This window comes from Fomitopsis serialis (genome assembly GCF_022376445.1).
Source record: "Fomitopsis serialis strain Sig1Antser10 chromosome Unknown B0H18scaffold_83, whole genome shotgun sequence".
Taxonomy (NCBI): domain Eukaryota; kingdom Fungi; phylum Basidiomycota; class Agaricomycetes; order Polyporales; family Fomitopsidaceae; genus Fomitopsis; species Fomitopsis serialis.
Genome location: NW_025955043.1, coordinates 1 through 132,004, shown reverse-complemented (window position 1 = coordinate 132,004; position 132,004 = coordinate 1). Strand labels below are relative to the sequence as shown.

Below are 132,004 nucleotides of genomic sequence, written 5' to 3'. Positions count from 1 at the left end.
TATACTCGGCCCTCTTTATCATGCTACATTCGACCTGTGTTACTACCCCGAGCAGTGGAAGCTGTCTACGACAGTAGTGCTGCGTAAACCCGGGAAGAGCGACTACTCCGTCGCTAAGGCATACCGGCCTATTGCTCTTATGAGCTGCATGGCGAAGATCCTGTCTTCATGTGTTGCTGAGACAGTGGAATACAAGCTGGAGAAGCTTAACCTGTTCCCTAACCTCCACTTCGGAGGCTGAGCTGGTCGTACGACGACTGACTCACTGCACCTACTGACCAAGACGATCCGGGACGCATGGCGGGCCAAGAAGGTCACCTCAGTCTTGTTCCTCGACGTCGAGGCTGTGTTCCCTAGTGCAATCCCGGAACAGCTCTTCCATGAGCTCCGGATGCTCGGGGTACCAGTAGAGGTGGTAGACTGGCTGCGCGAGAAGCTCAGAGGGCGCAAAACGTGCATGATGTTTGACGACTTTGTGTCGGACGTGTTTGAGATCCTCAGCGGGATCGACCAAGGGTGCCCACTCTCGGTCTTGTTGTACAAGATATACAACCTTGTCCTGCTGAAATGCGCTGACCAAAAGAGGGGTGAGCTGGCGCTCAGATTCATAGATGATGTGGCTACAGTGGCAGTGGGAAAAGATCTAGATGAGACCTGCTCGAAGTTATGGAGTTACATGGAGCACGCTGGCGGCGCGAAGGAGTGGTCGCGGACGCGGAACTGCCGTTTCGAGATCTCGAAACTGTGCCTGTTGCACGCTGATCCAAGTCTACCGAAAGACAATATCGGCCCGTCACTAGACCTCTTGGACGGGTCAGTGCAGCCCTCCGAAGACGTGAAGTTCCTGGGCATCTGAATAGATCGCAAGTTGCAATTCAAAAAGCAGGCCGAGTACGCTCTGAAGAAGGGTACCACATGGCTGCTGCAATTCGGTCACCCCGCGCGTCCAAAACATGGTATCCCAATGAGACACGTGAAGTCCCTATACCTCCAGATGCTCATCCCAGCCATGCTTTATGCGGCGAGTGTATGGATTGTCCCGCAGAGGCAGATGGAGGGCCGGAAACGGCGCTATGGGTCTGTCGGCATAATCCGCAAGCTCGAACGGGTTCACAGACAGGTGTGTTTGATGATATCTGGTGCGATGCAGTCAACGCCCACAGACCCCCTGACTGCGCACTTGAATTTGCTTCCATTTCATTTACTAGTGGACAAAATGATAATGCACGAGGCCTCTAGGTTATGCACCCTACCCACTTCTCACCCACTCCACCGCCACGTCACACAAGCCTCGCGATGGGTTAAAAGACATCGAAGCCCCCTCCACAAGATCCTCGGAGTGTATGATCTAGACACCCAGGAGATCAAGACTATTGAAGCAGTGTGCCTACCACCAAGCTGGCGACCTCCATTCCGGGTCTCGATAGCGTCGTCGAAGGAGGAAGCGGCAGCCGAGGAACAGGTATGGGCGAGGAAGAATGGATGGCGAGTCTACTCGGATGGGTCAGACATAGATGACGGAGTAGGAGCAGCAGCGGTCCTGGCAGTGCCAGATAGCGAGCCAAAAGTCATCTGATACCATCTCAGCCCGTCAACGAAACACACAGTATATGAAGGCGAAATTATCGGCCTCAACCTCAGGATCGCACTCCTTCACTGGGAGCTATTGTGCGCACGAGCGTCCACGGCAGCGGACAACCTAGCGAGCCTACATGCAGCGAAGAACCGTAAGCCACACCCGGCACACTACATGATCGACCAGCTCCTACATGCGATAGGACGACTCGAGAAGCGTCACCCGAACGTCGACCTAACCCTGAGATGGGTACCAGGCCACAAGGGAATAGATGGGAACGAGTTGGCGGACGTGGAAGCGAAGAAGGCGGCAAGAGGAGATAGTAGCCCGGTCGAGGATCTCCTGGGCTGGCTGAAGAACGTGCTCCCGGTGAGCTTATCCAGGGTCAGGCAGACGCAAAACGAGAGGCTGAGACGGATGGCGAAGGAGGAGTGGAAGGCGTCCCCAAGGGCAGAACGGATGGACAGAATTGACCCAGAGATGCTGTCGAAGAAGTATGGGAAGTTGGCAGAACGGTTACCTTGAAGGCAGGCGAGTATACTCATCCAGCTACGCACCAAACATGTCCCGTTGCAGAAATTTCTTTTCAGGATACAGAAGGAGGACACCCCCATATGCCTGTCTTGCAGGACCACTCGCGAGATGGTGTACCATTACCTGATGGAGTGTCCAGCCTTCAATGAACAACGCGACCAGCTCGCCCGTGACGCCGGCCCAGCCACTGTCACGCGTTGATACTGTTTTGCACACGTAAATGGCCAATGGAACACACTTTGAGATTAGACCATGAGAGCATCACGACAGCATGATAACGACGAAGACAAACAACAGGCAAACTAAACAAGATGGTCACGCTGCTCTACCATGTCAAAATGGGCCAGGAGATGGTCAAGGGCAGGATCGGGGAGAGTGAATTCGAACGAAATGAAGGTGGTATGTGAAATGAACATCGTATCCGTAAAGTACATATAGACTATCTTGTAGCAGCCAGGCCATTCAGGCCACTCTTCAACGTGACTAAAAGAAGACAGATATTAGTTGAAGAAAGAGGAAAACAAGAAAGGGTGTATAACGTACCTAGTGGCAGCAGCAAAGACGGGCAGAGAACCCGTAAGGCGGGGCCATTGTTCTTGGGCCTGCCGCTGAGGAAAAGGAAGGGTTAGAGAATGAAGGGAGAGAGTTTAGCAATAATGTACCAAGGTGCCCTCCCCATCAGTGATTCCACCCCACATGTCCCAGCCAGAAGACATATTGAACGGTAGGTCGTGGGAGAGTGGTATAGTTGTGGATAGAGAGTGGATAGAAGGTGGTTTGCAGTGACGTGGCGGTGCGTGCGCGTTAGGGAGACCAGTGGCTGAAGATCTAAAGTCAGATCAAAGTCAGCTGAGCGCCTAGATCCAGTCTGTGATATTCAGCAGCGCTTACTCATTCTATTGTGCTTCGTCAGCACAATAGAGGTGCTCAGTCAGCAATGCCAAGAGCATTAGTAATTATTGGAGATCAGGCCACAATGGATGGAATTATGGGATTGGTTGGCAAGTTGGATGATATTGATCACATGATAGGATTTGATTGGTTAATCTGAGAGCTTGCTTACTCATTGTCTTACTCAGCTGCTTATTAAGCAGTTCACAAACTGTATATAAAGCCCTGTGTTTTGCAGGCAAATGCATGCAATCTCAGTAGTACCCTCTCAGACATCTGGTGTGAGAGATCTGCAGTTTCCTTTTTAAGTCAATCAGTTACTATTTGAGGCAGTATCTCACACAGTGTGAGACCTCTGATAGTATCCTCTGTTATAACAATCGGTAGTTTGTCTAATAGCACATTACTAGGTGCTATCACTCTCACTGAGCAAGTCTTCATTTGGAAGTATTGTCTCAGTACATCTTGAACCACTTCAGAAAATATATAAAATACATAAAATATTCCCAACTCCCCTACACACTCCTAAACACCTATAGTGAACCTTTGGTTTTCCCACGAACAACTGTATAAGCTTGGTGTACACCAAAACACCCAGTGAACACAGAGGAAACAACTTTCCGATTGACATCAGTGGAGCCCACCGCGAGGGGTAACAAAGGTTCCACAATCCCCAAACAATATTCATTCCATATCTCAACACATTGATTCATACATCCTATATCAATTGCAATCATGGCTGAACAAGATAATAGTGATTCTGGTAAAAAGGATGCTGAGACTCAAATAGCAGATGAACTGAAGGCTCCTATAATTGGTCCAGATGTAATGCCAGCAGCATCTAGCAAGAATGCCCCTCATAAATTCAAGGGCAGTTATAAGGATGTTAGATCATTCTTATCAGACTATGAACATTTATGCAGGAAGCATGCTGTTATATCATCCAAAGATAAAATTGACAGTATATTTCGTTATTGCTCAGAGAGTGTCAATCGTTCTCTCAAGAGCATGGACAGTTACATCCAGTCTAGAAAAGAAAAAGCTGACTGGGAAGCCTTCAAGGAGGAATTTTGGGAATTATTTGATGCTGATAGAAGTGAGCGTCATTATAAGATTAGGCATCTTACTGCCTTCATAAAGAAATCAAAGCTCAAACAAATCAAATATCTCAGTAAATGGAAAGAATATAGGAGGAAATTCCTAAAAATGTCCAGGTATCTGAGGGAGGATGGGGCTATGATACAGTCAGAAGAGGACTTGCAATTTTGGAAAGGTTTGCACAGAAAAACTCGCACATACCTCCAACTCCATTTGCAGGCCAAATATCCAGATCATGATCTTAAAAGCCCATTCTCAGTTGCACAAGTTAATGAAATTGCACAGCAGAGATGGGGTAGACAGAACTTTGATCAGCAGATCTCTGACACAGAACAAGAATATTCAGACAGTGATTCAGATGATTCAGATGATAGTAGTGATGAAGACAGTGAAAGTGATAATGAAACCTCAAGCTCAGAGGATGAAGATCGAATTAGGAAGAAGAAACGAAAGTCAGCAAAGCATAAATCAACTGCTAGCAAGACTCACAAGAAGAAAACAAAGAAGAGAAAATCATCCCATTCTTCAGAAGATGATGAACAGAAGGAGAAATCCAATAAATCATCAAATAAGTCATCATCACATGTATCTCAAGATGATGATGTAGAGGATCTTGCAGAACAGCTGTCCAAGCTACAGATAGATGATCCCATATATATGATCACATATTTGAAGGCTTGCATGAAGACACCATCATTAGCTAATGTGCTGAAAAGACCTGCAGCATTACAGGCAAATAATCAGCCTATAGCTCCCAGAATTCCTAGACCATTTACAGCTGCAGTTGGCAATATTGCTAATGCTACCCCAGCTACTGGGACTAATATGGACAGAAGTTGTTTTGGATGTGGAGATAAGAACCACACCTTAGCAAACTGTCTCAAAATGCAGGAATTATTACAGCAAGGCATAGTCATAAAGAATAACATGGGTAGATTTGTTATGAAAGATGGCTCAAATATTCTCAGAAACATGAATGAACCATTCTATCCTGCAGTACAGCGCCAGATTGGCGCTACTACTAATACAGCTCAAGTTCATTATGCCACTACTAGCATAGACCCATTTACTCTATGTGTCCTAGAGGATACAGAGCAATTTGTGGCAAATGCTCATTGAGGTACTATATATGTGGTAATTGTGCTCACCCAAAGCTCTGGCAACACTTTGCACCATAAGTACCATACTCTTGTATGGGACCACAGTTCATTGTGCAAGACTCTTGCAAACTGCCGGATGCTGTGCAAGAAAACATTGATGATAAAAATTCTTATTTACAGGTTCTTGCTCTCCATTGAATATCCATAATCATGCCTGTGACATATCACTTTTTTGCTATGGGATGAGGAGAGGAATGCAGATGAGCACTCCTGTATACTGCATCTAGAAGGTTGCAGCTATACATGACACATGTGACTTCCTGCTTTTCCACAGCATGAGCTACATTTCATGAAAAGGCATCATGAGTGTAACAAACTCAGCATAGTTGGCCTAAACAGACTCTGACATTGGGAGGTCTAAGCCAATGTAGCATCACTTTGTAGGGAAGTATATGACCTACTCAGTTCAAATGATACAATTGATTCTGATCATGGTCAATATTGACTCAATTTAACAGTCCCTATACAAATTCCATACAAAGTTTCCCAATAGTAAAGGAGTATTATTGTTCAGTGTTTTGAGACAGTACATAATGTCCCAAACATGGTGAAACAGGGCAGCTCAGCTACAGTTGGGCAAGAACAAGTCTGCAACCACACATATCATTGGGTAATGACTATGCGGAGATATTGGCATAGCTATCTATGATCAATGAAAATTTCTGATCAAGAAACATGCACATTATGGATTCTCTAGGGTACTCAATATTCAAGATTCAATGCTCTTGTGTCTTGTGTCACTGCAATGAGGATGGTGAGCAAGTACCTCTGTGACTACTATAATACTGCCTGATGATTTCAACTTGGCCTGTGTGAGTGTATTGTTATTGTCACAGTTTGACAACTGCTTGGTAAAGCTTGAAAGTTAGCCTCACAGACTAGTATATATCAATGCATTTGATAAGTGAGATTAAGCAATGACTTCATGAGCTAGAAGACAGACAACTTGAATACAACTGGGAATGTATTGCCATGCATGGCCCACTCCCCAGCAAGTGTCTTTTTTCACTTGGACTTTTGTTTGTTTGTTTGTTTATTCCATTTAATGTCACTGAGGGCGAAGCCCTATGTAGACATTACATACACTACTCTCGGTATGTCTCGTCTGGTCCGTGGTCACTTAGCATCGCCGTTTGCCGGAGCGTAAGGCAGGTATAGTAGTATGTGCTGTAGTGTAGTGGGATGTGAATGCGTCGAATGGAATGAGTTCTGGGTGTGCGGGATCTCGGTTCTCTGTGCGTCGGCCGCTATTCATTGTCAACACGCGCCCTTGTCGCGGTCTCTCGCCTTCTCTTCTTTCATCACCAGGTCTCCGTAGGCGGCCGCAAAGCGGCCGGTACTGTGTATGTATTGGAAGAGGTGTCGCATCGTACCCGCTGAGCTGAGGAGGTCCTTGATCGAGCGAGCTGTGTCAATAGGAAAGTTGTTTCCTCTGTGTTCACTGGGTGTTTTGGTGTACACCAAGCTTATACAGTTGTTCGTGGGAAAACCAAAGGTTCACTATAGGTGTTTAGGAGTGTGTAGGGGAGTTGGGAATATTTTATGTATTTTATATATTTTCTGAAGTGGTTCAAGATGTACTGAGACAATACTTCCAAATGAAGACTTGCTCAGTGAGAGTGATAGCACCTAGTAATGTGCTATTAGACAAACTACCGATTGTTATAACAGAGGATACTATCAGAGGTCTCACACTGTGTGAGATACTGCCTCAAATAGTAACTGATTGACTTAAAAAGGAAACTGCAGATCTCTCACACCAGATGTCTGAGAGGGTACTACTGAGATTGCATGCATTTGCCTGCAAAACACAGGGCTTTATATACAGTTTGTGAACTGCTTAATAAGCAGCTGAGTAAGACAATGAGTAAGCAAGCTCTCAGATTAACCAATCAAATCCTATCATGTGATCAATATCATCCAACTTGCCAACCAATCCCATAATTCCATCCATTGTGGCCTGATCTCCAATAATTACTAATGCTCTTGGCATTGCTGACTGAGCACCTCTATTGTGCTGACGAAGCACAATAGAATGAGTAAGCGCTGCTGAATATCACAGACTGGATCTAGGCGCTCAGCTGACTTTGATCTGACTTTAGATCTTCAGCCACTGGTCTCCCTAACGCGCACGCACCGCCACGTCACTGCAAACCACCTTCTATCCACTCTCTATCCACAACTATACCACTCTCCCACGACCTACCGTTCAATATGTCTTCTGGCTGGGACATGTGGGGTGGAATCACTGATGGGGAGGGCACCTTGGTACATTATTGCTAAACTCTCTCCCTTCATTCTCTAACCCTTCCTTTTCCTCAGCGGCAGGCCCAAGAACAATGGCCCCGCCTTACGGGTTCTCTGCCCGTCTTTGCTGCTGCCACTAGGTACGTTATACACCCTTTCTTGTTTTCCTCTTTCTTCAACTAATATCTGTCTTCTTTTAGTCACGTTGAAGAGTGGCCTGAATGGCCTGGCTGCTACAAGATAGTCTATATGTACTTTACGGATACGATGTTCATTTCACATACCACCTTCATTTCGTTCGAATTCACTCTCCCCGATCCTGCCCTTGACCATCTCCTGGCCCATTTTGACATGGTAGAGCAGCGTGACCATCTTGTTTAGTTTGCCTGTTGTTTGTCTTCGTCGTTATCATGCTGTCGTGATGCTCTCATGGTCTAATCTCAAAGTGTGTTCCATTGGCCATTTACGCGTGCAAAACAGTATCAACGTGTGACATCTACCCAATGCAAAAGATTGCAACTGCCCCCAGTTGCTCTCAATAGCCCTTTTCTACACCGGCGATGTGTTTGCCTGGTTGGCGTCTATAAAGCACTTTTTGATCAGAAGAATAGATCCATATTTTAATTTGAAGCATACTTGTCTGATTGCGTTCCACAAAACGCACATCATAACTGATGAAACTAGCCATGCTGGGGCGGCTTGGGCGGACAATGGGGCGAAGATGCACGCCTTCCATCTGAGGAAGAGGGCCATGGCAGAAGAGGATGATGAGCATGATGATAATAATAGTGCCAACTAGGACACTGCAGACGATGGCGGCAACAACGATAGTGCTGATCATTTTGGTGGGGAAAAGAAGATGCATGCAGTGAGTGATGGATTCTATTTGTGACGCTGAACTGTGTGGATCTGTTTGTGTCTGTGGGCGTCCATATCCATGTTTTAGGCTAATTGCCTTTTAAAGCAATGCCTTTTCCCACAACTGTCTGTGCATAGCGCTACATCAATTCCTCAAACATCACTGTCATTTCCGCTGTCTGTATCATTTTCTTGGGTGTCAGTGCTTGCATTCCCATCAATATCAAGTGCAAGATCAGCTAAATGTGGATCATGACGACTGATATAGGGCATAATGCGAAATGCTGCAATTTTCTGTTTCCAGACAGCACCATCCAATTCTTTTAATATGTATGCACCTCCCATGGTATGCCTGTGCACTTCATATGGCCCTAAATATCGAGGCAGATGCTTGCGGCTGTGATGTTTTTCTATCCTTGAGTTCCTTACCAATACTAACTCTCCTGGTTTATATGACTCTCTTCTCAATCTCCTACTATATCGCTGTTCAAAAACAGCTTTTGATCGCAATCTAGTCTTCTTTAGAACTGATGCAGCACGAGCTACATCTTCAGGCTTCTTTTGTAACTGCCTGGTACGTAATGCCAATAATTCTGTAGTGGATAGTCCTCTCCTGTAATTTTCAAGCATGAATGTGGCTTCCAACAGGTCAAATGGCAGTATGGGATGTACACCATACAACAGGTAATATGGAGAATATCCTGTAGATGGAGTGATTGTAATGCAATCTGCAAAGAACACATGATGAACATAATCTGGCCACCTTGTCCAATCTCCTTCACAGGATTTGATCAAGGCTTCCCTTATAATGAAGTGACCTCTCTCTACTACTCCATTAGCTTTTGAATTGTAACTGGATATGTTGATGTGAGGTAATCCATATTTGTCCATGAGTTCTGTGAAGGCTTCTTTGAACTCTGATCCATTGTCTGTTACTACTTCTCCTACAGCACCATATCTGCATAATATTTCTTCAAAGAAGAACTTTGCAACTGCTTTGGCTGTTTTATTTCGCAGTGCACGTCCTTCAGAAGCTCTTGTGAAATCATCTCGAGCTGCAATTATATGGCTGAATCCTTTGGCCAATGGCATTTCCATAATGTCCAAATATATCTTGTGAAAGATAGTGAGAGGTGCTGATATTTTTAAAGGGACCTCTACTTTGGTAGTGCTTCTTAACTGGCATTGATTGCATGATGCAACATGATGCCTAACATCTCTCCACATTCCTGGCCAATAAAATCTTTCTTTTAACATCTTCATTACTGCATATTCTCCTCTGTGTCCTAAACCTTCATGAGCATGCATAAGGATCTTTGCTCTAGCCTCGGATCCAAATATGACAATAGTGGGAACTTTATTCCCATTTCTCCTATATAACTTTCCTCCTCTGAGTAGATACCTTGTAGCTTTTCTAATAAATCTTTTCTTTGCTTGTATTGATGGCAGTATGGGTGTTTCCAAATTCTGTAGGTACTGCCTGAATTGTAATAGTTCTCTATGTGTATATATTTGGTAGTGATCTGTGTGTTTGCTACTATACCAACTGTTGCTACTAATGCTGTTATGTCTTCATGCCTTTCAGTCATTTGCATGTCTTCTAACTGACAAAACAATGGTATATCATCCAACCATGTATCATCTTCTTCTGGTATTTGTTCATCCTCAGCCATTTCCCTCCTAGACAAAGCATCTGGGGCTCTGTGTCTGTCTGCTGGTACATGGACCAGTTTGAAGTCAAACAGCAATATTCCCTGTATCCATCTATTCATACTTGCATTGGGCTGCAAGTCAGGTTCACGTAACATGCCTTTAATATATTTTGCATCCACTTCAATCTGCAACTCTTGTACTCCAATCAAATATAATTTGTATGCTTGTGAAGCTCTGTATAATCCATAGAGTTCTAGCTTTGGCTGAGAATATCGAGCTTCTCTTTCATTCAGTGGTATAGAGCCATATCTAGCTGGATGTTTTCTTCCTTGTTCATCATACTGGGATAATACAAATCCTACTGCAATCCAGCTTGTGTCAACTGATAACACAACTGGTCTCTTTGAAGGGTAGTCAATTGGCATTAATGCAGGAGCTGAAGTCACTGCTAATTTAAGACGATCAAATGCTTCCTGCTGTTCTGTATCCCAATTAAATTCTACAGAGTGGTGCAGAAGATGAGTGAGTGGTCTTGCAATGAGGGAATAATCCTTGATCCATATGCGGACTGTTCCACACAACCCCAAGAACCCACGAACATCATGGACAGACTTTAGTGTTGGCCATTTTAATATTTTCTCTATTTTGTTTGGCTCTGGAAGTCTACCATTTGGAGTGCATTTCTGTCCAACGATGATTGATTACTTCAGGACAGCACAATTGGACTTTGTTTGGGGAAAATGTAGCTCCTGCATGTCCTATTCTGTGCATAATACGATGGACATCTAGAGCATGCTCCCATATAAATCTCCTAATGCCTGGGTTCTCTGCTAACACTTCAGGATCTCCATTTTCATCAGGATAATCTGTTTTAGGTCCTTTAATAGGTAGATCATCAATGAATATATCAGCAACTTGGGGAATTTCCTGCTGCAGAATAAATGGCATGCACTTCTGGAATTCTGCTGGTGAGTTGGTAAATCCCATAGGCAGTGATGTAATGCGCAATAGTCCCAATGGTGTCTGGAATGATGTCATGTCACGACTGCGAGGATGAACTTTTCTAGCATCAAATCCCCAAAATAGGTCCCATACAGTATAACACTTGTGGCCAACAAAGGGCTCTACAAATGCATCCAAATTTGGAGGCAGTCCTGCATCTCTTATTGATACTTTATTCAGAGGCTGTAGGTCATGTACAAGCCTCAATTTTCCATTCTTCTTCAATACACAAAACCATCTTGACCTATATGATGATTGGCTTGGTTCATATACACCAGCCTGTATTTTCTCTTTGAGTAATTCAATGACCTTGTCTCTGATACCAGGAGGTATAGGTATATTTTTGAACTCCCATGGTTCATGAGGAACAACTGGGATAATATATGGAGTGAAATAATCCTCTCTGAATGTACCTCTGTGACTTTCTTGAAAGGCCAATGTTTTCTCATTTATTCTGAGAATATGCTGAAACAACTTTTCTTCTTCTGGCCACATGAAACCTCCTCCATTGATATTCATATCATCCAACCTTTTCTGTGTGAGCCTTTCTCCTGGTTCAAATACTGGTGGATGCATAGTGAGAGCTGGTAATGAATTTAATGGATCCTCTGGAAACCTTCTCTCTACCCTAGCATCCTCTGGAAACACTCCAGGAACTGGCTTTACTCTCCTATCAACTCTCTTGTATGCTCCCATAACTGAAGCATTATTCATAACCAACACTACCTCATCATCTTCTTCATATACTCCAGCTACTGAGAATACTTTTATAGCTTCATCATTATCATCTAGCATCTGCTGTCTTCGACTTGGTATAGTCTCGTAGTCATCCAGATTTTTATTCGCATTTTTCGGGCATTTTCTGGAGTCCATAGACTCATTACTAAGCCCTCCAAGCTTTATTCCGAGTACAAGTCCACTATTATCTTTTGAATTGCACTCGCAGTCATCACAAATGCGCTCGAAGTCTTCACCAGATTTCGCCGAAAATTCCCCATGAAATGCGTAGTATTTCGTGGGTGGTACAGTGGACACAAAAGCCCGAGACCCGCGGGCTACTCGGCGCGAAGCAGCGAGTTTAATACAAGTACAGTCAACCAATTTAACATGATCACAAATAAATGAAGGTGGGGTCAGTGAGCCAGAAGTAAGAACAGATTTAATCATACAATGGTGGATAAAACGGGACCTGACACAAAGAAACAGTAAGCAAGACATCGAAGAACACACTAAGATTGAATGGGTGGCTGAGGATCACATAAGTGCCGGTGTACTCGCACCACGCGAAGTCAATACGAAACAGATGGGCAAAAAGGAATCAAACATAGATATAACATATGAAAAGACATCGCAAGGATTTGTATCAAACACAAAACACAGACGGTGAAGATCCAATACATACAAGTCGCCAACGGGGTATGATCGCTTAAGTGCCGACGGACCTGCGTCGAGCGATGTTACAGAATAATTAGCACAGACAACACGAGCTTCAAGAGACAAATTAGAAATGATGAGGTGGATATAGATGCTGAAGACGTACAATGTTCTGCCCTGTCTAGATGACGTAGGGCACGTCAATGAGCTGCCCAACGTAGCCAAGACTGCCTTGCTCACACAAGTCATGAACTGTCGGGAGGTTGGGGCGGACGTTAAGAACAGTGTCGATGGCTTCGAGGAATGCGTCCGTGTCGTCGTAGAAGCCACGCGTCGGGTCGTGAGTTGGGAAGCGGCGAAAATAAGCTTCACATTCGGCAAGGTAGAGGCGTTCGAGTGGCCACAGGAATGGACAGCCGAGATGGGGATGAAAGAGCGAAGCGAAATCCGCATGAGTCTGAACTTCGTGCTGGATGCGTCCGGGTCTCCAAGCTTCGGTACACTTCAAGTCAAGCATGCCGTCAAACGCGGCATGCGTCATGGCGATCTCGGTAATCTCGAGGGCAGCCCGGCGGACACCGATGATGTCGTGGAAAGAGTCGAACACAGTGCCACAGGTGAGTGCTGTGATTATTTCCCAGGTAAGCATGATGAGGCGCGTCTCGATCTCTTCGAGCTCTGGGTCCGGGAGCGAGGACGGCGAGGCGGGAGGTGTGGTTGGAGAGTCAGAAGATGAGGATCCCGATATTAAGCCCAGAAGGCTGTCGGGGGTCGAGCTACGAGTTGGAATAGCGAGAACATCGTCTAGGTAGTTCGTGTAAACGTAGGGATATCGAAGAGATAATGTGGTAGACATACCTGGCGAGTTCGGAGGTGCATGTACTGCGCTTTCCGAGGTGTCCGAGCTGCGAAGCTCATCTGGCAGGTCAAACCGGACGGTCTTGCTCGTATAAGTGCGGGCGCGAAGCTCGGCAGCGAGGTCGATATACGAGTCGTCCAAGTCGTCGTCAAGCTCGGGGAAGACAGTGCGTCGAGGTTGGATGACGTCGTCACGGCGCGGGAGTGGCAGGTATGAAATCGAGCTGGTGGGCATGTTGTGCTCAGAGGGAGTCGAAGGCGGGCTCGGCCACATGCTGCGAGCATCCCAGCGACTCGGATCTTCGTCGTCAGAGCCTAGAATGTCGGTGATCTGGCGGTCAAGGTGCAGCTTCGCGGCGTCCGGGGTCAGCGAGCCAGAGACGGAAAATGCGGGCACACAAGACGGGCGCGGCGGGAGCTCGTCTGCAGAGGTGACAGGGTCCTCGGTAGGCTTCACACATTCTTGAAATGCATGTGTCGGCCCTGCGTCGCACGGCGCACATGGAGATGGTGGGTCTCGTGCCTCGACTGCACGCAGCTGCGTGAGATCCTCTTCTGTAAGTTGTATCAGAGGCTGTTTTGAATGAAAGAATCGGTAAATGAACATACCAACGCGTGCGTACATGCGGTCGACAGCCGGTCTCAAGTTCTTGACGAGCTCATTGATATATTCGATGTTGGACTCGGTAAGCGAAGATGGCTGTTCCGGGCCAGATGAGCAGGGCGGCGAAGACGGCGGCGAGTCGTCCGGGACGAGCAGACACTCGTAGAGTCGGTGCATGAAGGCTGAATGGTCGAGAGGGACAGTGCCGGCATATTGAATGAGCAAAGCGTTCGTTTTGTCGACGTCAGCGAACTCCTGGTTTGCACGGTGGAACACAACCGTAGCATCGTGAAGGTAGATCCCCTCCTTGCGTCGTCTGGTAAGGCGGGTACTCGATTACACCATCGGACGAGGCCAGGATGTTGCCGAGAGCATCTTTTGCAGTGAAATGCGAGACCTGCAAAGCTCCAAGACTCAGGAGGTAGTTGGTGTTTGACGGGTACAGCGCAGGGAGGACATATTGCATTGTGTTCGGGTTGTTGTGTCGCCCAGCGACGACGGGGTGCGGGTGCAAGTGGTAGCCGGCGAGGTCGGGGCGAGAAGAGTCGACTGGCAAAAAAGCGGACATGTCTGCAACGGAAAAGAAAGGGTGTGAACAAGACAACAGCTCGTCCGAGTGTACAGGACTCACCTTTGCACTCTTATAGCATGCCCGGAGCATGACACATGGCGCGTTTATGATACAAGATTGTAAGTTCTCGCGGATGTCAGTTGGGGTGCTTACCACGCGCAGAAAATACTGCCGCGAGTTCGCATGCAGCGGCGATCTTCGTAGCGCGTGTCGTACATGTCTAGAACACTCATACGAAGCTCCTACATCATTTTGGGGGTCAGTTGCTGCATCAGAACGTGTTAGAGCGTACCTTTTTCGGTTTGGGATCATCCCCAGGCACAGAATACCCGGTGAATTTGTCAGGTCTGAAATGGTCGCATAAGGACTAGATTTTCGAGGCGTCAGGCTCGTCTCACCTCGTCTGAGCTCACCTGATAGTCTGCTGGTCGGACACCGCGTTTCTAGCTTCATTTCGAGGGTATTTGTAGGTGAGTAGTTTGAGCTATACTGCAAATTGACTGGCTCACCTTTGTAGCGGCTCGGATCTGCGGATTTCATGACAGAACACGTTAGGAGACTCGCCAGACTCACCTCGTACGCACCCGGCCCTCTTTTGTTGTTTTGCAAGGCTATACTTCTTTTATCTTGGGTGGTTTTCGAGGATCGCTCCGTGGGCGCTAATTCACTCGGAGTCAGTGGGAGTGCGAGCGATGTACTGCATCGACTTTCTCCCAGATCTGTGGGCTGCGGAAACGCGATCAGTGCATTAGCACGAGTGAAAACACGCTTACCAAATATTTCTGGCTTTTCTCGTACATGGGATGAGCTGGCAAGAGGTAAGCGAGTTGCGGCGAGGATGGTTCGGGTGCTTACCGTACCCGAAGGCTCGGGGATAGGCTCGGCCTTGTCGATTATGGCAACTTCGTTAATGGAGCGCTTTTGCATGCATTTCTCATTGAGTTCAGTGGCTAATAATGTGTTTTGTGACTCAAAATGTAGCTGTACCTCCTCTTGTACTATAGTCATTCCAATAAATGCTTCTTCACCTTCATTAGTAAGCTTCTGTGGGAATGCATTGGCTAGATAAGTGCCAACATTGCCATCTGGCTCAAAGTCAAAACCAAATGACTCTATGGCTTGCCATACTGCAGGACTATATTCTCCTGTAGGATCTTGATCAGCTGGGTCTACTAGGACCTCATACTGAACTTGCCCAGTTTCTTTATGCCTGAATACAATATAGGTTCCATCAATTCTTTCTTCAATTGATACTAGATTTCCTCTTTGCCATGGTCTACCCAATAGGAAATCAAATGGAGCATCCTGTGTTACCCATGCATTTACTGTTGTAGGAGCCATATCTCCTTCACAGTGCAATATTACTTTTTGCATGAGTCCACTTAATGTCTTGTGTCCTCCATTAGCATCAAATATAGTAATTTTCTTTGTCATGTCAACAGGTCTTCTGAGTACTCCAGATTTAATAAGTCTAGAGTTGACTAGATTGAGCTGTGAACCTGTATCAATGATAGCTGTGAATGGATGACCATCACACATCATAGGCAATTTAATAAGTGCTCCTCTAGTCTTGGTATTATATGAATATGCAACCAAATTTGGCTGCTGTTTGGGCTTCAGTACCTCTTGTAATTGATGAGACATTTCCTTGGATATTCCTAATACCTCTCCTACTGCTAGAGTAATAGGTGTACTCAGCACTTTGCTCAACACTCCTGATGTATCAACATGAACTTGAATATCTGATTTTCTGGGAACTCTTTTGACTTCTGGTTTATTAACAGATGGAGCTGGTTTATTAGCATCCTTCTGTACTGTAGGCTTGTTGGATTTGGGCTGTGGGCCTTCTGGATGAGTAGTATCATCATCCATAAATGCATCATCATCTATAATAACTGGACCAGGCCCATGCACATCAATTGGCTGTTGTTTTCTCCAGTTTTGAGGTTTGATCTGTACCTTCTTTATTACTAGAAGACTTCACAGATTGTTTGACAGCTGTTGGAATTTCACTATCAGCAGCTTTTGTAGAACTACTGGATTTATTGGCTGATTGTTCTTTGGTCTTGTAATTAGCTGGTGGAATACTGACATGATCCATTACTTCTCTCCTAGCTGTACGAGTAGTCTTGGCTGATCTTTCTGCTGCCATAACAATAGCTTCTTCCTCATATGCTTCATCATCACTTTCAGAGTGCTCAGAAATATGATTTTCTGGGGTATTTGGGGCTTCTCTGAGCCTACACAAGGAGGTTATGTGGCCTCAGAATGAATATCCTGCACATGTTCATGCTTAGTTCCATGCATAAGGAACTATGAAGGCTAGGTAAATTATGGGAGGGTCTGTGCCAGTGAAGCAGGAGCTATCACACAACTTGAATCAGGATTACTACATATGGCAGGTCCCCTCCCAATTGGCAATTTCACACTGGGAAGTGCTTTGTGTGCCTAGTAAATACTGTAAAAATGATGGAATATTCAGAGTGCATGATTGCATCAGTTCAAGCAACTGGCATATTTGCATCTTTCCATAGCTATAGGCATTTGTGATTTTCTCAATCATTGTGTTTGTCTGCTCTGTGCTTGTATTGAAAACAATTAGAACAGTATACATTCCTACACTCATTGATTCAGTGTGCTATATAAGGCAGATGCTACGAAAAATAGTAGAACCACTATGTTGTGATTGTAAATATATATCAGACCTATTAGGAGCACACACATGGCTGTGTCTGCATGAACGTAGAGCCACTAGCTTGCATTTATCTACAGCAGAATCAAGACCACAAGTTCTTACAGTTGTACAAATGTGTGACAGAGTCAGTGTAATAAGCATTCTAAGTATACATAGTGACTTCCAGATTAGGAAATACCTGCTTATGACATAGGCTGCTACGTACACTTTGCCCTCTGTCACTCTGTGACCAGCGTTCCTAGGGGTGTTCCACAGGGGCATTCCCAGAACACATTCCAGGAATGTATCTCCCAGTCAATTGGATGTTCTCCAGCACTTGCAGTGGTAAAACACTGCTGCGGGTGCTGCGACCCCACGTCATGGATCATGTGACTGGCTAGACACAGTGGCCATTGTGCCTTTTTTAGTGCAACAGAGGTATGTATACCTGTGATCTGTAACTAATGTTATCCAGGAAAATACACATTCCAGGCAAGTTGTGGGAGGGCTTTTGCACAAGAAGTATCACAAAAGCCCACATTGCTTTAAATGGTGAGTAACCTGTAATTCTCACTGAAGTGAATGTCTGGTGTTCCATAAATAGCAGATAAATCAGAAGATATTCATAGAGTACTATGGCATGTTGCTGAGGCCTGTGATGTTTACATTATGTTACCATATATGGAAGGTAAGCAATAATACCATGTGCAAGCATGAAATAGCAGTCCTTGCCCATTCTGAGCTCTGTTGTGGCACCATAAGGCATTTTCATGATGTCTGACACACATGGCTATACTGTATGGGTCATGTGCTACATATCTAGGGTGAAAATGAGCAGTTTGAATTCTGCAAAGTCTCTTGTGCTTTTTTGTATTTTGCATTTTCTGGCCTAACTAGCCACTACTGGGGCCCAACAATATTACTGTAGACTCTATGAAACAAGGGCTACAAGTTGACTATATAATTGCCATACCCATTTGTGGGTGCTTACTGTTGCAAAAAGTGATTGAATATATTGGAGCCCAGTGCCAGCGGTCAGGTCACATGCCATGTTCACCACTTTCCATATTGGGCTCCAAGCTAGACGTTACAGGAGCCCCCAGTCCATAGGGAATTGTCAGCCACAGCACTTGTTTGGGTGTGTTGGTGCAAGTTGCGTCGTCTGGGAGTCTGAAATTTGAAACACAGCTAATGATGGCATAGTAAGTGTTACTTATCTTTGGTTATCTGGCGCTCAAACAGTCACATGCACTGTGGGAAAGACCTTCTGCATTGGGCTCCATGCTAAGCATTACATTCTCAGCAGTCATAAGAATGATTCCTTCGTACCTCAGGGATCATATTCTAGACAACTGCAAGCCTAGCTCACAGTGTTCTCATCATATTTTCTGGAGCTGGGAGTGCCTCCCTGGGTTGGTCAATGTTGACTGACTCAGGCTATCAAGAATCAGTGCCACAGACTCGCGGAATGAGCCTAGCAACCAGCAGAACAAGCACAGCAAATACGGAACAAGGTCCGAGATACCGCAGAATGAGTTCAGTGACTAAGGAATGAGCATAGTGTTTACAGAAGGACGAGAACAAGGACATACAGAGCCCAGACAAAGTGACTCAGAGGAGACAGCAGAATCAGCCAGGAGCACACACGAGAGGAGGCTTCAAGTTGGAGAACTGAAGACAAGGACAGCGAGCAATAGGCATATTACGAGGTCTGTCATTGGCACTCATCCCCTCCATCGTCGTACATCTTCCCCTTTCCACCCATGTCACTTCCATCCCTGAAGCAACAGATTGTCCTGCCCCTCGAACATCGTGCCCAGGAGCAAGATGCACTCAAGCTACACAACTGGAGCCCACTGCGAGGGGTGGTACCCTATTCCTGCTTCCTCCGCTCAGCCTACAGCTTTGTGTTGTCATGCGTGCACAACAGGTGAGTCACCTTCCATCCCATCCACCACTTTGCAGTGGCACATGCAGAATCAATATCAACATGCACCGCAGACGTAGTTGTGAGGTCTGGAGCAATATTACTTTGGAGGTCTACCACGGAGACAGCAACTACTAGTTGAGACAACTGTACAGTGCCGTATGCACTGGACAGGCTCTTCACAACCTTCCCTTACATTCAGGCTAAGCGCACTGTAGGCTGTCCTTTCTTAAGGTTGCTTGTGTTGTCTAATGATGTTATGCATGTACCAGGTCACCAAATTTCTGCTTGAAGGGTGGGAGGAGCTCCTGTAACACCTGGGTGACTATCACCCTGTCTTGCAAGCAATCTTGTACATCTTCAAAGGTTTACCATTCTTATGACAGCTCAACTTATCCTCAATCAACCTTTGAGTACAATACAGATGATTCAGAGCTGGTGATGACCAGGACAAGCCCCCTTCACCAGGATGCAATTCACAGTGTTGACGCTGCGGGTTGCAAAGGAAGTACAGCCTTGTATGAAATTGAGCTCCCTGCAGTTAGTCCTAGATGGTGGACATACATTAGGCATCCTCTGCAGTGACGGACACATGCAATTCAAGATCCCAGATCTTGTGACATCAATCCATATCAATCCACCATGCAATGTGTACATGTCTGATGGAGAGGTTCACAATACAAATGTTGACATCATAGAGTTTGAGGCGTGTGTTTGTGAGACTATGGAAGATGTGTTTGAGAAGGTGGGAAATTGTTCATTGGGGCCTGATAGCTCATGTTCACATGTCACAGGTCAAGAACAATTGCACTGAGGGATTGGAAGACAGTCGAAAAGTGTACCAAAAAGTCATTTGGATCATTATCAACATCAATGAGAGTGCCTGCACCACTTTGGTGGTACCAAACTTCAAGAACATGGACCAGAGTCTGCTGGACTACAAGTTTATCCCCTCACCAGATGATGAAAGTCACATCCTCTTCAGTGGTGTCTTGCACGGGCTTGAAATCTTGCTCAGAAAGGTCTCTGCTGAGCTGTATCTTTTCCACAGGGATGATGACCTCAACAAGCTTCATGAGGGGGTCTGTAATCATTGGGGCCCAGAAGAGTATATTGGGAAGGGGCACGGTGTGGTGAGTCCCAAGGCCCCTGTTTGTATCTCATCGCTAACATATGTTAATTAGTGTCTGCTGCCCAAGTACAATGGGCAGGATGAGCTGGCTGCTTTTTTGCCTAGATGTGATGCACACTGCTCGCAAGGTCACCATTTCCACAGGGGCTTACACTGCTGGCATGTTCCATGGCATGGGCTTTGAAGAATGGCAGAAGTTGTCTGAGTGCCCCACCCTCAATGTTCTCCATCAGGTGGAAGATCCCCTTCATGAAATAATTGAAGCTCAAGGTGCACAGCTCACTGCCGAGGCTCACCATTGCCAGTGGTATCTCAGGGGCAGCCAGATGTTCCAAAGACCTCTGAGCTCAGTGATGCCCGTCACGGAGTCGTACGAGCTGAACTGATACGGGCATTGCTGATCCTGTGCCCACAGCTGTACAAAGATCTTGTACCCGCCAGTTAAGGAAGAATGGTGTGTAGCCTGTGCTTTCCGAATGGGCCAAGTTAAGTGCAAATTCGATCACAGGCAGCCGTGAGACCCAATTCTTTTGATTGTAGTGTTCACACACCTGAAGAGGCAGGTGGTGATGATACAAGGGGGAGAAGCGTGCAATGGTCCACACAGGTTATAAGACTGGATTGGTCTCCGAAGGTACACTAAGGTGAGCTGTACAACGTAGGGTCTTATATACATAACAGATAGTCAATTTTCACGTCATGAGGTGAGGTTTGTAAGAATAACGAAAGGATGGTGTGCTCATGCAGGGAGTATAGGATGCAACACATTAGGAAGGTGGACAAAAAAGGAAAGTGTGGCGTGATGTGGACGAGAACAATGCATTTAACTGGGGGAAGGAGGACACTCAGAGTAGTGCATAGTGTGGGTGTACCCATGGGTGTCTGAGGGCATACCCATACCCATACCCACATGGGTTGCATACCCATGGCATGGGTATGGGTTTTGCATGGGTATCATGGGTACCCTTGGGTATGGGTACCATCATGGGTAGATCTATGTGCAGTTCATTGTACTCATAATTTTGCATGATGGGTAACATAATTGGCAAGATATGGGGTGTGTTGATCAGTATCATACTGGCCAAGTGAGCTCAGACCAGACTCACAACTGGCTTGCCAATTGGATGAATAACCCCACAGAGCTGACACTGGGCCATGGAGATGGATGTGACTAGGGGCTGTTCTCTTTGAACAGTGTCCCAGACAGCCTGCAGTCCAATGATGGGGCAGCAAAGCAGGACAGTTTTATGGTGCATATCTACTGCTACCACTTTGAGAACAACCCCACTGACTGCATGGTCAATCACAACATAGAAGGTGGAGTTTCCAGTTTTGCAAGCCAGGACATACATCAATTAGATGGGAGGCATATACATGAGGGCAGTAGGCTGTTATGCAAGCAACTTATATACATGCAAGAACAATGGAGAGGAGAGGTCAATTAAATGGGTCAAAGCAAGGTAACATGACAAAATCATCCAAAATGTGACAAAGGATCAAAGAACCTGATAAACAGTGACTGTACCTTTATTTCCAGTACATATCTTAGGTGGGGAGACCACAATATTTGGGGGATCGCAAGGCTGTATACACAAATGCACATCACAACACAGAGGGATAGTGATGCCATGAGCAGAGCCTTTTGAAATCCACCATATCCCAATGGGTCACCCCAATGTAGCAGGATTACTGTGGGTCAACATTGAGCAGAAACTCAGGGTAGACAACAATTTAACTGAAACACAGGCAAGATGTGGCATTGTGCAATGAATATGAATAGTCTGCTACATAGACTAGCCTCAGAGAAGAGGAGCATATTAGGTTGATTTACTAATCATCATCACTGAATACTGCCTTATGTCACAGGTTTCTCACCAACATATGATAAATAGGGCCAGGGGATGAACATGACCAGCCCATGATGTGGACATTTTCATTGAGAGCTTAATGCATTGCTAGTTAGTAAGTGACACAACTGGGACCATGATCTCTTATAAACAGCATGATCATAGCCCTACTACATTGCTGAAATCCTGGATTTAGTAAATTAACTAACAATGCATCTATGCAAAATGTAAAACTGAAACTGCAGGTCTAGTGTTCATCTCAAAAGGCCCTTGACACAGTATCCATATTGATTCTTCTTATGCTATCAGGAGTGGTCATGTCACAGATGCCTAGCAAAAGATTAAAGTAAACAGTATCACTGGCTGTCCAACATGGACAATTACATGGTAAGATTCAGTCTGGTCATATTTTGTATTTCAGCTCATAGATACATGGCACTGGAGTAGCTATCATTGTGAGTTAGAAAGATGAGGTCAGCATGATGGCACCCTCACTGTAATGCACTTGTTGTCATCATTTTGACAACTTCAGCAGTCTGTGTATCTTTCATTGGAGCATAACTTAATGATAAATGTCAAACTTTGTCTTCTGGTTGCTGAAAGGGAACTTTACCATACTGTCATTGCAAAGAACTCTGGTGCAAGCTTCAGGATTACCATATAGGCTGTTAAACTGTGGGAGATACACAGTACAGACTACATGACTAGCAGTTACCATTCTCTACTGCTGGATTAGCACTGCAGTAGTCCATGGGTCACATGGGTTCATGGGTCAGATTTTGGCTACCCATACCCATACCCATGCATACCCATACCCATGACCCACATGGGTTATCCATACCCATGCAATGCACTAACTCAGAGGCGTAAGCAAGCAAAACCTGCTGAACCTTCTATTCATGACAATGCAAAGAGATGTCACCTGGACGCCTTCTGGAATTCATGTGGTCCGCCTCCCTCCTCGTCGCGCTATGAGACATTGGAGATGAAGATGAGTCAGTCGAGAAGTTGGATGAAGCCAATGAAGAATACGTAGAGGGTGCACACCCTTTGTCCCATTTGACAGGCAAGCAGACTGCAATGGCAAAGGGTAAGAGGCCGCAGAGGGTTAAGCGGAAGGGGAAGCCTTGAGTTGTGTTTTCTGCTCATTTTTGTCTTCCCTCCATGCCGTTGTGTTTGCTCATCACTGGGACAATTTCTGTTGTGTTGATCTGTTGTGTTGTTGCTGTTGGCACCATCATCAATGTGTTTCTTGTGTATACCACTGGGATCAAGTACAGTGCATCTGTCCACACAGACTAGCAAATGTCAAGTTAACCTAAGTCATCTTTGCACTCACTTGTGACAGACACCCTTGTGCACCGATGGCTCTGCTTCCGCAAAGTAACCTGCTATGGCTCAGAACATTGTTTTCTTGACAATGCAGCATGCATTCTCCTTGTTTGCTAATGGATGATTTAGGTGGTTTCATCACCTGAACATGCCGCAAAGCGGCATTAGACTGAGGAGGTTGTGGTAGAAGCCAAGGGACAAGTAGTGCATTGCATGGGTATGGATAACCCATGTGGGTCATGGGTATGGGTATGCATGGGTATGGGTATGGGTAGCCAAAATCTGACCCATGAACCCATGTGACCCATGGACTACTGCAGTGCTAATCCAGCAGTAGAGAATGGTAACTGCTAGTCATGTAGTCTGTACTGTGTATCTCCCACAGTTTAACAGCCTATATGGTAATCCTGAAGCTTGCACCAGAGTTCTTTGCAATGACAGTATGGTAAAGTTCCCTTTCAGCAACCAGAAGACAAAGTTTGACATTTATCATTAAGTTATGCTCCAATGAAAGATACACAGACTGCTGAAGTTGTCAAAATGATGACAACAAGTGCATTACAGTGAGGGTGCCATCATGCTGACCTCATCTTTCTAACTCACAATGATAGCTACTCCAGTGCCATGTATCTATGAGCTGAAATACAAAATATGACCAGACTGAATCTTACCATGTAATTGTCCATGTTGGACAGCCAGTGATACTGTTTACTTTAATCTTTTGCTAGGCATCTGTGACATGACCACTCCTGATAGCATAAGAAGAATCAATATGGATACTGTGTCAAGGGCCTTTTGAGATGAACACTAGACCTGCAGTTTCAGTTTTACATTTTGCATAGATGCATTGTTAGTTAATTTACTAAATCCAGGATTTCAGCAATGTAGTAGGGCTATGATCATGCTGTTTATAAGAGATCATGGTCCCAGTTGTGTCACTTACTAACTAGCAATGCATTAAGCTCTCAATGAAAATGTCCACATCATGGGCTGGTCATGTTCATCCCCTGGCCCTATTTATCATATGTTGGTGAGAAACCTGTGACATAAGGCAGTATTCAGTGATGATGATTAGTAAATCAACCTAATATGCTCCTCTTCTCTGAGGCTAGTCTATGTAGCAGACTATTCATATTCATTGCACAATGCCACATCTTGCCTGTGTTTCAGTTAAATTGTTGTCTACCCTGAGTTTCTGCTCAATGTTGACCCACAGTAATCCTGCTACATTGGGGTGACCCATTGGGATATGGTGGATTTCAAAAGGCTCTGCTCATGGCATCACTATCCCTCTGTGTTGTGATGTGCATTTGTGTATACAGCCTTGCGATCCCCCAAATATTGTGGTCTCCCCACCTAAGATATGTACTGGAAATAAAGGTACAGTCACTGTTTATCAGGTTCTTTGATCCTTTGTCACATTTTGGATGATTTTGTCATGTTACCTTGCTTTGACCCATTTAATTGACCTCTCCTCTCCATTGTTCTTGCATGTATATAAGTTGCTTGCATAACAGCCTACTGCCCTCATGTATATGCCTCCCATCTAATTGATGTATGTCCTGGCTTGCAAAACTGGAAACTCCACCTTCTATGTTGTGATTGACCATGCAGTCAGTGGGGTTGTTCTCAAAGTGGTAGCAGTAGATATGCACCATAAAACTGTCCTGCTTTGCTGCCCCATCATTGGACTGCAGGCTGTCTGGGACACTGTTCAAAGAGAACAGCCCCTAGTCACATCCATCTCCATGGCCCAGTGTCAGCTCTGTGGGGTTATTCATCCAATTGGCAAGCCAGTTGTGAGTCTGGTCTGAGCTCACTTGGCCAGTATGATACTGATCAACACACCCCATATCTTGCCAATTATGTTACCCATCATGCAAAATTATGAGTACAATGAACTGCACATAGATCTACCCATGATGGTACCCATACCCAAGGGTACCCATGATACCCATGCAAAACCCATACCCATGCCATGGGTATGCAACCCATGTGGGTATGGGTATGGGTATGCCCTCAGACACCCATGGGTACACCCACACTATGCACTAGGGACAAGAGCACAGTGGGGATCCACAGCATGACCCTTTCAGCTTATATGCCTCATCAGGTCCCTTTGATGTTGTTTAGTCATGTTTACCTATAATAACATAACCTGCACAATGCCGCTGCATCACTTACCAGGATCAGACAGCCTGCATTCCAGAATTCTATGTCATGCCAATTAACAAGAGACCTGCCATGCAGAGTCATGTGCAAGGGCAACAGGTATTCACTGATTAGTGATTACATTCTACCCAATGATTTTGGAAGAGAAGCCAATTGCAAGATAGAGCTAGCAGTATAAAGTGAGTAGAATCATACCGACTTCCTTGTTGAATCTGCATTTTATGAGCCCATACTCAGCAAGTGAAATCAGACTTTCCATTTCAGAAGGTCAGCTACCACAGACAGCAGGTGTCAGATGCACTTGGTAAGTGTTGCAAGGAATACAAACAATCCAAAAAGAACCAATGTGTATAGAAGCATATTGCATTTTTCTGCTTTGTGAATGGTACCATAATTTTATGAATCTATGAAAAGCCACATGTACAAACTCTATGACATCATATATTTTACTGGAAATATTTCCAAATTTGCTCACATTTATGGGAGGCCACAGCACAGCAAAGGCAGTGTTGTTGATGAGCTTGTGGCTGGGATTTAAAGTCAGCCCCAAAACTTGGCAGCCTGCCTGATCAGGGCAGGAAAGGGCCTGCTGCAACAAATGGAACAGCCCAGAGTCCTGTTTGGAGTTGCCAGCCCCTGAGAATGCCAGGTGATACCAGTGCTTGCAACTTGAAGATGGACCAAGGACATGCATTTCAGGATACTCACTGAAAGAGTTGCTAATATCAGGCTGTACATGGGAAACTCTGCCTCACTACAAGTGTTCTTCCATATGACAGCCTCAATAGTCAATACAATATGAATACATTGTGCTATCTCATTTTTATTTTTATTTTCCTGCTATTTATTAAGTACTGCAGAGGCCATTCATGACCAGCTTCCAAAATGGGCAGGGGACTAACCATATATGGCAATTTTATGTGTCTGCTTCATAGACCCCATCATACCTGTGGAGCTCTCCAGTAAGTATGCACACAAAGATCTACTCACATGCCTCAGTATCACTTGCCAAGGTTAGCACTGTGAGACAGAAGAGGACTACCTAATCTGGACACCCCTGCCAGTGACTAAGGAGCATGCCATGGAGAGGCAATATTTTCAGCTTTTCCGCATTTAATGGGGCTCTAGTAAGAGCTCAGGTAGTGTGGCTTAAAGCCATCAAAAAACTCGGCATGAAGAGCTGAGATTGAAAGATTACTTTAAAGGGGAATCATTGTCAGCATTCTAGCCAATGGGAGTGCTCCAAAATCCCTTTTGAGTGACCGGAGTCGTCGACAGGCCAGAATTCCGGCCAGTCAATGACTCCGCTTCGGCAATGGGCGCTTAAATGGGCGCTAAGTAAGTGATGTAAGTGCACCCTGTTACTGCAGCAGATCTGAGTTGTTTTGGGCCCAGAAAAGTGCAGTAAAATCGGATAATATTCCAGGAGATCTGTGGAGCATCTCTGAGCATTCACAGGTAGAGAGGATTGTCCTGTATAGTTATTCAGTGCTGGTACATCAACACATACTTGCCATGGCAATATTTCTCCATTTGTAGTACTGCTGTGCATGTTTCAGAGACATCAATGTGTTGGAAACTATACACTTGGCCATAGAGGACATCAGTCATGTGTTTCAGATGCAACAGAACACATTCATATTCACAGAGTCACTTCTGTTTTTTATATTAGCATTTTGCTACTCATTCAACCGCTTCTCTCAAGAAACTATGATAGACACTATGAATGAAGGGCTATGAGGTGAGGTAATGATATCTACAACACTTGGTTGGAGCTCAGTCAGTGTATCCCAGTCAAATGCTATCATGTCTACAGAGGTAGGGGTGTTTTTCTGCATTTTGAATTTTATACATGGGCAAGCCATACTGGTCATAGCCTCTGGGGGTGCTATACTGGATCAATTTCTTACATACAGCAGGTACTACAAGTGAGTCCAGTTGCACAGAATTTTCCCTGGTTTTATCTGCATTTTCTGAGCCCAGACTGAGCAGCTGCATGGAAATTACCATTTGGGGAAGGTTAGTGACCCTTTATGGCAGGCTTCAGATGTCATAAAGACATGACATACAGAATCTATGGGCGGTCTACAGGCTTCAAAATAGTCACTTTGAGGGTGAAAAGGGATGCAACCATGTGCACAGAGGCATTTGTGTGTGTTTTGATTGTGTGAATTGTGCCATAACCACTGAAGGTAATGGGCAAGTCACAGCAGCTATAGACTCTATGCCATCATATCTATCACAGAGATTATTTTGGGAATTTTCCGCATTTTAGTGGGGCCACAGTACAGCAGGTACAGTGCCACTAAGGAGCCTGTGGCTGAGATTCAAACTCAGCTCAAAACCTCGGCAGCCTGCCTGATTAGGGCAGAAAGGGCTTGTTGCACCAATCAGAGCAGCCTGGCGTTGTCCGCACGGATGCACCTCCGAACAGCATCTGGGCGCTTAGTAAGTGATGTAAGTGAGCACTGTTACTGTGCTTATATGGGCTTGTTTAGACCCACAAAAAAGCGGAAAAATCAGGAAATTTTGAAATGGCCCAGGCAGTGTGATTGAAGCTGTCTATGCCCTGAGTTTGACATCAGATAGGATAGCATTCTCAATAACCTGGTAAGATTGTTGCTGTTACCTCAGTGAGCTGATTTATATAGGCCTTCTACTTCACACTAGGAACTACTCATGTAGTGCACATCCCCATAAGATGATAGTGTAATTACAGATGCATATATGTATACCTAGTCTGTGTCTATGTGCAAGAGAAAGCCAGTGGATAATTGCCATATGGAGTATGTGACCTTCCCAAAGAAGAATCCAACACGAACAGGGGCATATAGGGCTCAGGAAAATGCAGGAAATCCATGAAATATATAGACACATCAAAGACAAGTGTAGGATTGCTGTGAGCTGCAATGGTCACCATTAAATTGTATACAAGGGCCAGATTATGGCAAAAGATGCTCAGATTACCCATTATAGTCCTTATTACCTGTATTACAGAAGCTACTGAGTAGTCCACAATGTCTAAATCACACATATACATTACAGTGTACACATAGACCATATTTGAGTCATAAACAGGCACTTTGAGTCTGCAGAGGCACATGTGCATTTTTTATATTTTGCATGTCCTGGGTGAGCCAGTGATTGTATATACTCAGTAGAATTTCTGTATACTCTCTGAATGAAGGGCTATCAGATGAGCATACTATGTGTACTATGATTTGTTACTAGCTGAGACTATATTGGCCCTACAGTGTGAGCACTTAAGTGCAGCATTGAGCCACCAAGCTGCCAGTCACATGATATGTTCACCAGTTTCCTTATTGAGGGAACAGCTAAGGCATTTCATGGCCCTCATATCCATAACAGAGTGCTTAACCACTGCATTTGTTTGTATCTGTTGGTGCAAGTTGTGTTGTCTGGGAGTCTGAAATTTCATACTTGTTGGCTGCAGTGCACCTCAGAGTGATTCCAAAGGCCTAAATGGAGCTCTGTAAAGTCTTAGGGACTTAGAGCTTGACAAGGCGGACTGTCTACGGTGTGCGTTACGTAAGGCAACCATAACTGTACAGTAGAAACAGCCACAAAGTCGAAATCAACGAAGCAGTGAAAAATTGGATGAGTGCAGGGGTTCAAATCCCTGAAGATGCAAACATTATGGAAAATGGTAGACTGAAGGGAATGACATCGGAAAAAGTACAGTATGCACGGGTATAGTGATGGTGTCCATGTAGAATAAAGGAGAACACACCAGGACACATTCCACGACTTGGACAGGGCAATGGAGCTCAGAATAATTCGCAGAAATGCGGAATAAATTCCGAGCTCAACATGAACAGTTGAACTAAACATAATGGCCTAGGATCCTGTTTGGGGTTGCCAGTCCCTGAGAGTTGAGGGTGATACTGGTGCTTACAAGATGGACCAAGACTCACTGAACAAGTGGTTTGTATCATGGGAAGCTCTGCACTATCATAGCTTTTCTGCCATATGTAGCCTCAATAGGGAATCCAATATGAATCCATGGTACTCCCTGATTTTTCTCGGATTTTGCTGCTATTTGTCCAGGCCATCCATGACTAACTTCCCAAAGGGGCAGGGGACTAACCATAATGGCAGTTTTGGATGTCTGGTATGCCTTACTTCACGGAGCCTCTCATACTTGCAGAACTCTCTAGCAAGTATGCACACAAAGATCTGCCCATATGCCTGAGTATCACTTCTCATGGCCAGTATGATACCTATTCTGGGCACTCCCATCAGTATACGAGGAGCATGCCATGGAGAAGCAATACATGGGTATTTATTTGAATATTTCTCTGCATTTAATGGGGCTCTAGTTCCCTGAGCTGAACCCAAACAATGCTTGAGTTGGGGTTCAAGGTCAAAGAGCACCCAGACAGCTCAGCCTTCCAGGCCAGTGCCTTGGTTGGATTCCAAACTTTCCCAACAGACTGGCCGAACACCCCCTCCTTGCTTTGGCCAAATGGGTCACAGCTCACATTGTCCTCCCTGTTCATGGGAGCTCCTCTCAGTGGGAGGTTTCCGTTACAGTCATTGTAAGTCTCCCTACTAGTAGCCCTCTGCCTCGGACTGTTTCTCAATTACCTTATCAGCAGGTGCCTGGTGAGCCCATCCCAGAGCATGGTGAGCCTGTCCCTGCTCCCACTCCCGCCCATCGCTAGCAGGTCCTGGAACGTGGCAAGCAGGTCCCAGAACATGGCGAGCCTGTCCCCACTTATGGTGAGTCCTGGAGTGTCGCCAGCCTGTCCTGGAGGCATCACCAGCCCGTGCCCACTCATCTTGAGCAGGTCCCCGAATGTGGCCAGTCTGTGCCCGTCCATTGCCAGCCTGTTGGGGAGTGTGGTCAGCCTGTCCCCCAGGGTCCTGAGCAAATCCCAGCTCCTGGCCAGCAGGTGCCTTAGCACACATGCATCCTCACGTCACTCATGAAGCCATTGTGGCTGTGAATGAGTATGTTTCCAAGACCACAACTGAGCCCACCAATGCGGGGTGGATGATTCTCAAATTGTTGGAGAACATGGTCAAGTGGTGGTGCACCCTTGACAAGGCTAACTTGCCTTCGGCGGAGGCCATGAAAAGAGGTGGCTTGTACATGCAGGTCTCTGCCCATATGGGCACGGGGCAGCCAAAGCTCACAGCAAAGGACATGGCAACTTGGTGTATCTTTCATTTTCTCATCACCTACAACAATCACATACAGGTGGAGCTTATCTCATACATCTTCATGCTGATTTGGTTCTACAGGGACGCTCCCGGGCACAGCTTCATGCCCAGTATTTGGAGGACTTTGTGATGGTGAACCTGAAGGCTGGCCCCAAAGGGGTGTTGGTTTGTGACACTGAGTCTTTGTGTGCTGCCCTGAAGTTTAGCACAGGTGCAGTTCCTGCTGAGGGGGAACGGATAGTCCGGCACAACAACCTCAGCCTTCATGACAGCCACAAAGGCAGCTGTCAACTGCAACTGGTGCTGGTGGAAGAACCACACTAAAGACCAATGCTTCAGCAACCGTTGCACTGGAAGTCCCAACCAAGACCTAAGAAGGGGTCTCCAGCGGATCCCGCTGCCCCTCAGGCTCAGGTTGCAATGTTGGATGCCAAACCCAATGTGAGTGTCACCTCCACACCATCAACTGCAGGTTGTTACGATTACAACATATTCCTGGCCAGTGCTGATTCTGATCTGTCAAGTGAGAAGAACAGGTCGAGTATTAAAGCCTACCTCAATTTGGGAGCTAGTTACCATTATTTTGTCAACAGAGCTGCTATGATGACTACCGCCCAATGATCCCACAAGATGGCAACAGCACAAAACACGGTATGACTTTCTGCATTGTCAGAGTCAGATCAGTCCACGTACAAGTTGTAATCAATGGTCGCATGTCTGTCATCACCCTTTGGAATGTCCTTCATGCCCCCAACCTTGCTGCCAACCTCATCTTGCTTTTGCAGACCAACAGGAGCAGATGCGGTATCCAGGTACAAGATGGTCAGATGGATGTGATTAGCAAAGGAGGACAACCCATCCTTCGAGGGCAGATGACAAGCAGCAGCTTGTATGAGGTCAAGATGAAGACTTTAACTCACAATGGGATACCAGAACTCATGCCCCCTAGTGCGCAAATTGTGATGGATCCCAGGGTGCTCACTACTTCTTTGACAAAAGGCATCACATTCTGGTGTGTTCTCCTTTATTCTACATGGACGCCATCACTATACCGTGCCTACTGTATTTTTTTCCGATGTAATTCCCTTCAGTCTACCATTTTCCATAATGTGTGCAACCATAATGTGTGCAACTTCAGGGATTTGAACCCCTGCACTCATCTGATTTTTCACTGCTTCGTTGATTTCGACTGGCTGTTTCTGCTGTACAGTTATGATCGCCTTACATAACGCACACCATAGACAGTCCGCCTCATCGAGCTCTAAGTCCCTAAGACTTTACAGAGCTCAACTTAGGTGTGTATCTTTGTTTCCTGAATAAAAAGACTTTACAGAGCTCGACTTAGGCCTTTGGAATCCGCTCTGAGGCGCACTGCAGCCAACAGTAATACCAGGTCCTGTTGTCATGCAATGGTCCTTGGGATGTGGAGATATAGTAGGCAGCTCTTGGCTTGTTCATATGGGCAAGGACTAATTGTACCATGTATTGATGAAGCTGTCTGTTTGTTCAATGTATACTGTTATTTCTCTACTGATTGGGCTCAGAAAAAGCCATTGTTGCTCTGGCAATCATGCAGACTTACAAAGGAACAATCAAGAGGCCCTTCTGACATTCAACTTGAAGGCAAACATGAGACTATGTTTGTCTATGCCTCCAGTCACCAATCAGTAACTTTGGAGCAATTCCATTGGCTACAAAGTTTCTCTGTCCCAGTCAGTGTCAGCTACTCATGCTAGTTTCTTGGATGGTATGTGGAAAGCAGCAAAATAACACTATGGACCCAGGGGTGAATGTGTGCAATCTCAGCCACCTTAGCACTCAACAAGCTCTCCTCACTCTGTGTGGGCCTCAATGGTCTAAAGTCTTGTACATAGCTATGTTAAACCACCTCAAGAGTACAATATAAATATCAGTAAAATATACAGTCCTTCAGCGGAGCTCAGTACTCAATCTTCTCATTGAGGGTAGGATCAGCCACACTGACATTTAGCTCACTACATTGCAGGGACCCATCTTTATGGCCTGTAATCTATGGAAATATATTCTCATATATGTGTGTTATTGTTCCTAGGCCATGATGAATCAGAATCCAAGCAATGTACCCTGTCATGGACAAGGGTCCAAGCCACTGCTTACCCAAAATGGGCATGATCACACAGGATGATTTTTCCTGCACTCAGATCTCCATGTATTGGCCTCAAATCATGTACAGATAATATACAGATGTACATAAACATTATACAATTTGATTGTTGACTGTAGAAGGAGTGGTGGATGAATGAAGATTTTGCAGCACTCCCATTGGCTGGGATGCTGACAAATATTCCCTTTTAAAGTAATGTTTCAATCTCAGCTCTTCATGCCGAGTTTTTTGCAGCACTAACTGAGCTCTTTAAGAACTAGAGCCTCATTAAATGCGGTAAAATCCCAAAATATTCCTTCTCCATGGGATGCTCCTTGGATGCTCATAGGTGTGTCCAGATTAGGTATCTTTGAGAATACTGGCCATGACAAGTGATATTGAGGCATATGAGCAGATCTTGCTGTGCATACTTACTGGAGAGCTCCACAGGTATCAGGGGAGTCTTTGAAGCAGACATAGAAAACTGCCATATATGGTGAGTCTCCTGCCCATTCAGGAAGTTGGCTATGGGTGGCCTCTGCAGTACTGGATTAATAGCAGGAAAATCAGAGAAAGATCAGAGAGTACTATACATTCATATTGTGCTCACTCTTGAGGCTCACGTGTCGCAAAAAACCTATGATAGTGCAGAGTTTCCTATGCATAGCCTGATACAAGCCACTTATTTAGTGAGTCTTGGCTCATCTTTTAACAACCAGTATCACCTGGGATTCTCAAGGACTGGCAACTCCAAACAGGATCCTATGCTGTTATGTTTAGTTGCACAATTCAGTAGGACCTGATCAGGCAGGCTGACAAGATTTCAGGCTCACTTTGAATCACAGTAACAAACTCATCAATGACACTGTATTTGCTGTGCTGTGGCCTCCCAAATTGTAAAAACAGTTTGGAATATTCCCAGTCACATATTCTGTACATGCTATGCCTTCCCATAGATTCATATAAAATGGCACCACTGAGAAAGCAAAATAAAATACACATGCCTCTGTACACTCATTCTCTCACATTGTTTGTGTTTCCTGTGATGTTTACCAACTGTCCATGAATTATAGGGGATTTTTGACCAATAGTCAGGGTGAGGATGGGTGAGGATGGGGTTTTTCACCTTCTGTACGATATGATGATTCATTCATTACCCTCAAAGCATGAATCTAAGCATGAACTCATCTGTGTTTGTGCCACAGTGTGATCACAGATTGCAAGGTACTACCTGTGTTTGGATCATGGCACAAACATGGGTAACATGCAGTCTGCATCTCACTCTGCCTTCGGCCAGTTGCTGTTACCCACAATCACACCATGGTGCAATTGTGGGTAAAAGTACACGTGAGCATGGCATCACTTCTTGCATGTGGTGTGTGGCTTCTGCCAGGTGCATGCGTGCCCTGTGGGACTCATCTGCCCACACCGCTGCTGTCTTGGCTGCCTGCTCCCAACTCTTGCTTGCTTCTGTGAATCTCACTTGCATCAACCATGGTCAGCACCTATGACTTGCTGGGGAGTGGGCCATGCCTGGCAATACGATCCCATTTGTGGTGGGTCTTTGTCTCCGTAAAGGCTCATTGATACAGTGCTTGAACATCATTTAATACATTTATGTATACTAGTCTGATGGACCAACTTCAATTCTTTATCAGACCATGCAATTATTAAGAATGTGAGCCATGTGCAGGACAACTTGGAAAGATTGGGATGAGCCAAAGTAGTATTAGAGATATACAAAGTTATGGAGCTCAGTTCATCATCCTCATTGTGGCAATACCAGAGGACTGAATCATGAATACTAAGTATACAATATGCATATTTCTTTGACAAAAAACATCTTTGACCCTGTAGAGATATGTCAATATTGCCATATGGCCAATAGCCAACAATATGTTAGGTGACACAGTTGCACACTAGTTCTTTCCCATTTGTAGCTTTGCTGCCTTGTTTCACTATGTCTGACAGTTTTACTGGTTTGAATAAATGAATACTAAAGTATACCACTTGCACAGTGGAAGACTTTCATGTCAGGGAATCTGTGTAGGTAGTGCTTATTCAACTAGATAATGACAGTAATCAGCATCAATTGCCTTCATTCAACTTTCTCAACTTACTAGTAGGTCAACACTTCCCTATGTCAGAGTTTGTAAGTCAACCTGGAATTTATGCTGAGGCTGGTGCACTCATATGAGCTCTGCATCAACCTTGGCTCATATTTTGGAGAAATCAAAGTGTGACCTGTGCAGGATTTTACTGTTTTGCTGGGATCAATTGCAAGTATGACTTCTATGCAACTAATATCTAGGGTGTTTGATAGCCATTATATGCATGGACTTATGACTGGATTTAAACACAACAATTGTTAAACCTAAAATGTTTGGATAGTGGAATAAGTAGTCTAGACTCACTATGTGTTCTATGTGTTGTTACCTGGATCAAAATATCCCACTGGATACATTGGCAAGTATGATGCCACAAATACATTACTCACTTATTGAGAGCCAGCCTGAATCTTTGGTATATGATCATTGTGTGAATATAACTTTTGGGTAGATTTCCTGAAGGAAGGGCTGCATAATAAGTGTACTATGTGAAAGCATGGCAGAGCAAATAAACCTCAATGGGTAGTGAGGCAATCTATTGCCCATGGGGTGTGTGTGATAGTAGGTATCAGCAATACTAGAGCCATGAAAATAATTCACAAGGCTTAGCAACCTTCCTGGGATGCTCATCCATGGACCTGATTCTCCTCCTCTCTTAGTCTGTGATTCCTTCATAGCATGTTACTGGCAACACAAATATATGTTTCTATACATAAATCAGTTCAGTGGGCATAGATGTTTGTAGCTCAGGATTTATATTGAGTAGACATTGCCAAAAAATGAGGGCATGTATAGATTTTCCAGGTTATGTTACAGCTATAACTGCCAACTGATGACCTCAGGGATCTGGCACAGGCATGGTCATGACTATCCAATGAAGAGCAAGAACCTGGAAATGAGAATTTTGTGAACAACATCACAGTTTTTTTTTCCCTTTCATAAGCAGCATGTGGTCTGCATGATTCTTGTAACCAGCCTAGACTTGATCTAATGTGTGGCACAACACTGCCAGAGCACTATGACCACCCATATGTAACTCATTGGTGCTCCATGAATTTTCTGCGGAGTTTGGGAATTCTTCTGAACATGTCTTTGACCACTTTCTCAGTGTCACATGGCCCCATGTCATAGAGTATGTGGTTTGTAAACAACAGTCACATCAATGCTTTTGGAGGTAATAATGTACATGTTCAAGCTCTATTTTGTACTTCATGCCCAACCTAGGGAGCTATGAAGGCTATGGAATGTATGAGAGGGCCAATGAAAGAAGAGCTATCACATAATCAAGATTACTACCTATGGTAGGTACCATTCCCAATTGGGAATTTAACACTGGGCAAGGCTTTATGGGCCCAGTAAATGCTATACAAATGGTGTAATATTTAGAGTGCATCATTGCACCAGTTCAAGTACACTGATTTATGTAATGCAAGTCAGCAACCAGCATACATGCATTGTATATGTACTGGGTCCAACTCTGGATATACTACTGTGAAGCACTAAGGCTGCTGATGCTCCTTCTCATGAAGGCCAATTCTAGTATTGTACCATTGGCTACATCAGAGATTTGCTGGGGAAGATAGTAGGACCACCGTGTTGTAATTTGTATACATATCAGACATATTGGGAGCACACCCATGGCTGTGTCTGTGATATTATTAAATGTGCATACTCTAACCCACCAAGCCATGTATGTCCTGGATACCTCAATGTCACATTGGCTGAATGCTCAGATAGCTTTGCTCTCATCATAAGCAAATCACTCCCAGATACCATGGAGTGACTACAGGTAACAACCCAATGTGGCACTGTATTTTGAAAGCCAACTGGCAGCCTTGTGGCCTTCAATTGAGATGATGTTGGTCTCAAATGACTTCAAACTACTCTAGGATAGCTGTACTGAGGTTGTCGCAATTTACTGGGGATTTATGGGATTTTTATGGCCCCAAAACAGTGGGTTTTGTACTGAGAATGAATATTCTGCGCATTTTTGACCGCATTTCTGCAGTCACATGACCAATGATATGGGGTCGCAGCAGTTGCAGCGGTGTATTATCGCTGCGAGTGCTGCGACCACACGTCATTGATCATGTGACTGGCTAGACCCAGTGGCCATTGTGCCTTTTCTGGTACAACAGAGACATGTGTACAAAGGTAGTGATGTGTAGCTAATGTGAACCATGGAAATGTACATTTCAGGCAAGTTGTGGTAGGGCTTATTGCACAAGAAGTATCACAAAGCCCACATTGCCCTAAATGGTGAGAAACCTTCCAAATCCAGTAATTCTCAATAAAGTGGATGTCCAATGCTTCCTAAATTGCAGATAAATCAGAAGATATTCATGGAGCACTATGGCATGTTGATGAGGTCTGTGATGTTGACGACATAGTACCATATATGGAAGGTGAGCAATAATACCATGTACCAGCATGAAATGAGCAGTCCTTGCCCATTCTGAGCTCTGGAGTGGCACCATAAAGCATTTTCATGATGTCTGACACATGGCTATACTGTATGGGTTGTGTGCTACATATCTAGGGTGAAAATGAGCAGTTTAAATTCTGCAGTCTCTTGCATTTTTTTGTATTTTGTATTTTCTGGCCTAACTAGCCACTATTGGGGCACAACAATATTACTGTAGACTCTATGAAACAAGGGCTACAAGTTGACTATATACTTGCCATATCTATTTGTGAGTGCTTACTGTTCCAAAAAGTGATTGATTATATTGGAGCGCAGTGCTGCTGGTTAGGTCACATGCCATGTTCACCACTTTCCATATTGGGCTCCAAGCTAGATGTTACAGGAGCCCCATGTCCATGGGGAATTGTCAGCCACAGCATTTGTTTGGGTGTGTTGGTGCAAGTTGCGTTGTCTGGGAGTCTGAAAATTGCAACTCAGCTAATGACAGCATAGTAAGTGTTACTTATCTCTGCCTATCTTCCACTCAAACAGTCACGTGCACTGTGGGAAAAACCTGCCACATTGGGCTCCATGCTAAGTGTTACATTTCTTCCAGTCATAAGAATGATTCCTTCGTACCTCAGGGACCGTAATTCAGTTCAAAATATGCAGCATTCAGCTTCGCTGTACGTACGCTTGGCACACGACCGGGTCAATTATGTCCTCATCCGCACCCTCCTTAGCTTCATCTTCCTCGTCACTGTTTGCTCCCAATGTCCGAAGTGCAAGCACATGCACCCTGATCTCCTCCTTAATGTTCTCGTCTTCTGTTTTGTACTTATCCTCTGTGGTGTCCTTGATAATCAAGAGCCTCTCAGCCTTTGTAATGGTGCGCCCATGCAACTGTTTCTGCACAAGTGGTTTAACCTGCTCATCATAATACTTACGGGAATACACCTCGATCTCCTTCAGATGACAATGTGATTTCATCTTGAAAAGGTTCACGGGCACCCGCATAGACTTGGCTTTTCAATTTTGCTGACTATTAAGGTTATTGAACCAGTTATAGATTTGCTTTCGTACGTAGGTCAGTGGACCGTCGATGATTGTCAAATAGGTGTACGTACCTTCTGACGGGTCTGAATTGCCGATTGCAGCTGCTGATTCTGTTCCTTTGACAGCTCACCCTCAATGTTTGGAAGAACCCTGGGCTTCTCCGGGAATGTGGTGAACCATTTGCAGTACACTGTGGGCTAGAACCGTTGCAGTTTTTGCGATAGCTGATGTGATCGGAACACGTCCACCTTCGAAAGCAAGAAGGCAGCTTCCTCAGCGGTCAACCAGCGTGGTGGAGCCATGAAGTCCAGATGTGTGTGCCGACGTGTCGCAGCTCAGTCTAGAGCTGCAGCCCCTCATACATCAGTGAGTTTGCGTAATATAAGGTAGCACCAATGAGCCTCTGCCAGTATGAAGTGATGATTTTCGCCAGTTTGTCACACATTGCACGAAGAAATGACAATGCCATGCGCAATCTATCCACCTCTGGAATCCGGAGCAACTGCATCAAATTGGTGCGGGTGTGGGTGCAGTTACTCGTAGTGCAGAGCACGGGTACACCCGCAGGTGTCCTGAGGTGTACCCGCACCCGTACCCGCCCTGGGTACGGACCCGTGACAGCGGGTACAGGTTTTGCACGGGTGCAGGCGGGTCCACGGGTAAGTGGACGGGTCCGCACTCCATCGCAGCCACCCATCATTGTTTCATGCCCACCTTCCAATCATCAGACGTGCTTGTCCACTCACTCACCCGCTCGCTCACCGCCCGCTTTCCCGCCGTCTGCTTCAAGTTGCTCGTGAGTCGTCCACACGTTTGCCAGCCATATGGTAGAGGATGGCGCAGCAACGTAGGAGGGCTGTGGCAGGGCGAGAAGGCCGTGGTGTGGTGTGGAGGGCCCAAGCTCGCGACCAGACGACCCGTTGTTGTGCGGGGTCGCTTGACATGCGCGGTTGATTCTCGGCACGCATCGCACGCGTCTGAGAGATGGTAGGATGGCGGGGGAGGACTGGGAAGGCGGCAGCGCACGAATAGATGACCCCGCGGAAGAGCGGGGTCGTCATGGGTACGTGCTGCGTGTTTGGCATGTGTTTGGCACGTCTGAGAGCTGTGGAGCGCGGGGGAGGGGCGAGGTAGGAGTGCTGAGGCATGGCGATAAGGCGGCGATGTGGCGGGGAGGGCCCAAGTTTGCGACCAGATGTCCCGCCGTCGTGCCGGGACACCTGGCATTCACTATACGTCCTCGGCACACATTGCACGCATCCGAGAGATGCTGGGACAGCGGGGGCGGATTGGGAAGGCGGGGGCAAACAGACAGACAGCCCCGTTCTTCTGCGGGGTTGCCTGTCATTTGTGCTAAGACCGCGGCACACGTTCAATGCGATCATGTGTGTGACACGTGGGACGGGCAGCCAGAGGGTGGTGGTAAACGGGAAGGGAGATGCGGTGGTGGGGAAGGCAGTACAATGTGAATAGACGACCCCGCATCATAGTGGGGTCGTCTTGTGTGTGAGGTTTGTGCTCGGCATGTGTTTGGTGCATCCGCAAGGCGTAGAGGGCGTAGAGGGTGTGATGGCGTGATGGTGGGCACGTAGCACACTTCGGGGTCATGATCGGTATGGGGACAATCACAGAGGGAGTGGGAGGGACTGACAGACAGGGAAGATGTCGATGAAAATGTGTTCGGCATCGTAGTCTCCGAGAAGCCGTCCATGATGTCATCAACAAGTCTGACGAGCTTGAGCTGGCCGCCCATGATGACCGTTCATGGCACCCGCCTGCTCGCACGCCCGCTCACCTGCCCACTCACACACCCACTCACCTGTGACCTGCCCGGTTGTCGCCCACCAGCCCCGCCCACTCACCAGCCCGCTTTAAAGCAACAGCGGGGCAGCGAGAGCGTGCAGTCATCGGGCTAACAAGCACAAGACGACAGCCTCAGTACACACTCAAGCAAAAGAGCAAGACTGATATATTTGCATACCTAACAAGCACAAGACGACGGCTACGGAAGTCAGGGTAAGCTACGGTATGCGACAGACATACTGGACACGAACTCACCCTCAGTACATGTTCAAGCAAAAGAGCAAGACTGAGGGTGACTGGGCAAGAGTCGCGGGTATAAGAGAGAGAGTGACGAAGCTAGGAAGGAGAGCGCGAATGTACTGTAAATGGTAATGAATGAACGGGTACAGACGGCGAGTACGGCGGGATAATGAGCGAGATGGCACATCATGCAATACGGCGTGGCGAGAGTGATAAGAAAGACATATGGGTATTGTAACATAGCCGGGGCCAGACGGTGCACAGATTGCACTGCTCCAACACTCCCCCTCAATCGTGCAAGAGTCCGAGCGCATTCGCGAAGTGCTTGACCCTTGGGCTGGAGAGCGCTTTTGTGAGCACGTCGGCGACCATATCTTCGGTAGGGCAATAGATGAGTTTAATCTTCTTGTCTTGCATGACCCAGCAAATAAAGTGAAAGTGAATGTCGATGTGCTTGGTGCGTGCATGGTACTGATGATCTTGTGTGAGCGAGATGGCGGATTGGTTGTCGGAATTGAGAGGGATAGGCTCCGTGAACGGTGCGAACACTTGGCCAATGAGCAAACGAAGCCAGAGTGCTTCCTTCGACACGTGAACGACAGTGACGTACTCAGATTCCATCGTAGACAACGAGATGATCTCTTGACACTTCGACACCCAAGAGACAGCTCCTCCATCGATGAGAAACGTGTAGCCAGAGATCACTTTGCGGTCTTCATGCATTGAGCCATCTGCATCGGAGTAACCAACCAGATCGAACTGCACCGCGCCGTAGGTGAGCTTCAAGTTCTTCGTTCCAGCAAGGTACCTGAAGACACGTTTGACAGCCTCCCAGTGCACACGGCCAGGGTTCTCTGAGAAACGAGAGAGGACAGAGACAGCATACGTGATGTCGGGGCGCGTTCCCAGAGACATGTACATCAACGAGCCAACGGCCTCGCGGTAGGGTACGTCACGCATCTCTGCTGCTTCGGCGGTTGTCTGCGGTGATTGCGTGGCTGACAGGTGAGCTGCCGGCTCCATTGGCGTTGTCACAGGCTTCGCGTCCTCTAGGTTGAATCGTTGTATAATCAACTCGATGCACGACACCTGGGACAATGACAGTGTGCATGCCTCGCGGTCGCGTTTGATGGCAAACCTGAGGATCCAATGGATGGGCCCATTGCCAGAGATCTAGAAGTCCTTGTGCAGGCTCGCCTTCACCTCGGCCATGAGAGGATCCCCAGATGTCACGATTGTCAAATCGTCGACGTGCACACCCATCGCAATCAAGGAATCCTTCTCAACATGAAAGAAAACAGCCTGGTCAACATCGCACTGCGACATGCGGAGGCGGCTCTGCAGCGTGCAGAGCAGCTTCTTATGCCAGTGACGCACACTCTGTCGGAGACCATACAGCGGACGTAGGAGACAGAGTATGAGGCCCTTTTCCTTGGTGAGCTCCACACCCGGTGGCAGGGACATGTAGATAACTTCATTCTCTTCGAAGTCTCCATGCAGGTAGGCGCTCTTCACATCCACCTGGTGTACCTCAAAATTGTGACGTGCAGCAAAGGCGAGGAGCGTTCAAATTGATGCCATCTTCGCAACAGGGGCATAAGTGTCAAAGAAATTGACACCTGGCACCTGTGAGAATCCTCGTGCGACGAGACAAGCACAATAATGGTAAACATTCCCAGATGCATCCTTCTTAGCGTGGAACACCCATCGACAGCTGACAATGTTCACACCAGGCGGTGGCCGTTCAAGGCACCACGTACCATGGGCCTCGAGCACGCGTACCTCCTCAAGAATCGCCTCCTGCCAACGCGGCCACTTGGGGCGACGCTGCGCCTCCTGGATCGAGCGCAGATCCAAGCCTTCCGCATCCGCTATGTGTGCAGCCATTGTGACACCCGAGATCTCTTCAACAAGGTCGGCACCGGCACCCTTGTCATCCTTTGGAGCATCCTCCGTTGGGACAGGTACCCCTCGCGGTAAGTGTTTGTCAGCACTTCTACCAGCGAGCATGTCGCTGACCTTCTGTGTCGGCTTGCGGAAATGCACTGGGCATGGTGTTGGTGGTGGCATGAGAGGCTTCGGTGAACAAGGTGGGGTAGAGGGCTCGTCAGGTACGTCCTCGCTCTCGGGTTCAGGTTCAGAGTTGTCGGCGGTGGACTCGGGCTTGTCATTGCCCAACACTCCCTCCCCTCAAGCTCGACTCCATCGTCTTTGTAGACAATGGTTGGCTCGTCCACACTGAAATGGATGTTGTGCTCGACGGTCACCCCTGTTGCCGCTGGCCAATACACGCAATGGCCTTTGCTTTGTGCGTCAAAACCAACCCAGCGAGCTTCCTTCGCTCGCACACCGATCTTCCCGGTCAACGTGTCATGGACCTAGACCTTGGTACCCCATATTGGCAGACCAGCAAGTCCAGGGGCGCGCCCGGACACAGCCTCGAAAGGAGTCATTCCATCGAGCACCTTCGTCGAGGTACGGTTCTTCAACCATGTCACGTGCAGCACTACCTCACCCCACAGAGATTTTGGCAGCCTGGACTGAAGGAGCAAGGCACGTGTCTTCTCCATCAACGTACAGTTCAGGTGCTCGGCAACACCAGCTTCCTCATGCGTGTCATGCACGGAGAGCTTCACCTCGATGCCGCGAGCTTGCAGGTGAGCCTTGAACTCATCACTGAGGTACTCACCACCACAATCAGTGTTCAAGTACTTGATGCGCTTGCCGTGGTGGTTCTCGAGCCATGCCTCAAAAGCCTTGAACACTTCGAAGGTTTCGCTCTTCAGTTGCAACAGGTAAATTGCAGAGAACCGGGTCTTATCGTCAGTGAAACTGATGTAGTATTTCTGTCCACCCATCGTAATGATGTGTGCAGCACCCCAGAGGTCCGAATGGATCTCCTTGCCTATCTCATCAGCACACTCCCCTGGTGCACCTCCGGAACAGGTTTCCACATCGATTTGGCACGGATACAGACATCACATGCCTCGGGCTTGTCAGACAGCACCAGTGCAATACCGGTAATACATCCGCCAGAGATGAGCTCGTGTATAGCCCGTGGCGCGATATGCCCAAGGCAGCGGTGAAGCTCCATAACGGTAAGCTTCTCGACTCGTGTAGCGGTGTTGGCTGATCCATCCATGTGATTGTGTGACACAAGGTACAGGCCCTCGGCCTTGGGAACGGTTCCGATGACCTTCCCGTCCTTGTCGGCGATCGTGAGCTTGCCACCCGTGAACGTCGACGTGAACCCAGCATCGTCGATTCGGCCAATCGAGATGAGTGTGAAACCCAATGAAGGTGTGTACAGCACCTTCGTCAAACGGATCTGTGAGGCAGGGGCTGACCCATTCAGTACTGATACAATCATCTCCCCCATTCCCGTGGCCTGGAAAGGCTGCTGGTTGGCGGCTTTCAGCAACTTAGGCAGCATGTTGATGAAGGTGGCAAAGTTATCGCGATATGGGGACATGTGATGTGTCGCACCAGAGTTGTAGACATCAACGGGAGTTGATTGGGCTGTGGCAACAGCAGCGGCTGTTGAACAAGGAGTGGTGTGGCGTAGCTGAAGGCAAGACTACAAAGGAGCAAACAAAGGACTGTTAGAATGAAGGACTTACAACAGATCTCAAGACTACTGAGGGGAAGGCTCAGGAGGCGTAGAATGAGAGGAGAGATCGTTACATTACAAGGGCATCCAGCCCAGTATATATACACATGAGAGAGCCATCACATGATCGTACAGTAAGCGTAGTAGCATGACATCGTAATGGTGCAATGAGCAATGATGCGATGATTGCACCATGGATAGAACATACTGGAAAGGACTGGACAGGACCGGAAGGGAATCTGGACAGTCCTAGAACATGATATCATAGTGATGTCATAGTGATGTCATAGTGATGTCATCAAGGAACGTGCTGGAACATCCTGGAAAGTACTGGAAGATAGTGGAATGTTCCGTACAAGTCTAGAACAGATCATGTGCTACAGGTCTGGATCAAGTCCGTAAGAAATGTATGTAATATGTAGCAACGAAGAACATAAGTCCATAATGGGTAAAGGATAAGTCCTATCCCATAGTGTAACGCCCAAAATAGTCGAAGTTCAACACTCCCACTTGTTCAAGATGCTACAAGCATGCCAGAAGACGACCTGAACTTCTCAATTGCATTGAGAGGAACATTCTTTGTCAAGCAGTCAGCAAGCTGGTCTTTGCTTGCGACGTAGTAGATCTCAGTTTCACCACGCTCGTAGAACTCGCGTATATAGTGATACCTGATCTCTATATGCTTGGTTCGGCGGTCCACAACAGGATTCACCGATAGGAAGATGCTTCCGAGGTTGTCTAAACAAAGAGGAGTAGGACTAGACATGTTGTCTCCAAGCTCCTCGCCGAAATGACGAAGCCAAGCCATCTGACGACAAGTGTCTGAGGCGGCCTTGTATTCTGCTTCAGTTGAAGACAGAGAAACAGTCAGCTGACGTCTCGACGCCCACGAAATGACACAAATTCAACAATTGGCCATCATGAAGATGAAACCGCTTGTTGAATGCCTATCATTGCGGTCTTCGGCCCAATCTGAGTCTGAGTAGGCAATCAGACCAGAGTTACTGCCACCATCATAACAGAGCGCAAAACTCTTAGTTCCTTGCAAGTAGCGCAGAACGTAGAATGCCAAACGCATATGCTCTTTAGATGAGTTGGACGAAAACTTGGCCAATCGCGTGACCGCAAAAGCGATATCAGGCCTAGTACCTAGCATGGCGTACATGATACTGCCAATAATGCTCTGATACTTTGTCCTAAACTCTTCGGTAGCAGTCTCAGTACTGCTCAGCAAGTTTGCACCCACTGGCAACGGTGTTCGAGCTACTTTGCAGTTGCTCATTCCAAAACGCTCTAGGACAGTCTCAACATAGTCTTCCTGGTCAACGAAGAGCCTGCGTGTAGAATGCTCTCGACGTATTCTAAGACCTAGAAAACGTTGGACTTCTCCCAAATCTGTCATCTGGTATTCATTTGACAAGCGCTCTTTGACCGAATCAATGAAGGGCTTAGAGTTACCCAAGAGCAACAAGTCGTCGACATATAAAATGACGACACAGGTGTGATCTCCAGACTCACGGGTATAAACGTATACACCAGCATCCGAATATGTGCACATAAAACCAAGCCCTAGGAGAGACGCATGGATCTTAGCATTCCATTGGCGTGAAGCCTGCTTAAGTCCATATATAGCCTTCAGAAGAAGACAAACATGGTCTTCCTTGCCTGGTACAACCCAGCCTTCAGGTTGTTCCATGTAGATCTCCTCTTCAAGATCACCGTTCAGGAATGCCGTCTTGACATCCATTGACTCAATCTCCCAATCCTCAAGGGCTGCATGTGCAAGCAAGTATCGCACAGATTCAAAACGCGCAACTGGGGAGAAGGTCTCATGGTAATCCTGACCCCAAACTTGGGTGAAACCTTTGGCTACTAGACGAGCCTTATAACGACCATCATGCTTGATTGTATAAACCCAACGATTCTTAACGACCTTCTTGTTCTTAGGCCGTGGAACCAGAATCCAAGTCTTATTCTGAATCAGAGAGTCGTACTCAGACTTCTCTGCACCTTGCCATTTCGACTTGTCAGGAGAACGCATGGCTTCAGAATGACTCTGAGGAATGCCATAGTTCGCTTCCGCAACAGCACGAGCCATCATTAAAATGTCTGCTTCAGGCCGCTGATTCCCTTGAGTATCAGTGTGTCGGTCTATAGAAGCTGGAGGTTCATCTCCATAAACGTTGTCTCTGTTCCTCGCAGGATTTCTCCCAGCGCCATCTCTCCGAGGCCTTTGATACTGAGGCTGAGGAGGTGGAACAGGTTCAGGATGTGGCTGCTCATGCGGATGTTCTCCCACTGGCTCAGGTTCGACTTTTGGCTCTTCAGGTTCATCGTCATCATCATCTGTGGGTACAGGTTCAGGTAGAGGTACATCTACATCCTCTGGTTCCTCAAGATCTGAAGGGTCAAACTGCGGCGGACCCAGGGACTTCGGGTCATTGCCTAAATCTTTGCGTGCTGGAAAGATCTCTTCATTGAAGGTCACATCACGAGACACAACAATACTTCGAGTGGCCGGGTTCCAAAAACGATAGCCCTTTGAACCCTGTTCATAGCCAACAAAGATCATCTCGACTGCCTTCTTGTCGAGCTTCCCAGATCTCTGCTCTTTCGGCACATGCACAAACACCTTGCACCCAAAAACTCTAAAATAGGAAACATCTGGGATTGTGCCATCCCAGAGAGTAATGGGGCATTGCCACTTCAAGCGGCGCATGGGCTGACGATTGTAGATATGAACCGCCGTATCAACTGCCAATTGCCAAAAACCGTGACTTAGACCAGCTTGGTGTAGCATGGCCATAGCCTTCTCCACAATAGTGCGATTCCAACGTTCAGCTCTGCCATTTTGCTGAGGCGAGCCAGCGACCGTCTTCTGGTGTTCAATACCATAAGACTTGAGACGTGCCGTGAAAGCGTCAGAAGTGTATTCCCCCCCACGATCCGAGTGTAAACATTGAATTGTCTGCTTAGTAACATTCTCAGCCCACGCCTTAAAGTCGTCAAACACATGGAGCAAATCAGACTTCTGCTTCAGGTAATAAGCACGGCCAAGACTTGAGTAGTCATCCAAGAAACTTATGAAGTACTTGAAACCATTTGGCACAGAGGCCGTACGCATAGGACCGTCTTCATCGGTGTGAACTAATGCAAGAGGCCTAGAAGCTCTCTTTTCCGATGCAGGGAATGGAGCACAATGAGATTTACCCCACTGACAACCTTCACACGGAGACTTGTCAGGGTCTCCAATAGAATCGACACCAGTGGTATGGCTAGGCAGTTTCTCAAGAGCTTCCTTAGAAGGATGCCCAAAACGACAATGCCAGAGTTTCCAATCTGACGACGAAACAGTCTTTACAGACTTGCGGCTCAATATCTCCAAATACAACAGATACAAGTTATTGACAGGCGAATAGTCAGCCTGCAAGATGGCATTGCCAATGTTCTGTGTTTTTTGCCCATGTTCAAACTTACGGTCATAAATGACCATCCATCCTGATCCTTGAATCAAACAGTAGTTCGTCCTCTCAATACATCCGGTTGAGAACAAACAACCAGATGCATACGGAATATAGGCGACATTTGTGATCGTCGTAGAAATGCGCCGTCTGTTGACTAAACAACCTCCCTTAACGGTACCTTCACCAAGTGCTTTGATGGTTGCTGATCCGGCGGTCTTAAAAACGATAGGGACACGATACTCATGGTAGTCCCAGAAATCAGACAAATCATTGGTGATTGTCATAGACGCACCAGAATCCATGATCCAGTCAGTCATCTTTCCTCTATCCTCAGCGGAGTGATCCGCAATATAGAAAGAAGAAGTCAATTGAACGGAGCCAACAGAGCTCTGATCTACTTGTACAACATTTGACGACTGTCCAGAACTACCAGCACCATCCGACATAGATACCGTATGCGAAGAATGTCCATTAGAGTCCGCTTTACCCTTGCCCTTTCCCCCTTTGCCACCCTTAGCCTGTGGGTGCAGATGAGGGTACTTGGTCCAACAATTCTCCTCGCCGTGCTTGCCGCCACAATGACCACAAGGACCCGTCGACTTCCACTTAATCTGCGAAGTTTTTGAAGCGGACTGTCCCATACCGGAGCGACGAAGCGACTCCTCAGCCAAGATCTTGTTGACGACCGTCTCGACCTTCAACTCGGTCAATTTGACAGTTGCCATAAGAGCTGAGACCATCGTCTGGTACGTCTCCGGCACCTTGGACAAGAGGATCAGGGCCTGCGTAGAGTCGTCGAGCTTGATCCCGCCAGCAATGACTTCCTTCAGACAAGTAACAGTTTTGTTCGTCTGGTCTTGCAGAGGCTTAGAATCCGACATTTCAGGCGACTTAATGAGCGAGCAAAACAACGACCAGGAATAGGCCGCATCCGGAGTACCAAAAGCCTTTTTAAGGGCTTCCCACATTGATTTTGCAGACTTCAGGGTCTCCCCATCAGCCTCAAGGAGGTGATGATGGATATTTCTATCCGTGTGCATCAGGAGAACACCCTGAGCGCGAGAGTTCATCTTGGAGTATCACTCCGATGTGGTGGTACCCGGAGCGATAGCAGGCCAGGCTTCAATAAACGTGAGGTAGCCGCGCATGGCAGCCAACCAATTAGCGTACTGAGACACTTGGGCAAGCACAGGAATAGTGTCAGGCTTGACGTCTCCCATGGTGGTAGTCAAAATAATAAACTCTTGGAAATCAAAATCTTCGGACTCAAAAACGATAGGATCTAGGAAATCCTCAGACGAAACTTCAGGTAGGGGAGTAGGAGGAGAATAATCTGTGTTGCTTGGCGACGGTAGCCTTACAACGTGTTCAGGACCAGGAGGTAGAGGTGCCTCCAAAAACGATTCAGCGAATACAAAGTCTTCCTGCCAGGAAGCAACCGGTAAGCCACCCCAACTACTTTCTTGTAGAGGGTGTTCAGGAGTGTCATAACGATTTGGACAAAGATGACGATCACAAGCCGACCAAGAATTCGCTTCTGGCTCGTAGTGATAATCGAAGACCTCCTGATAATCAAATAGATGCTGATGACCAGTACAATCGTAAGGAGTAATTTCCTCACTAGATTTGCTGTTGTCTGATTGATGCTCAGACAAAGCCACAGTGTGATGCTTTTATAAAACAATCCAGGTATACAAGAAACGTGTTGGTACGCCGACCAAAGATACTACAAAACGATCCAGTCCAAATATCCGCCATTCGAGATATGCACAAGCTCCCTAGTCACCTTGCGGTATCTACGCGCAAGTGGCTCTGTAGGAGTAGAAAACTCGATGTTCCCAACGCACTTGCACGCCCAAGAAACCTTCTCACGCTGCTCCTTCGACCAGGTAGGAACCTTGTCGATGTTCTGATCAAGCCAGTTGAGCTGATCAGTGAAGCGATGGAGAGCCTTCTGGTACTCCTCGTCGAGGCGATTGAAGAGATGCTTCTTGTCAAAGATCACTTGAAAACAATCGGCGGTAGCTTCTACTTTCTTGGCAAGAATGCCTTGAGCTTCGACATCTGACTTCCGCTTGAAGTCAGGGAGAGGGCAAGGTGCTGACAGACGCTCAGCAAGAGGTCTGGGTTCAGAGGTGGGAGCGGCGGTGGGGCGAGAGGGGAGTGGATGAGACTGGGATCAAGAAAACGTTAAGATCAAAAGATCAACGTAGGTAGTGTCGGTGTCAGACCAACCTTTCTCTCAGGTTTGGCTGGAGGATAAACTTGTAAAGTACTCTGACAAGTAACCCTGGAAAGACGCTGGGACAAGGCCTTGGGCACTATGTCACGCAACGCCAAACTCAGTCCCAGAAGGACAGCAAATGGTGCCTAACTTACTCCTTGAAGAAGTAGGACTTTAAACAACAGTAGTGCGCACTGTAACAGGGAGCTGGTCAGTGACCGGGGCTCATAACCTGTTGAACAAGGAGTGGTGTGGCGTAGCTGAAGGCAAGACTACAAAGGAGCAAACAAAGGACTGTTAGAATGAAGGACTTACAACAGATCTCAAGACTACTGAGGGGAAGGCTCAGGAGGCGTAGAATGAGAGGAGAGATCGTTACATTACAAGGGCATCCAGCCCAGTATATATACACATGAGAGAGCCATCACATGATCGTACAGTAAGCGTAGTAGCATGACATCGTAATGGTGCAATGAGCAATGATGCGATGATTGCACCATGGATAGAACATACTGGAAAGGACTGGACAGGACCGGAAGGGAATCTGGACAGTCCTAGAACATGATATCATAGTGATGTCATAGTGATGTCATCAAGGAACGTGCTGGAACATCCTGGAAAGTACTGGAAGATAGTAGAATGTTCCGTACAAGTCTAGAACAGATCATGTGCTACAGGTCTGGATCAAGTCCGTAAGAAATGTATGTAATATGTAGCAACGAAGAACATAAGTCCATAACGGGTAAAGGATAAGTCCTATCCCATAGTGTAACACCCAAAATAGTCGAAGTTCAACAGCGGCAGTAGCAGGTGCAGATGTATCATACATGCCAGGTTCGTCAACCTGGTCCCTTTCCTGCATTGCAGCTAATTTCTCATTGACGGCTCGACACCACATCCCCAACATCATAACGTTGGGCTCATCCGCCGTCACCGACACATCGTCCAACCATGCTGCGATGGCATTCAGTCGAGCCGCGACGGGCACAGGTTCAGGAGCAGGGGCATCATCTGTGTCCTTCTCCGACATCGAGGCAGTATCAGTCGAGTCAGATACAGTCTGGAGGGATGGCATAGAGTTGGCAGATCCTGAGATCTCGGTAAGTCCTGTGCAGTCCGAGTGAGCATCTTCTTTGAACAGATCCAACAGCGAGTCTTCCGAGTCCGACGTGTTGCCAGCGGGCTTGCTGTCATCCAAAGGAAACACGGACCACGCACCCGCCAGCTCATCAAGCATAGCGGTGACAGCTGTAGACTGCACCATGTTGGTGCCTGCGCCCTTCGGCTTGGACGTGTTCAAACTTCACGTTCGGCTTGGACGTGTCCGCCTTGCTGGCATCTGCAGATGACGTGCCACCCTTCGAGCCATCCTGCTTCAGACTAGGGCATTGGTCCTGACGATGGCCCTTGCCACCGCAGTTCCAACAAACCCCTATGGGCTTCTGTGGACCACGGCGGCCCTTCCCCTTTGGCTTCTCGGACAAAATGACACTAGCCGCAACACCCGCATCCTTCGCTTCCTTCCCCTTTCCTGAACGAGCTTTGATGCTCTGGCGGCAGTCCCATTCCTCGAGCGCAGCTTCAAACAAGTCATCGGCTTCAAGAGTGGGTTTCTCCTCTGGCTTGGTAGTCAGGAGGGGGGTAATGGCTGCAGATTGGAAACAACGGGTGACCTTCGCAGCGGCAGAGATGTGCGAGATGAAGGTGCCGAGATCCTCAGGTAGGAAGTAGATGATGAGAGAGGTGTACTCGGTGTCGCTGATGTCAATATCCAGGGACCGGAGCTCCTCGTAACGCATGCGGAGACGGTCGAGCTCCGTGTGAAGATTCACGCCGGGCATGCTGTGCATGTTCAAAAACTGCGTACAAAGGTTGGCATGAAGGAGTATTGACTTTGACGAGAACTCCTGGATGATAGCAGCCCAGATGGCGGCCACAGAACCCTTGCGACGATGCTTGGTAAAGGTAACATCGGGGAGTTTCTGTGTCAGGAGGTACATGGCTAAATCCTCCTTCTCCTGCCAGGCATCAATCGAGGCCTGCTCGGTGGCTGTGACATGGGCAGGATCGGCGGGCATCGGGCAAGGCGACGTTCCGTCGAAATGGTTCCAAACTTTCTTCTGGTGCACAGCAATCCGAAGGTGCTGCTGAAAGGTGACCCAGTTCTTGCCGGTCGACTCGAGCTTGTCGATGGCAGCATTAAAGTCCATCAATGAGGTTGACATAGCAACGGCATTGGGCTACGTCAAAAGACGGAGAATGGTAGTGGGGGCGGTGTGCACGGCAGTGGGCAGCAGGTAAGGTAAGTTGAGTCTTCTCGGCTATAGCGCGGGGCTCATAACCTAAAGCAACAGCGGGGCGGCAAGAGCATGCAGTCGTCAGGCTAACAAGCACAAGACAACAGCCTCAGTACATGCTCGAGCAAAAGAGCAAGACTGATATATTTGCATACCTAACAAGCACAAGACGACGGCTACGGAAGTCAGGGTAAGCTACGGTATGCGACAGACATACTGGACACGAACTCACCCTCAGTACACGCTCAAGCAAAAGAGCAAGACTGAGGGTGACTGGGCGAGAGTCACGCACCTAGAGCTGGCAGGGTGATACATCAGCCCCTGTACTTAGAGTTACAAAATGATACATCAATCGCTGTAGTTCACAGGGCCTCTGGGCAATGTATCAGCTGTGTCGAGTGCTGACAGGTGATACATCATCATCTCTCGTAGCAAGTGCACTAATTCGGTAAGTAAGTGCATTAGCTAATCAGGCTATGTGTGGGATCAGCTCGTTAGTACTGATGGACCAGTAAGTATGTACTATGTACTCTACTAGTAGTGGTCTAGTGCTACTAATTGGGCATGAACTGGGTACAATTCCATCATTGTGCGCGCTCACTATTGATGCATTCAGTTCGGGAGCCAAATAGCCCGGGAGCACGAGAAGCCGCACGGCGCAGGCGCTGAAGTTCGAACATTGCCGAATCGGGTATAGATCGCAACCAAATCAGGCTAGCTAGGCGATCATACACTACGGGCCCATTTCCATGTGTTTTCCACAGCCACTGCTAGATTGGTAGGTATGTATTAATCCAATTTGCATGCCTACATTCATCGGGACTGAGATCCCCAGGAATGATGCACTGGATGCACCGGGACGAGGATGAGATTACAGCCCGATCGTGTATACCCGATTTGGCAACAGCTGTGGCTGGAGCTCGCAGAACAGCGGAATATCCCAATGCACATTGTAATATGGCTCTACACATACCAAAAAGCTTCGGAATATGCTGATAGTACAACAAGGTCTATGCACACGATGTTTTATATGTTTCTAACCGCTAAATCCATGTGAGCAAGTGTTTAGATGCGAGAAAAACATCGCCCAGCCAATCAGAGCCCGAATAGTGGTCAGCTGAATCCAAACATATGTTTGTGGATGCGTTCCGAGTGAAATATGCTACATAGAGCTATTCTAACTGAGGAGGATTGTACATCAACTGACCAAGCATGAGCACATTACTCCACTAGTCAGTCAATCATTCCCATAATGAACAGTCAGTGTTGACATAGATTACTGGTATTACTAACAATGTAACAAGGCTTCGAGGTATGTGTGACACAACATTGTCTTCGAGTGGCGAGTTTTTGAAAACAATCAAACCTTTGCACTATATAGAGCACCTGTGTATAGAAGAATGTCCGTGCTCTAATGCAGAGAGTGCTGTAGCGTATGTTTTTGTTGTCAGAATAGCCGCCCACGACCTAATCTGGCAATGATTACTCGATTAGGTATTGGGCGCTTAGCTTGCTGCGCCCATTGGTGCGATGTTTTGAAGCATGCTGCGAGGTGTTAGCCTAGTACAATGATTAGTGCATCACATCTATGGCAAAACACTGTCTCCATAACTGTCTCGGACTGATCAGGTGGCAGCCCCCAGAAGCCGGCGAGTTGCCTTACCAAGTAGGGGGTTGCCGGATTGGGTCACCGGAGTGCTCGTCGCGCCACAATTTCGAGCCTTTTTAGGCAGCTGCCGACGAACCAGCCCGAAATAGTATCGGAGTAATACCCGATAACCGGTGTGCCGGGATCGCTCAATTAAGCTGAGTCAGCGCTACCTGATATGGCATGTCCAGCCATGCCTCATTTGGATGTGCCTCGGGTGGCACGCATATCCCCGAGCTAGTCCCGAGCTGCCACTTTGGGCAGTGCTTCATTACCAAAACGAGACCGGTCTGTCATGTATCAATCCCGGCGACCGTGATACATTGCTGATACATCCACAGACGCCTCTCATCTAGAGTGAAAGATGTATCATTCTGTAACTCTAATGAGAGGGGTATGATGTATCAATATGCCGGTGTAGGCTCAGTCACGGGTATAAGAGAGAGAGCGACGAAGCTAGGAAGGAGAGCGCGAATGTACTGTAAATGGTAATGAATGAACGGGTACAGACGGCGAGTACGGCGGGATAACGAGCGAGACGGCACATCATGCAATACGGCGTGGCGAGAGTGATAAGAAAGACATACGGGTATCGTAACATAGCCGGGGCCAGACGGTGCACGGATTGCACTGCTCCAACACGCTTCCCTGCCCGGTAGCCTCTTTACTCATCTGCCCTACCACCTGCTCGTTGACCGCGTCTGCACGCAGGGCATTGGCCGGGTGGCCCTGTGTGCTCGCGGTCGTTGTACGTGTCATGCAACAGCCTGGGGCTGCACATCGCTGTGGCCTATGCTCGCTGTTAGTGTATGTGCCCGCCCGTGTTAGCTGTTGAGCAGACTAGGTCTCACGTAGTGGACCGCGCTCTAACTTACCTGCTTGAAGGTTGTACTTGAGGCACACAAGTTATTCCGGTGTTGGAAGAACTGGAGAGAGAGCTACGCTACGTGTGGGTCTTATATACATCTGAGAGACGCTGACTAATACTACTGTATAGTCCATTCCCACACATGACTTGCTCTATGCGGTAAGTGCCGATCCAGCACGTGTGGTGCGATCCAGCCCGTGGAACCCGGCGGCCCGGTGGGCGCCTATACGGTTCAACATTAGCACTCACCATGCCCGTGCTTTGCTTGTGTGTCCGCTGTCTGTTCGTCAGCTGCGAAGTGGTGCGCTCGGGCTTGTCGTGTTCGGGCGGTGAGATGGTACGAGCGTGTGTCTGAACACAGGTTGCACAAGTGGCGGGTACGAGCGTGTGTCCGAACACAGGTTGCGCAAGTGGCGGGTACGGTCCGGGTCACGGGTCACAAAAACGTGACCCGGACCCGTACCCGGGCGTACCCGTACCCGGTACCCGCGCGGGTTCCCACGACCCATGCTCTGCACTCGTGGGTATTGATCCGACTAGTCTCGAAGCCAGAGACGAAGGATAGTGAGCCCCACACTGGCATTGTGACATGCCGTGCGTAAAGGCATTTTCTCCCTGGGTATGCGGAGGCGGGGAAACCCGCTAGCAGGCTGGGCGACCGGGGCTGACCAATTGTCAGCTGCTGGCGCCCCGACGGCCATCAAAACAAAAAAAAAAGGAATGCTTAGCGCTACGAGGAGAATCGTCGCGGAAACTTCCGGACGCCACGCGCTACGGCGTTACGCGCCACATAGCTGTAGGGTCTGAGGTTCGTACTTTCTGCGCACGACGGCCTCTTGATATGAACTACAGCATGAATTGGTGCTATGATTATCGTGCATGCTACTTCTCAGATGATGAAGACTTGTCGGACTCGGATATCAGACAAGAATCAGACCGCTCCCTTCTCTCGGAGCTCGACCTCTCAAGCAGGTTGGATGCTGCACAACATCGTACCAATCCGTGGACGATTGCCAAGATCAATGCCTCGACACGAAACGTCCGAGTCGCTAATGTTGCCCACCCGCAAGCAATTCGTGCGAAGCACACTCCCAACCAGGCTGGAGTGTCCAGGCCTGAGCAGTCAAAATCACGAAATTGCGGGCTGCAATCGATCCAAATATCCGAAGGTGAGGGAAAATCCTCTTCTGATTCAGGCCGAAACGAGGTAAGTATGATAGCATTTCATGTATCATCTGATATGCTAAGTGCGCGCACACACGTAGCTTGCTCTAGCCGGCAATAGTGACGAGCGGCCCGTTCCAACCTTCAACGCCAAGTCTTCCTGGCTAGCTATCTCAAGTCAGGGCATTAAGGCCGCGCATACACAGGTAAGTCGTGCGAGAAATCGTGTTCACTGTAGTGCTCAATGCCTACCAGCACCAGCCTCCGTTCGCACCGGTCAAAACTCGTCAGAGAGGTGATGTACTCTGCGGTCAAGTGAGTGTCGCCTTCACGCATAACAGATATTCCCGAGGATGGAGATTGTCGGAACATAACACCATCTACGAGCAGTAAGCCCATGCATCGGGGGTATGTATGTGCGAAGTGCTTGCGACGGGGCCTAAATCTGAATTTTGACCGGGCCAGCATGCTTGCCGATGCGAAATCACCAACACATTCGTATGTGCTCTCGGGAGTACAGGGCTGCGTGCAGGAAGCACTGGCAGTGCAGCCCGGGTATGATTTCTTGAGTCTGCACGCCGTGCCAATTTAATGCTATTGACCGCCAGCAAGGAACAGGTATCTCCCGGGCCTCAGTCGCACCCTCCAGTCCTTCCACCTCCAAGCCTCCCTTCGAATCCTGAGACCGCAACGTTCGCTAGGACCCGCATACAGCCAAACAAAACTTCGCCTAGTCTCAGGCAATCCACCAAGCGTGACGCATACAGTGCATTCCCGATCTCGCCAGATGCAACCTGGTGCACACTCCCCTCGACTCAACCAAAACGAACTTCCCAGACATTCAAGGCACGCACAGCGACTTCAAAGAGGTTCACTCTGCCACTCCTGACGGCGGATGGCGGAAGATCGCAATCCACAGGCAGGAAGCGGACCGTCTACTGTCCGCCGCCTCGGGCAACGACCAAGTCTCATGCCCACGGTGCACCTTCCCGAGGGCAGGATGTCGGCGGGGTGCCGTCGCGTTCTACCATCTCTAACCTGGACGCCTCTGATGACGGCGAGCGTCGGCGATTCAACCCTGTGGTTACCGTATACATACCTCTGTCGCCGGTGTCCTCTCCACCGAAGCTCGACGATCCTGCCAGCCTCCGCGCCAGAGCTTCCCTCCCGTCGCCCCCGCCCTCGGACCCCATTCTCGAGACTGATGCCGACGACCGTGGCACCGGAGGCCCACGCATTCGCCATGAACCGTACAAGATCAGATACGCCGGTATGAAGAGGAGAATTGCTGAGGTGCGTCCCGCCCTGGTTAACGACACGCATACAACCATCGACTTCAAGTCAATGCGCGTCGTTCTGCTCACTGACATTCGTCCCTTCAGTAGCGCAAGCGGGCTTCGACGCAGCTATGGGATCGCTTAGGTCTGCCCAGCTGCGGCGTCGTCTTCCAGGATCCTCCTAGCAGCCCGCCTTCTTCCCAAACCAACGTGTCGCGGCGCGACTCGAAACCTGAACAGAAAGTGCTTGAACTGCCTATATGCGTGTGGAACCCAGCCGACTCTACACCTGCTTGAAGTCCCGTGTCTTTCCCTCGTCGAACTGCTTCCCTTATCGGTCTGCATCGTATCGCATCGTCTTTCCGACTCAACACCGGTCCCTGCTGCTTGAAACTTCGGTCGGATCAACTTTTCGAGGTCAACCGCCTTGTCGTCGTTTTGTAATGCTTTACCGTGTCAATACCCGTCCTGTACGTTCGCTAGCAATCGATGTTCATTCTGCAAGTACACGTCGTTGCCAGCCCGCTGCACTCCGTCTCGATACAAAACAAAAGCATTTGCGCATATATACATAAACGTCTCGCATAAAAACAGGAGCGTAATATTCCAGAATGCTGGACAGATCATACATGCAAGACGGGACTAGATACAGCCTTGTTCATGACTATTGGTGCTTCAGGAGGGACGGTGAGGGTCTAGGATGGGGGTGTCGCGTTCGGCGGAAGACCGACGGATGGATGACAGTACATGTCGAGGATAGACACGCAGAGGATAGTATGGGGAGGTTACAGTTAGCAAGGGTGTCGCAATACGAGTAGGTAAATGAGTAGACAGGTAGATGCGTAGACCAATAGATCAGCACGGATGAAGAGACAACATGCTCGAGAGTGAACGTCAACAGCCATCGCTGAACAAGAGAAACGGAAAAAACAGGGACCGGCGTAGCGTATATCAGATCAGCGCATTCAAGTCCCATAGCATAAGCAGCATACTAGAGCACTCAACGTCAGCCCTTCACGGTCCTGACAGGACCCATCGCTCGGCGGGCCGGGTCGCTATCCTTGTCGGGGACTCTCGGAGCAGCGCGCGCCCGCGCGCGTGTCATCGGCGGCTCGAACAGCGTCGTCGTCGCGTTTGACGAGCCGCTACGGCTGCCGCTGCCGCTACCGCCTCCTCCGATACGCTGCGCCAGTCGTTTCGCCATCGCAGCCCCCAGCGCCGCCTCATCCACTTCCTCCTCCTCAGCTTCCGGCACCGCAGCCAGAGCGTGGGCCTTCGCCTGCGGCAACTCCGACTCCTCGTCATCAGAGTCGACTGTCGCTGCGCGGGACCGGGACCGCGCGCGAGACTGAGAGCGCGTCTCGACGCGGGGGCTGGGGAGGCTCCGGGTGGGCGTGCGCGGTTCTACGGACGGCGTCCGTCGGGGGCGGAGGTCGCGCCGCGCCTCGGGGAAGAGTAACTTCGGCGCGTAGGTCGCTGGGGGGCTGTAGTCTGGATGGGTCTCGGGGAGTAAGGCTGCGGCGTCCTGCTCCGACTCGGGGGCACCGGGGGACTTGTAATGAGGATTTGCGAGCTCGACTTTCTTGCCACGGCTAAAGAAACCAGTAAGGCTACAAACGGTTGATTGAAAGGATAAGGACGCACAAAACCCATGTGACCGTTGGTTTCTCGACGCGGCGTTCCGGCGTACGCGGTGGCTCAGAGCCAGTCGCAACCGCACTGGACGGACCGGGCGAGCTGTCCGCAAGGAAAGGGTTGTCCGGTGTGTCGCGCTCAGGGAACAGTCCCGGCTTCTTAGCCCGCGTCTCGGATGACACACTTGGGGCCGGAGCAGGCGGAGGTGTCTGCCTGCGCGTCCGGACGTTGCGTATCACGTACGTGCGGGGCTGCCGTTTTGACGGAGGCGGGGACGCAAGTCCTGTATGTTGGCGACGCAGGAGGTGGGGCGCAGGAGGCGGAGAAGACGATGGCGAACGTGTAGGCGATCTCGAGCGCTGTCGTCCTCTACTTGTCTCAGCGACCTTTGAGCTGCTTTGCCCACTCTTGGCTGAGACAGGCCTGCCCATCCAGAAGGCCTCCTCGACCTGGGCCTCGCTCAACTCCTCGGCGATCGCATCGAGGGTCTTGCGCTTCTTGTATCCGAGGATGAGCGCACCGTTTCCATCGCGCTTGCCACTGGCTTCCTCGCCTTCCTCATCGATGGAGGGGAGCTCAAGGCCCCGCTCGTCCTCCTCCGAGTCGGAATCAGTGATGCGCGAGCGTGCGCGTTTGCGCTTGTGCGTCGTTCGTGGCGGGGTCGGGAAGGGCACGAGGGACGATGCTCGCTTGACCGGACCAACCTTTCCTTGCGCAGATGCTCTCGAGCTCCCTGATGCCTGAGGCTCGTTTGCATCTCGCTTGACAGGAGGCGGCACCGCTCTCGGTTTGCGAATATTGCGTGTTTTTGGCATGAACGTGACGCGCGCGGCAAAGAATCGTGAAGTCGTTCCCGCAAGGTGAAGTGCAGAGTAGGCAGAAGGAAGGAAGGAAAGGGGCGAGGACACAGACGACGCGGGAATGTTGTTGGAGGCCACAACAGCGCGTCTCAATTCCAACACGCTTCGGCGCCTCCCGCGACGCGCAAACAACCCACAACAGACGCGCCTTGTTCGCGTCGATCGCCCATTGTTCCCTCTCTCCCCCAAGTCCCTTCTTCCTTTGCTCCCATATCCTCTTGGATTTCTCCGCTGTGTGCGATGATGTGTGCTCAGACGGGAACTCGGTGACGATCTTTCAGGCTTGCTGCAGAGACAGAAGATCTCTAATCTGGATCCCCACGGACATTATGATTGAGCTCGAACAACGCTTGCACCGTCCGTGACGTCCAGTATCTGGCTACATGCCTTCAGATTGATGAGTCTTGCTTGTTTTATTGTCACGCGTAGATGATTTGTATTGCCCTCACTGCTCTCAAAGATCTTATTTCACGTACGAATTGAAGTGCAGCCGGTCCATCGTCCGCTGCACTCGGTATCCCTCCCGCTTCGTCGCGCTTTGGGTACTTTCACTTTGCGCTGGCATGTCTCTAGAGATTTATGTATGTGCCCCGTCGTCCAGCGAATGCGCTAACGTGTAAACGGTGCAGTTTGCAATGTCAATATATGGGTCAGCCTCAGCTTCTGTCTTTGGAATGCCCTGCAGCCTACTGAGAATCATGCGGCGCATCCTGGAGCTAGCTCCCTTCTTACCAACAGCAAATACTGATTTCGACCGATTTCGGGCGAACGGATAACACCACTACATACCTGTTCATTGTCACAGATCCCCGCACTGGCAAATGGTCATTGACGACTCCTAAAGGCACAGGCATGTACACTTCTCCGCCGCTCAAGTAGCACTGTGGTTTCTGAGTTGCAACTTGCCTTCACAGAGCGAGGTTCACCGTGTGCGCCTCAAAACATGTATGATTCTATAGCTATCGTCTACTGAGACAATCTACAAGCAGTCGCGTCTATCAATCTTAGTAATATCAAAACCATAGGTCTGTGCTACTCTCGAACGGCCTCACGGGGTGCGTGCACCATATACTCTCTCCTTATATCTTACCCGCACATCTGCATCCGGTCTAGGCACGCTGAACAGCCCCATCACCGGCTGCGGTGCCTTCTTCAACAGCTCGCCGCGGGCATCTACAAGCTCAAGGTCGTAATTCCACAGAAGCAACGAGACGAAGACCTTAATGATGAGCTTCGCAAGGCGTTGGCCAGTGCACGGGTGAGTTCCTACACCGCGTCCGTTAGCACATCGGCGTCCGACCAGGTTACGATTCCGTTCTCACCAGCTCCCCACGCGACAAAGCCCGACTTCCCCGCCCTGCTCCGATCCCGGAGAGGGTCGAACCGCATTGGCTCAGGGTACGCCGCCGCATCGAGATGCGCGTCCTCCATCATGTACATCACGTAGTCGCCGCTCGCGATCGTCCGCCCAGCGACCTCGATGTCTTCGCCGGTGTTCCGCCGGATCAAAGGCACGTTCATGTAGAGCCGCAGGCACTCTTGCAGGCAGAGGTCGAGCGTCGGGAGCGCGCGCTCCCACGCGACGAACGGGATATCGGACGGGGAATCTGTGGGGCAGGGTGTGCCAATGGACGAAGGCGAGTGTGAAGGGGTTGAAACGTGGTGAGTGGATAGGAAAGCGTCGACCTCGGCGCGGACGGCTGCGAGCCATGTCGGGTGTTGAACGAGGGTGATGATCAGCCAGGATAGGATCGCGCTCGTGTTTGTATGCGCCGCCAGGATCGTCATGATTGTCAGCTGCGCCACATACATCCCATCAGCAAACCTCGGACCAGGACCACGGCGAGTAAGCACTCACCACTGACGCCTGTGTCGCGCTGACGTCCTCATCCACAAGGCTCTGTAGCACGTCGTTGTTGCTCGCTGAGTGCCGCTTGCGCTTCGAGAAAACCTCGCTCAGCATCCGGTGCAGCTTTAGGGCACCGATCACGCCCCGAAACCGTGCTGGCGTCGGGATCCACGGGAGGATATGCGCGTGCGGCGTTGAGCTCTTCTGCAACCACGAGAGCGCACGATGCACCGCGCTGAGCTTCTCCGGTTCGTCCGCGATTTCGTTGCCTGCCGCGATGCGCATGGCCACACTGAACACGGCCTGAAAGCCTTCGTAAGCGCCAGATGAGGATGCATGCACTACAGACGTACTCGATCGACCTCCGTGAAGGGATCCATGATCCCTTCTTTCCCAAGCTCGGTGAGGAGGCCCTGCGCATCGGCGACTGTAGGAGCAAGGACTAGGACGCGGTCAGTAAAAGTGTATGACCCATCAGAATCATCTACTCACATCGCTGGAGAACGTCTACGCGCGCAAACTGCTTCAGCAGCCAGCCGAAGCCATCCTTTCCATCCGTGTACGCCTCAGGCAGCAGGTACCTCATGTTTGGATGCTTCCAGTCGGCATATCAGCACGTTACGCAATGCAGTACGGGAAGTTGAAGGCTTACCAGGAGGAAGTAGCCCTCGAGGAAGGTAAGCGACTGGCAGTTGAAGAAGACATGCCTTGCCTCGCTACCAGAGACGATGACGACGTCGTTCTGTAGCATTCACCGTCAGGACTGAACCACTGGGACAGTTGACACGCCTGGCATACCTCCCGAACTCTGAACCGGAACCACGATCCGGGGAATCTTTGCAGCGCCTTGGCAAGATACCGGCACTCCTTCGTGAAGAACTGTGGTGTGCCCAGGTACCACAGCCATGGCAAGATCACGTAGTTGCCCCTCTGCCCTGTAGAAAGCTGCCGATGTGCGAGCAAGAACTGCCCCACCTCGCCGAGGACGAGCAGCGCAATGAACACAGCGACGACAACGAGGGGCGCCTGCGGGCCGAAGTCGAACGAGCGCGAGGCGGGCAGCTTGCGCAGGAACAGATCGTTCGACGGACGGTAATTGAACTGGACGGTCGTGCTGATGTTCGCCAAGGACATGGTGAGACTCGCGGAATGGTGCGGTTCTGGAAAATGCCTCGGGGTCCCCTTATAACCTCCTCCTCCCGTGCAGCCCGGCCCCCGCGCGCGATGCAAAGCTCCCGGGTATGCAGCCAGGAACCGAGCACTGACAGACACCAGGAATATTACGAAAATTCCGGCCATCATCTAGGGTCCTCTGGGAGCCCGTCGACGCGATAAGTCAGTGCGTATGGGGACTCTTCTTCCAGTCATTATTGGCACTGACGAGCACTTCGTGGAAGATGGAAGGACGCGCCTCGAGACACAACATGCCCCGAACTGGACACCGTGCGCGGGCAAGACTGCTATAGGCGCTTGTCACTATGGTGAGCTATGCACTCGCTATGGCCGAGTTGCACGAGCAAATCTGGCAGTTGTGCTTCCGCTGCGGCTTTGAGGGTAGAGATCTCTTAACAACGCCGCCGTGTTCGGGAGCCTCATCGTCGTTCTTGACGTCACACTTATCTTGTGGTGATACAGAGCAAATACAGAGCACAACTGAGCTCTAGCCCCGCACTGAAGGCGAGGAAGATACGTCACGTATGTCAAACGACGGCTGAAGTGGCCAAGCACTTGGTGAGCACAAGCATCTTTTACTGGTAACTTCCATGATACGAATTGTCAACCCAATTAAACATGCTCTATGCATCCACAGACGACGTCGTAGCCAGGGCGAAGAACAGGTCCTCATTGTCAGCTTCATCATCGTGAACGGAAGCGGGTTGTGCAAGTACTAAAGAGGTGTGCCTAGCCATTGTTTTCTTATGATTATGTCCAACGGGCATTTGACGGGCACTGTTCGATAGAGGGACACACTCACCGTGACTGTGTCCGAGAGGAGCGAACCGCCAACTGGGCGTCTGGTTGACACTACATTTGGATGTCGGCCGGACATTGGACACTGTCAGAGCGTGCGGCGTCGGCGCTTCCAAGGCATCCTGCAGACTGATCTGAATGATATTGACCGCCCCTCTGAGCAGTGCGGCGCACGGACTTCTCCAGGCCACAGTGGCTCGGTGAGCGTCAGAAGCAGAATCGTGGCTTGTGGGCAATTTCATCTGACGACAATCGTCCAAAAACGGTTGCAAACTGTCACAGACCGGAGACAACATTTTTATTTTCAATGCCGGGATTCCTCGATGCAACGCAGGACGAGAAGCCTCGGTTCGGGGCACGAAACCGACGCCCGATGCCTCTGTTCGGAGGAGGTCTTGAACAAACGTTCGAATGAAGTCTTGTGAGTAAAAGGCTTAGTCGTAGCGCCATGCGTCATTGAACCAGCAAACCTTTGGGAGGACAATGTCCGTTGGACTCGTCAAGCCCGACTGCAGCGGTAATGTCTTTCGGCATCCTTTTGAATGGAAGATCGCGCTGACTCCGCAATCTAAATTCATATTGATGTGCTGTGTCAATGCAATACCCAATTGTTGCCAATGGGCTTCGGCGCATCTTTCCAATGTCTGCATGCCAGAGAAGCTCGTACTGTCTCTGCCGTCCTCAGCTACAAAAGGTTTCATTTCGCAGCTGCTACCTCGTACGCGTGCGGCGTTGAGATAGAGGGTGCGATTTGACTATCGACGATCTGTGTGTCGAATGAGGACCGACCCGCGATGCGCTGGTACGCCTGGGGGACTCGGCACCCCAATGACGAATTCATGCTTCGCAAGGTACGAGACAGGCTATTCGGTTGTGGGTTGACAGCGAGGAGAACGACAGCGCCGTTCTTATGTCGCGTCCAAGCGCTGCTCGAGTATCTTAAAGGCATCTTGTAACAGGCATCTACGAAATTATTCGTATGAACCAGGCATGAACCAGTTGGGCTTTCCGAGACTGGCAACCAAAGAAAAGCTCCGCATGCGTGATTGGCATGTTATCATGCACCTGTCCCTATAAGCTTCAAAGGTAAGCATAGTTGATGTGCCACCAACAGATATTTTCAACTATGAGCCAGCGGCCCGTCCTCTGGCGATAACATCTCCCCATCGCATGTGCGAACTCAGTCTCCATAAGTGGAGGCAAGAACGAACTCCTTTAAGTATTAACGCTGATTCAATACTATATCCATGCAAGTAGTAGTAGTCCGCAATCTCGCACAGACCAACAAAGCAAGCTCGACTTCCAAGTCCACAACTTGAACACGAGGAGACCCCACTCCGTATTGTTATCTACTCTTGCGGCTGCAGCTTCGCCCGCTCCTTGATATTGTGGTTCTTCACCAGCCTATCACACCGTCCACATCAGCACCCCATTTTTACACACGCACAAAGCAAGCAAGTGCACTTACACTCCGCAGAGACTTCCGAGTATGACACAGCCCAGGACGAGTAGCCACGTCGGTTTGATAGCAGAAATGGCAGCGTCGATGACTTCGCCGCGGAGGGGCTCAGGCAGTAACGCGATAATCTCAATGCTCTCCGCGACTTCTGTGCGGAGCGTGTCGGTTAGGCCGGGGACCTGGGCCAGATGCGTCCCGAGGCTGTTGTCGAACAAGGTTCCTGCGAGACTGCGAGGGTTCGGTGAGAAGAGAAGAGATTCGTAAAGGTCGAGACAAACGACGTACCTGAGACCGATGATACCGCCGATGAAGCCCATGAACGTCTGTGCAATACGATGAGTTCACGTAAGTTTTACATTGGCATCAACACGCACGGAGATTGTCGTAGCAAGCGTGCTCCTGCGTGTGACGTCTTGCCAGTCGCTCTACAACAAACTCCGATCAAGCAAATGCGCGTTTGCGTCCTCACAGGCACGTACCTGGATGGAGACGCTAGTCGAAGAGAACGCGCCCCCAATACCGGCCTACAAATCCTCGATCAGCTCTGCTCGATCGCACTACGAGTACGGGCACATACCCCCATGAGGATCTGGTATCCAATAAGATGCCCCGTCGAAGTACCCGCGTCCGAGCGCCACATCAGAACCGCACCAGGCACAGCGATTAGCGGCGCGAAGACGAGGAATGGCTTGTAGTACCCGACGCGCTGGCAACGAAGACATTATCAGGCTGCTTCAAGTTCAGTCTAGACATTGAGTGCACTTACGGAGACGACAATGGACGCAAGGACAGACGCTGCCGACACGGAGGAAGTAAAGACGTGAGGACACGAGTCGAACACGCGATAGAAGTGACATACCGATGAGGTACGCGAGCATAAACGCCATAACTTTCACGCCTGCGCCGACAGGGCTGCTTCCTTTGATCTGGTACCTGGAGAATACCAATGACCTCCGTAGAGCAGAGACAGGAACAGTCTAGACTCACATTTCCGGGAGATAGTACTGTCAAAACGTGTGCATTCATTGAGATTGTGCGGTCGCGAACAGTCAAAAACGGATACGTACCACAGCGATAGTCAACGCCGACTGCAAGAAGCACTAAAACCCACCAACCCACGCTCAGCACCGCCCAACCAACATGACTTCGAGGGAAACCCACCGTCTCCAAGCTCGCAAACACCTGCGTCCGCCTCGTCAACATCGTCGGCGGTACCAACGACCGCTTCCCGAAGTAGCGCTATTACCCGCACACCGTCAGCTCACGCACCCCCTTCCTAGCGATCATACCCGCATAACCCGCATAACAGCTGGTTTAGCGACACTCACCTGCCAGAAACACAACCCTATCAAAAGCACCGCAAACACGACAAACAGCGCAATGACCGTCCCGCTGTCCCACGCGTACGTGACTCCGCCCCACTGCATCGCGAGCAGGAGACACGTCGTCAGGCTGACCGTCAGCACGCACCCGAGCCAGTCGATCCCCCTAGTGCACCATAAGCAACAGACACGAAGGCGAACGGGAAGCGCGGACGTACGTTCGGAGCCGGGTGAAGAGCGGCTTGTCTGCACCCATTGGGGCGGGCCTGCTGGGCATGCAGAGGAACATGGCCACGACAGCGAGGCCGCCGAACTGCACGTACGCATCCGTGGGGGAAATGGTCAGACATCCGCCTTGAACGGAGAGGAAGGGGACGAACGTACCGGGAGGTTAATGTAGAAACACCAGCGCCAGGAGACGTGGTCTGTTAGCTACGATCAGATTGTGAGTATCGAGAAGGGAGAGGCGACCTGCCTGTAAATGCTCCGCCTGTATTGTTCACAGCACCCCAGTCAGCATAGATGAACAAACCCACGGAACGAGATTTCACGCACCAAGCAACGGTCCGCAAATCGTCGACACCGCCAGAACGACGGACAGACCCGCGAGGAGCATCGGCCGCAGCGTCAGAGACGTAAACTGCATCCCGATCGCAAGAAAGGTGTCAATATCAGTTACACACTACATTGTGATCCCGGAATTAAACGACGCACGCTGACGATCGCCGCGATGTAGCAGACGGTAATTCTGCGAGCACCACACGCTACTTAGCTACGCTTCATATCAAGAAACACGAAGGCGCACCCTGACGATCCGATCCCTGCAATCGCCCGCCCGATGATGAGCGCGTTGATATTCGGCGCCTGTACATTGTACGGCGACCAAATAATCAGTGCCAGTCGACATAATGGTACGCTACGTGGGACGCACCGCACCGCAGAGGGCGGAGCCGCCCTCGAAGAAGACGATGCAGAAGAGGTAGAGCGTCTTGAGCGGGACGACGTTGACGAGCTGGCCGATGACGAGCATGAGGGCCGTCCGGGTGAGCATGTCTGCATGGGGGCATAAGTTCGCAGAGCCTGGATGAGGAAGCGAGGGATGGGCGTACAGGCGACGGCGACCCAAGTCGCGTCGTGGAGCGCATCGAACTGAGAGACGATGCGCGGGAGGGCTGTGGCGACCTACGTGTATAATATGGCTGAGCATATTCATGGATAAACGGGAGAACGTAGATACGCACGATCGTACCGTCGAGACTCGTCAAGAACACGGTCAGGACCATCGATCTGCACAGTTCCCCCGTCAGTCATCATTCTCGCACCAGCCGCAAGACTCACCCGAAGAGCATCCAAAGCCTGATCCCCGTCAAAAACTGGGGCGGGTTCTTCCCCTGCGCCGCCGCCATCTCTTTCTCCGGCAAGCCCGCCTCGGGGTTCGCGCTCTCCATCGTCCCCGTCGCGGACAAACCCGACAACCTATTCTTCTCCATATCCGCGTCGCCATGCCCCGCAGCGTCTAAGAGGTTCACTACTGGCGCGGCCTCGACGCCTTTGACGGCAGGATTGGTCGAGGAACGGTCGAGGGACTGGAAGCGCGAGTCTCCGTCGTCCGCGGAGTCGCGCTTGAGGGTGCGGCTGTCTGTGGAGAGGTCGATGGACGTGGTCGCCGGGAGGTCGGGCTGCGACGCTGTGGTCTGGCCTTCGATCCCGAACCCGGAACTGTGCGAGCGCATTGTCGACTCGTACCGGATCGTGTGGACGGCCGTGTGGCTGGGGCTTTGTCCTACCCGATTCAGCACATGGAAAGTCCCGTTTCCTGGTGGTTCGCGCAGAGCGACGATCCCCTCGTTAGCGAGGCCTACGAGATGGTCGAAACGAGACGGAGCTACGTACCACCTGCAGGTGACTCCAAATCTGCGCTCTCAAGAGAAGCCATATCGAACTCTAAAGGACTGTGAAGGACACCTAGAGTTGGGCTAGGTGAGTTGGTCAGCTGGGAGAGGAAGAGAGAGAAGGAAGGAGGGGGCGGACCTGGAGGGCGGAGGGCAAGGGAGCGCAGGCTGCAGAGTTCGCGTCTAGCTCGGAACCCAAATAGGGCTGCATTCGTTGACAGACATGTTTGGTGCACGATCGAGCGACAGGACGCTGGAAGCAAGCGGACTTCCCCCGGCGTACCTGCACCCAGCCTCAGGCTGTCACAGGGCCTCCAGCACAGTGACAGCACTCCAGCCGTCTCAAAACCCTACATCGCTGCTCATCGCTGCGTTGAGAATATGTTCAGCTGTGAGATGTGAGCCATCGCATATCCAACGCAAGTATGCCCTAACGAAGAGTTATCTGTCGGTAGGCGTCGCATCGCTGTTCGCAAACGAGTTACGTCCGGAGATGAACGACATAAATCAGACGCCCATCAATCCGCGCCACACTCGCGTAGGCGCCCGTCCTCTATCCCCTCGCCGCGCCACTCTTCTCATTGTACGCAACCCCGGTCAATCTTGAGTCCCAATAACAGGCCGCAGCAGTTCTACTCGAAGTACAGGAGAAAGCGCGTCGCCTCTTATCCCAGGAAACGCGTAGACACTATTCGGACCGACGGCGATCAATGACTACACCCCTTGTAGTCACAACGGAGGCAAACCTCCCTGGCGCTCCGGGCCACCAAAGGAAATCGAGACGACTATCGGGGGATCGCACCTAGTTGGCACGGCCTTTGAATATTGAAATGTTGAAAATTGAACGAACGAGCACCGGTTTGATGCAGGAAGCTTTGAAGCCCTGTACGCGACAGACAGACCGCTTGAGCGTTGCTGTAGCTGAAGCTTAAATGCGAACATGGCACTGACATGGTGAGGTCACCATGCCCTGAGTACGACGTACTCTTCGCAACTGAGGGATGTGGCCTCTAGGACCAAGCGTTCACTTGTGTTTCGCCACGGAGACTTGTGCGCGAGCGAGTCGACGCCCGTGCCAGACGCTCCGCTCATACACTCGCCATACATAACCTCGTTCAACGTGGTGGCTGTGGCAGCCATTGAACGTTGAACCCACACCTCGGCCTCAACGCAGCTTGGACAAAATCATAGTGGTCTGTCGAGCTGGTAATCATTGTCGGATCAGCCGCGAGAAATCACGCACTGGTGCTGTCAGGCGTTGTACACAGCCGACGGGCACTTGGGATGCCAGCGCACTGGGCGATGACACGGCTAGATAACATCGCGTAGCTTGAGTACCGTCTCACATACCAGAGACGACCAGCGCGCACTGAGACAAGACCCAGGGGAGCGACTTCGTAAATCCAATGGTCTCCCCGATGTTCGGGTTCATCTTGGTAGCCCGCGCCAGTAGCACGCTACGCACACAGCCAGCGACCGAGCTCTGGCTCAGGCCCATCGGTACATACACCAATCAGACGGCGACCCGACATGAGCGTGTATCATCCTCGTCTTCCGGCCAACCCAACGCGTCGACCGCTCTCTGGGCGGGCGGTTCGGCACCTGTGCAACCGAAGACCAGTGCTCGGTACGCGGTACCTGCACGCCCGCCATCACCCGATTCTCAGCGGATCGAAACGCTCGGGCCACCAGCTCCCCGCCCCCATTATCGTCCCGACTTCGCGTCGACGCAAGGTGGTGAATCATAAAGTACCTTCCATGCGACCGGCCCATTGGTATGAACGTGAGGGCTTGAAGTTCAGACGGCCCGAGATTATGTATACGCAGGCTCGCGGCCGCTGTCCGACGTCCGATCGTGCGGGCAGCTCAGACGGGCCCGGGCGTCGTCAGGCGTTGTTAGATACGTTGCAAGCCGCCCTCATACCGAGCGGGCCAAGCTCACTCATCGCACGCAACTATTGGGAAAGGCGACACCGCCTTTCGGCAATGCGAATGCAGTAGCATCGCGGGTAGGGTCGCTGGGCAAGCTGAGTTGGCGGGCTGCTGGTCTGTCGCTGCGCTGCTATCGTAACGACTGCGTGAGTCCCGCTACCACTCTCGAGCGTGAGTAACCCTTACGTGCTGTGAGGAATGTCGACGTGTGCGGTCTGTGTGAGGCGGAACTCGTCAGTCGCGAGGTCCACAACGGCGCCCCCGCCGGCGCCAATTGAGTGAGTGGTACGGTAGTGATGGCCGCGCGGCGGGCCTGTTCGATGGGACGACAGTCGTGGGACGATGGAGGGGACGGGTCACCTGAATGTGGTGCAGGACTGGGAGCGGGAGCGCGTTCGGACAGATGGCTGGGTAGCCGTAGGTGATCGCTGGATGGGTGGTCGAGGTGCACAGCAAGGCCTGAGCCACGATACGTTCACGATATGTAGCGTGTCTGGACCTTCGCGCGCTGCGATGAGACACGTCGAGCACGCGCGAGTCCCAGCACAGCAGCCAGACTTGCTAACTGACGACGCGGAATCAATGTGTACTGAACGTGCGGCGACCGTCGAGCGAGAGGCAGCCGAGTAGAACGTCCATGCCGTGCGCACGCAGCACGCGCGTGCGTAGAGCGTCCAGTGGAAGTTCGGTGCACCGGCGATACTGCCTACCTTCCGGCAGCGACTCGGAAGGCCGCAGAGATCACGAAGGCGCGTTCGATAGAGCGTGGGTCGCCATGTGTAAGGCGAGTGCCTTACCAGAGAGTCACGAAGCCATGGCACTGTGGGAGAGTGATACAGGAAGGGTGACGAGAGTGCGATTTACTTACCTCGGGTGATGTCGGACGTGGGAGGAGGGCCGGGTTTGTGGCGAAGTTGACCGCGCGTCGCAGGCAGAAGGGGATCAAGGCTGTTCAAGAACAAGTGGTGGATGCCTCTAGCCTTGAGCGGGCGAGTCCCAGACGCGACGTCCTAGTACGTTCAGAGTGTTCGCGGTTGGCCTCGCACTGACGAAACACAACTGCACGTGTGTAGCGGCGCGCGGTATCACGCAGAGATTGTGCGATGTTCAGCCTACAAGGAGTGCCAACGCCCAGGCAGAGGAGGCAATACGTACGGCATTTGGGCTCGGGCGTGAGTAATCCTTACGTGCTGTGAGGATTCTCGACGCCTGCGGTCTATTGCACGTCTAAACATAGGGTGTTCGCGCGCGGGGATTGGCGCGGACGGCGGGCCGAGGGCGAGGTTCTCAGGAGGAGCGCCACGCGTCCGAGGCAGCAGGTGTCCGAGCTTGTTTGTGGTCGGCGGCGGAGGGTCGCGTCCCGGAGTGGACGGACGCCGGGCGAGGTGCGAGCAGTAGCGCGACGCGTGTTAGGGGGCGTGCGCACTGGCCAATATTCGATGACATTTAGGGACGCACAGAGGAGGTCGATAAGATGCGTCTGTATTGACAAGGCGGGCAGGTGTACCTGATGCGCGTCATAGGTGAGCGCATACCCAGACAACGCTGCTGGCAGCGTGTGCGCCGTTTCCATGCGTGCGCGAGGCGAGTCCGGCACCCTCCTGGGTATACTGGGCGCGCTGGGAGCAGAAGAGGCAAGGCGGGCGGGGCGGGGAGTCGGGGGTGGCGTACGCACGAGGCGGCGTGGCGGTGGCGCGGGGTGGGGCGCCGAGATGCCGGGTCGTGCAACGCCAGATCTGCGAGATTGGGAATTGCGCCAGCGACACGGTGCGTGCGGCGTCTTTGCCGGGAGCAGTGGGCAGGGATGCCCGTTTTATGTCGCAGCGGCCTCTGCGCACGCCCTCGACGCCCCCTTCCCTCGCCGTCCCACCCAGCGACCACCGCCAGCGACGCCCGCCGTCGCCGGCCTCTCCATGCGCACGCCGTCCTCACCGGCTTACTGCTGCACGCACACCTTGCGCACCGTCGCAGACTCACGCTGCCAGCAGTACTCCATCCACCTGTGGTCGCTCTCCCTGCCAACGCGCTCAGCTCCACTCTGGTCACTAGGCACGCCAGTCTGACATACATACGCCTCTGCCGCATCCCCGGCTGATGCTCCCTGTCTCTGCCCACGCCCGCGATGATACCCCAAAACACGCCCGTCCGACTGCCTCGCATGCCCTCCCGTCCACGCCCTCGCCCACGCCCACCTCTCACGACCACCCACTGCCGCATCGTAGACCGTCTCACTCTTGCATCTACCCTACAGATTCCATTATTTCTCTGCACGTCTCTTCACGTCTAGATCCGGCGAACCCGCCCTATACCCAGCCCTCCGCGGCCGCCTGCGCACACACGCGCCCCCTCCGCATGCATACATCTCGGCTCTGCGCGAGCCTCCTCCCCGAAGCGGACGCGCGCCACCACCCATACGCGCCCAGACATGTCGAGCACCGTCCACGCAGGGCCGGCGAGGTCGCCGCAAAGGTGCGTTCTATTCTGCCAGAGCAGAGTTGCGCGGTGAGCTGACTCTTCATCCAGACCTGCGCGCCGCCCGCGGAACATCAGCGCGACGCTCGGCCTGCTTGCGTTGACCCTCACCTGCGCGCAGATGCCCCTCCCGATTTCTGCCGCCTGCGTCCAGACTGCGAACGCGCGGGATATGAACGCGAGCGTCCGCCTCCCCGTCGAAGCCATTGCACCGCCCCTCATGGCACGCCAGAACTCGAGTTCTGATGCGAGCAGCGCGCAGACGTCAACGGGAGGCGCGTCCGCGGCTACGAGCGCGTCCGACCCGACGAGCGCGCAGGCATCCTTGTCGACCACGGCCTCCCAGTCGTCCACCCCGTCGGACATGTCCAGTTCGCCCTCAGCACCTTCCGCCCCGACTTCCCCGGCAGCCTCGACGTCCGGCGCCCCATCTGCGCCAGGCTCGCAGAGCAGAGGCGACCCGCAGTCTGGGTCCGGCGGGCAGTCGACGAGCGCGGCTTCGGCCACGTCCTTCTCGGTCTCGGTGCCTTCGGTCTCAGTGTCTTCAGTCTCGGTGCCCTCAGTCTCGGTGCCCTCAGTCTCGGTATCCTCAGTCTCGGTGTCCTCAGTCTCGGTACCCTCAGTCTCGGTGTCCTCAGTCTCGGCGCCCTCAGTCTCGGTCACTTCAGTCTCCGTGCCGACGTCGTTCTCGCTGTCAAACCCATTCTCGCGGAGTGCGAGCTCATCCGTGAGCGGGAGCGGGTCGGCGTCGCACTCGCACTCGCACTCGTCAAGCAGGTGGTCGTCGCTGTCGTTCAGCTGGCCCAAGTCCTCGAGCGAGTCGTCGACCCGTTCGCAGTCAACGTCCCAGTCGCAGTCCACCTCACATTCGCAGTCGCACTCAAACTCTCGGTCATCGTCCTCGGCATCCAGTTCCGCGTCCCGGAGTAGGAGCACGAGCGTGAGTACGTCAAGGTGAGTGTGCGACTGGTCTTTGGGCCGTGGGTGTCTCACCCGTCTGACCGTGCGCGTTCTTTCTTTCTCTTTCTATTCGGTGTGTTGCTCGCGGTGCACTTTGGCGACTCTCGCTGGCGATTCCCGCGGCGCTCGCGTGCGCGACGGAGTAGTTCGGGGACCTCTTCATCTACCTCTGTCTCTGCCTCGCGTTCTCCAACTTCCGCGTCGGTGTCGGTGTCGGCCTCCGCCTCCGCGCTTCCGTCTAGTTCCACCGGGTTAGTACCGCCTCCGTCTTCGGCGTCCGGGACGACCTCGGAGACCGTTTCCACTGGTTCTACTGGTAGCCTGCCCGTCGGTCCCTCCACTAGTGGCGGCGCCTCGAGTAGCACTGCTCCGGGGAGCTCTTCTTCTGCCGCGAGCGTGTCGCGCAGTGTTGGTTCTTCTACCTTTAGTGGAGCCAGGACTGGAGGCGGCACAACGAGCGCTAGCGCGGGCAGTAGCACCGTTACATCCGTCTCTAGTGGTACGGGACTCTCGAGGACGTCGGACCGGCCGACGTCGAGTAATCACGGCGTAGGCCCGAGCTCGACGGTTGGGAGCAGCGCATATAATCGGTCGTCGGCGGGCTTGGGTGCGTCGTCCGCCACAGGTGGCTCAGGAACGTCCTCTGTGGTGCGCACGACCGGCGGCATGTCTGGGTCCGTCTCGGGTAGTGGGCCTGGCGATCCGAACCTATCAACGAGTGCGAGGGTAGCGTCGGGGAGTGGTAGTACGTATGTGCCGACGACTTCGGCGGTGTCCATGTCCGTGTCATCCCCCGTCGGATGGTCGTCCTCCTCTGTTGATCTCGGTTCGAGTGGCATGTCTTCTTCTCTTATGAACCCCACGACTTTCACGACAGTCATGACTTATGTTACTGATGTTACGAGTGATGCGAGTGTTATGAGTAGATCGGATACTGACCCTTCTCTTTCTTCTAGCCATGCATCTTCCTCTTCCAGCCGGTCCTCGACGTCTGCTAGTAGGAGCGCGTCATCGTCCCGCTCAACAAGCAGTGTTCCGGCTTCTTCGGCTGCCCATTCGTCTTCATATCCTCCATCGTCATCACTACCGAGCACGCCCTCAACGGTATCACTCACCTCCCCTGTGACGACAGCGTCTGCCACGTACTCCTGGACCTACTCAAATACTGCGGTCTCGTTCCCTGTTGTCAGCACGCGGACAGCTACATACTTCGCCACGACGGACTCGACGACGACGGTGCACTCGGCGACGACGAAGACGGTGCACTACACGGAGACGACCGTCACGAAGACGTCCGTCTGGACGCTCACCTACACCAGTCATGGGCAGACGAGCGTCACCGTGCGCTCGTCCGTCATTGTCTCCGGCTCGCTCATCCCTGAGGTCTCGGCCGGCGAGGCGATGTGAGTATCATTTACATTCGCTGTTGTGATCTACGTGTACTGACTTTGGGCGTAGTTTTGCGCGCAATCATGGTGCCCTCGCCGGGGTGATCCTCGGCTCGCTCGCTTTCCTCTCCCTCCTCGGCGTCCTGCTCGTCATCGCGCTCCGGAGACATCGCGCACACAAGGCCGCAGAGGCCGCCGTCGCCGAGGCACTTGCTAATACCGCTCGGCGCCGCCCTGCGAACATGCTCGCGGACGAGGACGAGGACGATCTTCCGCCGGGCTCGCCTACCAGTCCGACCGGCGGCATGGCGCAGGTCGGAGGCCCCGCTAGCTTACAGGCTGGCGGATATAACCGTCTCAGGGGTGGCAACGCGAGTTCCTCGGGCTTTGATAGGATGAACAGTTCCGGGCCACTCTCAGGGTTCAGCGAACAGAGCGCGCTGGCGGACCTCGCGTTGGGTTCATCGAGCTACTACGCTGGTGCATTTGCCAGTGCTGCCTCTGAGGACGGGCATGGTCGCGAACGTGAGCATGACCTCGCTGACGGCTCGCCTCCACCGATGTCGCGCACGAACAGCGGGGACGAAGATGCGCAGGCGAGCTCGAGCGACCACCTGAGTGCGACGCCACTGTTGGGAGCTGCTGCCGTGGCTAGGCCGGGACGATCCGAGTCGGGCTCGAGGTCGAGGAGCTCTTCGGGGATGGACCCTGCGGCGTGGTTGAGCGGACGCGACATGGCGTATGCAGCGGTGCCGATGAGTGCGAATGCCAGCTCGAATGTCCTCTCTTCGCCGCCACACTCGCTGGGGAACCCACTGGACCCGTTCGCAGATCCTGCACCGCATCCGTACACTGACCCAGCTTTAGCGGCGGACTCGAGTGCCAATCCGTTTGTGGACCCGGCGCCCCCGTCGGGACAGCGTCAATCATGGGACGAGTTCGCTGCGCTAGGTGCTATGAGTGATGCCGCTGCTGGAGCACAAGGCTTTGCGAGCGGTTCCTCAAACGGACATGGTACGGGCTCTGGAGGGGGCACCGGCTCGGGCGGATACAACTCGGGCGGGTCGGCCTACGGGCACACCGGCTCTACGCACGCACTTGGAAGCGGGCCTGGCTCGTCCAGTGGGCACGGCCATGATGGCTGGTCCTCGGACGGTCATGGTAAGCAGGCGGACGGTCGCTCGAGCAACGGTCATGGAGACGGCTACAACCTCACCGCGAGCAAGCGCTCGAGTCTGCTGCCCACTGTCCCTGGCGTCCCCCCGCCGACCGCGTATCGCTCACCAGGAGAGGGAGAGGACAACGATGGCAGTGCGGGCAAGAAAAGGAGACGGAGCTTCTTGGGCGTGAGCAGGCCGTGGAGGAGAGCGAGTGTGAGCGACTCGAGCGAGACGAGGGCGTCGTACGTCGATGCACCGAGCTCGTTCCCCGAGTCGGACCCCCGCAGTTCGCAGTACACGGATCCGCGTCTCTCTGCTGCGTCTAGCGGCGGCGGCGGACGAGCCCGAAGCGCGACAATCAGCCCCGCGACCTCGCAGCAGGCGCTCACCGCACTGGGTGTGTCCAGCTCGCCCCGGATGGCTGCTATGGGCGGCATGGAGAGTGCTCCTGGTACGCTCGGGCGCTCGACATTCAAGCGACCGCAGTCGCCGACGCTCCCGCCAGGGTCGATCCCGCCTGTGATCATACACAATCATGCACCCCCGGCTTATCCGACGGCTGCATATTCCGTAGTCCCTTATGGCTCAGGAACCTTGCCGCCCTCGTCGTACTCAAGTTCACATCCGTACTCGTACGGCTTCCTAACGCCCTCGACCCATTCAGATGCTGCGTATCCTTCCTCCTCGGACCTTCATGGTGGACTACACCCGTGGCGAGGGCTGGCAGGATTATTTGGCACGCCCGACATGCCGAGTCCTGCGCCGACGGAGACGAGTGACGCGGGCGCGCCTGAGGGACTGTTGGACCCCCGTCGAGTGGGCACGGTTGCGGGTGGTATGGGTGCCGCTGGGATGCGGAGTACGGGCGCGATCAGCTTCAGGGATGAGGTGGACTATAGTAGGCCGATCGGCGGGGTGAGTGTTTCGTGTTCTGAGAATTGTGCGCATTTACTGACGGCGGATTGGTTTGTGTAGCTCGTGAACAATCGTCAGCATAGCCAGACGACGGTCCACACGACGAGCACGCGTCATAGGACGTATTATACGGAAGACGATGATGATGATGACGACGACGCTGACCGCGAAAGCATCGAGCCGCAGGGCCATGAAGAGGATGAAGACATCTCGTATTTGCACGGTCTCGTGTCATGAACGCGAGGATCCGTTCATTCATCGCTTCTAATTGTTTGCCTGTACATATTCACCGTCCTTCCTTCTGCAAAACCGGGCTGCCGCCCGTCTAGTTGCTAGTCGATACGTGCGTACTTGATCTTCGTTTTCTTGCATGTGTTGCATTTTCTTTTGGGTTTCGTATTTTGCATTCGCCCACCATGCCTTACAGTCCCTACCACTAGTACGCGTTATGAATCTCAATGAACCCCCGCATAGTCCCACGACCCGACCCCTCCCTGCTCGCAGTGCGCGACCACCTAAATCCACGCTGTAGTACTAGTTTTCGTGACCCAGCACTCTGTACTGTCCATGTTTCTTCATTCCGAACATACGCCTTGATTGTCTCATTAAGCTCTCTCCCCGTCTCAATATACTCCATCACTGTGCATTGTAGTTACTTGTCTCGACTTTATAGATCGTTGACTCGCGCAAATAGAGCAATATCTTTCATAGCATGGCGAGCGAGTTCTCGATGTGAGAAGTCGAGACGACAACTGCCCTGATGAGTCTATAATTAGGGGTTTTAGCGAAGCGTTCAGGCTGTGGTACGTTGTGTGTCTGTAATAGTATGGAGGCAAATAACGTCGTCTTTCCTCAGCTGCCCTTCAACCGGCTGTTCGTCGACCGTCCAGGTCAGCCCTCTCCCGTTCCCGAACACAGGTTCAAACAGAATTTTGATGGGTTTGCATGGTGGCCATCGGTGTGGAGGTTGAGCTCAGGAAGGGATTGGCCAGTGAACAGCACCCTTTTCGCCGTAGCGTCGAGCCCTCTCCGCGATTGTTTTCTAGCGTTGAAGCGCGGCATACTGTGAGGGAGGTTTGTTGTCTAGTCGACAACCTCATCATCCCTGTATTTATGCCTGGCTCTAAGCTCTAGCGTTCGACGCTGCATCTGGGCCTTTTCCGTGCGTCAGAAGAAAGGCTGGTCTCCTTCAAGGACATTCGCTTCACGGCAGTCCAGCAGCTATCTGGGTTGCGACGTTATGTAGGCGGGCATGTACCTCAACATACTAGTTCATACTTAAATCATAATTCATACTGGTATATCGCTCAATCAAGGTCTCCATAAGGGCCGCTCCTTCAACTTACTCCCTCCACGATTCGACGCCACTGAAGCAGGTCTCGAGCTCGAGCTCTCGCCCAGTCCCTCGAAAGCCAGGATCAGATCCTTGACACTCCCGCCGCTACTGCGCCTCTTCGCGGAAGGATCCATTCGGAGCGGCTTGTCCACCGGAGGTGGTGGCGCCGGGTGCAGGTCCACCAATCTGCGAGGCTGTTCCTTGCCGCGCGGTATCCTGGACGGCTTCGGCGGGGGCACAGCGTTCAGTTGGACAGAGTTCCTCGGAGGGACGGGCTTCGGCACAGGCTTCGGGGCAGGTGTGTGGATCGGTGCGCGGGGTTTGGCGAAGGTTTCTGGTGGTGGTACGGGAAAGCCTGGTTGCGCGGGTTTGGGCTTCTTGACAGGTTGCGCTTTCGAGCCAGATGGGACGGGGAGGTAGGAAGAGAAGAAGCCCTTAACTCTCGTCGTGAACGTAGGGCGCGGGATAACGGTGCCGCTCCTGGGTTGTGGGTGCGGTTGTGGCGGTGGTTGCAATCTTTCTGGTTCGGCCGGTGAAGGAGCGGGAGGCACGGAAGATGCATGCCCTTGGGGCGTAGTGCACTCCTTCTCGAAGCTTGACATACCAGGAGTGTTTGACAGCAGGGAGACGGATGAAGGCGTGGGCGGTGCGACCCTTCCAGCCTGCTGCTTCTTCTGCAACGCTCTGGCACGCCGCAAGACATCCTCCCTGTATGAACAGTCAGTCAGAAACGTCTGGTTCTAGGCGACCAGAAACGTACCGATTCAGCCCATCAGGCTCCTGCAACACAGATGTTCCCTCCCACTGCGCGAAGAACCGATCCGCGACCTTCTCCAGATCAACAGAATCAACATCCACCAGCACCTTGCCACCTCCAAGCGCAAGCCGCTCGTCTGTCAAGCACGAATCCAGCTTCTTCCACTCCTTGCGCGCCCAAGCTCCCGCCTCTCTCCCAACCGGAGTCGACGCGTCCCCCAAGGAGAAGCTCGGCGTCGCCCAACTGAACGAGTCTGCCGGCTTCAACGGCGTGACGAACTCGTTCCGGGTCGAGGCCATCTTCTGCAGGACCGCGCTTTCATCCTGAACCTGGCTGTGGCTGTGGCTGAGGTTCTCAAGATCAAGCGAACGCTCCGCTTCCTTCAGCAACTCCGGTATGGTCAACGCCGGGCTCCCTGGGATGAACACCTTGTCGCCGAGCATGCCCCCGAGGGTGTGCCTGCGCGTACCCTTCGGCGTGGACGAGGTGGCCTTACTGATCCCTGAGGCGAGCGACGACCGGCGGCGCGCGTCGCGGATGGCGGACGTCGCGTCGAGATGAGAATGGCGGCGTTTCTTGGCGAGAATGCGCGGGACGCAGTCGTAGTCGTGCTGCGAGAGACGTTCAGTCTGATTAGGAAAATGAATATGGCGCTAGACACTCACCAGCCTGAGAATCGCTGCAGCGCGAGCGGCTGCCAGAGGGTCATCACTGGTGATCTTGATGACACCGTCATCCAAGGAGTCGCTCTCATCGTCGTCGGAACCATCCGCTGGGTTATCGTACTCATCTGCCGCCGCGGGCTGCACCTCCGGGGAGCGCACCGGATTCGCCTCCGCATCGGTAGAGCGAGACTCACTGGGAGGATGGAACGCGTGTTGTAGGACTTCCGTGGTGGCTTCAATTTCCTCCTCCTCTTCGCTCTCGTCGTCCGGCAGGACAGACAGTTCGCGGTCGATGACAGCCTCGTCCGAGCGGTCCTCCTCTTCCTCGTCAACGTCGACAGACGAGTACTCCTCCACAACCTCCACTTCAGCCTCAGTGGGAGCTTCGACCGTGACAGTAGACGTGCTAGGCAATGGAGAGACGTCGCTGTGCACGATCGCGCGCTCCTTGCCCTTCGAACTGAGCTCCGAGACGAGATCGTCCGCAAGGTCGGGGTCCGGCTCCGTGAGTGTGTCCTGGTCGCTCGCGTCGTCCATGAGCACGTCGAAGTCATATTGTTCAGTGGTCTTCTGGGTTAGTAGCTCGAAGGGAGTTGGGGAGGGCGTGCGCGAGTCTTCGTGCACCTCTACCGAAAGGTCCACGAAATCCGGTTCTTCGACAGGGATGACTGCTGGCTCGTACCGAGCCTCGTATGACTCCTCGTCTTCATCGAGGGCAAGCTCTTCCCGAACCTCGACAGGAGGCTGATAAACTTCTTCCTCAAGCTCAACATCCTGCCCTTCCAGCACATCCTCCTCCCTACCCTCGCTCTCCTCCGCCTCCTCCACTTCCTTCATCACCTCGTCCTCATCCTCGTCCTCCGCAACTCCCTCCTCCCCCTCTTCCAAAGCAGCCAAGCTTCGTCTCGGATGCGGGCTCTTCGGCCGCCCCCACTTATCCATCCTCATCCTCGTACAGCTGCTCGGCGGGTCTGCCTTCGTCGGTATGGCCATGACCCTGAACCTCCCCGTATACTCGCCCGTCGCCTCCTCCGCTTCCTCGCGACCTGCGCCGCGTCCGTCGTCGCTCCAATCGTCGTCACTCGCCGCGTCCAGCGCAGAGAAGTTGAATACGGGTGCCGGGTCGCCACTGGCGTCCTCGTCGTCGGTGAAGACGGGGTCGGACGGGGCGGCCTGTGCCGGTGCAGCCATGATGAGCTCCGGGAGAGGGGCATCCTCGTCCTCGTCCTCATCGTCCTCGCGCATCGGCGAACTCGACAACATAGGTGGGGTATCACGAGAATATGAATGTGTAGAACCATTAAGCGAGTGTGTAGAACCAGCATCGAGAGAGTCGTCAAAGGAGAAAGAAGGAAGGGGAGGGGGAGTACACGGCCTGACCTCGCTCGGGCGCGGTTTCGGCTTCCGGCGTCGAGGCGGGCCAGACAATAACAGCGGGTCGTCCGTCGGGGACGGCGGGGGCAGCGGTTGGGTGAGGTCGATCACCGGCGGCTCCTTCTTGATCGTCAGAGTCAGCCGCTTCGTGCCCTTCGCGCTGTGCACGGACTTGCGCCGGTTTGGCCGCGAGCGCGTAGGCGACTCTTGCGATGGCGAGCAGAAGACCTCGCGCGGCGGCGTAAAACGCTCGCGCGGAGGCTCGTACGGGAAGATCGGCGTCACGGAGCGGCGACGGGCGGAAGCAGATATGTGCTCGCGGCGGCGCGAAGGAGAGGGCGGGATGTAGTCGGCGCGGGGGTTGATGTGATGTGGGGAGAGGAAGAGGGCACGTTTGGAGGGGGACTCAGAGCGGGTGCGGGTAGGAGTAGAGACGGGGGCTACGTCTTTGCTTGTGGAGGGCCGGACAGGCGAAGAGGCTCGGGCGACGAAGTTGACATGGCGCTTGGACTGTTTGCGGGGCTTACTGTTGGGTGTCGCTTCTGCAGCGACGTTGGCATCTCCCAGTGTGCTTCCTCCCTCTCCATGCTCGGCATCGACGTCCGCTGTGTCAGCGTCAGGGATTGCAGTTGTACTTATCTGACGTTTGCGCTTTGCAGCAGACTTCGACGACTTGGATGCCGAGGAAGCGTCAGACGACGCAGTATGAATCTGCTGCGTAGATCCGTCCGCCAAACGGGACCGCAGGGACTACACCAATCAGCTTTGTCCAGGTACGAGTACAATGCCAACATACAACAGATCTATTCCGCCGGAGAAACTCTTCGGGTGGGGGACTGATCAGCATGCGACGCGCATCCATCTCTGCCTGACTCTGCGATGACGGAGGTGTGAAGAGACCCGTATGAGTTGTTCCGGATGAGCTCGGGCGTGCATTTGAGGTGGAGGGTTGGGCGAGAGAGGAGCCATGCTTGCGCCTCGCGGCCTTCGCGTTGTGAGAAGAACCAAAGTGATTAGTGAGATCAGGTAAGATACCGTCGGGCCTGTGGCCGGTGCTCATCGAGAACGTTTGCTGGCAGTATATCCAGACGGCTGCAAATCAAAATAAAGGTAAATAGAGGAAAGGAGGCTCGGAGGAGGAGGTTGGGAGGAGGGAGCGAACAATGAATATACCGTTCAACTGGGTCACCACCCCGCGTCATTCACATCACGTGCGCGAATGCTCCATTGTCCCAATCCCAAGTTCACGGTGGCTAACGCCTGCCTCCTTGCTATGGTCCTTTGGGTCCCCATCCCGTGGGCCGCGCTCGACGGTCTCGAGAGCTTCACGCACAGCCGCAACTACTTCAATGATCTTGCTCGCACGCCTCCGCCCCATCCATCTTTCCAGCACACTGGCAGTCCACTGTTCAGTGACGACGCTGAGAACTTGAACCCGTGCGAAACCGAGGTCGGGGACTGTCACGGCGATGTCGCGTTGTTCGAGAAGACGCTAGCGAACATCGCCAACGTAGAGGTCTCGTGTATCGCAGAGGGTAGCGAGTGGGGAGACAGATAAGTAGGGTAACAGGCTGCGGTTTGCTAATGGTTCTATGCAGTGGCTGCGGGCGCTAAACTATTGCTATGAAGGTCGAACTAGGATCTCTCAAGTTACGGGACTGACTCAGTTCATGATCACGTCGAGTCACGAACGCCAACCATGTAAGTACTGGCCAACTCATATGCGCGCATGCCACATAGGCTACGTCGCGGTATTGGATGTAAGTGGAATACATCACTGCACTGGTTTTCATCGGTTTCCCATGTCAACTCGGTGTCCAACGACCACCAACTGGCAGATTATACACTGCCCTAGTGGCAGTGGTCGTCATCGAATCACTATTCCAGTCTTCAGATAAGTCCTGCGCTGTGCTGAGCCTACGCTCCGAACGTCCTGACTGGTGACTACTTGCACCATACCTGCCGGCTGCCGTTGCGCGCGTATAACACGGATTCACTCGCGTGCTAACATGCCCAAACCTAGTGGAGGCTATTTTCAGCTACCCAACTCTGATACAGACGACGCAGAGGACGTGGTAGAGCTCAAGTCCCCGCCGTCTCCGTCTCGCAATGCCGATGGCCTGCATCCGAGTCTCAGCAAACCAACCACGCGGCAGACGTTTCTTCGCCGTTACTGGCCAACTCTAGTCGGCCTCACATCCTTCTGCGCCTCGCTTGTGCTCTTCAACGCGTCCCTCCGCGTTCCGCCGGACTCTCAATGCGCGAAACAGCTGTCGGCGTACTGTAAGCGCTGGGATTGTTGGCCACTGCGGATGCGGGCTGAGCGAGGTTGGATGTAGCTCCTGCGATAGAAGCGGTGGAATATCGCGATGTCGTCTTCAATGGCTCTCTGCGTCACCCTTCCGAGTTCCGAGGCACTCCCAGTCCAGTGATTGACGCTGCATGGGACAGAATAAGCGACCGTAAGACTTCGCTCACCTATACACCTTCATAGCTCACGTCGTGACCTAGTCAGACCATTGCGCATATTCGAGGACGACCTCGCGAAGATCGGTAAGGAGCCCAAACCGTCGCTCGCCAAGTACCATGCAGAGTTTGGCGGGGGTACATCGCGACGCTCGAGATCGCGCACCACATGCACTGTCTGGTACGTCGTCAACTCGAAGTGTAATCCGCGACCGGGGCCGACAGCTCACCTCCGAGCTCGCAGAACATGCTCCGCAAGAACACGTACTGGGACTACTACGCGCCCCTCGACGACAGCTACCAGCAGGATCCCGCCTTCTACCGCGTGCACCTCGGTGAGTCCCCCATCATGCGCCCCGTCGTCCCCGTTTCCCGCTAACCCGCCCGGTGCCCCAGACCACTGCGTCGAACTGTTGCGGCAGAGCCTCATGTGCACCGCGGACGTCGGGCTCATCACCTTCAACTGGGTCGCGGACCACGGCAGGCCCTGGCCGGACTTCAGCACGCAGCATCGGTGCAGAAACTACGACGGGATCGTCGACTGGAACCAGGAGCGGAGTGTTTGGATCGGAGCGGCGAGTCTCACCCGGACGGAGGGAGTGGTTGACATGCCGGAACCCAAGTCTTGATCGCGATTCGGGATGTTCGGCTTCGTGGTAGGACATGTATCATTAATATCCTAAATTATGGTGATTGTTGCCAAGGAACAGGTAGAGGTTTACTCGAACTCGAAGTCGGTATGTAGGAGGCAGCTAACCCCACTATTAGCGCGGGCGGACATGATCTGTAAGTGCTAACATACCCCTTGTGCAACCCACCTGGCCATGACGGGGGCAAAGCTCTGACCTTGGGCCGCGACCTGCAAGGACATCCCCACACCTTGAAGGGAATGGTCTTCGGCATATGCAAACGCGGCTGGCAGACCGTCGTGGCACAGCACACTACTTACATTGTCGCTCCAGTTTCCTCATCTGACTCTGACGAGGAAGGCGACAGTGACGGGAGCTCTGTTGACACGGTGATGGCCGGTCCCGCGGGTGGTCGTGAGCGAGTTGCAAAGAATGGGATGCAGCAGTAGCTGTGCTGAGGCAGTTGTATGTCTCTATCTGTATTGCTTGCTGACCCCGTGTTTGTACATTCAATGCGTGCCTTGACCATATAGCTCGGTCTATCTCCATTGCTTAGACATGTGTAACCTGCTCTTGTTTGCTGGCGTGCCTTCCTCAGTTCTCTGTGTGCCATTGCTATGTACCGATACGCGTTCGCCCTGTTTCTCCGCCACTGGCTAGCTGGGATAGATAGCGATGCTATACAAATAGGTCTCGAAGAACTTGAACTTCGCGATGTTGGGATCCGAAGTTGGTAACAAGAAATGATGACACTCGAAGTACATGCCCTTGGATATAGTCCAGTTAGATGAAGGATATAGGATATCATTTTTGCGCACGAAGGTCGTTCGGAAAGTCTGACTGGGGAGTCACGGTCCGTGAAGCATATTCAACCAAAAAAGGAAACCGGGAGGCGTGTTACAAGCGGGGGTATATTAGACGCCGAGCCGATCACTGTCGGGTACCATCATGAACGTCATTATTGCCGCCCTCGCGCCCGACCCGCCACCGTCGCCGCTGCTCGACCTCCCCACCGAGCTCATCGTCCGCATCCTCGCCCGCCTCCCCTGCCCCGCCTTACTCTCCTGCAGACTCGGCAACCGATCGCTCCGCACCCTCATTGACGCCGACACAAGCCTCCAATACACCATCGAGCTCTATGCCGCCGGGGCAGTCGACAACCCCGCGTCGCGCCATGTCCTGGCTGACCGCCTGCGCATTTTGAAGGAGCGGGAGAGAGCATGGCACCGCTTGGAGTTCTCTCGGATTGCGCAGATTCAGGTGCCACACAACCCCTCGAGCATCTACGACCTCACCGGCGGGATGTTCCTGCTCGGCGAGTCCTACTCGCGAATGCTGCCGGCTTGGAGGTCTACGGACGCCACGCGATCCATCAATCTGCGCGCGGCGTTGAAGGCCGATAGCACTGCGGACGTTCTGGACGGCCTGTGGGCACATATAGACATCCACTCGAAGATCATGGACGTCGGGATCGCCGCGCAGGAACATGACTTGATCGCAATCGTGACTTACTCGTATGCCCCATCTCACCACTCGCTCTTATGCGCAGTCACCGCGGGCAAAGCAGCTAATTTGGACTCCGAAAATCTTGAGAACAGGGGAGTTTACGGGGAACCCTTTCGAAAAAACGACCGAAGGGTAGGGGAAAACTCTAGAGTGCTTTCGGACGTGGACGCGCTGCACCTCTGCGATCGACTCGTGCCTCGCCTCCCTCAGATCGCTAATGCTCGACGAAAACCAGCCTTCGCAGGGTTTTCCAAGCATTTTCAGAAGTCCAGCTGGCATGATATGGGATCACGCCGGATGCAGCAGACTCCGATGCGGCCAGGCTGAGCCAGGCAGCCGCGACTTTGGCTACGGTGGCCAGGTTGAGTGGCAATTGTCCAGGTCGCTCGATACTAACGCCCGACGACCCCCGCTCCTATACGCACGTTTTTTGGGGGGGGGGGGGCCTACGTCGTGGACCTAGCTAATTCCATATTGCTAGACCCCTTGCCAACAAGAGCGTACAGGCGGGGTTCGTCGGCCTTGGTACTCCTTCTGTGTGCCCATCGACATTTTTACCATGACGGGCAGTGTCGAGGGTGGACTAGGCCGAGATTTGAAGCCGAGGTTAACCGGCGCAGCGTGCGGATCACCTGAAAACAAGGCCAGACGAAGGCCCGACGCCTTCCGCCTGTGCATACGTTTTCGGGAGGGGATCTAGCAATATGGAATTAGCTGGCAAATCCGCTGGACTCTGCCTATGTGTATTTGAGAGGTGCGGGGCCCGACGATGTGGACTTAGCTGTCATTGTGCCTCCAAAAATGTTCCCCGTAAACGCCACTGTTCTTAGCAGTTCAAGAGTCCTAAGAAGTTGATTTTCCCGAGGCGAGTACTAAGTCTGCCTGCGCAGGTTTACTTTAGCGAACGAGATCCTAGCGGACCTCAGGATCCACTTGGTCAAATTGTCAACCGGAGGCCACCATCCCGCTGCGTCCCAGCCTGTCTTACAGGTCCCGAGGATGCCGTTTTTCCCCGGCCACTGCAGCGTCTCGATTGAGATCGTCGGGGACACGCTCGGCGTCCTCTTCAACTCCTCGCGCCTCTTGAATGCCCGCGGAGACGCGACGCCCGCTGTTTCATTCTACGTCTACAACTGGAAAACTGGAAAACTAAAATTCGTCAGTCGGACGTCCGCATTGCTTCACGCGAAATAACTCATTCCCTTCATTCTAGACACGTACGGCGAACGGGCCCCATTATAACGCGTTCTGCTTCCTCTCGCCAGACGTGATCGTTCTACCGAACATCACCGCCCGCTCGCTGGAGCTCTGCTCACTCAGCGTGCCCGAAGGCTCCTCCGAGGACCCGGCGCCGCTGCAGACGCTCTGCAGCCTCGCGCTGCCCCGCATCACGTCCAGCACGCTCCTGCACCGGATCTGGTGCCGCGCCGAGCCGAACGCGCTCGCGACGTGCAACGGCACCTTCGCCGACGCGCCGTTCTTCAGCGACCCCGCGCGCGCGGTGATCATCTTCAACGTCGTCGCGCAGGACCTGCTGAACGGCACGCTGCACTACCTGTCCCTCGTCGTCCACCGCTCCTCGCTCCTCGCGCGCCTCGAGCTCGCTCCCCAAGTCTCGCCGGCATCGTCGCCGGCGATGCAGCCCCCGCACGTGGAGTGGGCGGAGTGGGGCCCGCCCGTGTGCGTGTGGCTCGACGGCGACGGGCTCGCGATCCGCTGGATCACCGTCACCTGCGGGCAGCGGCTCGTCGTCATGAGCCGGGAGAGCCCCGCGCCCATCCTGGTCTACGACTTCAATCCGCGCGGGGTCGCCCGCCGGACGAACATGGCCCGTGCGCGGGGACGGCTCATCCGGGAGTCGGCGCACAGCGACCTGGAGTGCTATGACGGCGCGGCGAAGACGGTGTTTTTGCGGCGCGCGGCGCTGCTGTCGACGGTGTTTGAGGAGCCGGTGCGGTCCGAGATGGGGTACAGCGTGACGGAGACGATTGAGGAGTATGACTACGAGAGCGTGATGATGGACGAGGGAGTTCTGATCGGCGTGCGGGTGCGTGCTGTTGATTGAGTCGGCGTTGCTGTTTGCTGACGTTCGAGGCAGCTGGACACTGAGGCGGACAATATCGAGAGTCTGGTGCTGCATGCGGTCGGGCCTGTGGCGTGAATTGTAGATCACTGTGATGCACCAGTAATGTGCTGATCCTCGGGTGGTCGCCAGCAGCCCCTTACTCAACTCATTTGTGATTCAGATGTCAACAAGTAGCTCTACTAGGAATCAATGGAACGTCGTGCACTCTCATCGGGACTACCTGTCAAGCGGCTCAGTGTGCTAGGGACAGAAAGAGGATGTCAATCAAGTTCAGATTTCAAATCCCGCGAGCCATCGGATTCGTTGTACGAGCAACCCGAACGGCCGCGACGCTGCGAGCATAACAGTGGATAACCAAGGATCGTATTGCGCGCGGAGCGCTGTAAACGGGCGACTGATTACGTGGGTTATGGTATGGTACGAGGCTACTTCGTCTACTTCAGCACGGATCATTCTTAGCACTGAGATGTGTCTCGGATGCCCGTCGGCGAGTGCACTCCAAGCTGAGTAAATACTACATGGACACATCAACTGTAGGACGCGTCCAACGTGACGTTCGCGTTGACCGTCCCGTTCTCGTAGCGGATCCACGACTGCAGAGGGCTCGTCGGGTCAGGCGACGAGAACACGATGTTACGCACGCCGTGGCCCCACCAGGAGTCGCTGTAGCCGCCGTAGCTATGTATGATGTGAGAGTTTGTAGGCCGCAATGCGATATCACACGAAGCGACATACCCAGAGTGCTTTCCGAAGCAGAATATGACGTTCTTCGTGGGCTCGCGGACGCACCACTCGTTGCCGTGATCTACGAGGCCGGCCGGGGAGGGGGCGTCCATGATCAGTGAGACACGCTGAACAGATAAGGGAGCGTACCGTGGCCAGAGAAGACTGCGTGTAGGTTGGGCACGTATTGGTTGAGTGCGTCCCAGAACGGCTGGTCCTTGCCGAGGTTGGCGGACTCGGTCGTCGCTTCGGTGGAGCCGGAACCCAGGACGTCGGCTGTTGTTGGGAGGTTCAGACGGCCATGTTCGTCTAGGGACATCAAAGGCTACAACGTACCGTTGAGTCCGGGATCGCGAGTGCTATTCAGGTCGGGTTGGAGGGCCTGGATAGCGTGCCTGCGAAGAACGGGCTAAGCGTATGAAGGGAACCACGGTAGCGGAATTTTGCTCACGGAGGGATGTGGACGAATGCGAGAGCACCCCGAGAGGTGCTGGCTGGGCCCCATGCCGCGTCCATCGCTTCCGCTTCTGACTGGATCCAGCCTGCAACTGTCTCATCGACCCAGTCGGGAACCGCGGTTGAATTCTCTCCCTTGCTAAAGCCACCTGCAAGAGCGGATGGCTGTATAGAGATGTGCATGGCACGTGTGTATGAAAACGCACCCCGTGAATCGAAGAACCACAAGATCAGCTTCGGGGTAACGTCTGGAGTAGCATTCAGGTCAGTCGCCCAGTCCTGACATTATACAACATTCGCGGATACCAGAGATATGCTCGTAAACCTAAATGGCGCATTGGGTCAGCGGGAATGCTACAGGTAGGAACAGAGAAGAGCTACGCACAGGTACCCAGTACGTTCCGGGTCCTTGCTCGCCTCCGATGCCAGGCGGCGCCGTGCGTGTGTAGCTGAGCGGTGCGACCAGCTGCTCGCGCTTGATCTCCTCGAGGTGCGTGATGTTCGGTTCGTTGTCATGGTTCTGGATTAGACGCTGTTATTAAATGAAGTGCGGAGGGCGAGGGATGAAAGTACGCCTTGGGTAGACGAGAAAGGTATCTGCGCTGCATTCAGAGGAGCGACAATCTCGTCTATGAGGTGCGTCGAGTTCTGTCGGAAGGTATCTGTATGAATTGAGACACTGTGAGAATGCACTCGGGATAGTAATGTCGGCAGGCTCACTCTCGCCAGTGATCAGGTCCCCGTTCAGCACCCTGTCAGGGCAGTTACATTGACCTGTCGACATCGTAAGTCTCCTGTACTTACACATAGTCCGGTTTCTCGTCCGCCAAGACGATGTTCATCAACTCCGTGCTGTTGATGTCCTGTTGCGGGCCCCAGGCGTCCCACGGGTTCTCGCCGTAGTGCAGGTCGCAGAAGACAGTGATCTTGAACGTGCCATCTGGGCGAAACGCGATGCGCGGCTTGGTGGGGTATGGGTCCAGATCAGCGACGAACGACGTCTCTGAAATCGAGTCAATCAGAGTTCACCGTCAACCTTCAATCACAGTGACCGACATACGAGAGCGCGCATGCGGAGCTGCACTAGCTAGAGGCAACATTAGGCTGCTCCACAAGCCGAACCACATAGTGATCCAGTACGTGAATGCCATGGCTACTACGCGGTCAAGGGCTCTGAGTCGTACGCGTCAGTGTCAGCCACGAGAGTTTCCCAGTACGAGACTGACGACGGCTCTTTATAGCAGCTTCGCTGATTGCGAGTAAGTTACCGGTGTGAGGAAGGATCTCAGGAAGCTCTCACCAACGTGCACCTTAGAGGATACGAATCTGGCTATGCACGAGAGGGCCGAAGTGCACGTTCGCAGCAAAATCCGGAGCCGGTCAGCTTCGAGTTACTTTTATGCGCCCGCACCCGCAATCTGGAACAGAGAAACTGCAAGAAAGGAACGGTGACGGTCGAATGGCGCCAATCATAAAGTTGGATCGCCGAGAGCCCCATCAAGCGTCCATATGGGCAGTGAGCTACTTGTCAAGTGTGTTCTCAAGGAGCTTGTCAATGAGACCCAGCAAGAAAAGGATGACCGGAACCAACACGTGTGAGACCGGGCCATTGACGAATCAAATCAACTCGGAAGATAGTTGAAGACACACCGTTACAGTCAACACGATCTGCCAGTCATTGCAGAGGAACAGAGCGTGATGATGTCAAACGACCTTCATGCGCAACAGTGATACTGTGTTCGGCCCCGATCTCGGCCACACTAGGTAGTCGGTCATTCGAGCCTCAGACGTCCGCGATACCTACTATGGCCAGATTTTCGACACTAACACGTTGCTACACATCACATCATGGCCCACACGAACTTCCAGGCCTCTACAGTAAAAATCGGGAGCAAGACGGCGATTTGAAACGGTGATAGCCATATTTGGCAATTGTCACCTGGGGCCCTTCGCCCCGGAACGACCTCCTCCTATCCTGCGCACCCCTTCGATGCCAGATTTCACACACACACACTTGTACGTACGCCTTATCATCAGAGCAGGCTTCCTGTGCACGTAAACGGTTCACAACATTGCCTAGGGAAGCCTCGGGTCTTTCTGCTCATCGATCAAGGCTCTGCTGGAGTGTGCCCACTGGACTGCAGAGTGTCGAAACACGGTCCTCAAAAGGGTATCCATACATGTTATAGGTGCTGATTTAACGTCTCTGATAGTCCACACATTTTTACTGATTTTTTTCGTGGCTCTACAGATGTGCACTTAACGCCGCCCATCTGCCGCTCATCCACCACTCATCCATCATCCATTGCAAGTGCAGCCACGAACATCACTGAAATGAAGGCATCTATTCATGGCGAAGTCCTGCTGAATAGGTCTATTCATTTGTAGAAGGTTCTGTTCACTAATGTGCCTGATATCGTCAGGCAATGAGTGCACTTCGAGTCTTCGACAGCATGTGCCGCCTCCGCCGCACCACGACACACTGCAACGGCAGGCCATTGTGCGCAGCGCCATAATCTCCATGGATGCCAGGATGCGAGAGATGTCAGAGTGTCACGGGAAAGGAGAACGGACGGCATATAAGCACCTGGAATTGTCGACTGGTGAGTCCCCTATCGCAACCTACCTTGGGCCACTGCGACGCTCAGGCTGACTTCCGACTCTTCTCACTGTATTCACGACAAGCATCATGCCGAGCGACTCCTCCAGCGATCACGATTCTGTCGATAACGTTGAGGATCTTCGTGAAATGCATCCCCTCATAGAATTGTCGGACTCGGACGACTCCTGCAATGAAGATGCGAACGGTCCATCCAATTCTGCGTCGGATGTGGATGACGACAGTGGTGAGTCGACCGGTTATGGGGGTAGTAGTCCCCGACTATTAGTTGCGAAAGGGCGTGCTCACTTACCTGGCGTATTAGGCAATGAAGAGGACTCTTCTCCCGGTGACCTACCCAGACTGATCAGTGTCCACGAAATGTGTGCCGAGGAGGACCGTGAGGCTCAGGCTGCCGCTTGTAAGTACATTCACTATCTTAATCTGTGTTTCCTCGTAAGCTAAATGATCTGTAGGCCCCAAGTTGCCCGCGGACTACAACACCACCAGTGCAGACAACGCCGACGACAGCGCTGACATTCGCGCGGCTGCAGATGGATCCGCTGATCAATCCGGGCCCGAGAATGACACCGAGAATGGTACATTATGAATACGAGCTTGATAACGATCAATTTACCGATAGTACTTGCATGTCAAGTGTTGCTAGATGACGTGAAGCCACCCAGTGCAGACTTCGCAAACAATGAGGAGCGCATACAGGCAGCGTTCGCTGCTGTGAAGAGGTCGGGGTTCAAGCGAAACGGCAACACCGTCTACTCGCTCCGCAAAGCTGCCATCGACTATGGTGTTCATCGTTCCACGCTGATGGGTCGCTTCAATGGTGTGCCGACCCGCGAGGAAGCTCATGCCCACGAGCGTAAGCTCTCGGCAGCTGCCGAGCTTGTTCTCGTTGACTGGATCAAGGAGCTTGGCCGACGTGGTGTCCCCCTCTCTCAGCGGGCAGTGATCGATCACGCATCTGACATCGCAGGCAGTCCTCTGGGAGAGTCGTGGTACAAGCGCTTTCGGGGGCGCCACCCTGACTTGTCTGTCCGCTGGACCACCTCGCTCGAGGAATGCCGTGCACGATCGCTGAACCGCACCAATGTCACGAGGTTCTACGATGTGCTGCAGGAGGTTGTCGAGCGCCATGGCATTCCTCCCGAGAACATTTACAACATGGACGAGAAAGGCGTACAGCTTGGAATCAGCGATCACGTCAAGGTTCTTGTCGATCGCGACCAGAAGACGGTCTACAATATCGAGCCCGGTAACCGCGAGCTTGTTACGATCATTGAAGCTGTCAGTGCTGATGGGACCATGGTCCGCCCTTGCGTGATTTTCAAGGCAATTCGTCGCAATCTCAAGTGGGGGGAGGTGAATCCAGCGAATGCAAGGTGAGTAGTAGTACAACAGCTTCATTGTGCATACCTGATACTCATTGTTCTCGCAGCATCGCGACGTCGCCTAACGGCTGGACGGACCAACAGCTGGGTGCCCAGTGGCTCGAAAACGACTTTGACCCTCAGACATCTGGCGCGCATAACAAGTCTGGCCGGCGTCGGCTTCTCATTCTAGACGGACATAACTCTCATTGTACCTATCGATTCTGCAAGTATGCCGTCCTGCACGGTATAGAAATCATATGTCTTCCTCCGCACACAACCCATGCCTTGCAGCCATGCGATGTTGGTGTCTTTGGGCCACTTGCAAAATCGTGGAAACGCGAGGTGGCTGCTGCCCACCAGGATAGCGTAGCCATTACAAAAATGAATTTCTTGAGGTACTACGGTGCTGCTCGTGGACGCGCATTCAAAGAATCCACGATCATCTCCGCATTCAGGAAGACAGGGATCTGGCCCCTCGATCGGGATGCCATTCCGGATATTGCCTACGCGCCTGCACTAAATAGCACCACACAAGGTGCACCAGTTCTTTCCAACCATCTCACGCTCCCACACATCTTCCTCCCTGTCTCTGACGAACACGCCACCTCGATGAGCATCATGCCGTCCTCCTCCTCCCTCCCTGTCCTGCAGGCTCCTGGCGCCTCTGACCCTCTGAGTCAGGCTGTGGCTACAAACCAACCAGCCGGCTTCCTCCTTGTTGGCCTTCCTCGTGCTCTACCTATCACAGCTTCACGCACAGCTCTTCTCAAACACTCGGATGAGCTCCGTGCAGTCGCAGCTGCCTGCTTCGAGCAGGTGCAGAAACATCACGCGGAGTTGCGCCTCCAGGCGCGCGAGAATGAGCGATTGCGGCGTCAGCTGTTCGAAAAGTCGCAGGGAAAAGGCAAGAAAAATCTAGTGACTGGTCTCCCAAGACATATGACGAGCGAGCAGGTCCTCGCAGAACTCTCCCATGCAGACATCCGCGCACTAATGAAGCTCGTCTTCGCCGAGGCCGCTCCGAAGTTCAAGGAGCGTCGCAGGCTCATTGCGCAGTTCTACAAGGACCTTGGAGACGCCATCACGATAGCTAATCGCGAGAAAAGGGAGAAGGACGCTGCCGAAGTGAAGGCTGAGAAAGAGCAGCGACGCCTGCAGAAGCAGGAGGAGACCATAGCAAAGAGGAACGCCAAGGCGCAGGAACAAGCAGCTGTTCGTACGGCCAAGGCTGAGGCAGCGCAGAAGCGGGCAGCCCTCGCTGCTGCCACACGTAAGGAGAAGGAGGAGAAGAAGGCGGCGAGGGAGGCGAAGAAGGCGGCGGCGGCGGCCGTCACAGCTGCAAAGAAGGCGGCCAAAGGGGCTGCCACTACTGCCGCCGCTGCCGCCTCCAGCGACAGTGTGGCGAGCACTACCACTAGCGTGGAGGTCGGTGATGACAGTGCGCTGCCTACTAGCCCCCAGCATCCTCCACCACATGGTGTACGCCCCCGTCCTCTTCGTCGCGGTGCTGTCGGAGTGTTGGATCAGCGCCCTGTCACTCCTCCTAATAATCCCGCTCCCTTCGCAGCCCTCCAGGGCATGACCAACACACCTCGCACACCATCTGCACGTCGTCTCCAGCAGGAGATTGCAATCACTGCTTCCCAGGAGGCTGACGAAGGGGGGATCTGGGTGGAGCCAGATGCAGATCCGGCTGAAGTTGCACTGCTCACGCGTCGAGCTCCTCCTCCGCGTTATGAGCTACGCCGTGGTGCACGTCGCAGAATGCAGTAAGGTACTCCTGATCTCATTCCTCAGTCAAATATCATCCACATCCGTTGCATTTCGTTCGCTATACCCCTCCTGCGGTGTGGGCGCCTGAACCGGCGCTTAGATCATGGGAGTCTCCCACGCATGGCCGACTGGATCGTCTGTCCGTATCTGTGTACCTCATGTGTAAAAATATTCGTCACCGTCGTGTTGCTGTACCTAAAATTCTATCGAGCTGTCCAACGTCTTCCTTACATAGTCTGTCATGAATCTGCATAACAATTTAGGCCCAGTGATGCCTAGAGCGACTCAGGGGAAGTGAACAATGGCTTAGGTGGCCGAGATCGGGGCCGAACACAGTATCCTTTAATGGAACTCATTCAAAGGCATGTACCCCCAAGGTATGAGTATTATCCATTTCCACTTTCGGAGCCTACTACTACTACTAGTACTAGTACTAGTATCAACATGAAGTTCTTCGACCGAATTCGTACAGCATCACTATCCATCTCAGACAACTTGCAGATAACTTGCGCCTCCAGGGAGACAGAGTGGAGACGTGTCTGTAGCACTGGTGCACAGAGCTCTGATGAGGCACGCCAGCAAACAAGAGCAAGTTGAACCAACCTGAGCAGTGCAGATAGACCGAGCGATATGGACAAGGCACACATTGAGTATACAAACACGGGGTCAGCAAGCAATACAGGAGCCAGATAGATAGACATACAGCTGCCTCAGCACAGCTACTGCTGCATCCCGTTCTTTGCAACTCGCTCACGACCACCCGCGGGACCGGCCATCACCGTGTCAACAGAGCCCCCGTCACTGTCTTCCTCGTCAGTCTCATCGCCCTCCGAGTCCTCGTCTGAAGCACGAGCTTCAGCGGCAATCTTCTCCTCCCGCGCCCGCTCCTTCTTTGCCAATTCAGCCTCGATGTCGATGCCTCGCGCACGGGCATAGGACTCTGCCTCCTTCAACTGAGTCACTGCAAGTCGGATGCTGAGTTTCTGAGTTTCCATGAGTGAATGGAGGAGATCGATTTGACGGCGCTTTTCAGCGATCTGGGCCTGCATGATTTCAAGCTCGGCACGACGCGTAGACATGGAGGCCTCCTTTGCGTCGATCATTTGCGCAAGGGCATCGGAAGAGAGCCCCTCGAGATGAAGGGGCTCTGCCTTGTGGTGAAGTTAGCGGCTCGTCTGATGAGAGCACTGGAGAGACGATGTACCTCGGCAGCAAGGCAAAGCGGGAATATCTGTGAAAGGCCTTTGATCACCTTAGTGGATGTCCAGGCATCGAGATAGCGCTGTTCATCTGAAACGAATGGTGGCACGGTCACAGGGTGCAGGACAAGATAATATAACGCGAGTTACCTTGATGATACGTTGAAAATATGCATAAGGCCGACATCGTAAGTCACTCTATTATACGGTGAACTTATGATGTGACATGGTCACAGTAAGTCGAAGCCACTTACGCTGATAAAATGATGCTTAGAATGTGATGTCATGTCACACCGTAAGTTCACAGTAGTCGGCCGCCCCTTACGTTGACTCTATTGTGACAAAGCGTCACAACGTAAGTTCAAAGCAAGTCGTTGCGTGTTACGGTAATAGAAGCCTGTAGAAGTGTAGTTAACATCGAGATGTTGCGGTACACATATTTTAATCATATCCTGAACCTATTTCGAGTCGCCCACGAGGTTGTCTGGCGAGCGCTTGATGGCACGGTAGGACAAAGGATGGCCGGGACAGTCAACAACGGTCAAGGACGGTCAGTGACGGTCAGTAACCGTTAGTCAATACTGTGTAACAATGGGTACTTGTGTTGCCTTTTCCGCTATCGACGCATCCATTCTGAGGAGCGCGCCCGGGCCATTACCAAATTCGGTAATGCAACCGAGCACCCGCCGCTCGGACTGTCAGTGTCATATCAGAGCAGATGGCGGCTCAGCATATATTGCATTAGTTTATGCTGAACATATGCTAATGATATCTAATAGGCGGCAGACCGTCCTTGACTGTCCCAACCGTCATTGACCGCCACCGGCCACCCCGGGCCGCAGGAATCCGGGTGGCTTCGCGGGAACTGGGTAATCTGCCCTCGCTAATGGTGACCGTATCAGGACACCTTCAAGGTTTTTACCAGAATATGTCTGCACTACAGTATATGCTGACCCATCTACTCACTGAAATTCTAATCAGGGTGCCGCACACACTCTGATCATATCCCGAACAGACAGTTCCCGCGAAGCCACCCGGACTCCTGCGGCCCGGGGTGGCCGGTGGCGGTCAATGACGGTTGGGACAGTCAAGGACGGTCTGCCGCCTATTAGATATCATTAGCATATGTTCAGCATAAACTAATGCAATATATGCTGAGCCGCCATCTGCTCTGATATGACACTGACAGTCCGAGCGGCGGGTGCTCGGTTGCATTACCGAATTTGGTAATGGCCCGGGCGCGCTCCTCAGAATGGATGCGTCGATAGCGGAAAAGGCAACACAAGTACCCATTGTTACACAGTATTGACTAACGGTTACTGACCGTCACTGACCGTCCTTGACCGTTGTTGACTGTCCCGGCCATCCTTTGTCCTACCGTGCCATCAAGCGCTCGCCAGACAACCTCGTGGGCGACTCGAAATAGGTTCAGGATATGATTAAAATATGTGTACCGCAACATCTCGATGTTAACTACACTTCTACAGGCTTCTATTACCGTAACACGCAACGACTTGCTTTGAACTTACGTTGTGACGCTTTGTCACAATAGAGTCAACGTAAGGGGCGGCCGACTACTGTGAACTTACGGTGTGACATGACATCACATTCTAAGCATCATTTTATCAGCGTAAGTGGCTTCGACTTACTGTGACCATGTCACATCATAAGTTCACCGTATAATAGAGTGACTTACGATGTCGGCCTTATGCATATTTTCAATGTATCATCAAGGTAACTCACATCATATTATCTTGTCCTGCACCCTGTGGGTGGTGTAACGAGCACCGGCGTGTTCAGGCTTAACGGCCTCGCGATAGGCATCAGCAAGCTTGCGATCATTGCTCGATGAGCTAGCAGCGGCTGGCGGCAGGGAAGAGGACGATGCGTATACGGACGCCATGATACTCTCCGGTTGCGAGCGTGGTTGAGATTGCGGCAAGCTGGAGGTGGTGGCTATTGAGTCGTGAGAGCTTGAGAGCTTAAGTACGTGAACTGTACATGTGAAGCCGTGAGTCTTTGAGTTACGATGTATTCGCACTTACCATGTGCATTGCTGCATCCGCTCGCGTTATGCCGGGGGATATCACGAAGTCCTCAGAGGACAGTGACATCTTGACGTCCTCAAACACATGGACAACACGCTGCAGAAGAGGCCCTTCCCCGACATTACAGCGCACAGCGTCTGCCTGAGGTTCTCAGCATCGCTGGTTCTTCGAACGGCGCGGTGACCTCGATTGGACCTCGACGAGCTCATTGGATACTGTGTGTAAGTAGCACAGCCGTCGACACTTTCCGAATCTCCTTTCATGGCACAACAGTTTGGACCATCACTGAAGAGGCAGTCGACGCGATTCAAAGCCAGTGCTGAGTCCTGCTTGGATCCGGTGAGAGGCGACGCGCGTGAGTGAATGAAAGCAAGGGGCAGCGGATGCGTCGCGTCGCGTCACGCGTGTAGACAAGCGCGGTCACGCACTGACCGTCACACCCGGCCTTGCTCTTGCCTTTCTTCGCTGGACGTCTGCAACGCCTGTACGCATCCTCTCTCCCACTCTCTATTATCTTAAATACTCTGACTCACTGTCAAAAAGGTCTGCAGCATGGTCTTGCCACACTATCTCTGCTCGAGCGTCCAAAATGCCTTCCGTGCAAGGCACGCCCGCATCGCCGTCAACCACACCCGTCAGAACCTCGGCATCCTCTCCATCCTCCTCCGCTCTGGGATCATCTCCTCGCTCACGCGCGGTACCATCTCTGAACCCTCACCCGACGCTTTTCGCGAGGCGGGCGACGCCCAGAGGAGAATCTGGGTCGAGCTCAAATATCGCGATGACCGGCCGGTCCTCACGCACATGGAGCTCGTCAGCAAGCCCAGCAAGGGCATCAGCATGGACCCGTCGGAGATCCGGAGGATATGCACCGGGCGGAGGGCGAAGAACGTCAAGCCACTAAGGATGGGCGAGGTGGCTGTCATTCGGACGAACAACCAGGAGCATGAGTGGCTCGAGGCGAGGGAGGCCATGCAGTTGCAGCTCGGCGGGGAGGTAATTTGCAGGGCACGATAGTCCTCGTGGATGGGCCCTCATTGTGTAAAGTGAGTCACATATCACCGTGCGCACCTGTTGTTGGCTTACTGAAAGGATTGCAGTTATGTCCCTGCAGTCGCGCTAATCCGTGTTTCCTCCAAATTGGCATTGCTACGCTTGATTGAGTCATGCATCGGTGCGCCGAAAAAGGCTCAAAGGAACACAGTCAGAACACAGTCATGATTCGGAAGGGTATGATGGGGGATGCGGCTATAGTACAATGCCCTGGTATCCAACATGCGGTATGGTATAATGTTCTGATAGCGTCCTCCTATCCGACATGCCTACTCCTGCGCGACTGTTTGATGGTCCCGGGCCTCTCCATTGCCACTTTCAGTGACCGTATTGTTTGCACGATCTCGGCTGACAGAGAAGTCGCTCAGCCAGGATGTACCCACGATGTCACGACTGCACGTACCAGCTAGCTTGGCGCTCTCAGCCTCAAAGTCATAGCGTTTATTCCTCTCCGCGTTGCCGCGGACGACTAGCTTGAACGTGGAGCTGTTTTTGCTCGACTGCTGACAGGCTACAACGCTCTTGAGGTGGTACGAGGATGTCTTGCCGCTCTCGAAGACGTGCTTGGCCTTGTTCGACATGGGTATGATCTACAGGAACCCGATCAGCGTCGTCACGGTGCAAGATTGGGGTTCATACGTGAAGGTAGCCTCCGTCGATAGCGAGCAACCGTGCACTGCGCGTGACCAGCATAGGAACCTTGCGGTACACAGTATATTTCTGGCGAAGAAAGTCAGTAACAGCACAGACTCCCCACATCCTCACTTCCGCACCTTATACGCATTTGTCGGGTCGAATATCGAGTTGAACGGCGTGTCGATGACTTCCGATTGCCGCTTGAGGATAGACGCTATGAACGCCAGTCAACTTCACAGCCATCTTAGGATCACAGTGAACGCACCATTCGGATCCGTCGTCCTCCCCGAGCCCGTATTCATCTCAACCCCGTAGTTCTGGAGCATGGTCCGCTTCATGAGGATGAGGTCGCGCTTGCCCTGCAGACTCTTCACCGTCCGGTCCAGTGGGATGTACACCTTCATCGCGCCGTGGTCAAGCACGAGCGCGTAGTCCTTCGGGTTGCTCAGCTTGCGCTTCTGGCAGACCGCTTCGAGCACCTCCGCCATGTACATGCCACCAGAGCTGTATCTCGCACTTGAGTGCTGGCCTGTGCGCGTAATGACGACGAGATACGTACGCTTGGATAGTCGTCGAGACGTGCCCCGCATCCGCCGTGTCCGCAATCCTGATCCGCAGGAACTGGGGCGGGCCGTGGCTCGTCGAAGGGCCGAGTGAGCTGGGGAACATGCCCAAGGAGGACGCGAGCGAGCTCAGGCCGGCGCTCGTCCCGAGCAGCGTTTCGGTTGGTAGTGCGAGGGCGTTCGCCGCCCCGATGTTGTTGAGCAGGCCTGTGGATTTCTTCTTCTTGATGACGATGCGGGAAGCGCGCCGCTGGATCTTGGACTCGAGCACCTTGTTTTGTTGGACTGAAGGGTGGGTCAGTCGATAACATGCATGTTTAGCAGGTTATACAGACCTTGCGCTTGACTCGCTTCAAGCACAGCATAAGCATCGAAGTTGAACTTCGATATCCTGCCCGTGCGATCCGGCGCTGCATAAGATGAGAGCAGTCAGCAGCCATCTACGTCCAAATCGCAGTGGACAGACATACGCGGGAAGTCCTCGTCCACCTCTCCGTCATCCTCCGCAATCCGCATCACCCAACCCACCGCCGAACATCTGCTCTCCCACTTCGGATCCTCCTCTCCCTGCAAGCCCTCGTCAATCTTCGGTAACCACCCCTCCTCCCAGTAAGTACACAATGCAAAGCCAAGCACCTCCTCCACTGACGCGTCTTTCCGCACCTTCAGTTCGAGCGGCTTGCCCGCAGGCTTGCGCACATGCGGGAAGTACACGTTCACTACCATACTTTCCGAATCAGAGCGGGCCGCGATCGCGCTATAAAGCTCCGTGAACGGATTGCTCGACGACGAGCCCGACGATTCCGCGAGCATCGCGCTCAGCGCGGACTGGCCCGGGCGCGCAGACGGGACGGGGCGACGCGCGAATGGGTTCTCGCCCGGCGCGCTCGAGGGGCCCAACGCCCGCTTGGTCGGCGGGGCGAGGAAGCCGGGAGCCTTCGCCTTGTCCGCCTTGGGCGCAGGGATGACCATGTCGAAGCCGAGCTCGATGGGCGCGGATTCCTCTGGCCGCTCGGGCAGCGCTTCGACGGAGGTCTCCTCGCTGTGCCGGCCCTCCCGCACAGGGCTAAGTCGGCTGCGCACACGAGAGCTGCTGCCTTGGGGCAGCGAGGAGCCGACCATGGAGGACGCCTCGGAGGTGGACATGATGGAGTTGGTGCCGGACATGATGGAGACGCCATCGCTATCAGTGTGCATGTCGAGGTCTCCGCTGAGGCCACGACTTGCTGCGAAGTCACTGTGGAGTGTGTGAGTGAGATGGGTGTGCAAGCATTGGGACAAGAAACATACGGATCGAATTCCTCGCCATCTATGTCGATTGCGTCGTCCACTTCCGGAACCATATCGAACTCATCTTCATCCTCGTCCTCCGGTATGTCTTCGTCCACATCATCCTCCGACTCATCCTCCGAGGACGACAGCTCCGGGTAAATGTACTGGGTCGATGGTGGAGGGCGGGCCGCCGTAGGAGGCGGCTGCGCCCTCGCGAGCATCCGCAGCTTGCGTCTTGCCTCCATCTCCGCCGCGCCCTTGAATCGAGGGTGGAACTCCGGCGATATAGTCTTCTGCGGCTCCTTCTGCTCCTCTGCACCAGTAGTCGTGTCGGAGGCAGGCGCAAACATACCATTAGCAGCCCCATCCGGCCCGTCCGCCGCGCTGCGCTTCGATGGTGACGCTGGTGCGTCCTGCGCTGCCTCCATGGCGCTCTTCTCCCCAGGGGGCACGCTCGGGCCCACCTCCGTCGCCGAGCGGATCGAGAACCTATACGAGTTCTTGGATGCTGCCGACGCCCTCTTCCCATTCACCCGCAAGCCCATCCCACCCACCCTGCTCGGGCCCATGATCGTCGTGGTGTACTTCAAGCCCGTCGCGCCAAACTTCCGCCCGCCGGGCCTGCTTGGGTCGCCTTCGTCGTCGCTTGGCGCGGGACTGGACGGCACAGCGAGCTCGGGCCATTTCTCGACATCGGAGAGGCCGGCGGCGTAGATGTAGGGGTTCGCATCGTATGAGGGATCGAGCGAGATGAGGCGGGGTCCGTATGGATCATCGACATTGCGCAGGTAGTTCAGGCGCAGGGAATGAATGAGATAGCTATGTGTTTGTTGGATGTGAGCATCCAGCCTCCCGAGGAGGAACAATGGGCTAACGTACTCTGGGTCACTGATTAGTGACATGGTCCTGCCGTCTGGTAGACCTAAGTCTGACGGCAGTATACCCTTTAGGCCAGTACAGCTCCTCAAGCGCGGAAGCCGAACACTCTGGTCAGCGAAGTCAGGAAAGCGTGTAACTTAGCACAGTGGTAAGTTATGTCGGGAGTGGTTGGTGGGCAGGGCTGAGATGAGCCACCGGCGCAGGAGCGGGCATTGTGTACATAGGCGCTCCGGTCCCGATCAGCTTCACCGCCAGATCAGATCGGTACCATCCCCTTTTAGGCAGTGGTAGTTGTTTGTTTATTTCCTTTATTGTCGCTAAGGGCGAAGCCCTATGTAGACATTACGTACACTACTCTCGTCGCGTCTCCTCTAGCCTGTTGTCGCATCGCATCGCAGTCCGCTGCAGTTTCAAGCAGGTATAGTAGGGTGTAAGGTAGTTAAGAGGATACTAATGTCACGGTGGTAGGGTCGAACTTGGGATGAAATGGAGTGTCATGTTCTGCTCCGTTCGCCGTTTGCTGCTCTCTCGTCAACCCGCCGCCCGGTTGCTCTTGCCCGCTGCCTTATCCCTCAACTTCAAGTCACCGTACGCGGCCGCGAAGCGGCCGGTGTCGTGGGTGTACCTGAACAGTGGTTTCAGGCCCGTTCTACTCGGTGATTTGAGGACATCCTTAATCGAGCGCACTGCTGGTCCTGCGTCGCGCGCGAGTCGGCGTCGCTGTTCATTGAAGGCGGAGCACTCCATGAGGTAGTGGTACACCTTACATACACCGTCTCGCGCGTCGTCCTGCACGACAGGCAAATGGGAGTGTCCTCCAAGTTCTGTCTTTTAAACAGGTATCGATGGCTTTGGGATTTTGGTACTTTCTACAATCAATGACATGACCTAATGCTGGTGCAAGCTATCTAAGTTACACGAATCCAAGAGACATTACAGTGTGCTGATCCATGTTCATTTGTACTTCTGAGTCCCTCTGAGCATAACCAGCATCAGCAGCTTTGGGCAGGGTGTTTAGGGTCTACCTGTATTGGTATGACTGTCCCGCCCGAGTCTCGAACGGTGTCCCTACCAGCCTTAGTTACCAGTATACATCCTCTCCTCTATGATTTGCGCAACTCTTTCGAAGTGTTCCGTAATATTCTCCACGTGTGCCTCGTCATTGCGGTCGGAAGCATTACCCGCTGGTACGTCCAGAGTGAACGACGGAGCATACAGCGGGAATGCGCCATGGTCTGGAACATCGGCGTCCCGCTGCAGAGGTCGCCCAAGCTGCCCAAACCAGAGGTCAATCCCGCACAGTTCGGACAAGATAATCAAGCCACGCACAGCGACTGAAGTCATGTATGCCCATGCCCGTGCAGCGTTGGGGTGGTTGTATCCGCCTGTTTCTGTGCTCAGAGAGCGGCACGTCATCGGCAACAAACGTCTGTGCTTACCGCCGCCGAGCATGAGTACCTTGCACCCCCATCGGTTGCAAACTCGATCTATGCACCACCCCATACTTCCCTCACCGTCATTTAGTGACCAATTCCAGATGCCATGCGGGTCGCCCGCAAGCCCGTCGACGCCACACTGTACGATGACGCACTCTGGCTGGAAAGCTTCCTTGACGCGTTCGACCGACGGCCATATCTGAGCAAATGTCGCGTCCGTGGCACCCCGCTCGAGCGGCATCGACAATGTAAAAGGGTCGAACCGATCCGCGGAAGGGTCTCGCAGCGTCGCAAGAGACGAAGAGGGAAAGAACCCCGGGGCACTGTGGTGTATAGACAGAGTCAAGATCTGTGGTCCCAGAGACGTCGCGGAAGAGTCCAGAAACGCCTCAGACACAGCGTCAGAGAAATGAAGGTCGAGATCGAGGTACATGACCCGAGGACGTCGCACAGAGGAGTCCGGCCCGCGGTGCATGCGTTTGAGGGTGAGCATAGCGAGAATGCAGTCAGCGACGTAGCAGAACCCTGATGCTTCTGATTTGCGCGCATGATGCCTGTTGTGTTGTATAGGAATGGCCCTGCTTGTATGCAGATTGAATGTAGATACCTGCCGCCATCCCAACATATTGCGATATCCGCACGATCCTCTCGGAGAGCACTGGCAGCTATCGAAGAAGGCAGATGAAGCACACATATGCGATAGCAGAGGAGACCAACCTGTTAAGGTACCTCCTGCAACGAGGCGAACGTATTGACTAAGCCCGGCAAACGGTGGACAGTCCTGTGGCAGAAGCGCTGTTCAAGTCACTTTAGGAATCACAAAGCATTGAATCATACTTCTTCGAGACCAAACTCCGCAACGTTTGGGTCATCAGGTGCACTTCCATTAGCAGGATTCAAGACAAACTGTAGATAATCCTGAGTGTGATATGCGCCAAGCTCTTTGTCGTCAGCAGGAACAGGTCTTAGAACTTGCAAACGAGTATCTTTCGGACACTTGGCCGGGTCAAGCAGTCCGTAGGCTTTAACAAGTGCATGGACCAGCAAAGAGCGATTGCTGTTTGACGGGAGTAAAGAGGATGCCTGCAACACGATGAGCTTGTGCCACACGCGTAAGTTAGCGTTCGACGCTGACCTTGACGAGCTCGTTGGATACGATATAGCATACTCGGCGTACGTGTTCAGACTCCTTGTCCATCGCGCAAGTAGACTGAGCAGGCGATGAACGCGTCCCGATTCAAGGGACGACGCGGGTGAGGGAAGGAATGACAGAAAGCAATCCGCTGCCGCGGCCGCACGCGTCGCGTCGCGTCACACATGTGGGCAAGCGCCGTCACGTATGCCGTCACACCTACTACACCACGCACGGGTCCTGGGCAGTGATCGCAGGAAGAGCTGAGGGCATGAGCAAACACTGTTGGAGGGAAGAAGCCACACTCAAACAGCCACTGTCTGCCCAATGCGTCGCATTATCCACAGGCGAGTCTAGAGTACAGGTATCATTTAAATCATGCTGTCACATATCGTACCAAGTCGTCCCCATCTAAACGTGACATCGCTTAACAGCTAAACATTTTTTACATACACCAGCAGGGTCAGCTCAGGTCGCCTTACACCGGTCCACAGAGAACACGCTCGGGTCGGGGTTACCCCACCACAAAGGGAAATCGACCGCGTTGCCGCTCGCGCCGAACACGGCAAAGGACTGCGTGAGACGGATGCGTGAGCGACTAGACACATGGAACAGAACCAAAAATAACGCACCAGAATGAAGATGATGACCTGGCTGCCGCCGTCGAGCGCGGCGGACAGGAGGTAGTTGTACTTCTTGAACCAGCCCGGGCGGTACTTGCGGAGCCACCACTGGCTCGCGAAGCCGATCACGAAGCACGACCACCACTGGCCGTTGACGGAGTACGGCAGGTAGCCGACGTAGAGCGAGATGATGGGCATGTTGATGTAGCTCGCGAACCGGTTGACGAGCGTGCCCGGCTTGGTGTAGCGGTGGAGGAGCCAGAACGGGACCGGGAGCAGCAGGCCGATGAAGATCGCGAACGCGAGCATGTCGTACCGCTTGTGGACCGAGTAGAGCTCGGTGCCGAGTGCGCCCAGGGCGACGGACGCCGAGTTGTATTGCTGGATGATCCAGCCCGACCACTAGGAGAGGGCACGGGTCAGTTAGGTATCAAGTGCACGTACAAGGTGTATGTGACTTACGACACGGGTACCCGTCGGGTCCTTGAGCACTTCACGGTTCGCGTCGACGATAGAGCGCATCACTGGGGAAGGCGTGAGCAGGTGGCTGATGGATCAAGCGAGTAGGCTTACTCGTGTAGTTGAAGATAGAACCAACAATTGAGCCCAACATCTGGGCAGCGAAGGTCGCACGGGGCGGCAGCTTCGTGTACTGACCTAGCTTGAGATCTGCAGCCCATGTCAGTCGCGCTCAGGGTCTTCCACGGAAGGACCAGATATGTACCCTGCAGCATGTATAATGTCTGGAAGGTGGTCGAGTTGCCGTACAGGTTGACGTACATGACCGCGATGGGCTGGCCTGGATGGATGAACGCTGCGAGGATCTGGATTGCATACTTGACCGAGATGTTGAAGCCCGTCGTCGCAGTGATGAAGCCAAGCGCGATGGCGAGGAAGAAGCTGATCACAGTGAAGAGGATGATACTCCACCAAGGGAGGAGTGCAGAGCCAGTCGTGTACTGCATTCAAAACACATACATCAGACCAGCAGGGAGGGAGAGAACAGAGCGGACGCACACTGCAGCCGATGCCGACGGCAAGGGAAATGACGAAGAGCAAGATGTACCACCAGGCGGGCACCTCCTTGTACTTCTGCATCTCGCGCCAATGCGGGTCGTCGATCTCGATCGGCTCCCGAATGCGCCTCAAGGTCAAAACGGCGTGCTTTGCGGCTGGACACACACGGCGACACAAGCACCCACATCTCGTGAGCACAGCCCGCAATCACGCCATAGCCCAGGCACGACTCACCCTTCTTGAGGTCCGACCAGTACCAGAGCAGGACGTGGACGATGCATGCGCCGAAGGAGAAGTTGTAGCACATTTGGCTGATCGCGTACGTTGTCGTGTAGTACGGTAGGCCGACCTCGGCAAGCGCCGTCCTATTGAGCGAGTTGTCCGGGTTCAAAATCAGTGTCTGGTCGTACGTTGTGCCGTTCTCGAAGAAGAGCGACGTCGACATCCACTCGAGCTCCCGCCCGCCGAAGACGTTTTTGTAGTAGCAGAGCGTCAGTACAAGGTAGCTGATCGCCATGCCCAGGTAGGAGTTGACCTCTGTCGGGGAAGAGGGTGCATTAGTGGCTGGGTGAACAGAGGACGGAAGGTGACGCACGAGTCTGGAGGGGCCAGACGAGAGGGAACCCCTGCGTGATAAGCGTCCAGCTCGTGCTGAAGCTGAACAACCCGATGCCTTCGTTGGAGGACCCCGCACCGAAGAGGTTGCGCACAAAGTCATGCCTCCCATTGTCGGCGAGGCAGATAATCGAGATGGCAGTGAGCAGCGGGAAGGGGTACTGCGGGATCCTGCGAGGAAGATGAGCACCGGGCGACCACCACCACGAAGAGCCCAGGAGACGCACCACTCCCAACAGAAGATGGCAATGAACACGATCCAGAAGAACTTGCGGCGCTTCTGGTTTAGCACGTTGCCGTAATGGAGGGACTGGAGCAGGTTGACCACCGAGATGTACGTCGGGTAGAACGCGTAGGTTGGGTACACCAGTAGCTCGCGGAGCACACCAGCGATACCGTACCCAATCATCTGGCTCGCGAAGATTTGGAAGATGGCGACGGCTGCATTCAGGCGGATGTCATAGAACAGGTCGAGCGCAGCGATGATCTCCATCGCCACGGCCACCGTGGACGCAGTCGAGGCCATGATCACGATCGCAGTATGTTCTGTGGGCGTGTTGAGATTAGCGTTGACATGAGCTGCGGTGAATGATGACAGAAGCTGATGACTTACCCTTAATGTTGAAGGGACCGGGGTTGAGGTAGCGCCAATAGCTGTGCGAGGGCATGATGACGTGCATGGCCGTACCGAGGACATAGGCGATAATGAGACAGAAAAGTTGTGAAACCGAGGCGTTCTGTAGCACACGGGGTGAGGGCCGAAGGGGACATGCAGATGACTAAGGTGCATACCTGAGGCTTGAACGTGTAGATAGTGGAGAGGACGGAACCGAAGGCACTCAGGCCGACGCCAAGGAAGAGGGTTCGGAACGTCCACGCAGGGAGTTCAGGATGATCCTCCGAGCTCAGAATCTACATGAGTGTAGGCGGTCGTGTGAATCGACATCAGGAATGCAAAAGACGTGCACGCACTTCGATTGCGACTTCCTCGGCCTTCTCGATGACCTTGACCTCGGTGTCGTCGTCATATGGGACCTCATTAACGTCGACCTTCTCGTGATCAAGATATGCATCGGAGTCCTTCTTGGAGGAAGATTCGGGGGTGCGTATCTTCTCGATGGAAGAGGTGGAGAGCTGGCGCTCCAGCTCGCCGGGGGCGTCGCTTGTCAGTGTCGGGAGCATGACGGGCAGACAGAGGCAGGCGCAGGGCCAGTAGAGTCGACTCGGAGGTCGGGGGAAACTCTGGGGAAGGTGGCTGGCGACATTGGGAGCATGTGGAATGATATTTATGTGATGGACTGGGAGTAGCGGCAGGGAGTAGAATATTTGCTATCTGGCCGGGTTCTATCTGCCAATGCTGGGTGCACCTGAGCGAGTTGTGTGACGCTGGGCGATCCCAGGCAGGAGAGATAAGGCTCCCCCCCCAGATTGCCGTCGTTCCTGGTCATCTGGCGGCCATGCTGTCCTCCTTAGCATTCCTCAGTGCCGTCGTCGACGCTTGCTGCCTCCGTGTGGTGGTCGAGGTCGTTCATGGGCGTGGTGGCGGTGCGCATCGTGTATACTCACGCCCGTTCTGCAGGCGGATCAATGCAGGTCTAAATCGGGCAAGTGAGTAGGAAAGAACACTCCGGCGTGATCGAGATCGGATGTGGCATATGTGCGGCCAGCCTCCGAGTGACTAGCGCTATAGCGGCATTCAACATTGTTCGCTACTACATTATCCGCGGCAAGGCACACGATAAAGTCCGGCAAGCATAGGCTTGGAAGTTCGTGGCCACCACTGCACAGCACAAGCAGGCCAGCCATACTGGGGGAGGCAGTCGGCGCCGGCCGCGCTCGCCTTCTCTAGCTATTGCGCGCTTCATACTTCCACAAGGCCTCCGCTAATCACGCTCAGACATCCACCGTCTACGGCTCAGACCTGCGGGCATGTAACACATTGATCATGGTGAGTGAGCGTGCATGCTGGCTCAACGGCAATGCTAATCAGTGTACAGGAAACGACGATGGTGTTCTCTACCTTGAGCCTCACGGGCGAGAACATACCGGAGGCCATCACCCTATCCAGACCAGACGACTTCCCATGTCGTCAATTCGACTTTCACCGCAGTGCATACCGACCAGACTGGAAGCAATCGACACGTTCACAGGACGGCCGTTTATCTCTGATAATAGAGCGTATAGCCTGCGGTCGATCTGCTGTAGTCTACTCCGCTGAGATCGTGACCACGTCAGAGAAGGGCAATATTCCCTCAAGTCCACATCCGCACGAGCAGCAGCTCTGCGTAAAGATCGCGCGACCCAATCGCTGTCGCACACTCGCGCGGGAAGCGTGGATATATGACCAGTTGACCCTCGGCCAGTTGCAAGGCGTCATCGCGCCGATGGAAGCCAGACCCAGAAGCGCCACTACACTTACACTGGAGATGACGATCAGGATGAGGTTACACAGTGAGTCGAGGTTCATGTGCGCCTAGTATTGGCCCTTAAATCTTCGGCTTACACAGAGAGGACTGGCATCCGTGCGATGCTGGACGACCTGTCGGACATGTACCTCAAGCATTGCGACCTACGTCCGAATAATCTCGTGCGTGCACCCACTGGCACGAAGCCATATCTCATCGACTTCGCCCATTTCCGACGACAGCAATGGGGACGAGGACGCGAAGCTGCGTCTCATACGCAAGTCGCAGCGCGAATGCTATCGAGGCGTGTATTTCTGGTATGGTTGTTGCCCTTGAGCTATTATCCAAATTGGTGCGATCGATCAGTCAACATCGCTCGGCCCATATTCGCGCTCCTGCTCATGTGCCTGGGCGTCCTCCAACCTTGGCGAAGATAAACACACCCTCCCGCCTTGGCAGACTGCGGGGCACTCAACCCCTCGTACCTGCTCGTGTGCGCACCATAATTCAAATACACGATCGCGAACGATATCTGGGCTACCGGCGGCGAGTCAACGGACCAATGGAGAGCAAGGCGTTTACGAAGACCTCGGGTTGATGCTTCAGATTCTGCTTTGAATGAGATGTCAAAGTTTGGGCTACCAACGAAACATCCCTCAGCACTGATGGTGAACCCACCCCACCTTCAGCGGCCAGCATGTCCAGTACAGCTTGACGAGCATACCCAATCGACAAGGTGAGCAAACCAAGAAACCTTCGATTCATGTCAGATCGTCACACAAATATCAACCTCATAGATCGCACGGCTCCGCGCCAGCCCCGCTCACCCAACCCAGACACGGACTACGCCTCCGACTCCCGCCCCTCCCCACACTTCTGATCCGCGTCCAGGCGCGCGCGCACTTTCTCCACCTCGCGTGCCCAGTCTGTGCGCATGCACAGCCAGACGCCGATGGTGCCGCAGTAGAAAAGCGACACCGTCAGTCCGATCCAGAGCCCATGCAGATGCATGTCCTGCCAGAACGTGAGCCAGAGGCCGAATGGGATGCCTACACTCGCAACAAGTCAGTGAATTGGAGGAGACGGGTGATGAAAGAGAAGGAAGGGGGTGTACCGATTACGTAGTATGCGCTGGTGGGGGGATTAGTAGCTGTGAGAAACATCTACAGAGATGCGTACCTCAAATTCAGGAGTGCCCCGGTAAACTGCAGGTATCCGTGTTAGCTGGGACACGATGGCGTCGAGGACACGGCCATCTCACCTGCTTGCCGACCGCGCGGAGGATACCCCCCGTCACGCCGCCCAGACCGTCGAACACCTGGAAAAGCGCGACGATGGGCAGGATCGAGGCGACCAAGGAGACGACCTCTGTGTACGGCAAGTGTCAGTTATGAGCATTTGCTCCGGGGTACCGGGGATATGGGAGGAACACACCTGGATCGTCGTTGAAGAGGTGCGCCCACGACTTTCGGAAGATCATGAACATCGCACTGAACCGAACACCATGAGCACACTCCGACTCTTTGCCCATCTCGACCAAGCAGGCCGCGGAACTCACCTCCAGACCAAGCTAATGGCCAGAGACATCAGGATAGCCGCGTTAGCCGCGACGCCAGCGCGCTTCGCCTTCTCTTCTCCCAGCAGATTGCCAACCCTGTAGCGAGGCGCAAGGTGATCAAGTCAGGAGAAGTAAGTCGGCGGCAGGAGGGAAGGGAAAAACATACCGCACGGAAGTCGCGACGCTCAGCGCGAACGGTGCCTGGTATGTCGTCGAGCCTGATACGAGGAGCACCGACTGAGTAGCGAGCGCGATCGGGCCCAACCTGTCCCCCAAAGCGCATGCACATCAGCATAAACGGCTCTTCGAGGGGTTATGGACGGTCCGGTACGCACATACTAGCCGCGACTGCCCAGGTAGGCAAGTTCGTCAGTCTCGGGAACGTGACAAGGTAGTAGGAACCCACTCACGTCCGACGAGCTCCCAGGACCACCATTCTGACGCGGTTTGGCCTGTGCATCACGCTCGGTCAGCAACTCCATTATTTACTAGACCAAGCCCTGACGAACTGACGCACCGACGCCTGCGAGACCGAGGTGGACGAGTACACCGAGGCTCGTGAAGCACCGCCGGCTCAGCGGGTGCCATGCCGTGCGGGGGACGAAGAAGATGCCGTACGCGATCGACGCGAGCGAGATCAGGTTGAACGACACCGCCGTCGCGATCGGCGCACCGATGAACCCCAGCCGTACTGACTCTGGGCCCCACACTGCCGTCCGTGTCAGTCGCTGCGAGAGGACTCAAGGAAGGTAGAGAGGTGCGCACCTAGAACGTAGTTGAGCGCGGCGTTGATGGGCGCGATGACCATGATAATCCGCGTGGGCACCGCGAAGAGGCCTGCACCGAGGATACGTCAGTAGGAGGAAAGGGCGTGCCTTGGACTTCTCCGCAGTCGTGGTGCACACACCTTGGGACTGGAAGTACCGCCTGAAGATAACGTGGGTATCAGCGACAGCGGACCGGCATGAGCGCGGGGCGCAACGTACCTAGAGATACCATTGAAGGCATACGCGGGCAGTCCGATGACGGACCACTTGAGGTACGTTGCGGCGAGGTGCGCGACCTCGGGCTCTTGCTTGAGGAAGAGCAGGATGCTCTCGGAGCTGAACCATATCAGGATGATGGGCTATCGGATCAAAAGTAAGGTTAGAGTTAACGTCCATTAGAGATTAGACGAATCATGAGTTCATGATAGACGCACCACTAATACAGCGGTCATGACGACAGCTGGGGGCTGGGGTTAGACAAGGCATTACCAAGAAGGACATGATGTACGGTGCGCATCACCGCAACTCAGATACAGTGAGCGTGTAACGTTGGGTCCGCTACACACGATCAGGCCCAGCGGCGAGCATAGGTGTGCCTCCTTCAGCGCTCGACGGAACAATTGCTGAGGGCGCTGGTCCCTGTATGTACCCACGGCGAACACAGCGACGAGACGCTCCTGTTATCGCGAAGGCCCACGGACCAGAGTCCAGTGGGGCTCTGGTGTAAAGTGTGACGCGGGCCTGCAATATCCAGGCTGTGGTGATGCATACAGTAGAATGACGGGCACGCACCCATGCGTTGAGCCCATAGCCCAACGAGCTGTGGTTGTGACGAGGTCCATGCGCCCGGAAGCATCGTGTCCAGGGTGCTGGTGAAGCCCTGGATGATGCTGAAGCCTGTTACGCTCGCGGTCATGGATCCGAGGGTGGACGCCGCAAGCGCAGTGGTGGACAAGTGCCCTATGGACACGACGGACGCAATGACGAGCGAGTACTCCAGTACGTGCGTCCTGCAGGAATGCGTCAGCGCCTGACCGGCTCCGTGAGGCTGCCTACCGCTGCTCACCCAAAGACAGGCAAGGTGTACTTTGCCAATATTTTCGTTTCTTCCTTCAGCATGCTCGAGTAGCTCTCCGCGTCCGCGGTGTCGACCTCTTCCTCAATACGAGGAACGAGAAGTGGTGTGTTTTCCGAAGCATCACCAGGGTTAGCTGGGCCAGACCGGTAGCCCGACTTGTCGGGCAGCGGGCCCACGGTGGGCTTGAAGGAGGAGATATAGGAGGTCGGGAAGCTCTTCCGCCTGCCAACCTGTTTCGTGGGTATCGCAAGGCCAGTGCTATGTCGTTCAGGCGAGGCGTCGCTCTCTGAGATGGCGCCGTCGTCTTCTGCGGGGTCCTCGTCATGTGCGTGGGGTCCATTGGCGGGGTGCATGTCGTTGGCGGCAGCGTAGCGGGAGAGGAGGGCGTAGTCGGAGGGGAGCGAGGAGGGCGTGGAATAGTGGGCGTAGGTCTGCGACATGGTGCGCGGCTCGTACGCGAGTAATGGCGGTCGCGCCGAATGGAAGAGGTCGTCTGAGTCGCCGCCAGAGTCTCGGACACGCTGTGGCGATCCTTCATATGCCCGGGGAAGCGCCCGCAAACGCCATCAGACACCAGTCAGACACGGTCCGACGTCCGTCCGCTTCGGAGAACACAGACGCCCGCCGCAGACGCTGCCAGCAACGCGCTCTCACCCGCTCCGTCCATCTTCTCATGGCGGCCGCGGACAGCCACCTCGACGCGCCGCCCCTCAGGCCGCCCCTCGCCAACACATCAGCCCCGCGCGACAGGGAGCCTCCACACGCCGACCTCGACAAGCTGCGCAGATGGCAGGAGGAGAGAATCGCGCGCAGGCTCCGCGGCGAGTACGAGTCCGCGGTCCTGCACCTCGCGGAGGTGGTACGTCCCGTGTCTCATTCCATCCATGCAGCTGCTTGATCCAGCAGCGCAGGTCAATGACAACATGAGCACGCCTCTCCGCCTCGCCTCCATCCGCGTCGAGGGTGCCGCCAGGACCAGGCAGTCCTTCCTTTCCGCTCTTGTGACGCCGTTCCTGCCGCCCCCTGCAACGCCTTCCTTCTCCGCCTCTTCTGACCACTCGAGCTCCCTTGGCGATGTCCTGCACAAGGCGCGACACATCGGCTCCCTCCTGCAAGAGACCGATATCTTCCAGAGCGTCGAGGCGCGACTCGAAGGCAGCCGGGACTTCCTCGCGCGCCCGGGCGATGTCGACCTTGTCTTGCGCACGCGGGAGCGGGGCAGGTTTTATCTGAACACAAGCACGCAGGTCGGGAACAATGAGGGCGGTGCGGTGCGTAACGATGCGTGTTTCTCTTTGACAAGATGGCTAACACCACACGTAGAGCGCGACATGTCGCGTGCGTAACGCGTTCGGCGGCGCGGAGCTCTTGCAGGCGAACCTCGCGTTCGCGACGACCACCCGTGTCGCTTTCTCTGCGTCGCTTTCCGCGCCGCTCCTCCCTTACCTGCCCTACGCGCCGTCTGCTTCGCCAAATCCCAACCTCAACACGCGCGGAGAGATCTCGATATTTGGCCACGAACGGGACAACACAACGTTCGCGAGCTCGTTCGAGGGTGTCCGGGGCCTGCGGGCTGCTGTCAGGGTGAGCTAGGTTAGCTTGTTCTGCTGCACATTCGAGCGGGCTTTCTCACAAGGTTCGATCTCGTCACGCTTCCAGACAGGAACACTGCGAAACGGCACGCACGAATTTGCATACGAGGGTGTGCTCCGGCATATAGGTAATTTGGCACCGACAGCGTCGATCAGGTACGTCCCGACTTCGCTTTGTCTTTCTGGTGCTGGGGTGCTCAGAAACGGTGTATAGCATACGCGAGGCGGCGGGACCCTCCATCAAGTCCGCCCTGTCGCACACCTACATGCGCGATACCCGGGACGACGCGCTGCTCGGCACGCAGGGATCCTACGTCAAACTCTCGCACGAGCTGGCGGGTCTGGGCGGAGACACGAGTTTTTTCAAAACGGAGGGCGCCACGCAGCTCGCGCGGAGGCTCTTGCCTGGTGTGGTGAGCTTCATGTTATTGTTCACTCGGATATCAGGAAGGACTCACAGTCGGGTAGACAGTGTCGGTAGCAGCGAGGAGCGGGCTGCTGTGGGGCTTGGACGGACGTCCGGTACCGTTCTCGGATCGGTTCCAGCTGGGTGGGCCCATGAGCGTGCGGATGTTCCGTGCAAACGGGCTGGGTCCGCAGGATGGACGTACGTATCTTCTTGCGCATCGCGATGCGTTGTCTGACGCGGCCTTGTTATTTAGCTGACTCGCTTGGAGGCGATATGTACTGGGCAGCGGGTCTGAGCGTCATCGGAGATATCCCGAGGAGGCCGCATTGGCCTGTCAAGCTCCAGGGCTTTGTGAACCTCGGCAGGCTGGATTCAATGGATAAATGTAAGGCTCTTCCTTCCATCCATATACCACAGCTGACACTCGACAAAGCCCGAAGCCTGATCGACAACGTACGGGAAAGCATCAGCAAGCCTTCGGTGGGCGCAGGTGTGGGGCTCGTGTACAAGCTGGATGCGGTGCGGGTGGAAGTTAACTTCGGCGTGCCGCTCGTGGCCAGCAAGAGCGACGGTGTGCGGAAGGGGATCCAAGTGGGCATAGGACTGGACTTCCTGTAAACTGCGATTTGTTATGCAACATATTCCCGGACTCTGAAGCATTTATGCGTGAATCGATTAAAAATGGGGGTGAAAGCTACGCCGAGCAGGTGAAGTGAGTGTAAATGGCCATGGTGGAGGATGACTACTACCACGGAGAGACTGCCCCGAAGACAGGCGGGTATTCTCATTCAGCTCCGTACCGAACACGCCCCGCTGCAGATGCTCGCACTGTATAATGACAAGTCAACCCCGTCCTCACAATACCAATGCAGATGCTCGTCCAGCAACAAAGCACGTAATGAATAAGGCTAAGACGCTAGCTTCTGGGGAATGCGCTTACAATGCTTGAATGCCGCTATTCCACCGAGCCCCCTCACACCATCCATCACCATCAACGTGAATCAATTAGTCCCCTTGCTGTCCGATGAAGGGTTGCGTCATCTACCGGGCAGCAGCGAAGTTGCCCACCAGCACTATGCATCCAAACTTCAACCCAAGGGGCCGAAGACTCGCGAAATCGGGACCGGCCTCCGACTCTGGCCCAGTGCTTGTCGCTGTGCCACACAGGAAGCTGACGAGCTCAGAAGCTCCGCGGAGATGCTGTCCATCGCACAGCCACTTGAATCCGGCGTCGGGCTTTCGGCTTAGTCTGTGGTGGTGACCGATTGGAATCGGTGCACGTACGTCACGGTATGGTTGGTACGATCCGGATCTCGCTCGACTTCGGCGGCGCTACGAGACTATCCGCGAAGCTTGCACTGGCAGAACCCGGAGCACCTGAACGGTGTCAAAAAATATTCATAAGTGTGTACCGCGACCATTGAAATACATATTGAAGTCGGGATCTTTGAGAGTCCTTGTACGGTACTTGACGCACCGTACCTTGAGCGCTTAGCAACGGTACAATGCATGATTAACACTCTGTAGACCCGAGTCTCCAACGACTCAGATCGCAGTGGCCCGGGCCCAGGCGTCGCGGCTGCGATGTATCCCACACTCCGCAGGATGTGGCGGCCCCGGACAATGGTACTGAAGCGTGGGGAATTCGGTGGGCCATCTATTCTTAGACTCCTCAGTGGGAACGACGGAGCGGGCGCGTTTGATAGTGGTTCTGGTCGGAGGCGTCAGGCATTAACGGCCTCTCGGTCCCCACAGTTGTCAAAAACCACAGCCACGACTGTCGCATCCCCAATCGATCAGAAAGGTTGAGCACTGAGCCGGTGCGTGCTAGATGCGACACAATTGAACCCTTTATTCTGACATCTATGCCTTGCTAATTACAGATACATGCCACTGCCGATGGAACAGACGGAGTTTGCTAATAAAGAGATCAAACGAGGCGAAGGAATGAGAATGTCCGGAGGAGACCACATACGGTTACATAGGCGAGGAGACGATTGCATGTGAGGCCGATAGCCGAGTAATAGCGCATACATATGGTAGAGAGTACTTATCGAGTGCGAGGCCAACAAGATCCGATTGAGTCCGTGACAACGATGAGTGGGATGATGTTATACAAGGCTAAAGCGAAAAGGTTTTACTGGTCAGCGCACATCGGAGGGCATGAGACAGCGCGGAACTCACTGGAACAAAACACGATGCGCACGCTCGTACTGATAAGCATTATAGTACCTCGGCTGGCTCGACAGTCGTTCAGGCGCGGCGTCATCCAGAGGCTCGATCCTGAGCATGTTGCGGGACGCCATCGTCGGCAACGCTTTTTGGACCACGCTCGTCGCCTGGTCCCAAGTGTCTCTCGCCTTCTCGTAGTCTGACCGCGCGCGCCGGATGTTGCCCCGTTCCAAGCTCAGCTCAGCTTCCCGGTGCACCCTCTCTACCTCCGGGTCTGGATGATGATCACGCTCGGGACTGGACGCACGCAGCGCAGAGAGGTCAGTCGGCCGCCGCGATGTGACACAGTACTTCTCGGAAAAGACGCGCCTCTGTTCGGTGTCGGCTGCGATCCAATCGTCGGCGTCGGGCAGCCGCATGAGTTTCGCCCAGTCGCGGGAGCAGATCTGGACGGTCACGTCCTGGAGCTCGTGGAAAGGCTGCAGGTCATCAAGGATGGTGTCAGCGTGCCCCAAGTTGATACGCTCCAGCTTTTCGACGCTCTGCTCAAGCGGCGTGTACTGGTTGTCGAGCATGAAGCGGAACCGCACAGTGCTGACGTGAGCCGCAGAGATCTCCTTGAGCAGAACCGGGATAGAGGGCGGGCCGTACAACGTGCCGAAGAGCGTGGTGTGATCGAATGTCAGATTGCGGAGGGAAGAGAGGTGTGGCAAAAGCGGGTCGCCTATTTTTATTGCGGATACGATCAGGAACAATAGGAGGACTAACAATAGAGCGGCGTACCCTTCAACAGATAGTGTGGCGATGCGAAAGCGAACACAATCGTCAGATCCTTGACCGACGCTCCGAGCGCTTTGAGAGACGGTTTAGGCGCACGAACCTGCCAGCGCTCGATGGGATAGACGAAACTCTGTAGTTGAATGTCCTCCGGGGACTGGTGGAGAAACCAGTTCATGAAGAACTCCTGGCCGGGGCTGCTGCAGATCTCGAGATCGCGCAGTGGGGGTCGAGGGCCGGGCGCAGCTATGTCGCGGGTCCTGTAGGCAATGGTGAAGTCGTCGAGGGTCAGAGAAGAGACTCGCGGAAAGTGGCGCATGAAAGAGGTAAATTCAGCGCCGACGCGGAAGTTCAGCCGGCGAACAGTCAACTTGGTTACGTTGGGGAAGAAAGGGTCCGGGTGGCTGCCCCACTCGATGTCGTGCCCATTCTGTATGATGACCGACTCAATGGCGAGCGGGTGATCCTGGTTTAGCTTCGAAAGCATCGCGGGAACGCACTGGTCCACCCAGTGCTCCCTGTCACCGTAGCGCTTGAGTGACAAGTCCTGGATGTGAAGTTCTCGTATACACGATGCCAACGCCGGGTCGCTGTACACGTTCTCGGCCTGCGTGCATTGCCACCTGCACGTCACCTTGAGGGTGTGGTGAATGTGGGTTTGACTGCGAGGGCGCCATGACCGAGCGGTCAAAGCGCATGCGCGCAGGCTCTCGCTGTCATCGTGCAGGCAGTCGATGATGCTGTCCAGTAGTTCCTGCGGGATGTAGACATGTTTCGTGAGTGTTTCGTGCTGGTCGTCAGCGTCGATTGCAGCGTCAGAAGACGCAGAACTGGGGAGTTCAGGAGCGGTGGCGAGCGGACACCCGGACAAGTGAGCAGGGCTGAAGCGTGAGTGAGCCATGCGGGGAGGAGCAGTGAGAGACAAGGCGAGAAGCACTTCCTTTATACACATCGGATGGGGTGCGACGGTTCGAACGAAGCCTACCTGAGAAAGCACGGAGGACAGCCTCCGAATATAGGAGACTGTCTGCCACTTCCCCGTCAACATTCCCCGCCGGTGGCTGTATTGCCATTTGTGGCGGTGCACGTGGCGCCATCTCCTGGGCCTCCCAGCGCTCCGTACGTATGTAGCCCCTCTTCCTCTTCCAGTCCACTTACTGCACTGGCTGCATGATATTTTGGCTCTGCACTGGGCAGTGAAGCGCATGTCCGGCACGTCAGCTGGGGCAAGCATCCGCTCATGACATCTGCGTGGCTGCTACCGTCGAGGTAACTCGCGCAATCTACTTGCCAATTGTGACACTCGTCCACCAACAGCCACCAGCAACAACGAACCCACAGCGACAAAAGCGGGCAGCTCGGGGTTCTCTTGACAACAGACGGGATCATCGCAGATACCGGCTCGTGGAACGCTTCCACCACCACCGTCACGGTGAGGTACGCTTTGGTGGACCTCACGACGCTGATCTTGATTCTTCACGCGTTTGAATTCGCTTGGATCTCAGCGTGATCACACAATTCTCCAAACACAGGCACACTCACAACATCGGAGTCATCTCATCTGGTATGTAGCACAGTGCGGTACGTGAAACTTATGAGTAACTCCTGTGTCGTCCTCACCTTTGTTGTCTACTCGTCATTCGACAACAACCACATGCTCGAAACAGACTTCCGACCTGGCTGTTCGGAGCTTACGCATATGTCATCACAGCTTCCACCAACGCTATGCACACCAATTCACACTAGCCAAAGGCGGCGCAGCCGCAATCGCCAGCGCCGCGGCATCTCAAGCGCCACGGTATTCCTGTCCTGGCTCCAGGCTGTCCACCTTCCGTTGACGCTTTGGCCCTCGAGTCATGCTATGGCCTACTATGGCCAACAATTCAGTGCTGCACGTCGCGTGTTACCAAGCCTGTGCCTGTCCTGTCAACTTAACCTTTGGCCTCCCTCGATCAGGCAACACGCTTTGTACATCCTACCCCATCGGAGTCGGAGATCGCTGCGCGCTGACGACGCCCATGCCCCAAGCAGGCCCCGAACTGTTCTCCTGGTTAGCCACTGCTGACAAAAGGTATCATCCGTATCGCAAAGCAAGTCTCGGGGCACGGTATTTGAGGGTCATGAGCTGACAATACGTCGGCTTTGCGTTAGAGACACAATCGTGCGTGTCCCACCGCCTCGAGCACCTCCTAGTCACCGCTGACTGATGCACAGGCATACAGTCTACCGCTGTATCCCCAACTGCAGTAATTCTCAGTGATCCTCGAGCCAGTTCGCTCATGATGCTCTCACCGCTTGTGGTTCTCCATCGCTTCCGTGCGGTTCTGCAAAACTGCATGGCCTCGGAGCCCGCTGGTCGGACAGGGTGAGTGCGAAGATCACATCGCTCTGAGCGGTTTTCTCGCAGTGCAAATCTGCCGGTCAATTCATACGGCAAACTACGCGGTTCAAGTTACTGTTCAAGACGTCTCAGCCCCGGTTCAAGTGGCCCGAATGCTCTTCGGTCGATTCGGTCTGCCTAAGCGCTCGAGCTGACGTACCTACGGATACTGAGTGCTGTGCAAGCGGTCTCATGGTACGTATCCTGTCTCTTAGTTCCCTGAAGCCCGAGGAGGAGCAAATGTATGGGGGCGCACTCCGGGCGCGTCGCCCATCCTGGGCACCCTCAGCGGGTCCGACGAAGGAGCTAGTGGGTCCTGCAGACAGCTTCTGTCATCTGGCCGCGGACAAGACGTCACTTACGAACCTACATGCATTTAGATTTGAAGCATTTTCGACGAGGCACTGCATCTGGGGATTCGTAGCGAGCTTTACCCACTGTCTACCACTCCCGTAACATTCCGAACCTGAAGTGGCGCTTCGGGTTCGATAGTCGCGAGGCTTGCAGTATTTTTGCGGAAACGCACTCAATCATCGCTACAGTCGATAGTGTTTTTGTCACGCTCATTGCAAACCATGCCTTCAACACAGATTGTTCAGGGAATTATCGACATGTGCACGGTTTCGTGGCGTGCGATTGGTCTTTCCCGCCCTTGGGAAGAGGTTCAGCCACAATGACGCATCGGAGACTGATCGACCGAGATGATCGGGAGGCTCTTGGCAGGGAATCAAAGTCGCGACGGCCAAATCCGCCTCCGCGCCAGTCGTGCTATTCTGAATTCAGGCATCGCGGCTTGATCCTAGCAGAGAACCACCATCTGCTCGACCTCTCCGCCACGGACTCGCCGTGCCTTGGGACGACTTGGTACGCGTGAATGCGTGTGCACATGCAATTGCAACGTCATTCGCCTCGGAAAAGTCAACCAAATCTAGAGTCATCATGAAGCGGAAGACGCATCTACTAGCTGTAGCTACGCGCAATTTTTCTTTCAGCCTCATCAGGTTAAGCTTCAGGTCAAGCATGGCTGCGCAGCTGCTCCGGACCCTGGACACATGTTAAACAAGTGAGTGGAACATCGGTCAAAGCCAATCCCAAATTATCCATGTTCATTGGAGTCGGAGCAGAGGTGGCATCTGGCTTGCCCAGGGCTTGCCGCGCTGGGCTCCGTTGTTGCCGCACCGCGACCGCGTGCTCGTCGTCCACACAGACCGCGTCAGCGAGTGCATTGCGCGATCGCGTCGCCCGTCAGTGGCCCGTGGTGGGCGGATCATGTCGACGAGCCGCGGATGGGACGCGAAACAAGCCAGATGATGACCGGCACAGAGGGTGAGCTTTGCGTGGTCGATCATTGGTGAGCGCTGCTTCCAGGGACCGTTATGACGCATACGAGGACCACGGACGGGTTACGAGTTGTGGCTGTGGCCTCAGGTTTCACGGACAGTGGGACCGGGGGGGAAAGCAGGGGGCATCAGGAATTCATCGTCGGCATCTTCTACTTCCAATTGCGCCCCACCTCGATTTTCCAATCACACAACCGGACTGGCGATGCTCAGACGTGGTGGCCCGGCAGCAGAGCCTGCGCGCGACGCTGAGACGTGTTCAAGTTCCTGTGCACGCGGGCGGGGCGGGCCGGAGTCGGGAGTTGCCTTAAGCGGAAGCTGGAGGGCGTTGCCATACATGCGCAAACAAGATCCCGAGGGCAGCCCGGAGTGGATCTGAGATGGGCGCGCAGGTGTGCGGCTTGTACCGTACCGCGCCCGCGCGACGACGCCACCGTCCGGGGCCTGAGAGGCATCACACATCTCTGGCGCGTTTTCGCCGTGCTCGTATGGCCGTACCCTCGTCGCCGAGAGCCGACGAACCGCGGGGCGCTCCCCCAAATTGGCGCGGGCGTCCTCGAGGTTCGGTTCAGGCAATGGCTTGACTCAAGTCACAATTATCTCCCTTGTTCCGGAAGGGCGCCGCTCCGACATATTCGTTTTCGGTCTCGTGCAGATTACACCTCCCGACGGGCCCGTAACCTTCCCGTACGTAGTGAGTATAAGAAAGCGACCGTTTCGGCAGTTGAGGTGGCAGAGTCGCGTCGAGTAATACGCGTCCCCTCTTCGTCGTCTCCTTTTCGTAACACTCAACAATGTCTGCTCAAGGATCCCAAGCCGCCCCCACAGCCAGCTCGGGCAGGGCACCGCGAGGTTCCGCATGTCTTAACTGTCGTCGACGCAAGTTTGTACGTGTCGTTCTGCTCTAGTGCTACGCATCATGCTGACAGCGTCCTCAGAAATGCGATGGCGCGAGGCCAGTCTGCGGGCCCTGCACTCGTACGAACCGTGAATATGATTGTGAATATACGGATGGCCCTACTAGGAGTCCCACCCAACTGCTCGAGGACAACGTCGCTCGTCTTGAAGCACGTATCTACGAGCTCGAACACCCAGAGTCTGTCGCGCCCTCTGTGACGCTACATGATCCTCGTACGGCAACAGCGCAAGCAGGTCCTTCTCGTGAGCGCGTGATGACTCAGACGTTCAGCACATACTGACCATCATCATCTTCACGTACAGTCCAGTTGACACCGGTGGCAACGAGTTCTACTGCGGCCGCAGGTCCATCCACACAGGGTACGGCATATCTGATACCGCAGGCCACTCCCGTGACAGCCCTCGACGCAACCTCAGAACCTTCGCCGGATGTGGTGCAGATGTTGTAAGCAGACGCCAGATCTTATTGAAATTGCCGCTCTTCGCTCATTCACTGTCAGGGTCGGGTTCTTTCTCCCGCATGCAAACCAAGTTGGGTTCTTCCTCCATCATGGCCGTTTCCGCGAGTACGTGTCGATCCCTGCGGCTGAAGCCCGCCAGGCGCGTCTTTCGCCCGCTCTCCTGAACGCGATGTACCTGTGGGGCGTGCATTTCTCGGGGAATGCCTCACTATTTGCGCACGAGCCTGTTTTCCTTCAGCGCGCCGTCCAGTCTGTCTCCGCGGCCTTGGTGCGCGCGCCGCCGTACAATATCATCTACAGCATCCAGGCTGAGGTCCTGCTGGCCCACTATTTCTTTGCCGCTAATCGGCCCCTCGAGGGAAGGTACCACACCAACGCAGCTGTGGCGCTTAGCCTCAGCTGCCGGCTGAACAAGCTCAGATCCAATTCCAATACTCCGAATCCGCCTGGAATATTGAACGTCGACCTAGCACCTCCGACTGACGCCCTGGAAGAAGGAGAGAGGATCAACGCTTTCTGGAGTGTCTTCATCCTCGACAAGAGCTGGTCGGTCAGAGCGGGATCACCGTCCCACTTCAACGGCTCTCCGGGCGCCCAAGTCGACACCCCATGGCCGCTGCAGATAGAAGACTATACACAGGTAGGCAGATCCGAAACAGTCCTGATCAGAAGATCCTCACTACGGCATCTATCAGCGTGGGTTGCCCGCCATGTTACGCAGTTCTCTTACGATACAGGCGTTCCTTTCTGGTATGTCGCCCGAAATTACACAGGGAACGTCTCCGATGGCGCTGCGCGCTAAAGCCTCTGCACTGTTCGAGCGTGCCTCGCGGCTTGCATCCCAATGGACTCCTGGTGCGCCTAGATTGCCACATGTCTTGCACCGGTGCTGGCTGACTTATTTTTACGCCTACGATCCCAGCCATGGCATACGTAGAGCAATTTGCCGCTGAATTTTTCGTGCTAGAGAACATTATAGAACAGTTCATAGCCGCGCTGCCGCCTCTCCACGGCGCAGTCGAACAAGGTATCGCTCGGGATCTGTTGGTCACTCACACCTTCGCCCTGGTTGCGAGCATGCAAGTCCTCAGCGCGCTGCGGCAGGGCCAGAACGGGGGCCCGGGTAGGGATCTAGAAGCCGCTCGGAGAGCCATCACTGCCTTTGACTCGGTGAACCTCGGTGCCCTCGCTTACGTGGATCCCATCATGGCGGTATGTCTCGTACTTTCCACCGCCGGATGCTCTTGCGCACTTCGCTTCTCAAACACCATGCTGACCCCACGTTGCCTGCAGGTGCTATGGACGGCAGTGTGCCGAGTGTTGATTGGTGAGATAGTCAGGTTGCGTATGATCTGGACGTCGACCTCATTGCTCGCGGACCAAGCTGCTGCTGGCGCTCATCAGCAACAACACGTCGAGGCGGACCATGACGGCCTCATCGCCGCCCTTCAGAAGGTCCTGACGGCGATGACGACCTTTGCGCAAACGTCTCCGCTGATGGGTGAGTTCGCTCTCAAGTACATTCTGAACACCAATTCTAACTCATTTACAGCACTGGAAGCTGCGAAAGTCCGGCAAGAGCTCGAGCAATCGACCCGATAGACGAAGATTGAAGGTGAGTCGATGAACTGCTGATTCACCCACCCTGTGCGATTTACACAATGTTGATGTATACAAGTCTTCCACCCTTAGAGCCTAATCCCTGCTCAGTACACTCAGCCTCATCGATGCTAGTGGCGCAGTTGTGATCGGCGATATAGTTTCATGTTCATCGACCGCCTTTAATGTGATTGTCCTTTCCCGTTATCCCCATTGATGGCGACGCGCACATCACTGGCAGTAACTTAATCATGAGACAAAGTGCTTACTACTTACATAGGCATGAAGCAGCAACACGACGTCCTGTGATAATCCCGCACTTGATCGCCGCACCGGTGATTGAGAGTATACTAGGCGAGAGATCTCCAAAACCTGTGCTTATCGTCTCTTCCTGTCTCCTTACGCACAGCTTGGAGACATGTATCGGGTTGTTCTGAACGGGATCGGATCCTCGCGATGATTGAACACCGCTGCTCCAACTCTTTGCAAAGTTCCGTCCATCCTTCACGCCACGGATAATGTGAAGAGCGAAATGAAGCCACCTATTCCCCGGGATGCCGTAGTGGTGTGCATGTATCTCAGGTGAATTCTGTGTCTAGGCGACGAGATGGAAGTCCATGAGCATTTGCTGAGTAGAAGCATCTGGCATATGAAGATGGATACTTACCATGTCGCCGAGCTCCGGAGATACCTAGACCACAATGTGAAGACGGTACGAGTCCCCGTTCACCAGCGGTTATGTTTCTCCAACCCCAATTTTTACAGGAACTGCTCTACGGCGCACCGGAGATCAGTTCTTGTGGAAGTTCCAATTTTCCTCAGTTAGTGGACCCGGCTCACCGTTGCGTCTGTTCCCCATATTCACCGCCCCGTTACGCCATGGAAGACCTAAGAGAGCTACCATCGCCAGCGACTATCTGGATGCGTCGTTCCTGCTGGCTGACAGCTGAGTTTGGGATGGGAAGCTACCCTTCTATGGCTGTAGGTTCCGAGATTAAAAGGTGCGCTCTCCGACGGGCTAGGGCCTAGCGCTTCCAACGAAGCACTATCATCTCCCAGAGCGCTCAAGATGAGTGATCCCTACAGACGACATTCCGAAGACCTGCGTGCATAATCGGCCTGGAAGGACCCGCATTACAGCCACCGAAACGGCTAACATTCCCGCTTGAGTAGACCCTGAGTCTCACTATTGTGTGCCCGGAACTCAGGGCTGCGTGATCAAACACGACAGATGATACCGCACTCGGCGGGCAGTCAATAACACTCCAGCTGCAAGGGGAACTCGGAGACATGCCACTGGGTGTTGAAGCACGCATAAAGAATGATGATCACGACGTGGAAGTACGCCGGTGAGAACGTAGACATACCCTTGCGCTATCATCCTGCATGGATGCAGTCCGCGGACTCAAGGGAAGTAATGACTGTTATGTGCACCCCCCTAGGTCTTCAAAAATCAATATTGCATGTCCTGAGGGATGACAGAAGGGCACGACCATGAAGTATGCGATCGGCTTCCAGTGTAGGTCATGCAGAGGATAATGCGACCAGGTTGCTAAATATTATTCAGGCAGTCAATCCAGTCTCGATGTGAATGTCGTCGTTGATACCTTTGCCCGAGAACATGAAGATCGTTCATGAGCTGTTTTATCAGCTAGAGGAATCGGCGCGAGCAGGTTGGGTCAGACTGACCGCCGGGGAGGATAATGGCCGTAGATGGTGTTTCGGTCGAAGCATAGTACTCATGTCATCTGGATGCACCATCAGCCTGCAAGCTGTGGAGTCTCAAATAAAAGGGTAATACGTACAACACAAGTACAAACTGTACCACCCAGAAGCGCATTGCAGAGCCGTCGTCTAGAAGCGACCAATATTGAGAAGGCGCGCTGCCATTGTCGTGAGTGGAATGATTGGCGTTGTCGCTAGATTTCTGTAACGGTCTATATTCTCCTTTGAGCGTGCATTACATAGAGAATGCATGTATCATGTTAGCCACCATCGAGAGCCAGATGAGGAAGGTGCGGCCGGGCTCCCAGAGAGATGCGGGTTAGGCAGAGAGACCCAACTCGCGCGCAGACGTACTACGTTCCCTTGGCTCAAAGAGGAAAACAATCACGTGGAAGGATTACAGTTGTTTGCACACGACGTTTGTCCACTTTCCCATCGGCCAAATCCGCGTGGGAATTATCCTCGCTACCCGTCCATGACCGGAGGGCCAGCGCTTCTTCTGCCTACGGTCGACGGAGGAGGAGCCAGCGATGTCACTCGCGCTGCATATGTGCGTCTTCCTGTCCTGGTCACCAGGTAGTGTTTCTTAGTTCTAGAGGGCCACGCTAGTATGTGAGTATGCAACTTATCACTTCACAACTCAGCTAAAGGTGCGCACGCCATCCTGACTACTTCCTCGCTAAAGTTATTTTGTTTCTTTCAGAAAGCAGGTAACTGTAATCAAATTGCAGACATCCTCGTCAATCCTCGTCGACATTTGAACAGCCTTACTCGAACTACGCGGAAGAATTTGTGGCCCAGAGAAGTGTGGCTCCGCATAGTCTACGGGGGCAGTGAATAGTATGCTATCATCAGAAGCGTGTTACCTACTCATGATGTTCCCGCACACTGACTTGCCTTTACTTCATAAGATCGACGGATTCACCAATCCAGACTCGGTCAATACGCCATCTGGGGTGACCCTAAACTCAGCAGTGATCTTCTTATTGACTTGTGATATTACACAGGTGAGCACATAGAGGGAATATTGTGCGCTTGTGTACACATAGCCCGGGGCTAGCTCCGGCTCAGTCCAGAAATGCATCTCGTGAGTCTCGGTATCTCGGCTGCATGTCAGGCTCTCGCTATTCTTAACGTGCATGCTTTGAAAAGAACTGTGTAGGCCGACTCCCAGCATGAGGAATGGCTTCACGAAGACGTCGATGCGGATCTAGCGTGATCGACTTGATCGGACAAGAAGATGCCGCTACACGCCGTACAGTGCAGAGTAGTCTTGTGATTGGCTACAGAACCACGTCGGGCTCGTGAATGTCAGTCGCAACGCCGGCCGTGCAAAGAGGAGGAGTCGACGCTTCCCGACCCTAGGATCTTGCGGTGTATGCGTGAAACAGAACATCGGGGCCCATGATTGTTTTACATGAAGTAGTCTATTGTCTCCGGACCTTGTGAGGCTTTAAGTTGACTTCCCACACGATCTATTGAGAAGCTTATCCACTAGATGTACAGCTCATTCCCTGCACACGGTCAGCCTCGGCATCCGTGCGTTTGAAGCAGGGACCACACCCCCACACAGGCACGGAAGACACCGACGCGAAGTCAACGGATCCTGACTCAATGTAACGACGGTCATTGACTAACGAACCTCTCAAAAGGAGTGACAGGTCGTCAGCATGCTGATATTGCGTCGAATGCATTGTTCGAACTTACGTGTGGATTTGCTTCTAGTACCATTGGGTGTTCGAGGTCGGGTTCTGTGCCATCTACGCAGAGATGTTCCGACTGACTTCTGCAGATGCGCGCAACAGTGCGACTCAGTTCAGTTCGAACTCGTGCATACCGTGGTAATCAATTATGATCGTGATGCACAACGCGACACTACAATTCCCCATCATCTCCGGCGCTGTATCTGATTTGTAGGGCCACCCGCCAACATCCCGAGATGGGCCTGAACCACCCCTCGATACCAAGCCACCGGTGTCCAGCTCTCGCGTGGCCGGGGACCAGATCAGCAAGGAGCCATACTCCAAGATCATTTACGTTCCCGCCTGTTCCAAGCCTGTTCGGTCTTTCTTCCGCACCGACATGTCGAGATTCGCCGGTGGAGATGCTAGCGGCGCATCACGAGTTCGCGTGGAGGCACCGCTTTCTTCGCGAATCGTACGGATCTTGTGCGCCCCGGGGTCATTGGCGTCTTACTACTGATCACAGTTATTGCCGGCGGACCTCCTCAGCTAAGTGAGTATCCGGCATCCAACACAACTGCGAAAGCGGTGTATCAAATTCAAATGCAACAGCCACATATTCAGCGGATGACAAAAGTTGGCTAACAGCCATTCCGCGGACATCCATGGGCGAAATGTGAGTGCTCGACGTTCTGTCTCATCTATGACTCGTGCTTAAGTCCACAAATGCGGCCTAAAACCCCGTTCTAGGTCCGGACAACACTCCTAGGCGCTCCTTGCAAAGCAGACGACGTCTCTCTCCGATGAGTATGGAGACCGCGCGCGACTCTCTACCGATCCACATATTTGGACTTCTGTTCGATCCATCCACACCTGCACGGCGTCACACGGGAAGAATGTGAGTGTGTTGTTATCTGAATCAAAGTTGTGAACACCAATCGTAAACCGCGTAGAAAATGCCAGCACAGGATCGTGACCCCCAGGAATGTCATCGCATGAATATTACATGTCTATGAGTGACATTTCTCGATGAGGCCAGAGTCGATATTCATCTCTGCACAATCCCAATTGGATGACGGCCTGGCATATGCAATATTCGAAACCCATCTGATCAACGTGGATCTTGCGCGTCCCGGAGTTCCTCTACGCCGTTGCTGTACAAAGAAATTTCCAGAAATCCGACTTCTCACACACTGTCGCTACATGGTGCTTGCGCTGCTCCATCGGGTCTTAATCACGGTGGAGATACACCAGAGTCTACTTACGATTCTTCATTCACGGAGTCAACGTGCTGTCGCTCACACACGGACGAAAGGATCTGTGATGGCGCTCCACATCCGAATCGTTATCGACGCTCTTCCGCCCAGGCTTCCAATTCCGTAAACGCTCTGGCCTTCTACGTCAGCGTTCGCATCTCCATACACGTCTGGAATCCGGTCACGTTGACTCGTTCTGGAGGTGTGTACGCTACTCTGCGGCTCCCCCTAGCGGAACTGAGATGGCACAGGTGGCAGTGAACTGCGAAGCCAGCGCAGACCAGTATCCGCCGGCGCAACGCGCGTACGCGTTTGTCAGTACGAGTCATAGCTGGCTTTGAAGACGTCCCGTATTCGAGCGTCCTGCAGCCAGACAAGCAGTGCTGAATCGGGGGCTGCAGAGAACGGTACGTGAATTCATGCAACATACCACCACATTGACCTAATCTTGGATTGAGGAACATCGTGAAGCGGGCCATGATAGGCACAAGTTCAAGTTACTAAGTATACAGTCAGTGTGCCATTCCTAGACTTAAACACTAGCATAAGGGGGGTCAACACGTTCTATCCAGACTCCAGAGAACCAAGATAAGGCCCATGGCGGTGCCACCATCTTCCTGCTCTCTCTACAGATGGCCTATTGCATTTGCCCACAGTAAACTCTCGTGAGGGCATGCACGTCGTAGCCCCTCCTCACGCAACACATCTGGTATACCCGATTTCTCGTCTCGCGGCCTAATTGGATGGCTACACATCATACGCAGGCGGCGGCTCCCGCCCCTCGACATCTCTTGCTCCGCCCTCAACCTGTCTAGCTCCACCTGGAACCTCTCGATCCGCCCTCCCAGATCCTCCATCCCCCCGGAGGCGGGCTCAGCGCAAAAAGCCTGCTCCACCGCGGCGGCCTATCCGCAGCCTGATACAGCGCGGCGCCCGGAGCCGCCTGTGCAGATGGCACAGACCGGCCCTGGCGCAGGTCAGCGAGGACAGTCTCGACGTCGCGCGCCCTGCGTGAGAGCGCCTCGCGTCGGGCTGACGCTTTGACGTTCCGTGGCGCCGTTCGGGGCGCGGGCGCAGGGGAGGTGGGCGATGGCACCTCCCCGCGTGCAAGCTCGCAGGCGGGCTGTCGCCCTCGCTAGCGTGCTCGTAAGACGCCGCGTACCCGGGTGCTCCCTTTCCCGGGCCTGCGAACGCGAGGACGGCGCCGATCGGGGGTGCAGCGCGATCATGGGAGGACTCCAGCATGTTTGGGGAGATGAACGGGTCCACGTTCGCTGCGGAATCGATGTTCGGGCTCCCTGATCCGTTGCGATGGCCGTGTCGGCGGCACATCAGCAAGAGGAGGGCGAGGAGGGCGAGCGCGCCGACCCCTCCGACGACCCCGCCCGCGATGGCCGCTGCGGGTGTATGACTACGCGTCGACGAGAACTGGGACGCCGACGCCGCGGTCGCTGAGGCGGACACAACAGACGACGGCGCCGTGCTCGACGCCGCACCAGAAGTCTGCGCAGAACCGGCAACGTCCGTCTCCTCATACCTGCCACAGATCCACAAGGATCAGCGTCCCCATTGTCGGCCTCAGCGAGTCTCGAGAACGGACGTACGTGTACTGCGCCCAGTCGAACGCGAGGTACGACGCCTGCGCCGTCCCCTGCGGCGTCATCACGAGCGTGTGCGGCGTGTTCGCGAGCGCGGTCGCGCTGTAGAGCGTCACGTTGTACATGTAGTCCGCCGCGGTCGACGGGACGTGCGTGTACGCCCCCGCGGGCGCGCCGTCCAGCTCGAACGTCACGTTCACGAGCGTGTTCGCGGCGCGCACGTAGTTCGGCACGACGCCGTACACCCAGACAGCCGTGCCTAGAAACAGGGGCGGCGCGTCGCTGAGCACGGACGCGCGGGGCACGGAGCAGCGCGGGACGCACCGGTGAACGAGAGCGATATGTTCTCCGGAGCACTGTACACCGACACGGTCGTGTCGTGCCAGGACTGGTCGAAGGTCATCTTGACGTCGGGCTGGACGAAGCACCCGGGGCACGCAGGCCCGTAGTTCCAGCCGTCCGAGTACACCGGCAGCGCACGCGTCGCGGAGTCGCCGTAGTAGTCGTCGATCGTCCTGTTCGTGGCGGTCGTCGCGCCCCGCGCCAGGCGGAGCACCAGCGAGGCGGCGACTACGAGGTTTCGGGGGGATGAGCGCGGCATTTCCAATAAGTGCTGCGTCCGTATGGCGCGCCAGCGTGGACGGGGACAGGCGATGAGGATGGGGAGGACACAGAGCTCTGCAGAGCGACGCCCTCCTCAGCGAATAGAGGCACAGTATGATAACCCAAAGTGCGCATCATCAAGGGGTCTCACATCTGATCTGGTCTCTCGTCATAGATCCGCACCTGCACATCTGTACATAGAGCAGATCAAACGGACGGTGAAGCCGACGCAGACCAGTCGCGGGTATGAGTTCTCACCTGGCTTTGACTGCGTCTGGCGTATGAGTGTCCTACAGCCAGACGAGCAGTGTGCTGTCCTGCATTGTAGGCCGCAAAGAGAATGGTAAGGTACATGGCTTCATATAGCGTGCCACCGCAATATTGATCCAATCTTGCAGAGGAACATCAGTAAGCGAGCCGTGATCAGTGCACAGGCAAGATACCATCCGCTCTGCCTTGCTCACGGTGTACTGCATTGTTCCACGGCTGTCAGGGCCAGCACCTCCCATAGTGGAGCACAAGTGACCGAATGCCCAGACGAACCATGTTGCGGCCATGGAGAGCGAGCTAGTCGTGCGTGTGTGCAAGGACCCGGACACACCCGAGCGGAGCACGGGAGCAGAGCTAACTGCACGCATCACGCTCGGCTCACTGCT

The 132,004-nt window shown here is 53.1% G+C and overlaps 34 protein-coding genes across 34 annotated transcripts; 15 read left to right on the top strand and 19 right to left on the bottom strand.

Moving 5' to 3' along the window:
• Positions 1-3,829: 3,829 nt before the first annotated feature.
• B0H18DRAFT_882448 (uncharacterized protein) lies at positions 3,830-5,218 on the top strand (the record flags this gene model as incomplete). The annotated part of the gene is made up of 1 exon (XM_048040901.1): positions 3,830-5,218. The coding sequence occupies one exon, from the start codon at positions 3,830-3,832 to the stop codon at positions 5,216-5,218; it is 1,389 nt and encodes a 462-aa protein (XP_047889239.1).
• Positions 5,219-7,560: 2,342 nt separating this feature from the next.
• On the bottom strand, positions 7,561-8,259 carry B0H18DRAFT_957743 (uncharacterized protein; the record flags this gene model as incomplete). The annotated part of the gene is made up of 3 exons (XM_048042606.1): positions 7,561-7,751; positions 7,791-7,903; positions 8,171-8,259. 3 exons carry the CDS (start codon positions 8,257-8,259, stop codon positions 7,561-7,563), a joined length of 393 nt encoding a protein of 130 aa, XP_047889238.1.
• Positions 8,260-12,574: 4,315 nt separating this feature from the next.
• Positions 12,575-15,226, bottom strand: B0H18DRAFT_957742 (uncharacterized protein; the record flags this gene model as incomplete). The annotated part of the gene is made up of 10 exons (XM_048042605.1): positions 12,575-13,197; positions 13,252-13,806; positions 13,861-14,037; positions 14,135-14,425; positions 14,580-14,646; positions 14,719-14,773; positions 14,840-14,910; positions 14,936-14,953; positions 15,000-15,152; positions 15,200-15,226. 10 exons carry the CDS (start codon positions 15,224-15,226, stop codon positions 12,575-12,577), a joined length of 2,037 nt encoding a protein of 678 aa, XP_047889237.1.
• A 3,637-nt stretch (positions 15,227-18,863) lies between these two features.
• On the top strand, positions 18,864-21,020 carry B0H18DRAFT_957741 (uncharacterized protein; the record flags this gene model as incomplete). The annotated part of the gene is made up of 9 exons (XM_048042604.1): positions 18,864-19,030; positions 19,300-19,535; positions 19,579-19,772; positions 19,822-20,160; positions 20,212-20,266; positions 20,304-20,529; positions 20,575-20,613; positions 20,700-20,793; positions 20,931-21,020. 9 exons carry the CDS (start codon positions 18,864-18,866, stop codon positions 21,018-21,020), a joined length of 1,440 nt encoding a protein of 479 aa, XP_047889236.1.
• A 4,231-nt stretch (positions 21,021-25,251) lies between these two features.
• Positions 25,252-26,248, bottom strand: B0H18DRAFT_957740 (uncharacterized protein; the record flags this gene model as incomplete). Its single annotated transcript, XM_048042603.1, has 5 exons — positions 25,252-25,389; positions 25,523-25,536; positions 25,839-25,914; positions 25,986-26,171; positions 26,219-26,248. 5 exons carry the CDS (start codon positions 26,246-26,248, stop codon positions 25,252-25,254), a joined length of 444 nt encoding a protein of 147 aa, XP_047889235.1.
• Positions 26,249-27,316: 1,068 nt separating this feature from the next.
• Positions 27,317-28,284, top strand: B0H18DRAFT_957739 (uncharacterized protein; the record flags this gene model as incomplete). Its single annotated transcript, XM_048042602.1, has 5 exons — positions 27,317-27,438; positions 27,494-27,529; positions 27,602-27,662; positions 27,877-27,958; positions 28,250-28,284. The coding sequence occupies 5 exons, from the start codon at positions 27,317-27,319 to the stop codon at positions 28,282-28,284; spliced, it is 336 nt and encodes a 111-aa protein (XP_047889234.1).
• A 1,551-nt stretch (positions 28,285-29,835) lies between these two features.
• Positions 29,836-30,442, bottom strand: B0H18DRAFT_957738 (uncharacterized protein; the record flags this gene model as incomplete). The annotated part of the gene is made up of 2 exons (XM_048042601.1): positions 29,836-30,093; positions 30,119-30,442. The coding sequence occupies 2 exons, from the start codon at positions 30,440-30,442 to the stop codon at positions 29,836-29,838; spliced, it is 582 nt and encodes a 193-aa protein (XP_047889233.1).
• Positions 30,443-37,681: 7,239 nt separating this feature from the next.
• On the bottom strand, positions 37,682-38,689 carry B0H18DRAFT_957737 (uncharacterized protein; the record flags this gene model as incomplete). The annotated part of the gene is made up of 4 exons (XM_048042600.1): positions 37,682-37,811; positions 38,026-38,297; positions 38,459-38,584; positions 38,636-38,689. 4 exons carry the CDS (start codon positions 38,687-38,689, stop codon positions 37,682-37,684), a joined length of 582 nt encoding a protein of 193 aa, XP_047889232.1.
• Positions 38,690-55,382: 16,693 nt separating this feature from the next.
• On the top strand, positions 55,383-57,468 carry B0H18DRAFT_1214052 (uncharacterized protein; the record flags this gene model as incomplete). The annotated part of the gene is made up of 7 exons (XM_048036555.1): positions 55,383-55,748; positions 55,807-55,911; positions 55,961-56,000; positions 56,047-56,113; positions 56,171-56,260; positions 56,314-56,998; positions 57,091-57,468. The coding sequence occupies 7 exons, from the start codon at positions 55,383-55,385 to the stop codon at positions 57,277-57,279; spliced, it is 1,542 nt and encodes a 513-aa protein (XP_047889231.1). The 3' UTR covers positions 57,280-57,468.
• A 304-nt stretch (positions 57,469-57,772) lies between these two features.
• On the bottom strand, positions 57,773-59,585 carry B0H18DRAFT_659760 (uncharacterized protein). The gene is made up of 2 exons (XM_048039002.1): positions 58,627-59,585; positions 57,773-58,574 (listed from the first exon to the last, which is right to left on the bottom strand). The coding sequence occupies exons 1-2, from the start codon at positions 59,430-59,432 to the stop codon at positions 57,989-57,991; spliced, it is 1,392 nt and encodes a 463-aa protein (XP_047889230.1). The 5' UTR covers positions 59,433-59,585; the 3' UTR covers positions 57,773-57,988.
• Positions 59,586-60,525: 940 nt separating this feature from the next.
• On the bottom strand, positions 60,526-62,620 carry B0H18DRAFT_1214050 (cytochrome P450; the record flags this gene model as incomplete). The annotated part of the gene is made up of 8 exons (XM_048036554.1): positions 62,534-62,620; positions 62,125-62,478; positions 61,979-62,068; positions 61,819-61,921; positions 61,680-61,768; positions 61,336-61,629; positions 60,800-61,274; positions 60,526-60,743 (listed from the first exon to the last, which is right to left on the bottom strand). Exons 2-8 carry the CDS (start codon positions 62,458-62,460, stop codon positions 60,526-60,528), a joined length of 1,605 nt encoding a protein of 534 aa, XP_047889229.1. The 5' UTR covers positions 62,461-62,478; positions 62,534-62,620.
• Positions 62,621-62,790: 170 nt separating this feature from the next.
• On the bottom strand, positions 62,791-63,885 carry B0H18DRAFT_1029765 (uncharacterized protein). Its single transcript, XM_048030003.1, has 5 exons — positions 63,580-63,885; positions 63,288-63,497; positions 63,137-63,222; positions 62,962-63,057; positions 62,791-62,807 (listed from the first exon to the last, which is right to left on the bottom strand). The coding sequence occupies exons 1-3, from the start codon at positions 63,745-63,747 to the stop codon at positions 63,184-63,186; spliced, it is 417 nt and encodes a 138-aa protein (XP_047889228.1). The 5' UTR covers positions 63,748-63,885; the 3' UTR covers positions 62,791-62,807; positions 62,962-63,057; positions 63,137-63,183.
• A 608-nt stretch (positions 63,886-64,493) lies between these two features.
• B0H18DRAFT_659711 (major facilitator superfamily domain-containing protein) lies at positions 64,494-68,200 on the bottom strand. The gene is made up of 23 exons (XM_048039001.1): positions 68,110-68,200; positions 67,972-68,054; positions 67,417-67,894; positions 67,320-67,365; positions 67,188-67,260; positions 67,010-67,131; positions 66,884-66,942; positions 66,793-66,826; positions 66,634-66,718; positions 66,554-66,568; positions 66,463-66,503; positions 66,297-66,391; positions 66,085-66,244; positions 65,918-65,995; positions 65,824-65,856; positions 65,744-65,760; positions 65,616-65,689; positions 65,523-65,551; positions 65,334-65,462; positions 65,236-65,280; positions 65,131-65,181; positions 64,766-65,079; positions 64,494-64,701 (listed from the first exon to the last, which is right to left on the bottom strand). Exons 2-23 carry the CDS (start codon positions 68,012-68,014, stop codon positions 64,647-64,649), a joined length of 2,076 nt encoding a protein of 691 aa, XP_047889227.1. The 5' UTR covers positions 68,015-68,054; positions 68,110-68,200; the 3' UTR covers positions 64,494-64,646.
• A 1,110-nt stretch (positions 68,201-69,310) lies between these two features.
• On the top strand, positions 69,311-70,107 carry B0H18DRAFT_659675 (uncharacterized protein). The gene has a single exon (XM_048039000.1). It carries the CDS (start codon positions 69,501-69,503, stop codon positions 69,969-69,971), a length of 471 nt encoding a protein of 156 aa, XP_047889226.1. The 5' UTR covers positions 69,311-69,500; the 3' UTR covers positions 69,972-70,107.
• A 4,145-nt stretch (positions 70,108-74,252) lies between these two features.
• Positions 74,253-77,034, top strand: B0H18DRAFT_1122775 (uncharacterized protein; the record flags this gene model as incomplete). The annotated part of the gene is made up of 3 exons (XM_048034570.1): positions 74,253-74,737; positions 74,793-76,797; positions 76,858-77,034. 3 exons carry the CDS (start codon positions 74,253-74,255, stop codon positions 77,032-77,034), a joined length of 2,667 nt encoding a protein of 888 aa, XP_047889225.1.
• A 683-nt stretch (positions 77,035-77,717) lies between these two features.
• On the bottom strand, positions 77,718-81,989 carry B0H18DRAFT_957732 (uncharacterized protein; the record flags this gene model as incomplete). Its single annotated transcript, XM_048042599.1, has 5 exons — positions 77,718-77,860; positions 78,144-78,841; positions 78,894-79,501; positions 79,556-81,679; positions 81,726-81,989. The coding sequence occupies 5 exons, from the start codon at positions 81,987-81,989 to the stop codon at positions 77,718-77,720; spliced, it is 3,837 nt and encodes a 1,278-aa protein (XP_047889224.1).
• A 213-nt stretch (positions 81,990-82,202) lies between these two features.
• B0H18DRAFT_1122773 (uncharacterized protein) lies at positions 82,203-82,543 on the top strand (the record flags this gene model as incomplete). Its single annotated transcript, XM_048034569.1, has 2 exons — positions 82,203-82,471; positions 82,528-82,543. The coding sequence occupies 2 exons, from the start codon at positions 82,203-82,205 to the stop codon at positions 82,541-82,543; spliced, it is 285 nt and encodes a 94-aa protein (XP_047889223.1).
• A 307-nt stretch (positions 82,544-82,850) lies between these two features.
• Positions 82,851-84,147, top strand: B0H18DRAFT_1029736 (uncharacterized protein). The gene is made up of 6 exons (XM_048030002.1): positions 82,851-83,212; positions 83,269-83,391; positions 83,441-83,498; positions 83,522-83,576; positions 83,640-83,730; positions 83,792-84,147. The coding sequence occupies exons 1-6, from the start codon at positions 82,939-82,941 to the stop codon at positions 84,022-84,024; spliced, it is 834 nt and encodes a 277-aa protein (XP_047889222.1). The 5' UTR covers positions 82,851-82,938; the 3' UTR covers positions 84,025-84,147.
• An 825-nt stretch (positions 84,148-84,972) lies between these two features.
• B0H18DRAFT_957730 (uncharacterized protein) lies at positions 84,973-85,595 on the top strand (the record flags this gene model as incomplete). Its single annotated transcript, XM_048042598.1, has 2 exons — positions 84,973-85,538; positions 85,574-85,595. The coding sequence occupies 2 exons, from the start codon at positions 84,973-84,975 to the stop codon at positions 85,593-85,595; spliced, it is 588 nt and encodes a 195-aa protein (XP_047889221.1).
• Positions 85,596-86,343: 748 nt separating this feature from the next.
• B0H18DRAFT_659558 (uncharacterized protein) lies at positions 86,344-87,913 on the top strand. Its single transcript, XM_048038999.1, has 4 exons — positions 86,344-86,395; positions 86,447-86,688; positions 86,744-87,577; positions 87,629-87,913. Exons 2-4 carry the CDS (start codon positions 86,530-86,532, stop codon positions 87,689-87,691), a joined length of 1,056 nt encoding a protein of 351 aa, XP_047889220.1. The 5' UTR covers positions 86,344-86,395; positions 86,447-86,529; the 3' UTR covers positions 87,692-87,913.
• Positions 87,914-88,143: 230 nt separating this feature from the next.
• B0H18DRAFT_1086774 (Metallo-dependent phosphatase) lies at positions 88,144-89,946 on the bottom strand (the record flags this gene model as incomplete). The annotated part of the gene is made up of 11 exons (XM_048032090.1): positions 88,144-88,294; positions 88,352-88,421; positions 88,490-88,615; positions 88,676-88,734; positions 88,791-88,944; positions 89,002-89,074; positions 89,181-89,315; positions 89,369-89,457; positions 89,516-89,547; positions 89,600-89,798; positions 89,856-89,946. 11 exons carry the CDS (start codon positions 89,944-89,946, stop codon positions 88,144-88,146), a joined length of 1,179 nt encoding a protein of 392 aa, XP_047889219.1.
• A 1,277-nt stretch (positions 89,947-91,223) lies between these two features.
• On the top strand, positions 91,224-91,965 carry B0H18DRAFT_659507 (uncharacterized protein). The gene is made up of 3 exons (XM_048038998.1): positions 91,224-91,641; positions 91,720-91,815; positions 91,879-91,965. Exons 1-3 carry the CDS (start codon positions 91,485-91,487, stop codon positions 91,929-91,931), a joined length of 306 nt encoding a protein of 101 aa, XP_047889218.1. The 5' UTR covers positions 91,224-91,484; the 3' UTR covers positions 91,932-91,965.
• A 2,944-nt stretch (positions 91,966-94,909) lies between these two features.
• On the bottom strand, positions 94,910-98,166 carry B0H18DRAFT_1029717 (uncharacterized protein). The gene is given in 8 exon segments (XM_048030001.1): positions 94,910-94,928; positions 95,003-95,013; positions 95,124-95,151; positions 95,198-95,202; positions 95,221-95,706; positions 95,760-95,845; positions 97,537-97,735; positions 97,800-98,166. 4 exon segments carry the CDS (start codon positions 97,866-97,868, stop codon positions 95,275-95,277), a joined length of 786 nt encoding a protein of 261 aa, XP_047889217.1. The 5' UTR covers positions 97,869-98,166; the 3' UTR covers positions 94,910-94,928; positions 95,003-95,013; positions 95,124-95,151; positions 95,198-95,202; positions 95,221-95,274.
• Positions 98,167-98,249: 83 nt separating this feature from the next.
• B0H18DRAFT_659452 (ribosomal protein S8) lies at positions 98,250-98,999 on the top strand. Its single transcript, XM_048038997.1, has 3 exons — positions 98,250-98,286; positions 98,354-98,848; positions 98,903-98,999. The coding sequence occupies exon 2, from the start codon at positions 98,355-98,357 to the stop codon at positions 98,817-98,819; it is 465 nt and encodes a 154-aa protein (XP_047889216.1). The 5' UTR covers positions 98,250-98,286; position 98,354; the 3' UTR covers positions 98,820-98,848; positions 98,903-98,999.
• Positions 99,000-99,111: 112 nt separating this feature from the next.
• On the bottom strand, positions 99,112-102,228 carry B0H18DRAFT_1122766 (stress-activated map kinase interacting protein 1-domain-containing protein; the record flags this gene model as incomplete). Its single annotated transcript, XM_048034568.1, has 10 exons — positions 99,112-99,203; positions 99,259-99,445; positions 99,495-99,575; positions 99,629-99,705; positions 99,757-99,995; positions 100,051-100,339; positions 100,390-100,464; positions 100,525-101,291; positions 101,345-102,145; positions 102,206-102,228. The coding sequence occupies 10 exons, from the start codon at positions 102,226-102,228 to the stop codon at positions 99,112-99,114; spliced, it is 2,631 nt and encodes an 876-aa protein (XP_047889215.1).
• Positions 102,229-103,029: 801 nt separating this feature from the next.
• B0H18DRAFT_1029698 (histone deacetylase complex protein) lies at positions 103,030-104,905 on the bottom strand. The gene is made up of 7 exons (XM_048030000.1): positions 104,777-104,905; positions 104,479-104,724; positions 104,359-104,422; positions 104,249-104,306; positions 103,645-104,195; positions 103,535-103,590; positions 103,030-103,477 (listed from the first exon to the last, which is right to left on the bottom strand). Exons 1-7 carry the CDS (start codon positions 104,837-104,839, stop codon positions 103,283-103,285), a joined length of 1,233 nt encoding a protein of 410 aa, XP_047889214.1. The 5' UTR covers positions 104,840-104,905; the 3' UTR covers positions 103,030-103,282.
• Positions 104,906-105,097: 192 nt separating this feature from the next.
• On the bottom strand, positions 105,098-108,542 carry B0H18DRAFT_659425 (OPT oligopeptide transporter). The gene is made up of 12 exons (XM_048038996.1): positions 108,001-108,542; positions 107,821-107,940; positions 107,642-107,765; positions 107,256-107,574; positions 107,009-107,199; positions 106,648-106,950; positions 106,414-106,568; positions 106,121-106,355; positions 105,970-106,065; positions 105,859-105,920; positions 105,406-105,798; positions 105,098-105,346 (listed from the first exon to the last, which is right to left on the bottom strand). Exons 1-12 carry the CDS (start codon positions 108,208-108,210, stop codon positions 105,242-105,244), a joined length of 2,313 nt encoding a protein of 770 aa, XP_047889213.1. The 5' UTR covers positions 108,211-108,542; the 3' UTR covers positions 105,098-105,241.
• B0H18DRAFT_1197957 (uncharacterized protein) lies at positions 108,486-109,870 on the top strand (the record flags this gene model as incomplete). The annotated part of the gene is made up of 5 exons (XM_048036093.1): positions 108,486-108,573; positions 108,638-108,771; positions 108,905-108,976; positions 109,026-109,479; positions 109,536-109,870. 5 exons carry the CDS (start codon positions 108,486-108,488, stop codon positions 109,868-109,870), a joined length of 1,083 nt encoding a protein of 360 aa, XP_047889212.1.
• Positions 109,871-110,171: 301 nt separating this feature from the next.
• B0H18DRAFT_659394 (MATE efflux family protein) lies at positions 110,172-113,363 on the bottom strand. Its single transcript, XM_048038995.1, has 16 exons — positions 112,825-113,363; positions 112,551-112,768; positions 112,193-112,218; positions 111,978-112,117; positions 111,899-111,918; positions 111,757-111,828; positions 111,509-111,700; positions 111,402-111,443; positions 111,327-111,339; positions 111,158-111,256; positions 110,992-111,087; positions 110,868-110,923; positions 110,695-110,801; positions 110,613-110,638; positions 110,548-110,564; positions 110,172-110,482 (listed from the first exon to the last, which is right to left on the bottom strand). The coding sequence occupies exons 1-16, from the start codon at positions 113,274-113,276 to the stop codon at positions 110,277-110,279; spliced, it is 1,782 nt and encodes a 593-aa protein (XP_047889211.1). The 5' UTR covers positions 113,277-113,363; the 3' UTR covers positions 110,172-110,276.
• A 146-nt stretch (positions 113,364-113,509) lies between these two features.
• B0H18DRAFT_882382 (surface antigen-domain-containing protein) lies at positions 113,510-115,455 on the top strand (the record flags this gene model as incomplete). Its single annotated transcript, XM_048040899.1, has 8 exons — positions 113,510-113,695; positions 113,748-114,107; positions 114,160-114,420; positions 114,496-114,584; positions 114,643-114,841; positions 114,897-115,035; positions 115,091-115,222; positions 115,271-115,455. The coding sequence occupies 8 exons, from the start codon at positions 113,510-113,512 to the stop codon at positions 115,453-115,455; spliced, it is 1,551 nt and encodes a 516-aa protein (XP_047889210.1).
• A 1,562-nt stretch (positions 115,456-117,017) lies between these two features.
• B0H18DRAFT_1122761 (uncharacterized protein) lies at positions 117,018-118,687 on the bottom strand (the record flags this gene model as incomplete). The annotated part of the gene is made up of 2 exons (XM_048034567.1): positions 117,018-117,733; positions 117,793-118,687. The coding sequence occupies 2 exons, from the start codon at positions 118,685-118,687 to the stop codon at positions 117,018-117,020; spliced, it is 1,611 nt and encodes a 536-aa protein (XP_047889209.1).
• Positions 118,688-122,300: 3,613 nt separating this feature from the next.
• Positions 122,301-124,487, top strand: B0H18DRAFT_1122760 (uncharacterized protein; the record flags this gene model as incomplete). Its single annotated transcript, XM_048034566.1, has 8 exons — positions 122,301-122,393; positions 122,445-122,667; positions 122,728-122,869; positions 122,925-123,525; positions 123,581-123,740; positions 123,808-124,097; positions 124,179-124,386; positions 124,438-124,487. The coding sequence occupies 8 exons, from the start codon at positions 122,301-122,303 to the stop codon at positions 124,485-124,487; spliced, it is 1,767 nt and encodes a 588-aa protein (XP_047889208.1).
• Positions 124,488-126,956: 2,469 nt separating this feature from the next.
• Positions 126,957-127,368, bottom strand: B0H18DRAFT_1029631 (uncharacterized protein). The gene has a single exon (XM_048029999.1). It carries the CDS (start codon positions 127,348-127,350, stop codon positions 127,114-127,116), a length of 237 nt encoding a protein of 78 aa, XP_047889207.1. The 5' UTR covers positions 127,351-127,368; the 3' UTR covers positions 126,957-127,113.
• A 3,385-nt stretch (positions 127,369-130,753) lies between these two features.
• Positions 130,754-131,265, bottom strand: B0H18DRAFT_860835 (uncharacterized protein; the record flags this gene model as incomplete). Its single annotated transcript, XM_048039714.1, has 2 exons — positions 130,754-131,004; positions 131,070-131,265. Coding segments are annotated over 2 exons (447 nt in total), but the record flags the coding sequence as incomplete, so codon positions are not given.
• Positions 131,266-132,004: the final 739 nt, after the last annotated feature.

Coding starts and splice junctions, on each gene's coding strand:
- B0H18DRAFT_659760 (XM_048039002.1), bottom strand. CDS start 59,432: ATGCCAAAAACACGCAATATTCGCAAACCGAGAGCGGTGCCGCCTCCT. Junction 58,575..58,626: donor CCAACGGTCACATGGGTTTT/GTGCGTCCTTAT, acceptor TGGTTTCTTTAG/CCGTGGCAAGAAAGTCGAGC.
- B0H18DRAFT_1029765 (XM_048030003.1), bottom strand. CDS start 63,747: ATGGCGCTACGACTAAGCCTTTTACTCACAAGACTTCATTCGAACGTT. Junction 63,498..63,579: donor ATAAAAATGTTGTCTCCGGT/CTGTGACAGTTT, acceptor TCTGACGCTCAC/CGAGCCACTGTGGCCTGGAG. Junction 63,223..63,287: donor GTCACGGTGAGTGTGTCCCT/CTATCGAACAGT, acceptor GGCTAGGCACAC/CTCTTTAGTACTTGCACAAC.
- B0H18DRAFT_659711 (XM_048039001.1), bottom strand. CDS start 68,014: ATGGCTTCTCTTGAGAGCGCAGATTTGGAGTCACCTGCAGGTG. Junction 65,552..65,615: donor TATGCTCGCGTACCTCATCG/GTATGTCACTTC, acceptor CCGTGTCGGCAG/CGTCTGTCCTTGCGTCCATT. Junction 65,281..65,333: donor GATACCAGATCCTCATGGGG/GTATGTGCCCGT, acceptor GAGGATTTGTAG/GCCGGTATTGGGGGCGCGTT.
- B0H18DRAFT_659675 (XM_048039000.1), top strand. CDS start 69,501: ATGAGCGTGTATCATCCTCGTCTTCCGGCCAACCCAACGCGTCGACCG.
- B0H18DRAFT_1029736 (XM_048030002.1), top strand. CDS start 82,939: ATGCCCAAACCTAGTGGAGGCTATTTTCAGCTACCCAACTCTGATACA. Junction 83,577..83,639: donor CGCACCACATGCACTGTCTG/GTACGTCGTCAA, acceptor CCGAGCTCGCAG/AACATGCTCCGCAAGAACAC. Junction 83,731..83,791: donor CTTCTACCGCGTGCACCTCG/GTGAGTCCCCCA, acceptor CCGGTGCCCCAG/ACCACTGCGTCGAACTGTTG.
- B0H18DRAFT_659558 (XM_048038999.1), top strand. CDS start 86,530: ATGCCGTTTTTCCCCGGCCACTGCAGCGTCTCGATTGAGATCGTCGGG. Junction 86,689..86,743: donor AAACTGGAAAACTAAAATTC/GTCAGTCGGACG, acceptor CCTTCATTCTAG/ACACGTACGGCGAACGGGCC. Junction 87,578..87,628: donor GAGTTCTGATCGGCGTGCGG/GTGCGTGCTGTT, acceptor CGTTCGAGGCAG/CTGGACACTGAGGCGGACAA.
- B0H18DRAFT_659507 (XM_048038998.1), top strand. CDS start 91,485: ATGCCGAGCGACTCCTCCAGCGATCACGATTCTGTCGATAACGTTGAG. Junction 91,642..91,719: donor GGATGTGGATGACGACAGTG/GTGAGTCGACCG, acceptor CTGGCGTATTAG/GCAATGAAGAGGACTCTTCT. Junction 91,816..91,878: donor TGAGGCTCAGGCTGCCGCTT/GTAAGTACATTC, acceptor GTAGGCCCCAAG/TTGCCCGCGGACTACAACAC.
- B0H18DRAFT_1029717 (XM_048030001.1), bottom strand. CDS start 97,868: ATGTCACTGTCCTCTGAGGACTTCGTGATATCCCCCGGCATAACGCGA. Junction 97,736..97,799: donor CGGATGCAGCAATGCACATG/GTAAGTGCGAAT, acceptor CACGTACTTAAG/CTCTCAAGCTCTCACGACTC. Junction 95,707..95,759: donor CGCTTTGCCTTGCTGCCGAG/GTACATCGTCTC, acceptor CTTCACCACAAG/GCAGAGCCCCTTCATCTCGA.
- B0H18DRAFT_659452 (XM_048038997.1), top strand. CDS start 98,355: ATGGTCTTGCCACACTATCTCTGCTCGAGCGTCCAAAATGCCTTCCGT.
- B0H18DRAFT_1029698 (XM_048030000.1), bottom strand. CDS start 104,839: ATGGACAAGGAGTCTGAACACGTACGCCGAGTATGCTATATCGTATCC. Junction 104,307..104,358: donor TGCAGGAGGTACCTTAACAG/GTTGGTCTCCTC, acceptor CTTCTTCGATAG/CTGCCAGTGCTCTCCGAGAG. Junction 103,478..103,534: donor CATACATGACTTCAGTCGCT/GTGCGTGGCTTG, acceptor TGGTTTGGGCAG/CTTGGGCGACCTCTGCAGCG.
- B0H18DRAFT_659425 (XM_048038996.1), bottom strand. CDS start 108,210: ATGCTCCCGACACTGACAAGCGACGCCCCCGGCGAGCTGGAGCGCCAG. Junction 106,356..106,413: donor CCGTCGGCATCGGCTGCAGT/GTGCGTCCGCTC, acceptor TTTTGAATGCAG/TACACGACTGGCTCTGCACT. Junction 106,066..106,120: donor GACATTATACATGCTGCAGG/GTACATATCTGG, acceptor CATGGGCTGCAG/ATCTCAAGCTAGGTCAGTAC.
- B0H18DRAFT_659394 (XM_048038995.1), bottom strand. CDS start 113,276: ATGTCGCAGACCTACGCCCACTATTCCACGCCCTCCTCGCTCCCCTCC. Junction 111,701..111,756: donor CGCGCTCAACTACGTTCTAG/GTGCGCACCTCT, acceptor CACGGACGGCAG/TGTGGGGCCCAGAGTCAGTA. Junction 111,088..111,157: donor AGCGTCGCGACTTCCGTGCG/GTATGTTTTTCC, acceptor GCCTCGCTACAG/GGTTGGCAATCTGCTGGGAG.
- B0H18DRAFT_1029631 (XM_048029999.1), bottom strand. CDS start 127,350: ATGCACGTTAAGAATAGCGAGAGCCTGACATGCAGCCGAGATACCGAG.